General features: G+C 39.8%; 2 protein-coding genes and 1 pseudogene across 3 annotated transcripts; 2 read left to right on the forward strand and 1 right to left on the reverse strand.

Moving 5' to 3' along the window:
* Positions 1-23,683: 23,683 nt before the first annotated feature.
* LOC101823453 (THO complex subunit 4-like) lies at positions 23,684-24,492 on the forward strand. Of its 2 annotated transcripts, XM_040736805.1 has the most exons (2): positions 23,684-23,817; positions 23,893-24,492. In XM_040736805.1, the coding sequence occupies exons 1-2, from the start codon at positions 23,725-23,727 to the stop codon at positions 24,490-24,492; spliced, it is 693 nt and encodes a 230-aa protein (XP_040592739.1). In that variant the 5' UTR covers positions 23,684-23,724. The 2 variants fall into 2 exon arrangements, with proteins under 2 accessions (XP_040592739.1, XP_040592738.1); XM_040736804.1 differs by having other exon boundaries at positions 23,684-24,492.
* Positions 24,493-27,412: 2,920 nt separating this feature from the next.
* Positions 27,413-28,226, forward strand: LOC121136412 (THO complex subunit 4-like). Its single transcript, XM_040736803.1, is given in 2 exon segments — positions 27,413-27,625; positions 27,627-28,226. Coding segments are annotated over 2 exon segments (768 nt in total). The 3' UTR covers positions 28,182-28,226.
* A 6,259-nt stretch (positions 28,227-34,485) lies between these two features.
* LOC121136411 lies at positions 34,486-121,645 on the reverse strand (annotated as a pseudogene).
* Between the last annotated feature and the right edge of the window lie 2,134 nt (positions 121,646-123,779).

Below are 123,779 nucleotides of genomic sequence, written 5' to 3' on the forward strand. Positions count from 1 at the left end.
CAAGAAATCACATACCTGTAGTGAAAATGTGTTTGTAATCTAGCAAATATATCTTGGATACATTAATATACTTGTTATAAGATTTTCTATTTTAGACAACAAAAAGGAAATGTAGTGCTAATTTGTTTGTAAACTAACAAATAAAGCTAACAGAAGATCAGAGTGCAGAGCTAAGCCACTAATTACCCACATACCTAAGCCACTAGTTAGCTAAAGAGGCCAGATAATGCCTGGCACACCTTTAATACAGGCACTAAGCAGGCAGATGTTGTTGAATATCTGTGAGTTCAAGGCCACCCTGTCTTACACAAGAGGGATTAACTCTAAAAGAGAAACAGAGCTCACAAGCTTGCTCCCAGCACTGAAGATGACAAGCCATTTATCCCTGCACTAGGAGAGTGGAAACAGGAGGAATATAGATGGTTAGAGACAAGAATAGAAGTCAGGGGTACACAAGAGCAGTGCAGTCTCAGGTTTGTTGGGGAGCATTGAAGTCTGAGGATTTCTGAAGACAGGATTGCCTATAGTGATCTGAGATAGAAGTAAGAGCTATGGGTGCTTTGCATTGGTTATCTTCTGTTAAGAGAAGCTTTTCCTTGCTAGCCGCTTTGGTATATCACCCGCCAGTCACCTGGGCTCTGCCACATTGTAGTTCCCAAATAACACACAAGACGCTGTATTAATTATGAAGCTGTTGGCCTTCCTTGTTTCTTACTTGCTAGCTCTGACTTAAGTAATTACCCCATAATTGTTAATCTAAGTATGTCTCTTACCGGAGAATAGTTCCGGGATTCCTACCCCATGGCGGTTACATCTTGAACTCTCTCGTGTTTCTCCTTCCCAGAATCCTCCTGGATTCCTAGCCCCACCTATCTAGATTCCTATTGGCCAGACAGTGCTTTATTAGCGTAAGACTTCCCCAACAATCTTCCCACAAGATTAACTTGTTAGTTTATAAACAAAATATCACTTCACATGACTTATTTATTCTCTGCACCTAGTACAGCCTAGAATCTGTGCAATCATCTGGAGGTTGGTGGGATAGTGTTTTGGGGAGGAGTGTGGGAGCCACAGTCTGAGTGAGCTCCAGAAGACAAACTTTCTTCTGAGTTAGTAAAAATGCCACCATCTATGGGAGAGAGCAGTGCAGGATGAACTTTTTTGTATTTTTGTTGTTGTTTTGTTTGTTTGTTTGTTTACTAGAATTGGAAGCAGAACTACTTTGTTAATGTTTTTTATTTTTAAATGTAAATTAGAAAAAAGGTTGCTTCACATGTCAATCCCAGGTCCCTCTCCCTCTACTACTTCCACACCCTCCCATCAACCCACCAATTCTCCACTCCCCCATCACTACTCCTGTTTCCCAGGGAGGGTGAGACACTCCATGGGGATTGTAATAGTCTTTCTTTTCTTCCAGTGCAGTGCCTAGGCCCTCCCCCAATAATCTAGGCCCACATTTCATATGTGTACCAGGGATGAGTATTGATCAACTACCCAAGGCCCCATACATTGCCTAGGTCTCTTCACTGACCCCCACATTCAGGGGGTCTGGATCAGTCCCATGCCGAAATCCCAACCCATACTCTTGGGTTCAATAGCTTGCCCCTGTTATCGTCAGCTGTTTCTGTGGGTTAAACAAGCCCAGTCTTGACCCCTATACTCATCACTCCTACTTCTCTATCACTGGGTTCCTTACAAACACTGAACTTAACACTAACAACGTTGGACTCTTACAAAAGGGATGGTCACTGACTTCTTTTTTGTTGTATAAATTAGAAACAAGCTTGCTTCACATGCCAATCCTGGCTCCATCGTCCTACCCATCTCTCCTATCCACAATAATTCCAAAACTCACACAAAATCCCCACTCCTTGCCACAGAGAGGGGGAGGCCCTGCATGGAGATCATCCTAAGCCTGTCTTATTCTCCAGGGCAAGGCCTAGGCCCTTCCCCAATTGTCCAGGCTGAGAGTGCATGCCTTCATGTGGAATGGTCTGCCAAAGTACATTTGTATGCCAGGAATAAATACTGATCTACACAAGGCTCCATAAATTGCCGAGGCCTCCACACTACACCAAAATTTAGGGCATCTGTATAAATCCAAAAATGGCCTCTCTGACATCAGCCTGGAGTCCATGAGCTAACCCTTGTTCAGGTAATTGTTTCTGTAGTTTTCACCAGGCCATTCATGACCCTTTTTCTTTTCACTCCTCCCTCTCTGCAACTAGGTTCCTGGAGTTTGTTCAATGTTTAGCTATGGGTATCTTCTTCAACTTCCATCAGCCACTAGATAAAGATTCTAAGATGGCATACAAGGTAGTTGTCAAAATTATTATAGGGGAAGGGCATTTAATGTAGCCTCTCCACTATTCCTTAGATTGCCAGGTGGTGTCATCCTTGTAAATGTCAGGAAGTCTCACTAGTGCCACATCTATCCTCAAAACTATAATGACTCCCAATATTATGGTATCTCTAATTCTGCTCAATATTCTTTCCCTGACTCAACCTTCCTGTTCCTATATATCTCTTGGGATGACTGACTTCTTGAGACACCTTTTTCTTCTCAAAATCTAAGTTCATTTAGAATCTCTTCAAAAGTAACTAGTGCTAATTTTGGTTTTGGATTCTCTGGTTTCTGGTAGCTATTGGACACTGCCTTTTAAATTTTATGTGTTATTGTTTGGTGCAACCTGAAGCCAGGCAAGATAGTAGTCCAGTTTTAGTTAGCCTGCCTGATTTTACCCGAAGGGCTCAGGCTCACTTTGGATGTCAGATATAGGGTTGCAGCATCCTGCTAAATCCAGTTCTGCTCTAGGTTGGCAAGAAATATGTTGGGAGTAGTGAGGAGCCTGTCTAGGGCATCCTGACAACTAGCTGTGTGGAAGGCATCCTAAGATATTGGGAGGGACTAGTGAATACTGTTAAGGCCACTCATCTGTAAACAGTAGGTAGGAGGGCTTTGAACTCTGGATAGGTGTACAGGAAGACTGTAGAATAGAAGCAAGAGGAGTCTTGGTGATTGCCTTCTAATATGCCAAGTGATTGGGGACTGTGAAATTGCAGTATGGAGCCAATGAGTTAAGTGTCAAGGGCCAGGTCCCAGATAGCAATTACATGCCTGCCATTTGGAGAGTTCCTGGGTGCTGAAGAAAAGGCGAGATGCTGGCTGGGACTTGAAAACTAACCACAGTCACAGATTTCTGTTCTGGAGTAATGAGAAAGTCATCATTTAACAACACAGTAGCAGGAAATTCTTGCCTGGGACAAAAGAGTGAAGGGGCCCAGGGTGCAATTGATTTCTCTGCTATGAAATTTCTCAGAATTTCTTCTATGGGTGAGTAACCCTTATCACAATTTGAGATTATTCCAGTATATATATATATATATATACATATATATATATTTTTATTGATTTTCATTGTCAAATATTCTTTTAGTATAATCCAGTAGAATTTTTGAATTTATGTGTTGATGCTCCCAAACAGTTCTCTTTGCTTTGTTAGAAAGATCAAAGCTCTTGAAGATAACATTCATCCAAACTCACTTCCATGTTGAACCACATAAAACTATGGACTTGGCATTCCAAATCTGTAAATATAATTGAAACCAAAATAGAGTTCTAGTGAGTTTCACAGATGTACCACGCCACAGTCTCGCCAGCAGGAACGACACAGGACACTCAGATCCTTCTGCAGTAAAGCTTTAATGCATCTTGAGAGATAGATGATCAGCTTCTGAGAGGGAGACCCCAAGCTAAGAAACCCAGCCCCTTATATAAGCCTAGGAGCTCCGAGTGAGACGTGTAGAGCCGGGATTGGTGGTTTGCTCATCACCCCAGATGACGCCACGGGAGAGGCACAGCGTAAACGGTGGACTCCAACTGACAGCGGATGTCAGCGCCATCTTCTAATGGCGATAGCGATAGCGAGGGTGGCTCCTCACATCTTCCCCTATTCATTTATTTTTGAAGCCATAGGACACCCACAACTTTGGAGTGGAGATAGAGGTCAAATCCCCATGTGCATATTTGGAACATGTACAAAGCTCCTCTCCAGGGTCTTATCCCCAGAGGGAGCCCTGACCAGTCCTGATGTCGTTTTTCTGGGGGAAGGAGATCATGACATTGAACCTTCATGCAAGATGACTTATCTCCCAGGAGAAAGTCGTTATACCGCAGACCTCTCCTGTGCAGTGCTTAGCCTTGCAACTCCTTGGGCTGCTGAAGCCTACCCACTCTATCCCGTGCAATGAGACTAGCCTCGTGGGGTGCAAGAGCCGGGAGGCCAGCGACCTACTGCTTTAACATGGTTAACCAAATGTCAGGGAGGCTCCGTGTTCTAAGGCAGCAAGTGCTTGTGCCACCACCACTTTGTCTCTTTTGTTTGGGCTCTGAGCTTACACACCATCCAAAGCATCAACACTATTCCACAGCAGAGAACTAGGCTAAATGATCCCACCCCCACCCATTCCTTAAAATAAGAAAATGCAGATGAAATCCAGGAGGAGAGGCCTTCCATCAGAGAAAGATCCAGATGCGTGGAATTCACTTGCAGGATCGCCACTATCAACTCACGGAGTGTCTGCTCAAACTCAAAAGTCCAATTCTGTAATAAATGTTGAGACAGAGCTTTTGACAGGTTAGCTGCTCTTGTAAAATTCTCATATTGTACTGAAGTGACACAAAGGCCAGGCAACTTTTGTTCACATCCCAATTGGGCCATCTGCCACAATATATCCAATTGTTCCTGAACCAAATTAATCTGTTGGTTTACCAACATCAGGCCTCCTTGTATCTGAGAATTGGCAGTGGCCTGTTTATCTAGGACCATGGTCACAGTGGCCTATAGTTCATTAATGGTTTGAGTTGTCTGCACAGTGGCAGAAAGTGCAAGGGCCGAGGCGGTAACCGAAGCAGTAACCGCGGCGGTGGCTATCAGGCCCACAATAATAGCAGAGATCCCAAAAATCTCGCTTTTCCCTAAACAAACTCAAATTACTTGGCGCCTCAACAGGAACTGGAACAAATCGAGGCATGCGCATTACCAAAGCAAAAGGGTGCTTAATAGCATCCCAGCATAATGCATAAAAACAATTCTAAGCAGAGCAATTTATTTCTTTCTGATTCTTACCTAAGGTATCATTACTCACAACCCAAATAAAGGGCAGCCAAACACAAATTGGAGCAGCTGAATAATTAGTTCTCTTAAAAGGGGTATACTTAACATTGGAGGAGGACCAATCAGATGATCCAGAGCTCTGTCCCTCACTCAGACTGTTGCCTAATGCCCCTTTCCAATCAAAAGTAATCTGTCCCTTCTCACTATATCCTCCAGCAATCATTGCCATAGGAGAAAGATCAGTACAGCTTCCATTAATTCAAAAGGATTAGCATTAGATCTTTCTGGATCCATATGAATAAAATTATCCTTTAATGAAGAAATCACAGTAAAGCACAAGCTTCCTACCAATGACAAGGTTCTCTCATCCTGAAAACTCTGTATCTGAGGATCTAAAGGCAAAAAGGCAAGCCCCAACTCTCTATTAGTTGTGAAAAATCTAGGGAACACCTGGGCATTCTGCATCACTGGCATCGGTAGGGGGAAGGTAGACATGATGGCCCACCGTAACTCTCCCATCATACTAGGAACCATCATCCCGAGTAGGAGAGTCTTCATCACCCACTTGGCCTCCATCCTTCTTATTCTGGAGTTGTGAAGGAGCTCTTCGAGTGAGTCTTTCAGGGATCCACAGGGGGTTTTCTTCCTCCTGTGGAAAAACACACACAGCTCCCCTGGATCTTATAAGAATAGGATCCGGGCCTTTCCAGAGATCAGTCAAGACATCTTTCCATTTTACCATTTCTTTTGGCCTATCAGGCTCTAAACTGTGGCGATCGGCCGCAGTGTGGCCTTGGGCATCAGAGTTCAAGAAATTAAGGGTAAAAAGTGCCATGGATACAGCAACTCTTGGTACCGAGGGTAGAACATCCTCAATACTCCCTTTTGTTTAATCAGATATGATTTGAGTGTACGATGGGCACGTTCCACAATGCCCTGTCCTTGAGGGTTATAAGGTAGGCCAGTTAGATGGGTAACATCCATTTGCCGACAAAACTGTCGGAATTTTTGAGAGGTATATGCTGGTCCATTGTCTGTTTTTAAAATTCTGGGTTTTCCCCAAGCACTCCAGGCCTCAAGGCAATGTTGAATCACATATGAGGCCTTTTCCCCTGTTAGGGGCGTGGCGAACATTACGCCAGAACAGGTGTCAACAGAAACATGAACATATTGAAGCCTTCCAAAAGAGGGAATATGAGTAACATCCATCTGCCACATCTGCAATGGTCTAATGCCACGTGGGTTTATTCCCACGTGGGGAGCAGGTAAGAATTCGCAGCAATTCTGGCATTGAGTAACAATTTCCCTAGCCTCTTTCCTGGATAGAGCAAAACGACGGCGCAAGGTCTCAGCCGTCACATGAAAGCGCTGATGGAATTCTTTTGCTGCTTGTGCATGGGTAGACAAGGCAGCGGCCACCAGCTTTGTAGCCTTGTCCGCTAAGTCATTCCCTAAGGACATGGGACCTGGGAGTCCAGAATGTGCTCGGACATGGGTAATGAAAACAGGAAATCTCCTATTTAACAAGGCAGCTTGTATCTTCTGAAAGATGTTAGCAACTCTGCTGGAGGATCTTATTATTCCAGCTATCTCAAGGAGATTAACTGCATTAACCACATAAGAGGAATCTGATACAATATTGAGGGGTCCTGGAAAAGCCTCAAGAACCTCCAGTACTATCAGACATTCTACAACTTGAGGTGAAGTTTCATTATATTGTTTAGATATAACCCTATCCTTGACCACATAAGCTCCCATACCAGTTTTTGATCCATCAGTGTACACCACAGTCCCATCTGGGAGTGGGTCTTTAGCTGTCACTTGTGGAAACACTATAGCCTGGTTTAGGGCAAACTGTAAAATTGGATGCTTTGGAAAATGATTATCAATTTGTCCTGAAAAGGAAGTAACTAAAACTGCCCAATCACTAGATGTGGCTGCCAAGGTCTGAACTTGTGCAGCAGTATAAGGCACAATCAAGGAATCAGGATCCCTGCCAAAATGTGTAACAGCTGCTTTTATTCCGCGAAGCGTGAGCTGTGCAACAGCATCAGGGTACCAGTCAATAATCTTAGCAGGGGAAGCATTTGGATGAATCCAAAGTAATGGTCCATGTTGCCACAGGACTGCAGTTGGCAATTGAGCTGTCTTAAAAACACACAGATTAAAAGGTAGTGACTCCTCAATACGTTGTAATTGTGCTTCCTGTAAGGCCTCTTCCACCATCTGTAAGGCTCGGTGGGCGGCAGGGGTAAATTTTCTGGGTGAGGAGATATGAGGCTCACCCTCCAGGAGATCGAAGAGGGGTTTTAGATCAGCAGATGGAATTTTTAAAAAGGGCCTCAACCAATTTATATCTCCCAGAAGTTTCTGAAAATCATTTAATGTTTGTAAGTGGTCTTTGCGAATTTCTATTTTCTGAGGAACTATATTTTTGGGAGTAATCATTGAGCCCAAAAAGAGGCCTGTATCTGCAATTTGAACCTTTTCTGAGGCAATCTCTAATCCCCACTGTTTTAATTCAGCCACCAGCATGGGAAAAGCCTTTTGTAAAACATCTAACTCTTTGTGACAAATAAGAATATCGTCCATATAATGGATCATGATTAAAGATGTAAATTGCTTCCTAATTGGCTCCAAAGCCTCCTGCACATACAGCTGACATATTGTTGGGCTATTGGCCATGCCTTGCGGCAGTACCTTCCACTGAAATCTCTTGTCTGGTTCCATATGATTAAGAGAAGGGATAGTGAAGGCAAACCTTGGTCTATCCCGTGGGTAAAGTGGAATAGAGAAGAAACAATCCTTAATATCTATAATAATAAGCTTCCAATCTTGAGGAAGTGCAGAAAGCAAAGGAAGGCCTCTTTGAACAGGGCCAAAAAGATGCATCTGATTGTTAATGGCCCGCAGGTCGTGGAGTAATCTCCACTTCCCAGATTTCTTCTTAATAACAAAAATTGGTGTATTCCATGGGGAGGTAGAAGGCTCTAGATGCCCCAGCCGTTCCTGTTCTTGCACTAATCTTGTGACAGCCTCTAATTTTTCAGAGGATAGAGGCCATTGAGAGACCCATAACGGCTCCTCTGTTTTCCATGGTATGGGTCGTGAAGCCTCAACGGCCCCTAAATAAAACCCAGTCCTTTTCTACCCCGATTTCCGTGTTGCGTAATGGGTTTTATTCTGCCTTGTTCTTGCCTACCCAAGCCTCTACCCTTTGTATACCCCATCTTTGCCATAATGGCTGATGCCTGGGGGAGTATTCATTAGTTAGGGTCATGCCCATGGCTTGTAACACATCCCGTCCCCATAAATTTACAGGGAGTGGCAACACATAGGGGGTAAAACATCCCTGTTTGCCCTCAGCGTTCCGCCAGGTTAAGGCTGAGGCACTGATGGCAGGAGAGGACTGGTATCCAAGACCTTGTAGAGAATGAGATGAAACAACAGTGGGCCAAGACTTCAGCCACCAATGGAGTGAAATAATGCTTTTGTCTGCTCTCGTATCCATTATCCCTTCAAATTCTTTTCCATTAATTAACAATTTTATTGTAGGTCTCTCATTTAGGGGTATAGCCAGATAGGCTGAATCACTTCCAGAAGATCCCATAGCCCTTTTTTGTAAAGTGTAGGTTTCTCCATCCCCAAGGGAGGGCAGCAACACCAGTTGTGCAATTCTATCTCCTTGCTTTATAGAAAATACACCCGAGGGCTAGAACAGAGAACTTGAATCTCCTCTTTATGATACGGGTCAACAATCCCAGGATATATAATGAGTCTCTGTAAAGTTAAGGAGCCACGGCCCAGAATAAGCCCAATGGTGGCAGGGGGCATAGGTCCAGGGGAATGGACTGGGACCGGTTGAACATTCATTTCGGGCATGAGTAAGAAGTTGGAGGCGGCACGCTAGTACATTCCGGGGGTTCCTCGGAAGCCTCTACTTTCTCTTGATTGCTTTTCTGAAATCGGTTCCAATATTTCTGAGGGCCCTGGGAACATGGGCCCCGTGACCCGTTTTTTGATTGGGGTACCATGGGTTCTTCAATAGGGGGCAGAATCCTCCCTTTTATATCCCGGACTGACCTGCATTTGCTAGCCTTATGATAACCTTTACCACAACGATGGCAAAGCTCCAGTTCTCTTGTTCTTTCAGGGGCTTGACAATCTTTCTTAAGGTGCCCCATTTTCCCACAATTAAAACAAGCTTTTCGACTAGATAAAACTCTATGCCTGTGCGTTTGTAAAATGGTGGCAGCTAGTCCTGCATTGGTTAGGGGTCCTCCCAGCTCCCTGCACACTCTGAGCCAATCTTGTAAACCTTTGCTTTTGCGAGGGGCGACAGCCCCTCGACATTCCTTTGTTGCTTGTTCATAGACAAGTTGCTCAATCAGGGGCATAGCTTGTTCTGAATCACCAAAGATGCGACCGGTAGCCTTGGTCATTCTGGCCACAAAGTCTGAAAATGGCTCTTGGGGTCCTTGGACAATCTTTGTAAGGTGTCCACTGGATTCTCCCTTTTGTGAGGGCCTTCCATGCTTTAATAGCGGCAGCCGACACCTGATCATAGATGCCCCAGATGTAGTTGGTTTGATTAAGGGCATGTTGACCCTGACCTGTCAGCATTTCAAATGTCCACTGCCTCTGATTCTCATCTTCAGCCGTGTCATTAACTCTAGCTTGTGCCTGGGCTGCATCATACCAGAGAGCCTTCCATTCCATGTATTGTCCCATGTTGGGAAGCACTGCTTTCACTGTTGTCTGCCACTCAGTGGGAGTCATGGCAAAATTAGCAAGCCTTTCCACCTGTATTGTGGTAAAGTTAGCATTGACCCCATAATTACAAACGGATTCGGCCAATTCTTTGATTTGATTGTAATCTACGGGGGTATGTACTCTTCCGCCTTCCGCATTCTCGAATACTGGAAAAGCCACTTGTATTTTTCTCCATTCCTCTAAAGGTAAAAAGGAGTCAGTACCAGTATTCAGCCGAAGCTCATATGGCGGAGACGCCAAGGGGCATGAGCCCGCCGGATTTATATTTGTTTTCAGCGGCCAATGTCTATCAGGGTGATATCTTTCTTCTTCATACCGTGCCACCTCCTCCTCTAGACCACCTTCTTCGCTAGAATCCAGAGTGTCAGAATCGGAATTATCTAGCTTCAAGGCTTCTAGCTCTACCGTAGGGTATAGGCTAAATTCTGGCTTTTTCTTTTTCTTAGATTTGTTTGGGGGTGAATGATCACTCCCTTCTTTCTCTCCCTTTCTTAACTTCTTAGGGAGGGCCTTTTTTCTTAGACATGTCTTTCCTTTTGCGAGCTCCCATTCTCTCACTCCGTTCAGTTTCTGACATGCTATCCTGAACTTCCTCTAAGGTTCCCTGACTTTCTACTATAGCAGGGTGACAGGCCTCATCCTCCAAGCAGTTTTTAATTAGCTTCCAAATGGGTTTGGTACCTAAGCAGAGATCTCCTTCTGCATGCTTCCTGTGTAGGTCTTTACCTAGCTTGTTCCATGAGGCCACAGTGAGGGACCCGGAACAAGCATACCATGGTGCCACTCTATCTACCTCCTTCACAAAATTTTGAAGTGTTCGTGGTGCAATTTTAAGATCTCTTTGTTTTAGCACAGTCTATAGGGCAGTAACCACTGACTGTGACGACCCCATCGCTCTGGCGGCTTATCTAAAAACGGCGCTCGACTCCTTTACCAGACTGACAGCACCGTTCTGTCAGTACCAGCCACGATGAAGAAGAAGGACAAACAGGACTAGCACCAAAGCCTCCACTGACCCATCCCACGGTGATGACAAACTAAGGCCAAAGTCGAGAAAAGGGGTGTTCAGGATCAAGCATACCTCTCTGAACTTACGTCCCTGTAGTTCTGAATCCGCCCAGTCTTCCGAGGTGTCTTCCGCGGTGCCGACGATGTTGAAGAGTTCCCGGGTTTCGGCACCAGATGTCCCTCGCCACAGTCTCGCCAGCAAGAATGACACAGGACACTCGGATCCTTCTGCAGTAAAGCTTTAATGCATCTGGAGAGATAGATGATCAGCTTCTGAGAGGGAGACCCCAAGCTAAGAAACCCAGCCCCTTATATAAGCCTAGGAGCTCCGAGTGAGACGTGTAGAGCCGGGTTTGGTGGTTTGCTCATCACCCCAGATGACGCCACGGGAGAGGCACAGCTTAAACGGTGGACTCCAACTGACAGCGGATGTCAGCGCCATCTTCTAATGGTGATAGAGATAGCGAGGGTGGCTCCTCACACACAGGTACACTTATACACAGAGAAAATTGAATTTGAAATTCCTGAGTGCTTGCATGGAGATTCTAGCAGGGGAGTGCATCTACTCGTATCCGCTTGACTGAAGACTGGTCCTCCTCCATTCGGGGAAGGTATTCCTCTTTACCCAAGCACACAGGTTCATGAGGGATGCACATGGAGTGGTGAGGGAGGAAGGGGACACTTGCCTGTGCAGCCAGATCAGCCGAATCAACCCTGACGATCAATAGGGTGACTGATATCACAGCCAGATTATCCTCACATCATAAAATGGAATTCTTTTTTATTACATTTTCAATTTTTTATTAAAATATTTTTCATACAATATATCCTTTTGTAATTCTGTCCCAACTATTCCCAGATTCTCCCCATCTCCTTACTACCTTATTGCATGTTCTCCCCTATCTCCCCATAAAAATAAAGCAATGAACTTATATACATAAAAGTACATAAAGAAAAACAAAAAATCAGAAACAAAATATATAAGCAAAAAGCCAATAAGATAAAAAGTGCTCAAATAAAGATGTATGAGACTAAATGTCTACAAATAGCATTGAGTTCATTTGTAATGGACACCTACTCCTGGGCATGGGACCTACACGGAGTGTGACTAACATACCAGAGGACTATTTTTTCCTTTGCAAGCAAGTACCAATTACAGATTGCTCCTTGGTTAGGGGTGGAGGATCATGCTATTTTTTGCTTCAGCAGAGGGAACCCATATGACTTTAACCTATGAAGTCCTATGTGTGTGTGTTTCCATATCTCTGTGGGTTTATATGTGCATCAGTACAACCACTATGGAAATCAGTGTGGCAGCTTCTCAGGAAGCAAAAAATAGATGTCCCTTGAGATCCAATTATTGATGCTCCAAATGACGCTGTAACAATAAGCTATACACTTACTGAAATTAAAACTAAGTATTTATTGTAGAAATTACTCACAAGATACCAAACAAGTAACCCAGATGAGCCAAGTAGTTTTCCCTGCTGCCGAACCGGAAGCCGAACTCCGGGAAAAAAGAGAGAGACTTCCTGTGTGATGTCTTTTATGCCTTCCCCTGTAACGCCCCCTAGCCATGCCCAAAATTGGGTCTGGCTAGTGACATAGTTCACCGCCTACGTATGTATATGTCTTTACGTCTGGCCGTATACGTCTTTAGTCATGCATAAAGTAGGTTTGGTTAGTGGTGTGGTAAACCGCCCTTTTATTACCTCATCTGTAAGCGCCTCTAGTAAGTCACATGGTTAATGGTGGCATACAGACTTCCTCCTACAATTCCCCTTTTAGTCTAAAAAGGACAACTAACTTGTGTCCACGAACAAAATGTATCAAACATCTATTCTATGTAAACTGAAACTTATCTGAAAGAGACACCCAAATATGAACACCTCCTTCCAATCCCAACTCTAAAATAATTGCAAACTAACACTCACAGGTGTAAACAATCTTATAATATCAATAGTAGGGAGAGGGGGCATGGAATTCTCAAAACTACTTCCTGCTGAGATGGGACGATGATAATCTCATGGGGAACTGTGAGAAGAAAAATGTTAGGATAACAAAATCTCAGTAGATCAGACAGTCACTGTATGGCAGGAGATGCTGGAATGAAGTTCATGACTGAGGTTCTAGTGTTGATTGAAGCTCTCATCTGAAGCTCTTTTCAGATTGTAGAAGATGTGCTATTTCAGTTTCTTGATCTGGAGCTGTGTAGAGTGATGTAGTATCAAACCAGTTTCAGGATAGTGCTTGTCAGTTGGAGACAATGATGTGGGGCAGTTCAGATGCCTCCAGTCGAATCAGGTGAATTTAAGGAAGGGGATCCTCATTCTCTTTCTGAAGCAGTTGAAGATTGCTGTCAGGAAATCCCTTGTTCTCTGAAAACACAAACATTAATGTTAACAAAGAAATATTTTAACTTTTATATGTATGCATCCTGGAAGAGGTGACAATAGGGAAGATGGTAAACCTGAAGGAAATTAGACTTTACAGAAAAAGAAATCCACAGATAACAGTCCCTAATTTTATTTTCTTCTGTCTTACATCAATGGCTCTTTGATATAATACAGAAATTCTGAATTGTATTTAAATAATATGCTTGAGTTTAGCGTAGGAGAGCCAATCCAACTCCAAAGCCACTTTCAGTTAAATGAATGGGGACTGAGGTATGTGAAGAAATAAAGATAAAAGGGTACTATGAAAAAACAATATGGAGAGATTTAGACTTTGATACCACACAGTGAGTTACGGTTTGTTTGATGGTCCACAGGGTAGCTATTCATTTTTCTTCAGGAATCCATATGACCAGTATTCTTTGCTGAGTTTACCTGTGAAGACAAAAAACAAAACACTTCTCTTTACTTTTAGGAGGTCATTTTACCCATGGTGGAATGTGAATTTGTAGATGGGCTGTTATCTTCCTCCTCCTGAAATGTTTTCTGTTCTGATCGAATTTTAATTAATTTTGATGGAACCCAAAACTTTTCTTCTCCTGTGGAAACAAAAGCATAACCCCTTGCCCAAAGTAACACATATTCTGGTTTCCAGACTGAGGTCATAACATCCTTAAAATACACCGGTTGGTTCAGTTCAGAAGTCTTCTCTGTAGTCCAGTGTCTTTCTGCTGCAGTTTGTCCTTTTTCATCAGCATTAAGAAAATTCAATGTTAGTAAAGCATTATGTAACCTATGTTTAGGTGTCTTTGTTTTCCCTGGCTGTTTATGAATCATCTCTCTTAAGGTTCGGTTAGATCTTTCAATTACTGCTTGTCCTGTGGGATTGTAAGGTATACCAGTTACATGTTTTATATTATAATATTTGAAGAATTGTTCCAATTTACTGGAGTCATATGCTGGAGCATTGTCAGTTTTTATCGTTTTAGGTATACCCATAACAGCCATCACCTCTAAGAGGTGTGTAATAACAGAATCAGCTTTTTCAGACCTGAGGGCAGTAGCCCATTGGAAGCCTGAGAACGTGTCTATGGTATGGTGTACATATTTCAAACTGCCAAATTCTGGGAAGTGAAACACATCCATTTGCAAAAGTTCATTTCTGTGAATACCATTAGGATTATAACCTGCTTGTAATGGAGTTTAATTGCAGAATGAGCAACTGGGACAATTTCTTACTATTTTTTGGCTTGTTGCAGGTGATACAAAAAACCTTCTATAAACTTTTGCTGTTAACATGGTGTTTCTTATGAAATTCTGAAGCTTCCAACACATTACCTACTAATAACTGATCAATTTCATCATTGCCTTGTGCCAGAGGACCTGGCAGACCTGTATGGGATCTGATGTGTGTTATATATATAGGATGAGCCCTGTTTCTGATGATTTCCTGCAATTGTAAAAACAATGAGGTTAATTCTGTATTATCAGGAACAAATTCTGCAGTCTCAATGTGCAAGACAACTCTTTCTGCATACTGAGAATCCGTGCATATATTGAGAGGCTCTGTAAAGACTTTAAGTACCATGAGAATTGCATATAACTGCCTTTTGTACAGAGTTGTAAGGACTTTGAACTACTTTACTTATATTTCCTGATTCATACCATTCTTTACCTGATTTGTTTGCATCTGTGTAGAAGGTAAGTACTCCAGAAATAGGTGTTTGCCTCACGATATGTGGAAGAATCCAAATTGTTTTCTTTATGAATTTGATTCTTTCTCTTTTGGGATAGTTATTACTAATACTTCCCAAAAAGTCACTGCAAGCTATTTGCCAATACCCATATCCTTCCATAAGCAGGAAATTTCCTCATTCATTAAAGGTACAATAATTTCAGCTGGGTCTTTCCCAGTCAGTTGACAAAGCCTTAATTTAACTTTTAATACCAAATAGGAGATCTTTTCTATATATGTTTTCCATTGTTTCTTCTGTTTATGTTATGTGGCAGAAATACCCATTCTAGAATGATGTCTTCCCTCTGCATTAATATTCCTGAGGGGTATTCTCTAGATGGTAAAATAACCAGAATACAGTCCAGATTTGGATCCACATAGTCCACATATGCTTCTAATATTCTCTTTTCTACCCATTCTAATTCTTTGTCAGCCTCAGCTGATAGTACTCGTGGGCTGTTGAGGTCTTTTCTAATTTTAAAGCCATTTTCAGGTGTTTTAAATCATGCCCTTCTACGCCGGTAATTGTCTGTAATTGAGAGATTTCTCCTAATAGTTTTTGAAGATCATTAAGAGTCCAGTAGTGATCTCCTCTGATCTGTACTTTCTGCGGTCTAATTTTCTGAGCATTTATTCTATAACCTAAATAGTTAATAGAATCTCCTCTTTGTATTTTTTTTCTGGGGCAATTTGTAACACCCAGCGAGGCAAAATTTCCTTTACTGCTTCAAACAGTTTTTCCAAAGTATCGTTATTTGAATCAGACAATAATATGTCATCCATATAATGATATATTAACTACAAAAAGTCCTAGAAAGTGGAGAGGGAGGAGACAGTAGTGAATGATCCAGTGGGACACAATTCAGTTTTCTCGCATTCTGTTTTTTTTTTTAATTTTATTTTCCAGTTTAAATTTAGATAAGAAACAAGGTTGCTTCACAAGTCAGTTCCAGGTCCCTCTCCCATTACCTCCCTTCCTCCCGTGCCCTCCCCTCCTCCGCCGTTATCCCCTCATTTCTCCAGGGAGGGTGAGGCCCTCCATGGGGGTGTGCATAGTGTGTCATTTCATATAGGGCAGGGCCTAGACCCTTCCCCAAGTGTTCAGGGTGAGAGTGCAACTCACATTGTTCTTTGGGAGTCCAAAGTCCGTGTGTATAATTGGGATGGGTACTGATCTGCTGCCCAAGGCTCAATAGATTCCTAGGCCTCTTCACTGACACCCAGATTCAGGGGGTCTTGATCAGTCCCATGCTGGCTTCCCAGGCTAATGCCTGGGATTCAAGAGTTAACCTTTGTCTGGTCAGCTGTTTCTGGGGGTTAAACCAGCCCAGTCTTAATCCCTTTGATCATCAGTCCTCCCTCTCTGTTACTGGCTTTCTTGAGTTCAGCTCAGTACTTAACCAAGGTAGTCTGCCTCTTCTTCGGTCAGCCACTAAATAAAGTTTCTGTTTCCCAGACTCTCTGGCCATAGGATTGTAGGATGGCACTCCCCAGATCTATGTCTAAAATCCATATATGAGAGAGTACATGCCATGTTTCTCTTTTGTGACTGGGTTACCTCACTCAGGATGGTTTCTTCTAGTGTCATCCATTTGCCTGCGAATCTCATGATTCCATTATTTTTTTCTGCTGAATAGTACTCCATTGTGTAGATGTACCACATTTTCTCTATCCACTCTTCAGGTGACGGACATCTAGGTTGCTTCCAAGTTCTGGCAATTACAAATAAAGCTGCTATGAACATAGTGGAACAGACATCTTTGTTGTATGAAAGGGCATCTTTTGTATATATGCCTAAGAGTGGAGTTGCTGGGTCTTGTGGTAGGTTTATTTCCATTTTTCTGAGAAATCTCCACACTGATTTCCAAAGTGGCTGAACCAGTTGGCACTCCCACCAGCAATGGAGGAGTGTCCCTCTTTCACCACATCCTCTCCAGCATAAATTGTCATTGGTGTTTTTGATTTTAGCCATTCTGACAGGGGTGAGATGGTATCTGAGAGTTGTTTTGATTTGCATTTCCCGGATGGCTAAGGATGTTGAGCACTTTCTCAAGTGCCTCTCAGCCATTTTAGACTCCTCTATTGAAAACTCTCTATTTAGTTCTGCAGCCCACTTTTTAATAGGGTCCTTTAGTGTTATTGGAGACTTGCTTCTTGAGGTCTTTGTAAATTTTGGAAATCAACCCTCTGTCAGATGTGGAATTAGTGAATATTTTTCCCATTCTGTGGGCTGCCTTTTTGTCTTGCTGACAGTGTCCTTTGCCTTACAGAAGCTTCTCAGTTTCAGTAGGTCCCATTTATTAATTGTTGATCTCACTGCCTGTGCTACTGGTGTTATGTTCAGGAAGCTGTCTCCTGTACCAATTCGTTCAAGGGTACCACCCACTTTCTCTTCTAAGAGGTTCAGTATGGCTGGATTTATGTTGAGGTCTTTGATCCATTTGGACTTAAGTTTTGTGCATGGCGATAGACATGGATCGATCTGCATTCTTCTACATGCCAGACTCCAATTATGCCAGCACCATTTGTTGAAGATGCTTTCTTTATTCCATTGTATATTTTTAGCTTCTTTGTCAAAGATCAGATATTCGTACGTGTGTGGGGTAATACCCGGATTTTCAATTCCATTCCATTTGTCTACCTGTCTATTTTTGTGCCAATACCAAGCTGTTTTCAGGACTATAGCTCTATAATAGAGCTTGAGGTCAGGGATGGTGATGCCTCCGGACGTTGCCTTGTTGAACAGGGTTGTTTTGGCTATCCTGGGTCTTTTGTTTTTCCATACAAAATTGATTACTGTTCTTTCAAGGTCTGTGAAGAACTGTGCTGGGATTTTAATGGGGATTGCATTGAATCTGTAGATTGCTTTTGGCAGGATTGCCATTTTTACTACATTGATCCTACCTATCCAAGAGCATGGGAGATCTTTCCATTTTCTGAGGGCTTCTTTAATTTCTTTCTTTAAAGATTCAAAGTTCTTACGATACAGGTCTTTCACTTCTTTGGTTAGCGTTACCCCAAGGTATTTTATGTTGTTTGTGGCAATTGTAAAGGGTGATGTTTCTCTGATTTCTCTTTCAGCCCTTTTATCATCTGTATATAGTAGGGCTACTGATTTTCTTGAGTTGATCTTGTAGACTGCCACATTGCTGAAGGTGTTAATCAGCTGTAAGTGTCCCCTGGTAGAGTTCTTTGGGTCATTGATGTAAACTATCATATCGTCTGCAAACAGTGAATGTTTGACCTCTTCCTTCCCAATTTGTATCCCCTTGATCCCCATTTGTTGTCGTATGGCAATAGCTAGAACGTCAAGTACCATGTTGAAAAGGTATGGAGAGAGTGGACAGCCTTGTTTTGTTACTGATTTTAGAGGAATTGCGTTGAGTTTCTGTCCATTTAGTTTGATGTTGGCTGTTGGTTTACTGTATATGGCTTTTATTATGTTTAAGTATGTCCCTGTTATCCCAGATCTCTCCAAGACCTTTATCATGAAGGGGTGTTGGATTTTGTCAAAGGCTTTTTCAGCATCTAGTGAGATGATCATGTGATTTTTGTTTTTCAGCTTGTTTATATGGTGGATTACGTTGATGGATTTTCGTATGTTGAACCATCCCTGCATTCCTGGGATGAAACCTACTTGATCGTGGTGAATGATTGTTTTGATGTGTTCTTGGATCCGATTTGCCAGTATTTTATTGAGTATTTTTGCATCAATGTTCATGAGGGATATTGTTCTGAAGTTCTCTTTCTTAGTTGTATCTTTGTGTGGCTTTGGGATCAAGGTTATTGAAGCCTCATAGAAAGAGTTTGGCAAAGACCCTTCTGCTTCTATTGTGTGGATCACTTTTAGAAGAATTGGTATAAGCTGTTCTTTGAATTTCTGGTAGAATTCTGCACTGATGCCATCTGGACCTGGGCTTTTTTGGTTGGGAGACTTTTGATGACAGCTTCTATTTCCATAGGGGTTATAGGTCTATTTAAATTGCTTATCTGTTCTTGATTTAGTTTTGGCAATTGATAGCTGTCCAGGAAGTCATCCATTTCCTTTAAATTTTCGAATTTTGTGGAGTACAGGTTTTCAAAGTATGACCTAATGATTCTCTGGATTTCCTCAGAGTCTGTTGTTATGTCCCCCTTTTCATTTCTAATTTTGTTAATTTGCGTGTTCACTCTCTGCTGTTTGGTAAGTTTGGACAAAGGTTTGTCTATCTTGTTGATTTTCTCAAAGAACCAACTCTTCGTTGCGTTGATTCTTTGTATTGTTTTCCTGGTTTCTACTTTATTGATTTCAGCCCTCAATTTGATTATTTCCTGGCGTCTACTCCTCCTGGGGGAGTGTGCTTCTTTGTGTTCTAGAGCTTTCAGCTGTGATGTTAATTCTCTGGTATAACTCTTCTCCTGTTTCTTCATGTGAGCATTTAGAGCTATGAACTTCCCGCGTAGCACTGCTTTCAAAGTGTCCCATAGGTTTGGGTATGTTGTGTCTTCATTCTCATTGAATTCGAGGAAGTCTTTAATTTCATTTTTTATTTCCTCTTTGACCCTGGGATGGTGCAGTTGAGCATTATTCAATTTCCATGAGTTTGTAGGTTTTCTGCGTTTTGTGTTGTTGTTGAATTCTAATTTTAAATCATTGTGGTCTGATAAAATGCGTGGAGTTATTCCAATTTTTTGTAGCTGCTGAGGTTTGTTATGTTGCCAAGTATGTGGTCGATTTTTGAGAAGGTTCCATGTGGTGGTGAGAAGAAGGTATATTCTTTTTTATGTGGATGAAATGTTCTATAGATATCTGTTAATCCCAGTTGGGTCATTACTTCTATTAGCCTTTTTGCTTCTTTGTTGAGTTTATGTTTGGTATTCCTGTCTAGTTGTGAGAGTGGTGCATTGAAATCTCCCACTATAACTGTGTGGGGCTTTAAATGAGATTTAAGTTCTAATAATGTTTCTTTAACAAATGTGGATGCCTTTGTATTTGGGGCATAGATGTTCAGGATAGACACTTCATCTTGGTGGGTTTCACCTGTGATGAGTATGTAATGACCTCCTTCATCTCTTTTGATTGATTTTATTTTATAGTCTAGTTTGTTAGATATTAAGATTGCTGCCCCGGCTTGTTTCTTGGGTCCATTCGATTGAAAAATTTTTTCCCAACCTTTAACTCTCAGGTAATGTCTGTCTTTAAGGGTGAGGTGTGTTTCTTGTATCCAGCAGAAGGAAGGGTTATGTCTTCGAATCCAATCTGCTAGTCTGTGTCTTTTTATGGGTGAGTTGAGGCCATTAATATTGAGGGATATTAATGACCAGTGATTGCTCATCCTTCTTCCATTTGCGATGGTTGTTGTTGGTGGAATTATGTGTGGTATTTCTCCCCTTTGTTCTTTTGGATGTTGGTAGAGAGGGATTCTCTAATGCTTATGTTTTTCTGGTTGTAGTTAGCTTCCTTGGGTTGGAGTTTTCCTTCCAAAATTTTGTTTAGGGCTGGGTTAGTGGACACATATTGCTTGAATCTAGTTTTCTCATGGAATATCTTTTTTTCTCCATCTATAGTGATTGAGAGCTTTGCCGGGTGTAGTAGTCTGGGCTGGCATCCGTGGTCTCTTAGTGTAGGTAGAATATCTATCCAGGACCTTCTGGCTTTCAGCGTTTCCATGGAGAAATCAGGTGTAATTCTGATAGGTCTGCCTTTATATGTTACTTGACCTTTTTCCTTAGCTGCTCTTAATATTCTTTCTTTATTCTGTATGTTTGGGATCTTGATTATTACGTGGCGAGGGGATTATTTTTTTGTGGTCCACTCTATTTGGTGTTCTGTAGGCTTCTTGTACCTTCATTGGCATGTCTTTCTTAAGGTTGGGAAAGTTTTCTTCTATGATTTTGTTGAATATGCCTTCTGCCCCATTGAGCTGGATTTCTTCTCCTTCTTCTATACCTATTATTCTTAGGTTTGGTCTTTTCATGGTGTCCCATATTTCCTGGATATTTTGTGTTAAGGATTTGTTGGATATAAGGTTTTCTTTGGTTGATAAATCCATTTCTCCTAGTGTATCTTCAACACTTGAGATTCTCTCTTCCATCTCTTCTATTCTGTTGGTAATGCTTGTATTGTTAGTGCCTGTCTGTTTGTCCAGCTTTTCTATTTTCTGCCTTTCTTCAGATTGTATTTTTTTTAATGACTCTATTTCAGTTTTCAACCCTTGCAGTGTTTGCATTGCTTCTTGCAATTTTCTGTTTATCTGTCTGTCCGTTTGTTGCCTTTTATGAATTTTTTGGTTTGTTCTTTCTTCCATTTCTTGCATTTTTTGGTTTGTTTTTTGTTCCATTTCTCTCATTTTGTGCTTTGTTTCTTCTTCCATTTCCTGCCTTTTTTGGTTTGTTTCTTCTTCCATTTTTTTCATTTTTTGCTTTGTTTTTTCTACCATTTCTTGTATTTTTTGCTTTGTTTCTTCTTCCATTTCCTGCCTTTTTTGGTATGATTCTTCTTCCAATTCTTGCATTTTTTGCTTTGTTTTTTCTTCCAATTGTTGCATTTTTTGGTTTGTTTTTTCTTCCATTTCTTTGAGGGATTTTCCAATATTCTCTTTTAGGGCCTCTATCATTTTCATGAAAGTGCTTTTAAGCTCGTTCTCTTCTGCTTCGTCTGCATTGGAATGTTGGGGTCTTACTGGTGTGGAGTCTCTGAAATCTGGGGGTGTCATATTTGTTTTTCTGTTGCTGACTCCGATTTTTTTTGTCTCTTTCCCATCTCTTCTTCTAGTGGGTGCAGAAAGAGCCCCTTACTGGTCTGGGCACCAGAGTTCCCCTTTGGTGGGTGATAGCAAGTCCAATAATCTGGTGGTTCTTCTATTCCTTGTCCGAATGCTGGTCCCGTGGGTGGAGAAGAAGAACAGGAATTTGGGGCGCCTATCCTCTGGTTTCTCTTCAGATCGTATAAATCTCTCGCATTCTGTTTTATTAGAAATATTTCTATAGACTTCCAATGAGAAAGATCTCAGAATTATCCTGCTATAGCTATGAGAAGACTTTCTACATAAGAATTGGAACTAGTTGGAAAATCAATCTTATATGAATATTCCTGTGAGTCATGCATAGTACATTTAGGTTCTCCTTCAAGATATATCCTTCCCTAATGCTCAGAAATAGGCTAGGTTTTCAGTTCCAGAACTGACTTTCCTGTGGTTGAGTACTCCTTAAGTAAAATTATAAGGTGTGAGTTACCACCAATGTATGTGTGCTGCTCTTGCAACCTTCAGGTTATCATGCAGTGCAGACCATTGTTATGGTTCATAATTTTCATACCTGGGAAGGGCTGTTGGCTTTATGTTGGGGGAAGTCTTGTGTCTTTGTCAATAAAGAATTGTTGGCCAATAGCGAACCAAGATAGGTGGGACTAGGAATCCCGAAGGACTCTGGGAAGGAGAAACACAGAAGTCAAGATATAATGCCATGGTGTAAGACACCAGGAATGTTCTCCGGTAAGAGAAATACCAAGGAATCTAGCCCCATGGTGGAGGCTTTCAATTCTTGTCCACCTCAAGACTCCTGGCTACGAGACAGCGTTTTTCTGTTTTGTTTTGAAGGCTCTCAGCCCAGCCTGGCCTCGACCTCACAGAGATATGCTTGCTTCTAGTTCCCGAGGGATTGGATTATAGGCATGTGCCACCACCGCGCAGATAAACCAAGCATTTGAAATGAGGAAATGTTCAAGGCCACCAAGCACTACAAGAGATTGAATTATTCTCAGAGAAACTGAGCTCACACCCTTAATCCCAGCACTGAGGAAGTGGAGACAGAAGGGGTGTGGCTTGGCAGAGGGAGTTTTAAAAGGCAGGAAGAGAGCCAGCTTACCCCATTCAGTCTGAGGATTGCTAGCCACAGGTTCTCCTTCTTTGTGCCTGAGGATTCACGAGAGCTAAGAAGTCACACTTGGGAGTGGGTCTTTTATTCCCCGACCTTTCAGCATTAACTCTGATTTCTGACTTTGGGTTTACTAAGACTAATTAGTATTCTGGCTACACAACATGTTGTTTTATTTTGTGTTTTGTTAAACCCCAGTAGTATAACTGTGGACTTTTTTCATGATGTGGGTCGATGTGTGCAACTTACTTACACTGATTTGTACTCAGAAATGATGTCCTAGGATTGCAGCAGTCTAGCATCTGTGGGTGAGAACAGCGAATTTGAAATCACATCCAAAATGAGCATTTTTTTGTTAGATGCCCATAGTGTAAACACTAACATTTAACATTGAAATTTTCCCCCAGCATTAACATTTCCACAGAGAAATATGCACTGACAGGTAATATATAGCATTCTAAATAGTATTTTTGCAGATTTTGGAAAACGACTTTTATCCCACCATTGGTGAGGCAAAGACAGCTCGATGTCAGTGAGATACAGGCTATCACCTCACTATATTGATTTCTACTTCAACCCGGGCTTCGTGGTGACAATGTTTCTCTGAAAAGAAAAAGAAAAAAAGAAATTTGTATTTTTATGCTGTGTCCTTAAAGTTGCCCTCTTGAGCCTGTTTCATGGCACCAAGCCACAGTATTTTCCCAGTTAGAAAAGGAGTTTTAAACAAGGTGGTGTTGACACAGGTCTGTAATCCAATTTTTCGGTAATGTCCTCGTATCTGATTCCAGGTTTTTAAACACGAATTAGAATTCTGGAGAACACGAGGTCTGATTCCGAGACCACCATGGCCAACAAAATGGATATGTCTTTGGATGACATCATTAAGCTGAACCGGAGCCAGCAAGGCAGTCGCGGCAAAGGCCAGGGCTGGAGCAGGGCCGGCTACCAGGGCCGCCACGGTGGTGCCATGCAGGCCCCTGTGTGGGGGAATCGACGCAGCAGGTCTCTGAAGAACCGGCCTACCATGAGTGGTGACTCTGCCGGAGGAGGCAGGAACCGGTCGGCTCCATACAACAGGTCTAAACAACTTTCCAACAAATGGCAGCATGACCTATTCAACAACCACTTCTGTGGTGGAACCAGTATGGAGATGGGCAGAAAGCTGTTGGGTTCAAACCTTGACTGCGGGGTGTCAGACACAGATATTCAGGAACTCTTCTCAGAGTTTGGAACACTGAAGACAGCAGCTGTGCACTACGATCGCTCCGGTCGAATTTTAGGGACAGCACATGTGCACTTTCAACAGAAGGCAGATGCTCTGAAGGCTATGAAACAGTACAATGGTGTCCCTTTAGATGGCCGCCCCATGAACATTCGGCTTGTCACATCACAGACTGACTCACAAAGAAAACCTGCACAGAGAATGAACAGAGGTGCCATGAGGAGAAACCATGGCTCAGGGTGTTTTGTTGGTGGCCTCATCCAGAGAGGGACCCGTGGAGGCAGCCATGGAAGAGGTAGAGGAACGAGCAGGAACTCAAAGCCGCATATTTCTGCCGAGCAGCTGGATGCACAGCTGGATGAGTACAATGCACAGATGGACACCAGTTAAACAGCCGCACAAATCCACAGAAGTGACAGGACCCAGAATCTTTGTCTGTAATCCCTCGAGGGAGGGCTGGCAACTGGACTGTGCACACAATGGTGGATCTCTTTTTCGTTCGTCTCTCTCTCTCTCTTTATTTCCTGTTTTAAAATGGGATAAAAAACTCATGTAAAGGCTTTTTTCCCTATTTTTTTAATTCTTAAACAGACCTGTTTTGTACCGAGTTATTTTGGGGATCAGTTTTATTGCTTTCTGTTGTGGAGAAGGTGGCATGTTCACCTATGCCATAATAAACTAGAATTGTGTCTAGGAATCAAAATAAAAAGAGAATTCTGGCTACAAAACCTATAGTGTTTCAGTTTGTTGTGAGCTGACACCTAGTGGTGAGCTGTGTAATTCCCACAAGAGGAGGGTCAATACCTGCAGCCTGCTCAGGTGGATTTTTACAGAGAATGGATGTGGCAGAGTTGCAGCAGTCTGCTTTCTGTGGGTGAGAACAGTTTGCTTGCTGTCTCCCTTGCTCCTCCTGAGGGTTTCTTGGAAAATTACTTGTTAAGTGTATTTCTTTCTGGCAGATTTTCATTAAATTTGGTCTATAGTAAATTAAGTAATTCATTTTGTGTGCTTTTGTGACCCCAAATATTCAGTTCCATTTCTGCTCCTGAGGTTGGACTGGGAAGTGATTGGAAGTGGCATTCAAGTTACACTCACTGAAGGTGGTTTCTAGTTATTTTCAGTGCTATGCCTGTTTATGTCAAATGGGGAATCACTTGTAGGGTCCTATATCTTTAACTACTTGAGTACAGTTCTGTGTTAACAATCCAGGTACTTTCCTTCTGAATGATCTCTTGCTCATGTTGGGGGCAATTAATCCCCCAGATCTGCTCACCTGCGGAGCCAGACATAAAGTCCTAGAAAGTGGAGAGGGAAGAGACAGTAGTGACACACTACTGTGGGATACAATTCAGTTTTCCAGCATTGTGTTTTACTAGAAATATTTCTATAGACTTCCAATGAGAAAGATCTCAGAATTATCCTGCTATAGCTATGAGGAGACTTTCTACATAAGAATTGGTACTAGTTGGAAAATCAATTTTATATGAATATTCATGTGAGTCATGCATAGTACATTTAGGTTCTCCTTCAAGATATATCCTTCCCTAATGCTCAGAAATAGGCTAGGCTTTCAGTTCCAGAAATGACTTTCCTGTGGTTGAGTACTCCTTAAGTCCAATTATAAGCTGTTGGTTACCACCAATGTATGTGTGCTGCTCTTGCAACCTTCAGGTTATCATGCAGTGTAGACCATTGTTATGGTTCATAATTTTCATACCTGGGAAGGGTTATTGCCTTTATGTTGGGGGAAGTCTTGTGTCTTTGTCAATAAAGAACTGTTGGCCAAGAGCGAACCAAGATAGGTGGGAGTAGGAGTCCAGAAGGACTCTGGGAAGGAGAAACACAGAAGTCAATATATAACGCCATGGGGTAGGATGCCTGGAAAGTTCTCCGGTAAGAGAAAAACTTAGATTATCAATTATGGGATAAATACTTAAGTCAGGGCTAGCCAGTAAGGAACATACAAGGCCAACAGATTCATAATTAATATAGTCTCCTGTGTGTTTATTTGGGACTGATGCAGCTCTGGAACCAGGCTGGCGGGAAGGCTTCCCTTTAGAGCTTTAAAAGTTTACAGATTGCCTTATGATACCAAGGAAGCTAGTCCCCATGGTGGAGGCTTTAAATTCTTGTCCACATCAAGACTCCTGGCTCTGAGACAGGGTTTTTCTGTATTGTTTTGGAGGCTCTCAGACCAGCCTGGCCTCGCCCTCACAGAGATCCCCTTGCCTCTAGCTCCCGAGTGCTGGGATTAAAGGCGTGTGCCACCACCACCCAGATAAACCAAGCATTTGAAATGAGGAAATGTTCAAGGCCACCAAGCACTACAAGAGATTGAATTATTCTCAGAGAAACTGAGCTCACACCTTTAATCCCAGCACTGAGGAGGTGGAGACAGAAGGGGTGTGGCTTGGCAGAGGGAGGTATATAAGGCAGGAAGAGAGCCAGCTCACCCCATTCAGTCTGAGGATTGCTAGACACCGGTTCTCCTCCTTTGTGCCTGAGGATTCACGAGAGGTAAGAAGTCACACTTGGGATTGGGTCTTTGATTCTCCGACCTTTCAGCATTAACTCTGATTTCTGACTCTGGGTTTACTAAGACTAATTAGTATTCTGGCTACACAACCTGTTGTTTTAATTTGTGTTTTGTTAAACCCCAGTAATATAACTGTGGAGTTTTTACATGATGAGGGTCAATGTCTGCAGCTTACTTACAGTGCTTTGTACTCAGAAATGATGTCCTAGGATTGCAGCAGTCTAGCATCTGTGGGTGAGAACAGCTTGTTTGAAATCACATCCAAAATTAGCATTTTTGAGTTCCATGCGCATAGTTGTAAACACTAACATTTAACATTGAAAATTTTCCCCAGCATTAATTTTTCAACTGAGAAATATGCACTGTCAAGTAAATATAGCATTCTAAATAGTATTTTGACAGATTTGTGGAAAACAACTTTTATCCCACCATTGGTGAGGCAAAGACAGCTGGATGTCAGTGAGATACAGGCTATCCCTTCACTATATTGATTTCTACTTCAACCTGTGCTTCGTGGTGAGAATATTTCTCTGAAAAAAAGAAAAGGAGAAAAAGAAATTTGTATTTTTGTGCTGGGTCCTTAAAGTTGCACTCTTGAGCCTGTTTCATGGTACCAGGCCACAGTATTTTCCCAGTTAGAAAAGGAGTTTTAAACAAGGTGGTGTTGACACAGGTCTGTAATCCAATTTTTCAGTATTGTCCTGGTATCTGATTCCAGGTTTTTAAACACGAATTAGAATTCTGGAGAACACGAGTTCTGATTCCGAGACCACCATGGCCAACAAAATGGATATGTCTTTGGATGACATCATTAAGCTGAACCGGAGCCAGCAAGGCAGTCGCGGCAAAGGCCAGGGCTGGAGCAGGGCCGGCTACCAGGGCCGCCACGGTGGTGCCATGCAGGCCCCTGTGTGGGGGAATCGACGCAGCAGGTCTCTGAAGAACCGGCCTACCATGAGTGGTGGCTCTGCAGGAGGAGGCAGGAACCAGGCCGGCTCCCTACAGCAGGCCTATACAACTCTCCAACAAGTGGCAGCATGACCTATTCGACAGTCACTTCCGTGGTGGAGCCAGCATGGAGATGGGCAGAAAGCTGTTTGTGTCAAACCTTGACTGCGGGGTGTCAGACGCGGATATTCAGGAACTCTTCTCAGAGTTTGGAACACTGAAGACAGCAGCTGTGCACTATGATTGCTCTGGACGTAGTTTAGGGACAGCACATGTGCACTTTCAACAGAAGGCAGATGCCCTGAAGGCTATGAAACAGTACAATGGTGTCCCTTTAGATGGCCGCCCCATGAACATTCAGCTTGTCTCATCACAGACTGACTCACAAAGAAAACCTGCACAGAGAATGAACAGAGGTGCCATGAGGAGAAACCATGGCTCAGGGTGTTTTGGTGGTGGCCTCATCCGGAGAGGGACCCGTGGAGGCAGCCCTGGAAGAGGTAGAGGTATGAGCAGGAACTCAAAGCAGCATCTTTCTGCCGAGCAGTTGGATGCACAGCTGGATGAGTACAATGCACAGATGGACACCAGTTAAACAGCCGGGCAAATCCACAGAAGTGACAGGACCCAGAAGCTTCGTCCGTAATTCCTCAGAGGGAGGGCTGGCAACTGGACTCTGCACACAGTGGTGGAATTCTTTTCGTTTGTCTCTCTCTCTCTCTCTCTCTCTCTCTCTCTCTCTCTCTCTCTCTCTCTCTCTCTCTCTCTTTTCACTGTTTTAAACTGGGATCTAAAAACTCATGTAAAGGCTTTTTCTTTCTCTTGTTCTAATTCAGAAACAGACTTATTTTGTACCGAGTTTTTTGGCGATCAATTTTACTGGTTACTGTTGTGGAGAAGGTTGCATTTTCACCTTTGCTATAATGAACAAGAATTGTGTGTAGGAAAAAAAACCGAATTCTGGTTTCAGTTTGTTGTGAGCTGACACCTAATGTTGAGACTGTGTAATTCCCACAGGAGGAGGGTCAATGCCTGCAGCCAGCTCAGGGCGATTTTTACAGAGAATGGATTCTACAGACTTGCAGCAGTCTGCTTTCTGTGGGTGAGAACAGTTTGCTTGCTGTGTCTCTTGCTCCTCCTGAGGGTTTCTTGGAAAAATACTTGCTAAGAGTATTCCTTTCTGGTAGATTTTCATTAAATTTGTTCTGTGGTAAATGAAATAATTCATTTTGTGTGCTTTTGTGATCCCAAACATTCAGTTCCATTTCTGCTCCTGAGGTTTGACTGGGAAGTGATTGGAAGTGGCATTCAAGTTACACTCACTAAAGGTGGTTTCGAGGTATTTTCAGTGTTATGCCTGTGTATGACAAATGGGGTATCACTTGTAGTGTCCCATATCTTTAACTACTTGAGTATTGTTTTGTGTTAATAATCCAGGTACTGTCCTTCTGAATGATCTCTTTCTCATGTTGGGGGCAATTAATCCCCCAGATCTGCTCACCTGCAAAGCCAAACAAATAGTCCTAGAAATTGGAGATCGTATTGACCGTAGTGAATGATCTGGTGGGACCACAATTCAGTTTTCCCACATTCTGTTTTACTAGAAATAATTCTATAGACTTCCAATGAGAAAGATCTCAGAAATATCCTGCTATAGCTATGAGAAGACTATCTATATAAGAATTGGTACTAGTTGGAAAATCAATCTTATATGAATATTCATGTGAGTCATGCATAGTGGATTTAGGTTCTCCTTCAAGATATATACTTCCCTAATGCTCACAAATCAGGTAGGCTTCCAGTTCCAGAAATGACTTTCTTGTGGTTGAGAACTCCTTAATTCCAATTATAAGCTGTTGATTACCACCAATGTATGTGTGCTGCTCTTGCAGCCTTCAGGTTATCAAGCAGTGCAGACCATTGTTATGGTTCATAATTTTCATACCTGGGAAGTGACTGTTGGCTTTAAAATTTTACAGATTGCCTTATGATACCAAGAAAGGTAGTTCCCATTGAGGAGGCTTTAAATTCTTGTCCACATCACGACTCCTGGCTCTGACTGAAGCACATGTCTTCTTCTGCATAGGCCTCACCTGCTACTTCTGGGAGGCAAAGGGGACAATCACAGTAGACTGTACTGTTTTTGAAATATCATGTGTAGGCTTCAATGGACGCTGTAACGATAAGCGACACTTACTGGAAGTAAAACTAAGTATTAATTGTAGAAATTACTCACAAGATACCAAACCCAGAGGAGCCAAGCAGTTTTCAGCAGCCGAACCGGAAGCTCGAACTCCAGGAAAAGAGAGCAAGACTTCCTGTGTGCTGTCTTTTATATCTTCCCCCATAACGCCCCCTAGCCATGCCAAAAGTGGGCCTGGCTAGTGACGTAGTTCCGCCTATGTACGTTTACATCTTTACGTCCAGCCGTATACATCTTTAGTCCTGCCTAAAGTGGGTATGGTTAGCGGTGTGGTAAACCGCCCTTTTATTACCTCATCTGTATGCGCCTCTAATAAGTCACATGTTTAATGGCGGCATCAGACTTCCTCCTACAATCATGAACATCAGTGACCAACAATATCAAACCAGAATGCTGTGGTTTCTTTGTGAGAATGTCCATGGCCCTGGTGAAGAGCATCATGTGTTAAGATTGGAAGATATCATTTATACTCTACCTGGATATGCTTATAGATACTTAGATGTATTACAAACATATTTATAGATGATAACATTTAGAAACGTTAAAACTTTTTCATTCATCCTTACTGTTATTTTATTCTCTCTTCTTTTTTATTGATGTCTATCACTTCTCCATTAATCACACACACACACACACACACACACACACACACACACACTCAATTTCTTCCTTTTAGGATTATTATTTCCTGTTTTTTCTACTGCCCATTATTCCCTGCTCCATACAGGAGTCTCCTTTTACTTTTGTGAATATTCCGGTTACTTCAGATTGTGTACTCTCTTTTAAAGCTTGGAGGTAAGAACTTCCTATAAGAGAGAAGATGCCATCTCTGTTTTTCTGGGTCTGAGTGTAGCCACTCAATATGATCTTTTCTTGGTCCATCTATTTAGCAGAAAAGCTCATGATTTCAATTCTCTTTACAGCTGAATAGTGTTTCATAATGTATGTATACCACATTTTCACTATCTATTTGTCCAGTTCAGAGATATTTAGCATGCTTCCATTTTGTGGCTATTGTGAAGAGAGCCTGATCAAGTATTTTTGGAAAATGATACTAAGTCCTTTGAGACTATGCCAAGGCATGAAAGGGCTGGGTTGACTTGCTGAATTAATTTAATTAGAGGATTTATTTATTTGAAGATTGTCCATATTGCTTTCCAGAGGGGCTAGATATTTGGTGACGGTATTTTTATTTACTAGGTCTTTCTTTGTGATGTTGTTGCTGCTTTTTATTGTTAGCAGTATTTTTCTTCCATCTGTGTGAGAATTAATGATTTGCTGTCTTGCCCATGTATGATTACCTCCCATTTCTCTGGAGTATAGGATTCCTCACATGAAGTTTATTATTTCCCATATTCTCATGGGTAAATCCTCTGATTCTCCTGTATTAATTTTAAATCTAATTATTGTCTGCAAAGCTGCTTTAGTGAAATCAATTATCTCAACATGAGAGAACTTTGAAATGAACTTCCATCTCCGTCAATTTTAAGATATATTTGTTTCTTGATGTAATAATATAGTTAGACTGATTTTTCCTTCAACTTTAAATGACATTTAGTGTTCTCTGGATTTAAGATCATTATCTGAATATCTGGTTTTTTGGTTGCTAGGGTATCTTCATGTGATTTGACATTTTCCCTTTTTTATTACGTTAATTTTAAATAGCTTGTTTCACATGTCAATCCCAGTTCCCTCTCCCTCCAGCACCCACCCACCATCCCCCCAAGCCTCCCACCCTTTTCCCACTTCCTTCCACATAGGGGATATCCAGAGTCTGTCATTTCGCTCATGGCAGGGTAGAGGAACTCCCCTAAAAGTCCCGGCTGAGAGAACATCCCTCTTTGTGTTATGAACACACGAATTCCTTTTGTATGCCAGGGATAAACACTGATCTATTGCACAGGTTCTCATAGGTTGTCCTGGCCTCCTCACTGACTCTCACTCAGGGGTTCTGGATCAGTCCCATGTTGGACTTCCACTGTCTGTATGGGTTCCAAGAGCCCCCTTTGTTCAGATCAGATGTCTTTGCTGGATTTGTCAGCCCATTCTTTGCCAATTTTTTCATCATTCCTCTATCTCCATGGGTTCCATGGGTGCAGTTCAGTGTTTAACTGTGGGTGTTTTTCTCTGCTTCCATCAGTCACTGTATGAAAGTTCTAGGATGGCATATCGTGTAAACAACATTTTCTCAAACAGCTCTCAGTATTAATTTTTTCTTTTTTTTCATCCCTTATATGAATGAGTGCAAGTCATCTATCTGTCCATTGCTCCTGAAAGATAAATATAAAGAAAAAAACAGAAGGAATTGACTGAATCTCCAATAACCATGACCCAGCTTAGTGGACATGTCCACATTTCTAGAAATATTATATGTTCAGATACTGCAAATCATTAAGTTTGGTGCTAGAAATACTTTAAATTTTATTCTGAAAATTGTTTTAAATAAACAAACAACAAAAATTTACACACTGCAAATAACCAGACCCAAACTCCGTACCAAAAAAATATAAAGTTATTTAGTAAGAATACTCCCTGGGGGCCTTTAATCTCAGCACTCAGTAGGCAGAGGCAGGGAGATCTCTGTGAGTTCTAGACCAGCACGGTCTGCAAGAGCTTGTTCTAGTACAGCTTCCAAAGCCACAGAGAAACCCTCCAAAATAGTAACTGGGAACATAAACACTAAAGCCTTACAAAACGGTTTTACACATTGGTTATTGAATATATATTTATCAAGTTATCCATCAGAAAAAAGAAAAATAACTGCGATAGAATTAGAGCTAGAAGAGCATTTAGATATATACCTGATTTTATAAGTGGTGTTCATTCCCTTTATTCAGTCCTTCCTCTAGCTTGATATTCGATATTCTTTGTTTGCTTTCCTCATTATTCAAGTGTGCCCTCATGCATATTGTTTCTCATATACACATATTATTGACTAGTTTCTGTGTATGAGGAAAATGGAGTTTCCTCTTTCTGACATTTTGTGACTTCACTAAATAGTACACATTCTATGTCCATTTTACAGGAAATGTTGTTGATATTTTCTATTCAAATGCAAGGTATTCAATTATATATACATATGCATATATGTATATATATAATTTTTGATTGTAATACTATGCTATGGTGAATGCAGTAGCAGTGAATAATGTGTGTAAATATTGTAAGTATTGGGATGTGGAGGTCTCTGCTTATGTCCTGAGGAGTGACACTGATGGGTCTTCTATTTTCTCTTCAGTTTTCTCAATAATTTCCATACTGATTCCCATGATGACTTTATGAATTTGCACTTTTCTATAATCACCATCAGGGTGAGTGTTTCTTTCACTCCTGATCTTTACTAATAATTGTTTAATTGTTAGTTGATAACATCTAAATTTCAAATCATCTCTTGTTTATGATTACATGAAGTTATTGTAGGGATCCTGAACACTTGCAATATTTACTGGCCATATGTGTATTTGTCTTTGAAGTGTGTCTATTGAATTACCCATTTCTAGGATTGCAGTATTAGTTCTTTTTTATATAATTTGTGAAATTCTTTTTATTCTATGTATGAGCCCTTATCTGAAGTATTTTTGTTATAGATTGTCTCCTGCCAATTGGGTGTCTTTGTGGACTGCTAATTGTTTCCATACAGAAATATTTTGTATTCATATAGTCCCATCTGAGTTGTTTCTGTCCTGTTTGTGCTCTCTCTAATCAATAAGATTTTAATCATCTCAACTTCCTGGTGGGTATACTGTATTTCTTGAGTTGTAGGTGTTTCTGGCTTTAAATAAGGCTTTTCATTTATTTGAATGAATTTTTACAAGTGAAAGATGAGAACCTAATTAAATTACCAGAATGATTTGTAGAAAAGGGCACATTTTTGTAATGTTCATTTGCCTCCTGTGTTAAATAGTAAATATGTTTAACTTTCTGCTTTTCTTTCTTATTCTTCTACCATATTCCCTCATCTTCATTTTTCATGACAATACCATGGAACATTTATAACTATAGCTTTACAATGTAATTCTATAAACCCACACTGATAGCAGTTTTATCCATTTAGTCCTTTCCAAACAATTTCTCCCTGGAAAGTAAATGTTTATCCTGAATTGATGACCTGTAATTTGAAAAATTTCCATTTTAACACATAACTATAAAATACATGTTCTTGGGGTGGACCTGTTCCTTCGTGCTTTTTAGGGCATGGAGTTCTAATTCACCATCACCAATTCTCTCAGGCTTGTTACCTGGGCGCCTCTCTACATGGGGCATGCTCTGCAAAGGTGGCCATTGTGTTGGGTGGCCTTTGGGAATATTCCCATGCACGTGATGTGGGGCAGCTCCAAAGGAGCCTCCTCTTTCTTATTTGTCATTAGACAATGATATTTTACCAAAACTGGTCCGGAGGTAGAGTTAAACATTTTTTGACTAAGATAACTAGATTAGGAAAGTCCATGGCCCAGAAGAGACCAAAAAAGCAGCCTATGAGGGTTACCAGGAGGGATAGTAAGAGGGTAGACAACCATGGAACTGTGGAGAACCAATTTGTTAACAAGATTGTTGTTTTTCTCTTTCCCTCTTTCTTTTTACTAAGCCTCTAGAACCATGGCTATACTATCCAAGATGACTCATGTCCAACTGACATAGAAATAACATTCTTCTTTCAGGGCCATGCAAAGACACCCTTGTTGGAGGAAGAGTAAATCTAAGCCTCATCTTTTTGTAAGACCATTTCTGCCAGCGTTTGGTGTGACTCCTCTAAACAGGCTATTTGATTTTGTAATTTCTTGTCATCTCTGTCAATGGAGGCACAGAGTTCCCGGTAGTTGGATTTACCAGCTACCAGGGCAGAGATATCTTCAACGGCTCCAACGGTGCTAATTCCTAAAAGGACAGCAAGTGTAACAGTCATAATGTGTTCTTTACATATGCAAAGGTATTGGGAGGTCTCCCAGAAATGAAAGAATTCATCAGGATGGTGACAGGATAGGCAGGGGATGGCCTTTACCAATGCACAGAAGCCAACCTCCTGGAAAACTAGAATGGAAAGGCAGGGCATAAGACCATCAAGACAGGTGCAGTATGAACCATTTGTGTGGGGGCAGCAAAATCATCAGGGAAGCTGAGGACTAAAGTTTTGTTGCAGAAAAAAGTGTGGGAATGGGGAGGGGTAGGATTGTCCAGAGAAATGATGCATAGGCCAGATCCTATGACCTGTTGCAGGGTGAGGTGGGAAATGCATTTATCTGGACTCCATCAGCAATAGTGGGAGTCAATGGTGGTGGTATATGTGATAGCAGGAGTTATTGTAAGTGGTAAATGCTGCAAGAACAGCCAATCCCTCATAAAAATGGGAGGAGTGATATACCAAAGCCAGCAATCTGCCATCAGCTGGGGGTGGTACTATTTGCTGCAAAAAATGCGTGGTGTATTAGATCTAAAATAACATCTCCTATATCAGAAAAAAGGGTGTCATGATTCTCAATGGGGAGAGAGGGTGTGGAGAATGGCTCAGGGTGAAGTGTGCTATGGGATTGGGTGATCTATTAATGGAGTTTGGCATCTAATGGTGGGTTTAGGGGCAGGAGATATCTGGCCTCCTCCCAAGACTGTATTCAGGTCCAAAGGTACCTGAAGTCCATGGATTAGGGTAATTTCTTTGTGTAATTTAATTGAGAAGGTAAGGTCTTCATCGTATGCATATACTCTGTACCAGTTTAGAGCATGATATCCTGAGACGGTGAGGTGAATCTTTAAGGGATTGCACCAACCTTGTGAGGAGGAGGAAGGCTGACAATCTGGAGGGTGCTGCTACATGCAAGTGGAATTGTGGGGTTGGCTGACATAAGAAGGGGAAGAATGGATAGCAGACTGTCATTTAAATATAATCCCAATTGGAAGTGGGATACCAATATGTTCCTCCAGTCATCTCTCAGCCCCAAGACAGACAAAAGAAATCCAAAGAGCCCCCACATCTTACAAGAAGGCTACACAATTGCTTATTTTAGTATTTCTGAACAGTTATGGGTCTCTGCATTACCCACTACCAACTGCAAGAGGATACCTCTTTCAACAAATTTGAGTATAGTAAGAAGGGATAATTCTAAACATGAATATTTAGATGACACATTAGAAAATACATCATTAACAAAACAGAAGTAGGTACCCTCCTTTAACCTATAGTTGACAATCTAAACCAATCAAGAAAGATATTGGTTATATCCATAAACAGTTATGCCAGCATTGCAACAGTATTAGCCTCATATGTTGGTACTGTAAGATGCAGGTTCAGGGGAAATTAAGATATCTGACAATTTTGTCTGCCAGCATCATATAAAATGGAGTGAGGAAGGAGAGTTTCCAGGTACACTCAACATTGGTCTGTCTGTCTGTCTGATTCAACATTGGTCAGTCTGTCTGTCTGAATGTGAATGTTTCTATGTCTACCTCTCCCGCTGACTCTCAGACAAATGCACCAAAACACATAGGCAAGTGAACTGTGGTGTATTTAACAACACAATATACGAAGTGTGTTCAAACAAGAGCACTGGCAATGACCAGTTTTATTTGGCATTACTCTCTGGCATCCCTGCCCATTTATTCCTAGGAAGATAACCTGTACTTGGTTCTGAGAGGTATGTTACATACACTTTTTTACTGGGAGCAGCATGTTTTATTCATATGGGATGCCTCTGTTCAATGTTTTAAAATTCCTAATATACATCCAACCCACCAGTCCTCCTTTTTTCAGCCCGATTCCCAGGTCAACATCAAGTGCACATTAGTCAATTCCCACATTTATATAGCACTTGTGTTCTATGATTCTCAATAAATACTGGTTTCACTTCCAGAGGCCCCAAAGTCTATGCAAGCTCTGATATCCACATTCAGAGTACCTGGTACAGTCTCATGCTGGTTCCCCAACTTTCAGTCTGGGGTCCATTAACTCCCACTTGCTCAGATCAGCTTTTTCTGTGTGTTTCCCCAGCACGGACTTGACCCAGTGCTCATCACACTTCCCTCTGTATAGCTGGATTCATTGAGTTCCAATCAGTGTGTAGTTATGAATATCTGCTTCTTGTTCAATAAGCTAGTAGATGAAGTCTCTATGAGGTAGTAATCAATCTCATTATAGGAGAATGACATTTAAAGTACCCTCTCCACAATTGCTTTTGATTCTTAGTTGGGTCCATCCTTGTGGATCCACAGAAATTTCTTTCATGCCAGATTTCTTGTTAAGCACATAAAGGCTAGCTCTGTTAAGGTATCTTTTTCCTTGCTGCATTTCTCTGTTCTTTCCCCAACTCCATCTTGTGATCCCTTGTTCTCTCCTCCTCCCATCTCTCCCCTTACCTTCCCTCTCCCCATGCTCCGTATTTACTTAGGAGCTTCTACTTTTCCCTGTCTTCATGGGTCCATTTATGTCTTTCTTAGTGTTCTTTTAATCTCCTAACTTCTCTGGGACTGTGGATTGTGTGCTGGTTTTCCTTTGCTCTATGTTTATGAGAGAGTAAATATGTTTTTCTTTCTGTGTCTGCCTTAACTCACTCAGGATATTTTCTTCTATTTCCTGAGATTTCATTGTTTTTTTCACTGGGTAGTACAACATTGTGTAAATGAACTATAATTTCTTTATACATTCTTTGGTTTAAGGTCATGTAGTTTGCTTCCAGGTTCTGGCTTTGCAAATAATACTGCTGTGAACATAGATATTGTTGTATGTATGTGCAACTTTTGGGTATGTACCTAAGATAAGAATTGCTGGATCTTGAGGTTGACTGTTTCCCATTTTCCCGAGAAATTGCCATACTGATTTCCAAAGTTTGCAGTCCCACCAGCAGTGGAAGAATGTTCCCACTTCTTCAAATCCTCTCCAGCATAAAATCTCATTAGTATTTTTGATTTTAGACATTCTGGCAGGTGTAAGTTTGTATCTTCTTTTGATTAACATTTCTTTGATGGATAAGGATGTTGAGCAATTTCTTAAGTGTACTTTAGCGATTTTGGACTTCCTCTATTGAGAGTTCCCTATTTTGATATGTAACAAAATATTTCCTGTAATTAATTTTTAATGTATGGGTGGTGGTAGAACAAGCCTTCAACACAAGGTCTTGGGAGATAGAACCTGTCTACTGTTCAGAATTCCAAGACAGTAAGGACTACACGGTAACCCCAGTATCAAAACAATACATCCCAAAACAACAAAACTAATTATCACATGAAAAAAGATATCTGTCTCTGAGTTTTACCTGATATAAAACCAGATAATGCACAGAGTAGTGCATCTTTAATCCCAGCAATCCAGAAGAGCAATAGTTGGATCTCAGCCATTTTGTGGTCATCCTTTTCTATAAAGGGCAGAATATCCAAAGATCTTACTCATGTAAACACAGTCTCAACAAAAGGAAAGTAGCCAAAACAACCAAAAAAACATAAATATACAACCGAAAAGAAAATACAGGCTGATAGGATCATTTGAAAAATTTCTGAGTCATATAGGATGGTATGCAGCATGAATCCAGCACTCCTAATGCAGATATCTGGGAATTTAGGCCAGCAGGATCTGTAAAGATATTTCCAGGACTGCCACCTTTACACAGAGAAAACTTGAGTAAAAAAATCTTTCTATTATGTTATTAAATATTTTCCTATTTAATATTACTCAGAATAAATAGAACAGTTTATTTTATTTTATTTTTATTTAGGTTGGAAACATTCTTGTTTCACATGTACATCCCAGCTCCCTCTCACTCTCCTTCTTTCCTGCCCTCCTCAATACGTACACACCCAGTACCAAGGGAGGGTGAGGCCCTCCACATTGGATCTCCTGTGACTGTAATTTCACCCAGGGCAGGGCCTAGTCCCTCCTGCAAGTGTCTTGGCTGAGAGAGACTCCCATATTGTGGCATGGTCACTCAAAGTCTATTTGTATGCCAGTGATAAGTACTACCTCTGGCGCCATAGATTTCCTAGGCCTCCCCACTGACACCAATATTCAGGGGCTCTGGGTCAGTCCCATGCCTTCCACACGGCCATCAATCTGTGGTCCCAGAGATCCCCCTTGTTCAGGTCAACAGTTTCTATGAGTTAAACTAGCAGAAATGACCTGAGGAAAGCCACCAGGGTATTGGACCTGCTCCCCCCCACTGGAAAGGAACCATGGGCTCATACCCATCAAGGGGGAATAGAATCCTACTGCACCCACAGGAAGAAATGATGACAAGGAGACAATACATAAACATACCCACCAACAGAAAAAACAATATGACACTGCCAGAATCTACACCCGCAAGACCTGAACAGTCCATTGTGGAAGAAACAGATGAGAAAGACCTTAAAAACTACAGTTGATTTTAAACAAGATGTTTATTTAAACAACAAGAATCATCACTTGAAGTGAAAACTATCTAGGACCATTTTGTTCAAGAGTAATTTACCCCTAGTTAAAGACAGATTGTCCTATATGTAACAGCTAAGTCATAAAATTGTCCTTAGTTTTACAAGGATGAATGAAAAACATTAAAATTCTCCAATCAAACTAAATATGCAAGGATTTTGTTGATGGGTTCTCTTTTAAAACATAGAGAGAAAAATAACTTACTGGAATATGAAGAGCTGACTGAGCATGCCCTAATGGAGAAAGGGGGATATTTTCACAGAACCAGCATTCCCCACCCCCACCATCTCCATCTGATCTCAATCAAAACAAGATACTCGACATTTAGTTTAAAAAAGAAAAAAACATTGCAATATGTTTGTGAATTTATATCAGTTCTTCCTGTAAAAGAAGTAAATGGTGACAGCGAAACAAAAAAATTAGAGAAAACTATATGTGTTAATTGTGCCTTTCAAATTTCAAGTGTATTCTGGGGTAATGTAGCTGGTTTCCCTTTTAGTAGACAGCTCCTGTCACTGCTGTAACACATCAGTATTGTCTTTATCCTCCATTTCCAACTGTGCTGGTCTGTCTGTCTCATTGGTTGGTTGTCAGTCAAACCAGAATCTGTTCTGCCTCATTGACAATACTTGTGGGTCACAATAGGCTTTCATTAATTTAATAAGTGTGTGTGTGCCTCTTAATCTTAAACTGCACCCCAAACCATCCTGCCTTGGCACCTTCAAATCAATATGATCCTTTTTCTAAGTCTTGAATCCATCCTCAGATTTGTTGTCAGCCTTGACAAGCACCAGAGTCTCCTCAACTACTGATTCACAAAAGAGGCTCCAGGTCTGCACCGAAGGAACACCCAAAACAATTTTTTATTATTAATTACTTGACATGCACACACAAATATGCACATATGCACACAGTGTCTGTGTGGTTTATGTATGCACACCATAAATATTCCCCACTCTCATGACTTAACTTTCATCTACCCTGGTCCACAATTTCAACAAGTCACTCCATTTTATTCCTCCTTAGTGATTTTGCTTGAGATCCACTGGATTAACCAGGGAATTTTGTGGGACAGTAGATTTGGAACTATGTGATGGAGCTTAATGGGCTTAGCAGAGGATGCAGGCAATGTATCTTACTCTACAATGCATGCAGAGAGAGCATTTGAGAGATTAAGGGTGGGGGTCTGTGAGCCTTTTCCTTTCTGAGACTGAGTGTGATCTAGTATGAGGTCAATGCAGGTCAGTACAATGGCTATATGGAGTCTAGAAAATGGCATGCCTTATCCTATCCTGTTCATTCCCTTCTAAACTCATTTTTTGTCCTCTTCTTAGTGTACCCAGAGCCATTGGCTGAGGGTGTAACTGATGTATTAGGCAAGGAAATATACATTGCAGAGATATTTTGTTTGTATTCAAACAAATGAATCTTGCTTGAATAACATATTAGTTTTAACTTTTTTGTTTTAGATAAAAAGGGCAAATATAGTGATATTTTGTTTGTAATCTAACAAATAAGCTTACCTGAAATTCAGAGTGCAGAGCTAAGTCACTTGTTAGCCACATTACTAGTTAAGATAAAAGCCACTGGTTATTCAAACACCTAACCACTAGTTAGTCATAGAGGATAGACAGTGGTCGCTATGCCTTTAATCCCAGAACTCAGGAGACAGGGAGACAAGGATGATTGTATTCAAGGGCACTCTAGCCCACAGAAAGGAGAATAAGTCTAAAAGAGAAAGGGATCTCACACCTTTGATGCCAGGAATTAGCATAAGAAGCCTTTAATCCCAGCACTAGGGAGGTGGAAATAGGAGTGATGACTGGGTAGAGAGAGGAATATAAGGCAGAAGGAGACAGCAGCAGTGTAGTCTGAGGTTTGGTGGAGAGCATTGCAGTCTGAGGATTCCTTGAGACAGGATTGCTCATTTTTGAATGAGATACAGGTAAGAGTAGTGGCTGGCCACATTGATATTCTAATCTTCATGCAAGTTTTCTTTTTTAGATTTCAACTAAATATCACTACACATTCCTTACTTATTTTCTGCATCTGATAGACACATGAGTCTTGGCATTCACCTAGGGGTGGGTTTGGATAGTGTAGTGTGTGTGTGGGGTGTTAGGCACCTTAGTTATCATCAGTCGTAGAAGAAAAATGTGTTTCTGATTTAATAAATGATCCAGCTACCCTCTCTAATGGTAACAGCAGTACAGTGTGGGATGTACTCAGACCTGGGCTGTTAGCAATGACTAACCACTGACTTATTGACATAAATTTCTTTTTAAAATACAAGTTCCTGAAATATCTCTTGAAAACTAACAATAAAACTCTGTGTGAGAATCTACATGCATAAAGACCTGAAAACTAATGATACAACACTGTGTGAGAAACTACATGCGTAACTTCTTGAAAACTAACTATTCAACACTCTATGGGAAATTATATGCGTAACTTCATGAAAACTAAGGACACAACACTGTGTGAAAAACTACATGTGTACCTTCTAGAAAACGAACAATACAACACTGTGTGAAAATCTATATGGGTAACTTCTTGAAAACTTATGCTACAACACTTTGTGAGAAACTACATGCGTAACTGCTTGAAAACTAACTATACAACACTGTGTGAGAAACTATATGCATAACTGCTTGAAATGTAACAATACATTATGCTGTGAGAAACTACATGCGTAACTACTTGAAAACTATCGATAGAACACTGTGTGAGAAACTTCTTGAAAAATAACATCTTGAAAAATAGCTACACAACACTCTATGAGAAACTACATGAGTCAATTCTAGAAAGCTAACTATACAACACTGTGTGAGAAACTATATGCGTAACTTCTCAAAAACTAAGCATATAACACTTTGTAAGAAAATATATGTGTAACTTGGAAACTTACTATACAACACGATATAAGATACTACCTTCCAATCTTTTATAAAACTAACAGTACAACACTGTGTGAGAAAGGACATGCATAACTTCTTGAAAACTAATGATACAACACTGTGTGAGAAACTACATACATAACTTCTTGAAAACTAACGATACAACAATGTGTGAGAAACTACATGCATAACTTCTTGAAAACTAATGATATAACACTGTGTGAAAAACTACATGCGTACCTTATTAAAAGTTAATGATACAATATTTTGTAAGAAACTACAGGCATAACTTCTTGAAAACTAACTATACAACACTGTGTGAGAAACTATATGTGTAACTTCTTGAAAATCAATGATATAACACTGTTTGAGAAACTACATGCATAACTTCTTGATATCTAATGATACAACACTGTGTGAAAAACTACATGTGTACCTTATTGAAAACTTAGGATACAACACTGTGATACAAACTACATGCATAACTTCTTGAAAACTAAATATACAACACTGTGTGAGGAATGACATGTGTAACTTCTTGAAAACTAGCTATACAAACTGTGTGAAGAAATTACTGGTTTAACTTCCTGAAGAATAGTACCACTGTGTAAGAATCTAAATGCATAACTTTTGGATAACTAACGATACAACACTGTGTGACAAACTACATACGTACCTACTTGAAAACTAACGATAAAAAACTGTGTGAAAAACTATAACCGTAACTTCTTGAAAACTAACAATACAACTCCTTCTGAGAAACTACATGCATATCTTCTAGAAAACAAATGATACAACACTGAGTGAGAAACTATACCCGTATCTTCTTGAAAAATAACTATACAACACTCTATGAGAAACTAAATGAGTAAGTTCTTGAAAACTAACGATTCACCACTATGTGAGAAACTACATTTGTAACTTCTTGAAAACAAAGTATACTACACTGTGTGAGAAACTACATGAGTAACTTCTTGAAAACTAAAAATGTAACACTTTGTAAGAACCTACTTGCATAATTTCTTGAAAACTAACTACACAACACTCTTTGAGATACTATATAGCCAAATTCCAGAAAACTAACAATACAACACTGTGTGAAAACTACATTGAACCTTATTGAAAACTAATGATACAACACTGTGTGAGAAACTACATGCCTAAATTCTTGAAAACTAAATGTACAACACTCTTTGAGAAACTACAAGAGTAACTTCTTGACAACTAAATATACAACACTGTGCTTGAATCTAAGTAATTTCTTGAAAACGTTAACGATATAACACTGTGAGAGAAAGTATTCTAGTGCCTTCTAGAAAACTAATGAAACAACACCGTATAAGAAACTATAAGCACAAGCTCTTGAAAACTAATGATACAACGCGGTGTGATTACTACATGCGAGTCTCCTGGAAAACTAATGACACAACACTGCGTGAGAAACTACATGTGGAACGTCTTGAAAACTGATTATACAACACTCTATTAGAGTTTCTATGCATAACTTCTTGAAAACTAACAATACAACATTCTATTGGACACTACATATGTTACTCGTTGAAAACTAACGATACAAGACTGTGTGAGAAACTATAACCGTAACTTCTTGAAAACTAATTATGTAAGGCTGTGTAAGAATCTACATGTGTTACATCTGGAAAACTAACGGTACAAAACTGTGTGAGAAACTATATGTGAAACTTCTTGAAAACTAACAATAAAACACTGTGTGAAAATACTACAGGCATAACTTCTTGAAAAATAACGATACAACACTGTGTGAGAAACAAATTTTCTTATACAAAACAAATAAAATGTGGAAGAACCTGGCAGAGTAGTATGATTGTTACTTGTTCATTTCTGGGCACTATCTTGTAATCCCAATGTTGGAAACAGTAGATATTGGGAATGAGGTTCCTCTGGCTCTGTTATAGATGCACGAAAGAGAGAGGAAGGAGAAATAAAAGGGGTGAGAGACATTAAAAGGAAGAAAGTAAGGTTTCAGGGGAAAGCAATATGGCAGTGTGAGGGGGGAGGGAGAGAGAGTGAGATATGGAGATGTGGAGATATAAGGTTGAGCAAATCTGGCATGTTTCCTGGCATTGTGGTTTCCGATGTTTTGGCATACAAGGTTGTAATAACAAAACTGGGAGAAGGAGAGAGGTGGAAATGAGAATACGAATAAAGTTGAATAATCTGGATGGAGTCTGAAGTGAGGGACTGATAGTAGTTGTGTTTAGGAGTAGAGTGAATTTGATCCCAGACAGAGATATGTAGGGAATCATTGTCTCTTCATCTTCCTCAAAAATAGTGTCCACAGCTTGGTGACATCTTGAAATGAGAAACAGGGCAGTGGAACTTGCCACGAATCTCTGTAATGAAAGTTGTTGATGGTAGTAGAGACGAACTAAAGTCTGAGGACTTTCTGTGTATATAAAGAGATCTCACTGTACTTTTTTCCCTTTAAAACAAATTATTCATGGTGAGATTATGTGATTCATGATCATTAATTATGGAGACATCAGAGCATAAATATCATGACACTGAGCATAAAGTTTTGGATGTATACTGAGGGATTATATTGTTTACAGTACTTTTGTTACTGTTGTGATTTATTTCATATTTTTACAGAATGTATCTGGTTTGTTATCTCTTTTTTGTCTATTTCTTAAAGTAAATTATAAAAAAGCTTGTTTTACATGTCAATCCCAGTTCCATTTACCTATTCCTTAGCTGACCCCCAATAGCCACCTATCCCACCCCTTTCCTGCTTGCAAGGGAGGGTGAGGCATTCATGGGGGATCTTAAAAGTCTGTCATATCATTTGGAGCAGGCCCTAGGCCCTCCCAATATGTCTAGACTGAGAGAGTTACCCACTATGTGGAATGGTCTCTAAAAGTCCATTAATATGCTATGGATAAATACTCATCTACTACCAGAGGTCCCATAGATTTCCCAGGCCTACTCACTGACACAGAAGTTCAGCGGTTCTGGATTAGACCTATCCTGGTTACTCAGCTATGAGTGTGGGGTTTATGAGCTCTCACATGTTCAGGTCAGCTGCTGATGTGGATTTCACCAGTCTAGTCTTGCCCCTTTGCTCATCATTCCTCCCTCAGTTCAAATGGTTTCCAGGAGTTCAGAATTTAGCTGTGGGAATCTTCTTATGCTACAATTACCTACTGAATGAAGGCTCTAGGATGGCATAAAAGGTTGTCATTAATATCATTATCAGAGATGGGCATTGAAGGCAGCCTCTCTGCTATTGCTTAGACTAATAGATGATGTCATAGATGTAGACCTCTGGACATTTCCCTAGTGCCAGATTTCTCTTTAAACATATAATGGCTCTATCTATGATGTCTATCTTTCTCTACTTTATTCTTCCCCATACTTCCTGTTTCCTCATGTTCTCCTCTCTCCTCCTCTTCTACTTTTCCCTTTCTCTTAGCTCCCTCTCCTCTCGCCCCATGCTCAGGGGATCTTGACCATTTGCCCTTCTCTGAGGTACAATGTATGCCACTCTTAGGGTCATCCTTGTTTACAAGATCTCTGGCTGCGTCCATTGCAGGTGGGTAATCCTATGCTCTTTGTCTAAAATACATTTGAGTGAGTACAAACTATATTAATCATTTTGTGATTGGGGTAACTTTCTCAGGACGATTTTCTTCTTGTTCCATTCGTTTCTTTAAGACTTTAAAGATTCCATTGTTTTTTCCTGCAGAGTAGGTCTCCATTGTGCAAATGTACCACATTTTCTGTATCCATTCTTCAGTAGAGGGGCATCTAAGTTCCTTTCTGGATCTAGACATTACAAATAAAGCTGTTATGAATATAGTGACCAAAAGTTCTGTTTGTATGAATGTGCATCTTTGGGTATATGATTACCAGTGGAATTGTTGGATCTTGTGCTGGATTGATTTCCGTTTTCCCGAGGGATCTCCATACTGATTTCTAAATTGGCCATACAAGTTGGCACTCAAACTAGCAGTGGAAGAGTGTGCCCCTTTTTCCATATCCTCTGCAGCATAAATTGTCATCGGTGTTTTTTGACTTTAGCCATTCTAACGTGAGAAATATAGTATCTCAGAGTTGTTTTCATTTGCCTTTTCATGATGGCTAAGAATGTTGCCAACTTTCTTAAGGGTCTTTCAGCCCTTTTAGCCTCCTCTATTCAGAAATCTGTATTTAGTTCTGTAGCCCAATTTTAATTGAATTTTTTGATGTTTTGGAGACTAGCTTTTTATTTTGGCTTTTGATAAAGGGGAGTTGTCTATTGCCTTTGTTTTTCTATGTGTTGTTAGCTTCCTTAGTTTGGTGTTTTCCTTCCAGTACTTTCTATGGGGCTGGATTAGTGGATATGTATTGCTTATATCTGGTTTTGTTGTGTAATACCTTCTTTTCTCCAACTATCATAATTGAAAGCTTTGATATGTATAATAGTATGGGCTGCCATCCATGTTCGCTTAGTGTTTGTAGAGTATGTAACCAGGACTTTCTCTCTTTCATACCTTTTATGGATAATAAGGTATAATTCTGATATGTTTGCCTATAAAGTTTACTTGGCCATTTTTCCGATGTTGTTCTTAATATTCTTACTTTATTATGCATGTTTGGAATTTTGATTATTATTGCTGAGGGGAAATTTTGTAGTTAACTCTATATGGTGCTCTATCTCGCCTTGTACTTTCATATTCTAGCCCCCAATATCCCCTCATTTCCCCAGAGAGGGTGAGGCCCTTCATGGGAATGTCCATAGTCTGTCATTTCATCCAGGGCAGGGGCTAGACCGTCCCCCAAGGTTCCAGGGTGAGAGTGCATCTCTCATTGTTGGATGGGATCACAAAATCCACTTGTATACACGGTATAAATACTGATCTACTACCCAAGGTCAATAGATTTCCTAGGCCTCCTCACTGACACCCACATTCAGGGGATTGTGATCAATCCCATCCTGGATTCCCCGCCATCAGTCTGGGATTCAAGAGCAAACCCTTGTCACGTCAGCTGTTTCTGGGGTTTAAACCAGCCCAGGCTTAACAATTTTGCTCATCAGTCCTTCCTCTCTGTCACTGGGTTCCTTGATTTTAGCTCACTGTTTAGCTGTGGGAGTCTGTCTCTGCTTCCATTAGGCATTGAATGAACATTCTGGTTCCCAGACTCTCTGCCATGGGACTGTAGGCTGACACTCCCCAGACCTATGTCTAAAATCCATATATGAGAGAGTACATGCCAAGTTTCTCTTTTTGTGACTGGGTTACCTCACTCACGATGGTTTATTCTAGTGCAATCCATTTGCCTTCAAATTTCACAATTCTATTTTTCTCTGCTGAATAATAACCCACTGTGTAAATGTACCACATTTTCTCTATCCACTCTTCTATTGAGGGGCATCTAGGTTGCTTCCAAGTTCTGGCTATTAAAAATAATTCTGCTATAAACATAGGGGTAAAGTCATCCTTGTTGTATGAAGGGGCAACTTTTGGATATATGCCTAAGAGTGGAGTTGCTTGGTCTTTTGATAGGTTTATTCCAATTTCTCTGAGGAATCTCCATAGTGATTTCCAAAGTGGCTGTACAAGTTGGCACTCCCACCAGCAGTGGAGGAGTGTTCCCCTTTCACCACAACCTCTCCAGCATAAATTGTTATTGGTGTTTTTGAATTTAGCCATTCTGAAAAATTACAATATTGAAAAGGTATGCAGATAGTGGACAGCCTTGTCTTGTTCTTGATTTTACAGGAATTGAGTTTGGTATCTGTTCCCATTATCCCAGATCTCACCAATGCCTTTATCATGAAGGGGTGTTGGATTTTTGTCAAAGCCTTTTTCTGCATCTAGTGAGATGATCATGCGATTTTTGTTTTTCACCTTGTTTATATGGTGGATTACATTGATGGATTTTCTTATGTTGAACCATCCCTGCATCCCTGGGATGAAACTTACTTGATCATGGTGAATGATTGCTTTGATGTGTTCTAGGATCCAATTTGCCAGTATTTTATTGAGTATTTTTGCATCAATGTTCATGAGGAATATTGGTCTAAAGTTTCGGCGAAGACCCTTATGCTTCTATTGTGTGGAATACTTTGAGAAGAATTGGTATAAGCTGTTCTTTGAATTTCTTGTAGAATTCTGCACTGAGGCCATCTGGATCTGGGATTTTGGTTGGGAGAATTTTGATGACTGCTTCTATTTCCATATGGTTTGTAGGTCTATTTAAATTGCTTATCTGTTCTTGATTTAATTTTGGCAAGTGATAGCTATCCTGGAATTTGTCCACTTCCTTTTAATTTTCAAATTTTGTGGATTACAGGTTTTAAAAGTATGACCTGGTGATTGTGAGGAGCCACCCTCGCTATCGCTATCGCCATTAGAAGATGGCGCTGACATCCGCTGTCAGTTGGAGTCCACCGTTTAAGCTGTGCCTCTCCCGTGGCGTCATCTGGGGTGATGAGCAAACCACCAATCCCGGCTCTACACGTCTCACTCGGAGCTCCTAGGCTTATATAAGGGGCTGGGTTTCTTAGCTTGGGGTCTCCCTCTCAGAAGCTGATCATCTATCTCTCAAGATGCATTAAAGCTTTACTGCAGAAGGATCCGAGTGTCCTGCGTCGTTCTTGCTGGCGAGACTGTGGTGCGGGACATCTGGTGCCGAAACCCGGGAACTCTTCAACATCGCCGGCACCGCGGGAGACCCCTCGGAAGATGGGGCGGATTCAGAACTGCAGGTATGTAAGTTCAGAGAGGTATGCTTGATCCTGAACACCCCTTTTCTCGACTTTGGCCTTAGTTTGTCATCACCGTGGCACGTGTCAGTGGAGGCTTTGGTGCAAGTCCTGTTTGTCCTTCTTCTTCATCGTGGCTGGTACTGACAGAACGGTGCTGTCAGTCTGGTAAAGGAGTCGAGGGCCGTTTTTTAGATAAGCCGCCAGCGCGATGGGGTCTTCACAGTCAGTGGTTACTGCCCTACAGACTGTGCTAAAACAAAGAGATCTTAAAATTGCACCACAAACACTTCAAAATTTTGTGAAGGAGGTAGATAGAGTGGCACCATGGTATGCTTGTTCCGGGTCCCTCACTGTGGCCTCATGGAACAAGCTAGGTAAAGACCTAGACAGGAAGCATGCAGAAGGAGATCTCTGCTTAGGCACCAAAGCCATTTAGAAGCTAGTTAAAAACTACTTGGAGGATGAGGCCTGTCACCCTGCTATAGTAGAAAGTCAGGGAACCTTAGAGGAAGTTCAGGATAGCATGTCAGAAACTGAACGGAGTGAGAGAATGGGAGCTCGCAAAAGGAAAGACATGTCTAAGAAAAAAGGCCCTCCCCAAGAAGTTAAGAAAGGGGGAGAGAAAGAAGGGAGTGATCATTCACCCCCTAACAAATCTAAGAAAAAGAAAAAGCCAGAATTTAGCCTATACCCTACGGTAGAGCTAGAAGCCTTGGAGGTAGATAATTCCGATTCTGACACTCTGGATTCTAGCAAAGAAGGTGGTCTAGAGGAGGAGGTGGCACGGTATGAGGAAGAAAGATATCACCCTGATGGACACCGGCCGCTGAAAACAAAAATGAATGTGAGGCCACCGCCTATAAATCCGGCCGGCTCACGCCCCTCGGCGCCTCCACCGTATGAGCTTCGGCTGAATACTGGTACTGACTCCTTTTTACCTTTAGAGGAACAGAGAAAAATACAAGTGGCTTTTCCAGTATTCGAGAATGCGGAAGGCAGAAGAGTACATATCCCCGTAGATTACAATCAAATCAAAGAATTGGCCGAATCCGTTCGTAATTATGGGGTCAATGCTAACTTTACCACAATACAGGTGGAAAGGCTTGCTAATTTTGCCATGACTCCCACTGACTGGCAGACGACAGTGAAAGCAGTGCTTCCCAACATGGGACAATACATGGAATGGAAGGCTCTCTGGTATGATGCAGCCCAGGTGCAAGCTAGAGTTATTGCCATGGCTGAAGATGAGAATCAGAGGCAGTGGACATTTGAAATGCTGACAGGTCAGGGTCAACATGCCCTTAATCAAACCAACTACATCTGGGGCGTCTATGGTCAGGTGTCGGCCGCCGCTATTAAAGCATGGAAGGCCCTCACAAAAAAGGGGAGAATCCAGGGGACACCTTACAAAGATCGTCCAAGGACACCAAGAGCCATTTTCAGACTTTGTGGCCAGAATGACCGAGGCCGCCGGTCGCATCTTTGGTGATTCAGAACAAGCTAAGCCCCTGATTGAGCAACTTGTCTATGAACAAGCAACCCAGGAATGTTGAGCGGCTATCGCCCCTCGCAAAAGCAAAGGTTTACAAGATTGGCTCAGAGTGTGCAGGGAGCTGGGGGGACCCCTAACCAATGCAGGACTAGCTGCCGCCATTTTACAAACGCACAGGCGTAGAGATTTATCTAGTCGAAAAGCTTGTTTTAATTGTGGGAAAATGGGGCACCTTAAGAAAGATTGTCAAGCCCCTGAAAGAACAAGAGAACTGAAGCTTTGCCATCGTTGTGGTAAAGGTTATCATAGGGCTAGCGAATGCAGGTCAGTCCGGGATATGAAAGGGAGGCTTCTGCCCCCTATTGAAGAACCCAAGGTACCCCAATCAAAAAACGGGTCACGGGGCCCATGGTCCCAGGGCCCTCAGAAATATGGGAACCGATTTCAGAAAAGCAATCAAGAGGAAGTAGAGGCTTCCGAGGAACCCCCGGAATGGACTTGCGTGCCGCCTCCGACTTCTTACTCATGCCCCAAATGAATGTTCAACCGGTCCCAGTCCATTCCCCTGGACCTTTGCCCCCTGCCACCATTGGGCTTATTCTGGGCCGTGGCTCCTTAACTTTACAGGGACTCATTATATATCCTGGGATTGTTGACCCGTATCATAAAGAGGAGATTCAAGTTCTCTGTTCTAGCCCTCGGGGCGTATTTTCTATAAAGCAGGGAGATAGAATTGCACAACTGGTGTTGCTGCCCTCCCTCGGGGATGGAGAAACCTACACTTTACAAAAAAGGGCTATGGGATCTTCTGGAAGTGATTCAGCCTATCTGGCTATACCCCTAAATGAGAGACCTACAATAAAATTGTTAATTAATGGAAAAGAATTTGAAGGGATAATGGATACGGGAGCAGACAAAAGCATTATTTCACTCCATTGGTGGCCGAAGTCTTGGCCCACTGTTGTTTCATCTCATTCTCTACAAGGTCTTGGATACCAGTCCTCTCCTGCCATCAGTGCCTCAGCCTTAACCTGGCGGAACGCTGAGGGCAAACAGGGATGTTTTACCCCCTATGTGTTGCCACTCCCTGTAAATTTATGGGGACGGGATATGTTACAAGCCATGGGCATGACCCTAACTAATGAATACTCACCCCAGGCATCAGCCATTATGGCAAAGATGGGGTATACAAAGGGTAGAGGCTTGGGTAGGCAAGAACAAGGCAGAATAAAACCCATTACGCAACACGGAAATCGGGGTAGAAAAGGACTGGGTTTTATTTAGGGGCCATTGAGGCTTCACAACCCATACCGTGGAAAAGAGAGGAGCCGTTATGGGTCTCTCAATGGCCTCTATCCTCTGAAAAATTAGAGGCTGTCACAAGATTAGTGCAAGAACAGGAATGGCTGGGGCATCTAGAGCCTTCTACCTCCCCATGGAATACACCAATTTTTGTTATTAAGAAGAAATCTGGGAAGTGGAGATTACTCCATGACCTGCGGGCCATTAACAATCAGATGCATCTTTTTGGCCCTGTTCAAAGAGGCCTTCCTTTGCTTTCTGCACTTCCTCAAGATTGGAAGCTTATTATTATAGATATTAAGGATTGTTTCTTCTCTATTCCACTTTACCCACGGGATAGACCAAGGTTGGACTTCACTATCCCTTCTCTTAATCATATGGAACCAGACAAGTGATTTCAGTGGAAGGTACTGCCGCAAGGCATGGCCAATAGCCCAACAATATGTCAGCTGTATGTGCAGGAGGCTTTGGAGCCAATTAGGAAGCAATTTACATCTTTAATCATGATCCATTATATGGACGATATTCTTATTTGTCACAAAGAGTTTTACAAAAGGCTTTTCCCATGCTAGTGGCTGAATTAAAACAGTGGGGATTAGAGATTGCCTCAGAAAAGGTTCAAATTGCAGATACAGGCCTCTTTTTGGGCTCAATGATTACTCCCAAAAATATAGTTCCTCAGAAAATAGAAATTCGCAAAGACCACTTACAAACATTAAATGATTTTCAGAAACTTCTGGGAGATATAAATTGGTTGAGGCCCTTTTTAAAAATTCCATCTGCTGATCTAAAACCCCTCTTCGATCTCCTGGAGGGTGAGCCTCATATCTCCTCACCCAGAAAATTTACCCCTGCCGCCCACCGAGCCTTACAGATGGTGGAAGAGGCCTTACAGGAAGCACAATTACAACGTATTGAGGAGTCACTACCTTTTAATCTGTGTGTTTTTAAGACAGCTCAATTGCCAACTGCAGTCCTGTGGCAACATGGACCATTACTTTGGATTCATCCAAATGCTTCCCCTGCTAAGATTATTGACTGGTACCCTGATGCTGTTGCACAGCTCGCGCTTCGCGGAATAAAAGCAGCTGTTACGCATTTTGGCAGGGATCCTGATTCCTTGATTGTGCCTTATACTGCTGCACAAGTTCAGACCTTGGCAGCCACATCTAGTGATTGGGCAGTTTTAGTTACTTCCTTTTCAGGACAAATTGATAATCATTTTCCAAAGCATCCAATTTTACAGTTTGCCCTAAACCAGGCTATAGTGTTTCCACAAGTGACAGCTAAAGACCCACTCCCAGATGGGACTGTGGTGTACACTGATGGATCGAAAACTGGTATGGGAGCTTATGTGGTCAAGGATAGGGTTATATCTAAACAATATAATGAAACTTCACCTCAAGTTGTAGAATGTCTGATAGTACTGGAGGTTCTTGAGGCTTTTCCAGGACCCCTCAATATTGTATCAGATTCCTCTTATGTGGTTAATGCAGTTAATCTCCTTGAGATAGCTGGAATAATAAGATCCTCCAGCAGAGTTGCTAACATCTTTCAGAAGATACAAGCTGCCTTGTTAAATAGGAGATTTCCTGTTTTCATTACCCATGTCCGAGCACATTCTGGACTCCCAGGTCCCATGTCCTTAGGGAATGACTTAGCGGACAAGGCTACAAAGCTGGTGGCCGCTGCCTTGTCTACCCATGCACAAGCAGCAAAAGAATTCCATCAGCGCTTTCATGTGACGGCTGAAACCTTGCGCCATCATTTTGCTCTATCCAGGAAAGAGGCTAGGGAAATTGTTACTCAATGCCAGAATTGCTGCGAATTCTTACCTGCTCCCCACGTGGGAATAAACCCACGTGGCATTATACACTTGCAGATGTGGCACATGGATGTTACTCATATTCTCTCTTTTGGAAGGCTTCAATATGTTCATGTTTCTGTTGACACATGTTCTGGCATAATGTTCCCCACGCCCCTAACAGGGGAAAAGGCCTCATATGTGATTCAACATTGCCTTGAGGCCTGGAGTGTTGGGGAAAACCCAGAATTTTAAAAAGAGAAAATGGACCAGCATATACCTCTCCAAAATTCCGACAGTTTTGTTGGCAAATGGATGTTACCCATCTAACTGGCCTACCTTATAACCCTCAAGGACAGGGCATTGTGGAACGTGCCCATCGTATACTCAAATCATATCTGATTAAACAAAAGGGGAGTATTGAGGATGTTCTACCCTCGGTACCAAGAGTTGCTGTGTCCATGGCACTTTTTACCCTTAATTTCTTGAACTCTGATGCCCAAGGCCACACTGCGGCCGATCGCCACAGTTTAGAGCCTGATAGGCCAAAAGAAATGGTAAAATGGAAAGATGTCTTGACTGATCTCTGGAAAGGCCCGGATCCTATTCTTATAAGATCCAGGGGAGCTGTGTGTGTTTTTCCACAGGAGGAAGAAAACCCCCTGTGGATCCCTGAAAGACTCACTCGAAGAGCTCCTTCACAACTCCAGAATAAGAAGGATGGAGGCCAAGTGGGTGATGAAGACTCTCCTACTCGGGATGATGGTTCCTAGTATGATGGGAGAGTTACGGTGGGCCATCATGTCTACCTTCCCCTACCGATGCCAGTGATGCATAATGCCCAGGTGTTCCCTAGATTTTTCACAACTAATAGAGAGTTGGGGCTTGCCTTTTTGCCTTTAGATCCTCAGATACAGAGTTTTCAGGATGAGAGAACCTTGTCATTGGTAGGAAGCTTGTGCTTTACTGTGATTTCTTCATTAAAGGATAATTTTATTCATATGGATCCAGAAAGATCTAATGCTAATCCTTTTGAATTAATGGAAGCTGTACTGATCTTTCTCCTATGGCAATGATTGCTGGAGGATATAGTGAGAAGGGACAGATTACTTTTGATTGGAAAGGGGCATTAGGCAACAGTCTGAGTGAGGGACAGAGCTCTGGATCATCTGATTGGTCCTCCTCCAATGTTAAGTATACCCCTTTTAAGAGAACTAATTATTCAGCTGCTCCAATTTGTGTTTGGCTGCCCTTTATTTGGGTTGTGAGTAATGATACCTTAGGTAAGAATCAGAAAGAAATAAATTGCTCTGCTTAGAATTGTTTTTATGCATTATGCTGGGATGCTATTAAGCACCCTTTTGCTTTGGTAATGCGCATGCCTCGATTTGTTCCAGTTCCTGTTGAGGTGCCAAGTAGTTTGAGTTTGTTTAGGGAAAAGCGAGATTTTTGGGATCTCTGCTATTATTGTGGGCCTGATAGCCGCCGCCGCGGTTACTGCTTCGGTTACCGCCTCGGCCCTTGCACTTTCCGCCACTGTGCAGACAACTCAAACCATTAATGAACTATCAGCCACTGTGACCATGGCCCTAGATAAACAGGCCACTGCCAATTCTCAGATACAAGGAGGCCTGATGTTGGTAAACCAACAGATTAATTTGGTTCAGGAACAATTGGATATATTGTGGCAGATGGCCCAATTGGGATGTGAACAAAAGTTGCCTGGCCTTTGTGTCACTTCAGTACAATATGAGAATTTTACAAGAGCAGCTAACCTGTCAAAAGCTCTGTCTCAACATTTATTACAGAATTGGACTTTTGAGTTTGAGCAGACACTCCGTGAGTTGAGAGTGGCGATCCTGCAAGTGAATTCGACGCGTCTGGATCTTTCTCTGATGGAAGGCCTCTCCTCCTGGATTTCATCTGCATTTTCTTATTTTAAGGAATGGGTGGGGGTGGGATCATTTAGCCTAGTTCTCTGCTGTGGAATAGTGTTGATGCTTTGGATGGTGTGTAAGCTCAGAGCCCAAACAAAAGAGACAAAGTGATGGTGGCACAAGCACTTGCTGCCTTAGAACACGGAGCCTCCCCTGACATTTGGTTAACCATGTTAAAGCAATAGGTCGCTGGCCTCCCGGCTCTTGCACCCCACGAGGCTAGTCTCATTGCACGGGATAGAGTGGGTAGGCTTCAGCAGCCCAAGGAGTTGCAAGGCTAAGCACTGCACAGGAGAGGTCTGCGGTATAACGACTTTCTCCTGGGAGATAAGTCATCTTTCATGAAGGTTCTATGTCATGATCTCCTTCCCCCAGAAAAACGACATCGGGACTGGTCAGGGCTCCCTCTGGGGATAAGACCCTGGAGAGGAGCTTTGTACATGTTCCAAATTTGCACATGGGGATTTGACCTCTATTTCCACTCCAAAGTTGTGGGTGTCCTATGGCTTCAAAAATAAATGAATAGGGGGAGATGTGAGGAGCCGCCCTCACTATCGCTATCGCCATTAGAAGATGGCGCTGACATCTGCTGTCAGTTGGAGTTAACCGTTAGAAGATGGCGCTGACATCTGCTGTCAGTTGGAGTTAACCGTTTAAGCTGTGCCTCTCCCGTGGCGTCATCTGGGGTGATCCATATCTAGTAGGGTTTTTCAGCTGAGGTTTGTGGGGGTTTGAGTGCCTAATTCCAGCAATTTTATTATTCTTCTGACTTTTCTGTGTTGTACCTGGCCTTTGGGTCTGCTGTTGTCCTGCCACATGTGGGATATTCCTGTTCCTGTGGAATCTGCAGGAGCTCTGTGGGTGGATGTCCATGGGTAGGATGATGAGCTGGGTGGGTGTTTTAATGTTTATATTGCTATGAAGACTAAGCATAACCAAAACCACTATCATACATGACATATTTAATCATGTGTCTTAATTACAATTTCAGAGGTTCACTCCATTATCATCATGATGGAGAGGAAAGTAATTGGGAGAATAAAGGCAGCTTCTGGATATGGGGAAGTATCTAGTGATTGAGCAAAATAAAGAATGTGATATATGTCCAGTTTTGCTCCAGCTTGTATCTGCTAAAGGTTCTTATTACATCCCCACAATTTCAGATGGGTCATGACATTGATGCCATACAATATTTACACATGGAGCTGGGAGTATTTGACAATCCTTGGGGGAAATGATGTTGCACCAGCCACACCACAAACCACCCAGGTGTCTGCAGAGTCCTGTAACTCAGCTTCTATTGGCAGTCTCTTCCCTTATGTACTGCCTACTGAAAGATGACATGAAAATGTATGCAAATACAAATACCCTGTGTGAGAAAGTACTGCAGATTTTAAACATTCTGTGTTTTAAAGGCCATGTCCCAGTCAATGATAAGTAAGTCCAGGAAAACCATTCTGTTTCTAATCTAACTGACTCATGAGTACAAGACACCTCAAGTTTTTTTTGCTTCTAAAAACCATTTCATTAAAAGAAGAAAATAGAGACAATAAATGATGATGTAATAAAAGTCTATGGCCCCAAAGTTTCTAAATAACATTTTCCCCAGCTTCCTCCATTCTGTTTGTGTTTCAGGCTTATGGTTATTGATTATATTATGGTTATTAATTCACTATGAATAAATCCACGACCTGCATGACACAGGTTCTTTTTCAAGGCTCAAAACTTTAATTATAGCAACAATAATACAAATCTCTTTGCATTCAATCCCCGCTTAGAATTTTTAGTTCTGAAAACCAGTGTTCTTTCTGTCAAAGCAAGAATAATAGATCACATGCAGTCAACAGCAATATAATTTGATAATTTAAAGATCCTGCAATAAAACATCATGCATGCCAGTGCTCCTTCCTATGAACTATGTCTTCTTCCTTACAAAGAAGATGGTTTCTGTATCGTAGATATTACCAACACAGAAGCAGGTATTGGGTTTCATGCTTCAACCTGTCAATTAAAAAACCAAATCCTTCATGCCAGTAGATCTTTCCTATTCCAAGATGAAATGGCAATCTGTTTCAACCATGCCACAAGCAAGTCTAATATATCAGGCAAAAGCCTGGAGATTGAAATGAAATACAAGTTGTCTGGTCATTTGTGCTAAGGTGTCTATTCTGTACTGTAGAAAGGGAGCAGTCTTATATACAGGCTTACATCACAGTGGATAAAACCCAGGTGGAATAGTGTTTTCCTCAGTGGAACAAGGCTGGGTCAGTAAGCTAGGACTAGAAAACAGGATACACTTGGACTGGAAAAAGGGATGTACCTGTTGGCAGACTAGCGACTCACAGAGACCCCGTGGGCACTGAACCCAACATCTCCCCCTTATTTATACGTAAATTAGCACCTATAACATGTTACTAGGATGTTATTGCAAACCTTAGCTGTCAATATAACAATGACCCAGGCAGTATGACCCTGTTTTAAGTGTTGCCTTGCATCCCTATATCTCACCTGTTATTGGATGCCTAATTATTCTATAGGCTCAACCATAGTTGGGCTGAATGATTCTCTGTAACCGTTTTGTGAAAACTTGAGCTTGGACTTGTCTAGCACAAAATTGCCCTAGCCAAATGAAGCATATGATAATAAGTCCTATGACTACAAGGCCCAGAGATAGGGCCAGGCTCATTCTTTGTTTAAGTTTCTTGCCATTTGGGATCTCCTAAGGGTGGGGGAATATTCAGATGATGGAGGATCCTGTGTCTTGTTCATGCTAAAATTTTGATTTTCCAGTTGATGAGTATAAACTTTGGTAGGGGTAGGCAAACAGGTTTAAGGATGTTAGTTGATCAATATTTAAAATTCATACTTGTACTAAGTCATTTAAGGATCACTGAGTGTTGAAAACCTCTCTTGCCTTCCTTGATGGCATATCCTTTGTGAGGGCTATAGTTACAGGCAGTTAGATTGCAGAGACTGCAGTCCTAGAAACAATGGCTGCCACAGCAATAAATACAATCACCCCAGTAGTGATGTCAAAGAGTGTTTTGTGCTGCATTAGGGCAAGTTGTCTTTCTCTGTGGAAATACATTAGCAATGGCATGATTCCATGAATATGAACCACCAAGGCTGATGTTTCAACACTCAAACATCTTTTCGGTTGGCAAAGTCCTGCTCAAATCGTGAAAAGGGTCTTTTGCTACTCATAACTGTCCATACCAGTGTCTGGGAATTTATTGCAACAGGCCTGCTGAGAACCTGGAAAGCTTTAACTGACTATCCTTTCTTTCTCTGCCTGTAGATTCAACATCAAGGATTCGGAACACTGGTTCAGGTGATATATCTTGTACTGGCTTGGGCAGGCTGCCAAGTTTTCATGTTTGGATTCTTTCTGCTCTGTGTATGTAAACAGATTGTCTGGAAACACAAAGCTTTATTTTTTCTGCAAGAAAAAACATATATGGACTTTAACTCAAATTATGTCAGAATCGTGTCTTCTCTCTAGTGCATAGAGGTCTCCATTTGATCTGACTCAAAATTGCAGATTGCTCACTTGCATCCACATTTAAAAAACTATAAAGGAGGAGTGCATGACTTAATGAATGTTGTGGGAACTGGGGACATTACTCCCCCTTTTTTATCTTTTGACTCATGTATGTTGGCTTTCCCCATTTTTATAGTGGCCATCAAGAAACCTGAATACCTATCAACTGCCATGTGCATATATTTTAGCTTGCCAAATTCTGTAATATGAGTAACAACCATTTTCCATAAATGATTAGGAAGTAGGTCTCAAGTGTTTATGTTTTAATTAGTTACAGATAAATATTGTGGGTACAACTCGTTGTTTGACAGTTTTGACGAGCAGTCTCTCTAGTTAAAGTAAATTGCTTTTCTAGACTCCTGATATTCTGAAGAAGAAGGTTTTGAGACTTCAGAGCTCTCTCTACATGAGATAAAGTGACTAATTTTGTTTGAACTGTTTGCTGACATCTGTTGATGCTGGACTATACTCTTACATTAGAAGAACTTGTCTATCCTTCTTAGTTCCCTATCTAGGTTAATTGGGATCACTATCTATATCACCAGTAAATGCCTTTAAAAAGGATATAACCATTGGATATATCCCAACAACTTTTGAAAAATCAATAAAAGATTACAAACTATACAATGTCCCAAAAATTTTTGAAAATTACTTGTAGTTTGGGAGTATATTCTTAAACCAAATTGTAATCCAATATGTAAAGGTCTCACTAGATGACAAGGCCTCATTTGTATCTTAGCCTACATGGCCTAATTTGTAACTACATTGACTCCTTTGTAGCTGGGGTCTAACAGGGCAGCAGTTTCACTGAGGCTACTTCTCAAAAACGTTTTTCTCTAGATTATTTTTCCAACCATAATAATTTAGTATTTTCATATATTGTCCTCTTCTAAACTGTATAGAATCATCCATACATATTTTTTGGCTATTTGGGCATGTAGTAGGCTTCTGTTTTCCACTGACTGGCTTTGAGGACTTAAATAACCAACCATTCCTTTTAAGAAACTGACTGGTTGGAGTTTGTTTTCGGCTACACCAAAAGCAAGTTAGTTAGCTTCTTAACTATATCCAAAGCAATTTAATATCCTTTTATTCATATCCAAGGCAATGCAAGTAGTTATTATTCACCCATTCACAATCACATTTCACACATACAAGTTTGGCCACACGATATATACAGAACATACATACATCTTGTAGTCATGCTTTTGCCCTATGTCATTGTAGGACAAAAACAGAATTCCGCCATTAGCCATGTGACTTATTAGAGGCACATACAGATGAGGTAATAAAAAGGCATTTTACCACACTGCTAAACACACCCACTTTTGGGCATGGCTAGTGGCGTTACGGAGGAAATTATAAAAGACTGAACAATGCAAGTTAGGGTCTCTTTTTCCAGCTATTGGCTTCCAGTTCAGCGGTGGAAAACTACTCGGCTCATCTGAGTTACTTGCTTGGTCTACTGTGAGTAATTTCTACAAGAAATACTTATTTTTACTTTCAGTAAGTGTGCCGTTTATCGTTGCAGGATCATGTCATGAATAGTGTGTTGAAATGAAACTTACTTAATTGAAATCTCTTTTGAGAAAACAGCTCCAGACAATCCATGAATTAAAACAAAAGGTTCAAAAAGGCATTCATGTCCTTCACCATCTTTCCATTTCCAACTGTCAATATTCTGTTGTAGCTAGGCAGTTTGAGAGGAGTAGCAATAGGTAACAACAACATCGAGTCCTTTGCCAATTATTTGAACCAATCTTTTGGAATTCCTACTGGCATGGGTAAAACTGGTTGTGTGGCATCCATGACTATCACAGTTTTATTGACTTCTGTCAAATCCTGTAACAGATGCCATTCTCCTATATTATTATGATAACAAAAAAACATGTGTTCCGAGGAGTGGTAGAAAGATCAATATGTCTGGCCTCCAATTGCTCTTACATCAGCTGATGAGCAGTCTCCAATGTTATTTTAAGGGGACATTTGTCTACCAGCATGTGGTTGCTCTGACTTCCATATGATTGGAAAATGCAGTATGGGTGGAAGCTTAGTCACAATAGCCCCAGCTAAAAATGACCCAATCCTGTCCAATCTTGGAATTATGGGTAACTGAATTTCTTAAAGCAACTGGTTGACTGAAGAAATTCTCTGTCCCCCTCATCATCTCTCCCCTTGAGAAGTTTAGAGCTACACTCAGGAGCTACAGCCTTACCTACTCCTTGTAAGTTGGCAAGGCATAATTGTAAACAATGACTAGTAGTAGAGTTTGACTGAACATGGGCAGTAGTTTACTAACTGTTATTCCTGGGTATTTATAAATGATTTTTCAAGATCAAACATTTGTTCTTTTATCTTATCTCTATCACACCACAGGGTGTCATTCACTTATCTCCAAAGGGGAAAAGCAGTAATATGAAAATTTTACAGTGCTTATTTCTGAACAGATTTTTGGAGATAATATTTAACTTGTTCCCAATTATGAATATTAATATCTACTGAGAGTAAAAACCATGGAATTGTCTTTTTTAAAACTAAAATAGAATCTTTCTGTCTTTGGCTTTATGCTGGTACCTTGTCTCTTTAACAAGTCATCTAACAGTTCTATACATACAACCTTAGAAGCTGGTGTACCCATTTTCTAATTACACTCTCAGAAATCCTGGACAGCCACAGAAGGTGATCTCCCTTTCTTTCCTGATCTTGGTGTCAGGCAAAAGCCTGGAGATTTAATGCAATCCACCCTCCTAACATCTGAGAGTGGTCTCTCAGTTTCCCCTTTCTTTCCTGACCTTGGTTTTGGGCAAAAGCCTGGAGATTAAACTATTCAATTTTACTAAATGATGGAAATTGAAGTACATATTTCCAATTCCTCTCCTTCCCATGTCTCTTCTTTCTTATTTTCACGCTTCTTTCTTTTCCAATCAACTCTCTTTCCTGAACTTTATTAGTTTTTCCAAGTCTTTCCAAATCTCAGTGGGACCTCCATGCTGTGAACATGTCTAATATATCAGGTAAATAACTGGGGATTGAAATGAAATATATGATGTCTGGCTGTTCACATTAAGTGGTCTCTTCTTCATTGTAGAGTGGGAGAAGTCTTATATATAGGTATACAGCAGAGTGGAAAAACCATAGGTGGAATAGATGAAGTTTCTCTCCATGATAGATGTTGATGTTAGTAGGGCAAGGCTGGTACAGTAGCCAGGAAAAGAAAATAGGAAGAACTTAGAAAGAAAACAGGATGCAGCTATTGGCTGACCAGTCACTCACAGAGAACTCGTGGCTGCTGGGACCCAACAAGGTTCTGTTTCTGGGAATCATTTAGTGATGCTGTGTTGGATGAAGGGACACATTAAATGTGTAGACATGCAGATCCTAAATTAAATAAACCAAGGCTAAAATTGTGGAGCCCGGAACATCACATGACATTGAAAATAATTAATACTTATTGTCAAGGTATCATTCAGTTATGGAAATGAGGAAATCTCACAACTCCTTTGTTTCTCTGGTCAGCTGCTCTAGCTGGTTGCTTAGACTCCCCATCTGGTGTTTCACCTCCTGTTGGTTGATGAGGCCTGGGGTTGGTATTAGCACTCCAGCAGTCACTATGTGGTGACAAACATTAGTAAACTTGCATTGTGACCACCCATAGAGGATATACAAATCACTCTGAGCCTTCAAAAATATTTCAGAATGCTACTTGCCTGTTACTCAGTGACACATCAGTGGATTTTGACCCAGGCTTGAGATGTCTTTGCAGGGGATCTCAGCTCTCATTTCTCTGAAGGTAGCTGCATGTCTTACCAACTTTCTTTCCCCTGTCCCCTCAGCACATACTTCACATAATGAAAGAAAGAATTTGCTCAGGCTTATTCACAGCTGCAGAGTCTCCAATCAATTTACCTAAATAATTCACAAGTCTGTGGGTTTAGAAGTAAAGGAAGCAATTGCCAAAGTCCACAAGCATGCAGGTCTTTCCTGAGATTCCAAAACATCCTGACATGTCACTCCATGCACATGGTTATAGTTGGGAGGAGAAGCCATACAGGTCCAAAACATGATCTCCAGACTCACTAAGTCATGCCACTGACAAATCAGAGTACACAGAGGATGTCCACAACACATAAAGTTATCCAATGATATTGAAATACAGTAATGACCAGCATAGACCTGGCACACTCCATTAGTGCCTCCCTCTGGTTGGTCTGATTTTGATCTGGTCCTCCATTAACCAACACAGTATTGTGAGATTTCAAACCAAGTGCTCCTACAAGAACAGATTTGCTTTGCCAGTTCCTGGTTTCTGGTAGAGACATAATACTAGACTGGAATCCTTGACTTCCAGAAGGCCTGTCAGGCAGTAAAGTCCAAATTCTTCCCAGAAGCCCCAATTCCTGATCGTCATTACCCAAATTCCAAGCTAAACACAACCTTCTCCAGGGAGCACCCCATCTTCAGCCCAGGGCTTGCTATACTTCCTTTTGAACCTTTTCTTCTTTGACAGTTTAAACTTAGGCTTAAGATCAGCCTTCTTCTTCCTCTCTCTTGTCTGTTTCCCCTCCAAAAGCTGTTGGTTTTGCTACAACACATGTAACCTCGCAGGATTCCATGGTCACCAGCACACAATGGAATTTCAAGGAAGGGTCTGCTGATGTCATGTGGAATGAACATGGCCTCCCTGCTAACCAGCTTTCCTCATAACTCCACAGAAATCAGGTTTCACTATCTGGCAATCTCTCCTGGGACACAAAGCAAAACCTGCAGCACTTCTTTCTTCCAACTAAAGGTTGTAAATCCTTTGAATCGCCCACATGTGGGATTAACTCTGCAGATTACAGGCTCTCTGAAGTGTGCATTTGCTCACTGTGAAACACTTTTCTGGTTATTAGAGGAAATAGGGGTTGAAGATTTTACCCAGGCATGTTTGTGTCCTTTGGGAATAAAATTAGCCCCAAATAAAGTGTTGTGTAGGCTCCAGTAGTGACTCTACTTTCAGTTTGCCTGATTTCTTTGATCCACCCTGTATCTAATCCATGCCATGCATATCTGATCGGAGCTCCAGCCTTGCTACACTATTAAGTTTTAGCCAAAAAGAACCTCCAGCCAGTGGGTGTCTTAACCGGATTTGCCCCAGTCTTGCCCCACTATATCAACATCTAGCTTAAAGGAAACTCTACTCCACCTGTGGTTTTTCCACTGTGCTATATGCCTGTATGTAAGTCTGCTCCATCTCTACATTAAAGAAGAGACCTCTTATGACAAAGAACCAGACATTCATTTCAATCTCCAGAGTTTCACCTAATATTTTATGCTTGCTTGTGTCGTGGGTGCCACACAATTCCATTTCTGCTTAGTAGTGGTAAGATCTACCGGCATGTGTTCTTTGCTTTTCTGTCAGCTTGAAGGTTGAACCCCAATATCTGCTTCTGCACTGTTAATTACCTCATTAGAGAAACCATCTTCTTTATAAGGAAGATGACATAGTTCAGAGGAAGGAGCATTGGCATGCATGGTGTGTACTTAAAGTAACTGTAAATTATCCAGTTATATTGCTGTGGACAGCATGTGTTCTGCCTATTATTTCTGCTTTGCCAGACAGAACACTTGTTTTCTGAGGTTAAAATTCGCAGGAAGGACCAAATATCTAGATACTTGATATTGTTTGTTGCTGTAATTAACATGTTTTTAGCCCTGAAATAGAACCTGGGTCTTGTGTGGGTCTTGGTTTTATTCATATTGAATTAATACACATAACACAATCAATAGTCTAAAGTCTAAAATGGAAAGAAAGTGGAGGTAGCTGGGGAAATTTTTATTTAGAAACATGGAGGCCATAGACTTTGATTAAGTCATTCTTAACTGTTTCTATTTTTCATTAAATGAAATGGTATTCAGAAGCAAAAAACTTGTGCTCTTGAAGTAAGTCAGATTAGATAGAGGATGGTTTCCTGGACTTACTTCTCATTGACTATGACATGGCCTTATATCTCATTCATTAGTTTGCTAAGTCACCAGATATATTCACATGTCCAGAATCTGCCATGATTCACCCTATTACTTTCCTCCCCATCAGGATGATAATGGATTAAATCTCTGAAACTGTAATTAAGACAACACCATTAAATATTTCCTGTATAATAGTGGCTGTGGTTATGCTGACACTTCGTAGCAATAAAACCACTAAGACACCCAACCATTTCTTCATCCTCCCCATTGCCAACCCTCCACTGAAGCTCGTGCAGTTTCCACAGGTACATGCACATCCCACTCCACTCAGAAGAACAGCAGACTCCAAATTCCACATACAACACATAAGCATAAGCTGGAATTAAGAACTCAAATCCCCACGAATGTCAGCTGAGAAAACACTACTAAGCATGGAATTATTGGCACTCACCAAAGCCTCTCAATCCAGAAGGCAATTAATTAAACAGATAATAGAGGAACAAGCCACTCACCCAACAAAGACAACACAAGAAAAAACACTCATAACTATAATCATCCTAAACCCAGATGGGTAAATGACAATACAAGAACATATAAAATACAATGGTGGATAATGTGGCATCAGCAGAAATTAATAATTCTACAACTGTATTACCTGAACAGTCCAACACATTTGAAGTAGAATAAAACAACCTTAACAACTACTTTACAAAGTTGATAGGAGCTCTTAAGTAGGAAATGAAAAATTTCCTTAAAAATGTGTGGAAAATGAAAATTCCTTAATTGAAATTTCTTGTGACAGAACAGCTGCATCCAATCCATGAGTTAAAACAAAAGGTTTACAAAGGCCCTCATGGTCTTCACCATCTTTCCATTTCCAACTGTAAATATTCTGTTGTAGCTAGGCAGTTTGAGACGACTTTCAGTGGGTAACAATACCATCAGGTGCATCGCCAAAGATTTAAAAATTTGTAATTCCTACTGGTGTGGGTAAAACTGGTTGTGTGGCACCCATGACCGTCACAGTTTTACTGACATATGTCAAATCCTGTAATAGAAGCCATTTTCCTATCTTTTTCTGATAATAAAAATAGGTGTGTTCCTAAGGGAGGTGGAAAGTTCTATATGTCTGGCTTCCAATTGCTCTTGTACCAGGTGATGTGCAGCTTCCAATTTTATTTTAGATATGGGCCACTTGTCTACCTACCTGTGTTGGTCTGACTTCAATGTGCTTGGAGTAGGCCATATGGTCGGTGGCTTAGTCACAATGTCCATAGTTAAAAATGACCCAGTCCTGTCAAATTTTCCAATTTACTGGTAACAGAATATCTTAAAGCAACTGGATGAGTAGTAATAACTGTTTGAGTGCTAAAGAGTTCTGTGTGCCCCTCATCATCTCTCCATTTGAGAAGTTCTGGGTTACTATCTAGAGCTACAGCTGTACCCACTCCTTTTAATGTGTCACAGCATAGTGGTAACCAATCACTAGTAGAACAGTTTAAGGGTTATTATGGGCAGTATTTTACTATTTATTCCTCCTCAGGATTTTAAAATGTTTTTTCAAGATCAGTCATTTGGTCTTTCTACTTAGCACTATTCTCTTTTTTTTTTTTTTTTTGGTTTTTCGAGACAGGGTTTCTCTGTATTGTTTTGGAGGCTGTCCTGGAACTTGCTCTGTAGACCAGGCTGGCCTCGAACTCACAGAGATCCGCCGGCCTCTGCCTCGCGAGTGCTGGGATTAAAGGCATGCGCCACCAACGCCCGGCAGCACTATCTCTTCATGGTGCATCTTTCACTAATATCCAACGTGGGATGGAGCAAATGGAAAACATTCCGGTCCTTCTTTCTGAAGATCCCTTTGTAATCGTCTAAGTCTCCAGGGAGACCAGACTCCATGAAGTCCCTCCAGGAAGTATTCAAAAGGTGTATGAATGAAAAGTACCCCTGAATTACACTTAAGCATTTTATGGTCAGAGGTCAATAATTGTCTCCAAGGACTTGGCTTACTAGATAATAAGAGAGGGTTTTGCTTGTTGCAGAAAATCCAGGTTTGTCTTCCAAACAGAGGAGAAATTCAGATCTCCAACTGACACTTCTGGGAGACCAGATGTGAGAATGCACAGGGCCATGTCATCCCATATTTCCACAGATTGCCCTGTCAACAATTTCTCTTTTTAATTTTTTATATTATTTTTCAGATAGGGTTTTATGTAGCAAAAACCTGCCTAAGATTCCTGATTATTCTGTCCCTAATTTATGGTACTATGATCAGAGACATGTCACCATAGTCCATGCATGGGAATCTCATCATTATTGTATGCTTCATTTAGTGATATCCATTTCCTCATGCTGACACTTTAGGTACATTATGTAATTTTTATCTGATGGAAAATATTAAGGGTACATGAAGACACACTTGTTAACAGCTAACAGAAATCCAATAGAATTCAATAAGTGCTAAGTGGTAGTATAATGTGCCACCGCCAACAAGGAATGAAGTGGAAAAGATAGTCACTCCTTTCTACTTTCCCAACTTTGCCATTTCTCCCTCCATATAGGTCCTTGTCCATTAAGAAAATATTAAGACGTGTGTGTGTGTGTGTGTGTGTGTGTGTGTGTGTGTGTGTTGGTGTATTGTCATGCACAGTTCCAAGTATTATCCTTCTTCACTCTGTGAGCAAAAAACATTCTGGAACACCCTTTGAATGAATTTGTGGCACCCACTATGGCAGCATTTTGGAATTGTTTCCTTTCAACCCACCCATGTTCTAAATCTTGAGTGAAACTCTCTTTTCCTTCACTTGACAATTGACCATTAATTTCTATGTCACTTCAAAGTATTGAGTTGAGTGTTTTCTGGTATGGAAATTGGTGTTCATACATTTATTACATTTATACATTTGTGTACTTATACATTGTGTTGGTTGATTAACACATAGGAAGGCAGAGTCAAGAAAGAAAATCCACCCTTGAATGTTATGGTTTCTGGAAATATGATACTATGGAAGGTCACTGGAATGTGATATTATTGCCCCTATAGAAGAACCAATGCTATATAAGAGTGAGCAAGGGTGGGACTCTCATTCCTATAACTTATGTCTGCAAATGAAAATATATTTTTCTTCAGGAAAGGTAAGACACATCTTTATTTAAGACCCTGACATAGGAGGCATAAACCGTAGGAGCTCTTTGAGTTCAAGGAATGCCCCCTCAGAACTTAACAGAACTTAACAAAGAACTCTGAAGGTAGCAAGACAGACACACTTTTACATCTCCCTGAGTATCAAGCATATTGTTTCCTGGAGAGTAGTTCTTATTGACTAGATCAGCAGAAATCTGAATGACTCTTTTCTTGATATTGCCTGGGAGACTTGTCCATATACAGATCCCATAAAAGGCAGAGAAGCAAGGTAGAAGAGATTCACCTGACTGCAATTTCCAACTCCCAGTCTGGCTCAGAATTCAACTCATCTGGGACACATTCAAGTAATGGTACAGCTTTCCTGCTAAGATCTATTTCTGGATGATCACCTCCCTCAACTTCTTCTCAGCCTGCAGATTTCCTCCAAGCCCTGCTGTTCTAGTTCATTGGAAGACTGTGTTCTTAGTTTAGAGGTTTAAGCTCACACAAGAAAACAAGCACACAGGGAGAATCCCATCACCTTGATGGTCTTCAAGTCTAACCAAATCACAAAGATTCTAGGAAGGATGGTTGCCTGTTTCTGGATAGAGACTGAAAAACCTAGTGATCTCTTCAAGCCTTCATTAACATGCATGGTGTACTACACCCCTCACAGAGCTCCAATCCCCCCTAAAACAAAGAGAGAGACAAACAGAATGAAACAGGGAGACAAAAAGACACTCAGAATGCAATTAAACACAAAACAAGGTGAGGAGAAAGCTGTCTAGATAATCACATAACTGTGGACTAAGCACAGCAGCTCTTTCAGAAGAATCCAATGATGCTTGTATCCATTCTTCAATACAAAATTGCATAGTGGAACATGTTCTGCTTGACTAGACTCTGTTAAGCTTGGTGGAGAACTTTTTGTTAGATATCTCATAACACGCCTCCCTCAAAAATTCTAGCCTGTCACAAGCCAATTCCACATGCCTGGTCAACCCAAAAAACATGTTGTAAGATCTGTGACAGAAGAAATTGCAAGGGAAACACACAGAAAAAAATTCTGGCAAATTCCCACTGAGGTTTCTTTCAATGTGAATCAAGAGTTGATCATGGTGAAGAGACCATATTCGGGTGCAGAGAATAGCCGGAAGAAAAGCCACATACCATCATACATGGAAACAGAGATTTTATAGTAGGCTCTCTTCCTTGCAAGCTGCTTCCCCAGCACCCACTGGGATCTAACATGAACCCTGAAAAGAAAATGAACCACAGGACATGCTACTCATTCCCTCCTATCAGTACATAACACTCCTCCCATCTAAACAACATGTAAGTGTGTGATGTGCCATTGACCCATTTCCTGCTTGAGCTACAGCTTCAAGAACAGCAGCAAGGTCTGCTAGCCAATAGTTTCTTACAAAAGACTCACTTCCCAGAAATACTGATGCATGGACACAGGAATGAGCAGTGGGATATCATGAGACTGAAGGGTTCAAATGTGTGTGGGAGGGCTAGTAAAGTGATATGTGAAAGAACATTTGGGGTTGAGGGTAAAAATTTTAATATTACATGAGGAAATGCTGCTGGACCTAAACTTGATCAAACTGCTTTCCCCTACCTGCTAATCCTGTGTCTGGAGGTCTCTGATGACTTGTTCTTCTTCCTCACAGACCCCTTTCAATTCTTCCAAGCAGTGCTGCAGCAGGATCCATTGGCCTCGCACCTTCTTCCTGTCTTGCGTCAGGTTTTCAACCACATTCTGCCCCTGTATTTTCTCTATCTGAACTCGGTGCTGCAGAATTCTGGTAGAGCCCTCAGTATAGCCAGCTCTTCCAGGTTTCTACTGTCACCCCTGCCTTCAAATTCCATGCAGTCATTCCAGCTGCAATCAGGAACCCAAAAGTAGACAACAGAGAATTCCAAAGTTAATGAATCAGTTTCAGAAACCGCCAACAACAAAAGAAAGCCAAGTATCTCTACCGAAGAGAGTGCATCATTCAGTGCCCTTAACTGGACATGGTAATCTGGCAACATCAGGAAGCAGGAGAGAAATCAATTGAGAGGGAGTATAGTAGACCCAAGAAATGTAGAGGGTCCATGGGGGCAATAAATTTCTGCCTGATACCACTCTCATGTTGCAAATTGTTCTTCTACTTAGAGAAGAGGTCCTCAAACTGTGTCAAGACTCCTTTTTTGACAGAATTACTCTTTTGATGGTTGACATCCTTCATGACAAAACTATCATCAAGATTCGTCATAGTAGTAAAATTATAATTATGTAGTAGAAAGAAACATGATTTTGTTTTTGGAGCTCACCAATAAATGACAAATTGTGTTAACATCGTCACCACACTGGGAAGATTGATAACCATTGAAATAGGTTATATTAAGGATGACAGTTTGCTCTGGGAGGAGCTGACTGTCTCTCACAATTAGTAAAACTGTTTCAGAGGCACAACATCAAGAGACGTTTGCTAAGGATTCTTGCTAAGAGGCATAAGAGCTAGAAACAGAAGTGTGGACATTGCAGTTCAGAAGAAAAGAAAGGCAGATATTGACATTTCACAATGCTCTGGTTGCTGCAAGACAAGCACTTACCAATAGAAGAGTGACTCCTTATCCATCTCCTTGAATTGTTCGAAGTCTCCAGGGTTCTCATTCTCTAACCTATGCAGATCTTCCATTATCTGTTATTCTCTGTCTTTAAGCAGTCTGATAATGAATTTGGCCTATGGTAGGGAATGGACCTAGAATCGAAAACCTCCATGAATAAAGTTTTTATGGATCACATGAATTCATACTGTTATCAAGAATACTGGAGACAATGGAATGTCACAACAAGCCTCCTATGTACTTGTAAATTATTCTGCTTATTAAATTGGATATCCTGACCCTAGGCCATAAGAGACAGTAAGGTCAGGTGAAGAGATGTGAGAAATGAAAAAAATAGCTGTATAAGAAGTCATCTATGATCTACTTTATGGTTTATGCTCAACAAAATCTGTGATGATTATTCATCTTTTTCAAATTATAAATTCTCAATTCTGGTGCCTGTCACAATCGAGACCAAATCACACCACAAGTATGCCTGTGGGTGTGACTCAGCATTTTGTAGAATGGAACTCATGATAGACTTATAAACTCTTCAAGGGGATTCCTTCAAGTGGAATAACTGTAGTGCTCAAAGTTGGAATCCCAATGCTCATCACAAGAATAAGCTGGAGCTGGGAGACAAGAAATTCCTCATGCCTAACCAAAGACCACTGACTGCAGGGTCTAGGAGAGAGCACATGCTGAAAAACACAAACACACAGACAAATACACAACACATCTGTGTGTTTCTGTATGTGTGTGTATGTGTGTGTGTGTGTGTATGTGTTATGTGTGTGAGACTGAGGTACAGATACATTAAGAGAGAAAAAGAGAGACAGAGCAACAGGATACTACCAAGTGTTGTTAAATAATGCATGCAGTTATGGCATCTCAGAGAAGACCAGAATTGCATGGATCAGTTCCAGGCCTCCTTTCAGTACAATGAAATGTGTGAATAGGCCTCTCTAATTTCTACATGAAGAACACAACACATGGAGTATTGCCAGGGAAATAATGAATGACCACAAACTTACACCTGCCACTTGATTGGATATCCCCAAATGTAATTTGGGAATTCTCACTTCTGTCACAATTCCTGAGTTATGTGACTCAGTCTTCAGGCTCTGGATTTCATTTGGAAGAAACAGAATAATAGTCTCCCCCATCCCAGTCCTTTCAGGTTTAAAGTTCAGCTTATGGGAAGCATTAAGAGATACTGTGTTGGGCAAAGGGACTCCCTGAATATGTAGACACACAGAAGCTTATATCTTAAATGAAATAAACTGAGGATTAACTTGTGGAACCAAGGTGGTCACCATGGCATTAGTAACACTGAATAATTATTGTCAGGGAATGCCTTAGTGATGGAGATGAGCCAATCTCACATCATCTTTGTTTCTCTGGTCACTTGCTCTAACAGGATATTCTGACTCACCATCTGTTGTGTCAACTCCATTTTGGTGAGGAGTGGTAGGGTTGGTTAGGGCTCTTCAGCAGCCACGGTGCAGTGATAACATTAGTAAACATGCATTGTGACTAAGCAAAGAGGATATATAGATCAATTTTTCGGAATGCTCCATGTCAGTGACTTAGTGACACACAAATATATTTTGACCCAGGCTTGAGATGCCCCTGCAGGTTACCTCAGCTCTCCCATCTCTGAAGGTAATTGCATATCTCAGCCAGCTGATTTCCCCTGTTCCCACATAACAGGCTTCACATGAAGAAGGAAAAGAAGCTCCTCAGGCTTATTCACAGCTGCAGAGTCTCCATTCAGACTTCCTCTAGAATTCAAAATTCTGTGCATTTAGAAGCTAGGAACCAATTACAGTAGTGCACAGGCATTCAGTTCTTTTTTGAGAACTCCACACATCCTGAAATGTCACTCATAGTACATGGGTATAGGTTGGTAGAGAAGCATTACAGTTGCAGAAAATGATCACCAGACTAAGAACGCCAACTCACAGACAACTCAGCATACATAGAAGTTGCCAGGTACTTAATATTATCCAATGGTGTTGAAGTACATTATTTACCTGCCTTGAACTGGGCATGCTCCACTAGTCCCACACTGCTGTTGCTGTCAATCATCACTGTTCCATAAGATTTTAAACCAAGAACTCCCAAGAGAGCAGCTTTTGCCTTGCTATTCTTTGGCCTCTGGGAGATACAAATTTCTAGACTGTAATACTTGACTTCCAGAATCACAGTCAGGCAGTAAAGTTCAATTTCTCACCAGAAACCCAGATTCCTGTATCAAATTCCTAGAAGTACAAGATAAAGGCAACCTTTTCCAGGGAGATCCGGATCTTCTGCCCAGGACTTACTGCTCTCCCTTTTGAGTGATTTCTTCTTTGATAATTAAAACTGAGGCTGAAGGTCAGCCTTCTGCCTCTCTCATCTCTGTCCCCTCTCCACATTCTCTGCTAAGGAGATTCCCTTGTCTTGCGGATGTGTTCCTTGTTGTAACTTAAGGGAACTGACAGACTCTTCAAAGATGTTGGGTGTTGCTACAAGACACGTGACATCTCTGGATTCCATGTTCTCCAGGACCCAATGGAACTTCAGGGAAGGGGCTGATTATGTCATGAACATGGCCACCCTGCTAATCAGCTTTCCACATAACTCAGCAGAAGTTAAGTTTCTCTATCCAGGTATCACTTCTGGGACACAAAGCAGAATATTCAGCACTTCCTTCCAAAACAGGATCTCTAATTTGTTGGAAATACTTTATTATCTTCCATATGGGGAATAACTGCAGATTCCAACCTCTCTACAGGGTGCATTTGCTTCCTGTGAAAGCATATTTCGATTATAAGAGGATTGAACAGCTAAGGAGTTGAAATCAGGCTGGTTTGTGTACTAAAGGAATAATAAGACTCCAAACTACAGTTTAGCATAGGCTCCCCTAGAGGCTCTACATTCAGTTTCCCAGATTTCTCCCATCCACATGGTATATAATCCAGGCCATGCTATACTTCACCTGAACTCATACCTTGCTCCACTGTTACTTTTTAAACAAACTAATATGTCTATACAATTAGAGAAATCTTGACAGCACACTGGACTTCTCACTTCATCTTCTAGCTGATTTTACAAGATAAGGACAAAAAATCCAGGACTATGTGCAGTCTACCCTAGTCCTTGGAGAATGTACGGAATGATGTCAGTTGTGGTTAGGAGTGTCTCTTAGTGTTCCAGCCAAGCAGTTTTAGGAGGATGCTTCAGACTAGTCAGAATGGGAAGAACCTGCACAAAAGCCACTTGCCTTTGAAGGAGAGATTGTATGTGCAAGGCTAGGAAGTGAGAGGGGCTGTTGATGCTGCACTTTTATCCAAACAGATCTCAGAATGTACTGAGAAATGGATTCTTCCAGGTGACTGCTTTTTTCTTGTCAAGTTCTCCTGGAGTGACTTCATAACAAATCTATGAAAACATTATGAAGTTTGAGAACCAATACCCTCTAAGGGCTTATTGACATCCAAATTCCTGTACTTGGGCTAGATCCTCTTGGCAGACACACTAATATAATAAGACTGCTTCTGCACACTGTTCAAACGAACAGTAATTATCCAGTGAAACACGACCTTATGAAGTCCCTCAAGGAATTATTCACAAAATTGTATATGATAGATTTCATTCAAATAGAAGGTCATTCCTGACTTAAATCTAAGGCTTTCATCCTCAGAGGCCAATAATTTTTTCCAAGGCCCTTGCATACTAGGTGGGATGAGAGGGTTCTGCATATTGCAGGAAACCAATGTTTGTCTCTCAAACAGACAAAACATACAGATATCTAGGTGACACCTTTGGGAGACCAGACATGAGAATGCACAGGATCAACACATACCATATTTCAAGAGTTAACCAAGGGGATATTTGCTTGTCACTAAGTTGATCACATTGGCACAACTGTAGAGATCAAAGTGGGTAAAACATTGCTCATCACAAGATTCACCTGAATCTGTGATACCGGAAAATCCTCATACCCAACCAAAGACAATTAATTGCAGGGTCTATGAGGGAACACTTGCACAAATGCACAAAATCATAGACAAACACACAGCATAACTTTGTGTTTCTGTATGTGTGTGTGCGTGCTTATGTGTGTGTGTGTGAGAGAGAGACATATTCAGTTAGAGAGAAAGATAGAGATAGAGCAAGAGGATGCTACAAATGTTGTCAAATAATGCATGCAGGTGTGTCATCTCATAGAGGATGAAAATGTGCAGTGATCAGGTCCTGCTCTTGTATCTGTATACTGAAACGTGTGGCCATGCCTCTCTAAATGCTACTTGAAGAACTCAGCACACAGTGACTTGCCAGGCAACTAAAGAATCACCACAAACTCACAGCAGGTAACAGGTCAGAGACCCTGCCACATTACAGAATTTGTCCAAATGTATTCTGGGAAGAGAAACATCTTTTGTAATCCCTGGCTTATGTGACTCAGGCTACAGATTTTGGATTTCACTTGGAAGTAATAGAATAATAGTCTCTCCCCATTTCAGGCAAAATTCTGTAGATTGAAATGAAAGACAAAATGTCCTCCTGTTTAGGCTAAGAGGTTTCTTCTTCATTATAGTGAGGGAGCATCATTATATACAGTTCTACAGCACAGTGGAAAAAACCCAAGTAGAAGAGATCATGTTTCTCTCAATGCTAGAAGTTGATATCAGTGGGACAAGGCTTGGGCATTAAGCCAGGATGAGAAAACAGGATGCACTTGGACTGGAAAACCGGATGGACCTGTTTGCTGACCAGGGACTCACAGAGACATCGTTGGGGCTGGGATGCAATATACTGTCTGTCTCAGATTGTGACTACACTAATGCCAACATTTCCTGTCAATGGAGCAATCACCTTGGCTGTATGACCCTCCAGTTTTAGGTTGGCGGGCATCCTCTTAGACTCTCCTCTCACTAATGCCTAATTTTCCTTCAGGTTGAAACATATTTTAGCTGAAAGATTTTCTCTGTGGTCCACAAGTTTCAAATAGAGCTTGGGCTTGCCTAGCACCAAGGTGCCTTAGCCAAATGAAGAATAGGATAATAAGTCTTATGGGTACAAGGCCAAGAGATGGGGACATGACCCATTCTTTGATTAAGTGGTAGGCCATCTGGGATCCTCTAAGGATAAACTCTCCAGAGGATGCTGGATCCCAGGTCTCATAATAATTTGATTGGGCAATTGATGTATATAAACTTTGGCAAGGGTAACAGAAAAGTGTGCCAAGGTAAGCAAACATCTTTAAGGATGTTTGTTTATCAAGATTTAAAATTCATACCTGGAATAAGATATAGAAGGATCTCTGTGTGCTGAGAGCTGTTTTTCCATCCCCTGATGGCTTATAAACTGTGCTGGCTGTAGATACAGATTTTGAGATGGCAGTCCAAGATATAATGGCTGCTGTTGCATCAAGGGCAATAAATACAATCATCCCATAATTGATGCCAAAGTCTCTCTTTTGCCACATTAGAACAAGTTGCATTTCTCTGGACTAATACACAGGCATAAGTGTGATTCCAGGATCATGAAACCCCAAGGCTGATATTTCATGACTCCAACAGATTTTTAGTGGCCATGTCCAGTTAAAAGGTGAAAAGGAGATTATGCCACTCATCATGGTTAATACCAGTGTCCAGTTTTTTAAATGGGTCCTTTTTCCCCAAAGGGAAATTAGTCAAAATGAATTCTGTGTTTCAATGTGTGTGAAGTTCTTTGACAGTTCCAGGATTAAGACTCATGTGTCTGGAAAGTTGATGTAGCAGATCTGTTGAGAAATTGGAAGTCTCCCACTAGCTCTTTCCTTTCTTTCTTGGGCTGTATATTGAATGACATCAATGGTCAGGAACACTGGTTCAGGGGATCTCACTCAAACTGGCTTGGGCAGGCTCCAATGAACTCACTTCCAGATTTTCTCTGCTGCATGTATCTTACCAAATACTTTGGCAGCCAGTGAACTTTATTATTTTCCTGTAAGAAAACACAAACATGCCCTTGACCACAAGTTATGGCAGAATCAGGTCTTCTCCACATTCTAGTGCATGGATATCACTCTTTGACCTAAGCAAAAGCTACTCGAGTTCAATCTTGCCATAATCAGTTAGTAGCAGATTGCTCACTGGCATCCACAATTAAAAAATAAAATGAAGAGTGCATGATTTACTGATTAATGTGGCAATTGTGGACATTATTCCCCTCTTGTTTTATACTTTGTCACATGTATGGGGGCTTTTCTTTTGTGTAGTGTCCATCAGGACATCTGAATATCTATCAACTCCCATGTGAACATATTTTAACTTGTCAAATTGTGCAACATGAGAAACAGCCATTTGCCATAAGTGATAAGGAAGTAGACCTCAAGGTTTTATTTTTTAAAGTTCTTTCAGATAAATATTGTGGGTACACTTCATTGTTTGACAGTTTTAATGAGCAGTGACTCTAGTTTAAAAATTGCCCTCCCAGACTTCTGCCATTTCAATGGTGAAAGTTATTATTGGAAGATTTCTCTCTACCAGAGTTAAGGTACCAATTTAATTTGAACTGTTAGTTAAGATTTGTTGATGCTTGACTACACTATAACAGTAGAAGAACTTATCTAACCTCCTTAGTTAATTGTCTAGGTAAATTGGGATCATTATCTAAATCACCATTATATGCCCATAAAAGTGGCTGTAACCATTGAAGTATTTCCCAGCAAATTCTGTAATCACTAAAAGACTGCAAACTATACAATGTCCCAAACAACTTTTGAAAATTAGTTGAAGTTTGTGAGTACTCTTTTTCTAATACAATCTGTAATCCAATTTGTAAAGCTCTCACTAGGTGATAAGGCCTCATTTGTATCTTAGCTGACATGGACTAATTTTTATCTATGTTGACTTCTTTATAGGTGGGGTCTAACGGGGTAGAAGCTTCTTTTCAAAACTTTTTTCTCTAGAATTGTTTTTCCAACCATAAAAATTTAGGAGATTCCCTTTATACTCTTCTATGCTAACCTGTGTCCAATCATCCATGCAGATTTCTTTGGTTCTTAGGCCATGTTGTATGCTTCTGTTACTTTTCCACTGACTGGCTCTGAGGATTTAATCACCAACCATTTCTATTAAGACATTCACTGCCTGAACATTCTTTTTTGCTATATCCATACAATTTCGGGTACATCTTACTTATGCAAAGCAAATTAAGTATCCTATCATTCATATCCAAAGTAATTCAAGTAATTCACACTCACACATTCACAATCACATTTCACAAATACCGGAGTGGCCACGCCCCACATACAGAACATACACACATCTTTTAGTCATCATTTGTTCCTATGTCATGATTAATTTTTTAAAATGAAACCTCCTTATTTGAAATCTCTTGTGATAGAAGAGCTCCAGACAGTCCTTTAATTAAAACACAATGTAAAAATGTTCTTCATGGCTTTCACCATCTTTCCATTTCCAGCGCTCAATTCTGTTGTAAATAGGCAATTTTAGAGCAGTTTCAAGGGGTAACTGACCTCTCTCAAATCATGTAACAGCACCATCTTCAAATTTTTTTCTTTATAACTAAAATATGTGTATTTGAAGTGGAGGCAGAAGGTTAAAAATGTCCAGCCACCAATTGTTATTGCATCAGATGATGTTTAGCCTCCAATTTTATTTTAGATAGGGGCCATTGGTCTAACCAGATGGGTTGCTCTGTCTTCCATGTGATTGGAATAGACTGCATGTGTGGAGGCATAGAAAAAATGGCCCCAGCTAAAAATGACCCAGTCCTGTCCAATCTTCCGACGTAAGGGTAACAGATTTGCTTAAAGCAACTGGGTGAGTGAAAAATGACTGCTTCAGCGGTAAAACGTTCTGTGTTCCCCTCATCTCTCCATTTGAGAAGTTCTGTGCTACACTCAGGAGCTACATCCATAGCCACTCCTTGTAATGTGGCACAGCACAATGCTAGTCAATCACTAGTAGTACATATTAAGGCTAAATATGGGCAGTAATATAATATCTGTTCCTCCTAAACACTTTTAAATGTTTTTTCAATATTAGTGATTTGATCCTTCACCTAAGCACTATCATTCCATAGGGCATCGTTCACTAATCTCCAAAGGAGAAAGGCAGCACTAGGAAAAATTTCCAGTCCTTCTTTCTGAACAGCCATTTGCAGGTCATTTTTAACTTGTTGCCAATCATGAATATTAAGCCTTCCTGAGTGTAAAAACCATGGACTTGTTTTTCCAAAGTTAAAATAGAATCTTATCTGTCTTCTGCTTTATGCTGGTACCTTGTCTATTTAACAATTCTACTAAATGTTCTATCAATACAGCCTTAGAAGGTGAAGTGCCGCCGGGCGGTGGTGACACACGCCTTTAATCCCAGCAATCGGGAAGCAGAGGCAGACAGATCTATATGAGTTTGAGGCAGGGCTGGACCGATAGTCTCCAAAACAATACAGAGAAACCCTGTCTTCTAAAATAAAAAAGGGTGAGGTGCCTATTCTCTAAATACACCCTCAGAAATACTTAACTGCTGGACAGCCTCTGACGATGATCTGTATCAGCATCCCCTTTCTTCTATGACCTTGGTGTAAGATAAAAAGCCTGGAGATTTAATACAATCCATCCTCCTAACCTCCAAGGACAATCTCTCACTTTCCTGACCTTGGTGGTACATAAATGCATGGAGATTATTCAATTTTACTAACTATTAGAAGATTAGGTACCTGTTTTCAGTTCCTGTCTTTCTCAAGTCTACATTTTTTTTACATTTTTTTTACATTTTTTGAGTCTTCTGTTTTTTCCAATCTCCTTTCTTTCCCAAACTTAATCTTCCAAGTCTCTCCAAATCGTGGTAGAATGTCCATTCCATGAGAAAGTCTAATATACCAGGTGAAACCTGGATATTAAATGAAAGAGAAAACGTTCAACTGTTCATGGTAAGAGGCCTCTTCTTCATTGTAGAGAGGGAGCCGAATAATATACAAGCTTACAGCGCAGTTGGAAATAACCCAGGTAGAAAAGAACGTGTTTCCCTCTGTGATAGATCTGGATGTAAGTGGGGCAAGGCCAGGAAAGCAAGCCATGATGCAGAAACATAATGCACCTGTTGGCTGACCAATGACTCACTGAGCCCTGAGCCCACATGGAGCCGGGCACCCAAAAATAATCTGCGTCTGGGAAGCATTTAGAGATTCTGAATTGTGCATATGGAAACACAGAAGCTCAGGTCTTCGATGATATAAACAAAGGAAGAAATTATGTAGTCAAGATGGTCACTATTGGAAAAACATAATAGTTATTTTCAGGGATGGAGATAAGTCAATATTGCAAATCCTTTGTTTTTATGGTCACTTGCTCTATCTGGGTGTTCTGACTCTCCATCTGCTGTCTCAAATACTTTTGGTTGAGGATGGCTGGGGTTGGTGATAACTCCCTAGCAGCCACTGTAGAATGATGAACACGAGTTAACTTGCATTGTGACAAAATATAGAGGATATACTGATTATTATGAGACCTAAAAATTTTACAGAATATTTCTTTCTTCTGACTCAGTGAAACATCTGTGGATTCTGACCCAGAGTTAAGATGCCCATACAGGGGATCTCAGCTCTCACACCTCTGAACGTAGTTGCATTTTTCAGCCACCTGTTTTCCCATTGCCCCTCAGCACTTACCTCACATAAAGAAGGAAAGAAAGAATGTAAGGAAGGAAGGAATGAAGGAAGAAACAAAGAAACAAAGAAACTCCTCAGACTTATTTACAAATGCAGACTCTCCATTCAACTTAACTCAGAATTCAAACGTCTGTGGGTTTAGAAGCTAGGAAGCGATTACCATAGTCCATAGTCCAGCAGGTCTTTCTTCAGAATCTAAAACATCCTGACAAGTCATCACTACAAGCACTTGGCAATAGATGTCTTGAGAATCCATACAGGTGCAGAATATGATTACCAGACTCACAAAGTCATGTCACTGACAACATAGGTAACACAGAGATTGTTCACAGTACTTAGTTATCCACTGGGGTGGAAGTACATTGATGACCAACCTAGATCTGGCACACTCCTCTAGTCTCTCCCTCAGATTGACCTCATTTTGATGCAGGTCCTCCATCAAACAATAATTTACTGTAAGATTTAAAACCAAGAGCTCCCAGGAGAACAGCTTTGCATTGCCAGTTCCTGGCTTCTGGGAGACACAAATTACTAGCCTGGAATCCTTGACTTCCAGAAGACCATTCAGGCAGTGAAATCCAATTTGTTCCTCAAATCCCAAATCCCTGTGCTCCATTACCCAAAGTCCAAGCTAATCACAACCTTCTTTACGGAGCTTTCCATCTTTAGCCTAGGACTTGCTGTACTTCCTTTTGAACATCTTCTTTGACAGGTTAAACTGAGGCTGAATATCAGCCTTTTTCTGCCTCTCTCTGGTCTGTCTCCTCTCCAAATGCAGTGGGTGTTGCTACAACACATGTGACCTCACAGGATTCCATGGTCTCCAGGACACAATGGAATTTTAGAGAATGGTCAGCTGATGTCATCCGGAATGAACATGTCCTCCTTTTTTTAATTATGAAGCTTTTGGCCATTTGTTTTTTATTTCTCATTGGTTAACTCTGACAAAATTATTGTCCCATAATTACTAATATATATTTTATAAGGACGTAGCTTTCCAAAAACACATCCTCTTACCGTCATCACATTTCCCAGAATCCTCCTAGACTCCTAGTCCCACATCTCTTGCTTCCCTATTGGCCAACAGTGCTTTATTTATAGCAATCAAACATACACAGAAGGACTTCCCCCATCAAGCACCAAAATACCTAACAAATGAAGGAAGAGAAGTGAGGTTGAGTTATCAGCCTTGGATAATTTTATTTGTACATTCTGAACTAGGGATCCATTCTGTCAGTATTCCTTACTTTTTGGTTGCTGTTTTAAAACACTATGACAAAGGCAACTTATAAAATGGTTTATTTTGATTTTGGGTTCAAAAGTAACAAGAGTCGTTATGGCAGGGACGTATGGTAGCATCCCAGCAGGAATACTGGCAGTAGCAAGAAGCTGAGACATCACCCTTCTCAAGCATAGAGAGCAAACAGAATGTGGGATAAGGGTATATGCATTCAGAGCCTACTCCCAGTGATGTATTTCCGCCAGCAAGTTTGCATATCCCCCAAACAGGCAGTTGAACATTTGGCTCTCATCTGGTGGCACTATTTGGGGACATTTCTCATTCAAACAATAATAGTATCTTTTCCACTATTTCCTAAAGCTAGTCATTCTACCCCATATGAATGTCATCACACTACTTTCATCATATGTTCTACCCAGATTAAAGTCACAGGACAGCCCACATTCAGGGTCAAGGAACTCAGGATCTAGGCTTTGATGGGAAGATTTTCAAACAATTGAAAGAAGATTTTGAAACCTTTCCACTCATCTTCAGCCAGAAACCGTTTAAACTTTTCCTACAAATTCCTCAAAAAATCATCAAGTTAGAAAATCAGTGGAGTCTTGAGGGGCAGCATCAGGTCATATAAATCAAATTCAGGTATTTCTCAAAGTTCTTAGACTTAGTTCTATAGATATAATTCATTTTGACTTGAAAATCTGTGAGAGGAATAAGAGACACATTATTATCCCTACCAGCATATCCAGTATCGACTGTTGGAATAAACACAGAACAATCAAAGTAGATATACTCTCTCAGGGATATGTAGAAGGAACACAGTGATTGGTCCATAGCAATCAGAGATAAGTAAGGCCCATCTCCTCAGTTCCTTGATTAGGGACAAGAAATACTTTGTCATCTAGACTTTTGACTCTGCCCTCTGGCCCATCTTTCATTTTACAGAAATAGCTTATGTTTTCAGTTGAATGATTTTCTTTGTACTCATAGAAGTTCAATGGCACAGAGGCCACTTTTTAAATTCATATTGCCTTCATCCTTTTCTGACCAAACTGTTATAATTCTTTTAAATAACTTTATGGGATCTATGTATATCAATTTATAGTTTGTACAAGACAAGGGGAAAAGCAACCATAAGTCTTCTCAGAGTAGGTCATTGCCTCCCTGGGCCTTCCTTGAAGCTGTGAATTAATGCCCTTGAGATTCTTGAAAACCCTGTTGTCTGATAAATACATATACTTTATAGATCTTAGGAGATATTTTGTCTAGAGTCTTTGAGGTGGTGGAAGAAATGTTTCTCAGGACATAACCAAATATTTTATAAGCTGTATTCTTTTTTAAGGAGGTCTAAGATATTTATTAAATATACTTACAAGATAAACAGAGCGATAAGATCTCTGGGAACTTGACTAGCTTCCAGGAGAGAGTGCTTTTGCTTTTCCTTTCTTTTTATATCCCACCTGTCCACAGGGCATGCACAGTATTGTGGGCTCACCCCTACAATTCCACTTTTAGTCTAAATAAAAGATTTAAACTAGATACAAAGCTCAAATACATGTAACATATACATAGAAGTTGATAAGCAATTTATAATCTACTTATATCTATCCCATCTAAATCCTAAACTTACCTGGAAGAGATGCCCAAGTCTGAACACCTCCTTCCAATCCCAACCCTAAAATAATTGAAAACTAACACTAACAGATGTAAACTATCCTATACTATCAACAGTGAAGAAAGAGGCATAGTATTCTCAAAACTACTTCCTGCTGAAATGGGACTACGACAATCTGATGGGAACCTGTGGGAAGAAAATATTAGTGTGACAAGATTCTTAAGTAGATTAGTCTCTGTTCAGCATGAGATGCTTGATTGAAGGTCTTGACTGAAGACTGAAGCTCTGGCCAGACTGTAGAAGGGGCACTGTATCAGTTCATTGGTCCGGAGTTGTGTCAAGCAATATAGTTCCAAACCGGTTTCAGGATGGTACTGGTCAAATGGAGTTGATGATGTGGTGCAAGTCAGATGCATCAAGTCGAATCAGGAGGAGTCAATGAAGTGGGGCCCCATTTCTTTTTTTATCATTTTAAAAAAATTATTAATAGCTTGTTTTACATGTCAATCCCAGTTCCCTCTCCCTCCCCTCCTCCCGCACTCCCCTTCCCCTCCACCCTCCCACCCTATTGCCAAATCCTTCCACATAGGGGATATCAGAGTCTGTCATTTTACTCTGGGTAGGGTCCAGGCACTCCCCTAAGAGTCCAGGCTGAGAGAGCATCCCTCTTTGTGCTATAGGCAAACGAAGATTGTTTGTATATCAGGGATAGACACTGATCCAGAGCTCAGGGCCCCATAGGTTGCCCAGGTCTTCTTGCTGACACCCACATTTGGAGGGTCCAGATCCGTCCCATGCTGGCCTCCCCATTGTCAGTCTGGTGTCCAAGAGCTCTCCCCTGTTCATATCAGCTGTCTCTGCTGGTTTTGCCAGGCCATTCTTTGCCAATTTACTCATCACTCCTCTTTCTCTGTCACTGGGTTCCTTGGGTTCAGCTCAGTGATTGTGTGTTTGCCTCTGCTTCCATCAGTCACAGGATGAAGGCTCCTGGATGGTTATAGACATCAAGTTCATTATCAGGAATGGGCATGCGAGGTGGTCTCTCCACTATTACTTAGCTTGCCAATTGGTGTCATCCCTTTAGATCACTCGAGGTCCCTCTGGTGCCTGATCTGTATTCAATCCTATGATTCCCTCTTCCCCTATTCTACCCCCACCCCCTCAACTTCCTTTTCCCCCATGACCAAATCTCTTCCTCTTCACCCCTCTCTTCTTCCCAGGTCCCACTCCCCCCACCCTCGCCGTGTTCCCCATCCATTCAGGGGAACATGTCTCCATCCTCTTCTCTTGGGTACTATGTATATATGCATATCTTTTAGGTTCTTTCCTGTTTCCCAGACTCTATTCAGTGGAAGTGCAAACTGCCACTATCCTGATCCATGTCTAAGATCCATATATGAGTGAGTACATACCATGTTTGTCTTTTTGCAACTGGGTTACCTCACTCAGGATGGTTTCTTACAGTGCTATCCATTTCCCTGTGAATTTCAAGATTCCATTGTTTTTTCTGCTGAGTAATACTTCATTGTGTAAATGTTCCACATTTTCTCTATCCACTCTTCATTTGAGTGGCACCTAGGTTGCTTCCAGGTTCTGGCTATTACAAATAATGCTGCTATGAACATAGTGGAGCAGATGCCCTGGTTGTATGAACTTGCCTCATTTAGATATATGCCTAAGAGTGGAATTGCTGTGTCTAGTGGTAGATTAATTCCCATTTTCCTGAGGAATCTCCATACTGATTTCCAAAGAGGCTGTATGAGTCAGCACTCCCAACAGCAGTGGAGGAGTGTTCCTCTCTCTCCACATCCTCATCAGCATAAATTGTCTTCGGTGTTTTTGATTTTAGCCATTCTGACAGGAGTAAGATGGTATCTCAGAGTTGTTTTGATTTGCATTTCCCTGATGGCTAAGGATGTTGAGCAATTTCTTAAGTGTCTCTTGGCCATTTTAGACTCCTCTACTGAGAATTCTCTATTTAGCTCTGTACCCCACATTTTAATTGGATCCTTTGGTGTTTTGGAGACTTGTTTCTTGAGTTCTTTGTAAATTTTGGAGATTAGCCCTCTGTCAGATGTAGGGTTAGTGAATATCTTTTCCCATTCTGTGGCCTGCCTTTTTGTCTTTTTGACTGTGTCCTTTGCCTTACAGAAGCTTTTTAGTTTCAGAAGGTCCCATTTGTTAATTGTCGATCTCAGTGCCTGTGCCACTGGTGTTATGTTTAGGAAGTGGTCTCCTGTACCAACTCATTGAAGAGTATCTCCCACTTTCTCTTCTAAAAGTTTCAGTGTGGCTGGATTTAGGTTGAGATCTTTGATCCATTTGGACTTAAGTTTTGTACAAGGCGATAAACATGGATCTCTCTGCAGTCTTCTGCCTACCAGTACCGAGTAATGCCAGCACCATTTGTTGAAGATGCTTTCTTTTTTCCATTGTACAGTTTTAGCTTCTTTGTCAAAAATCATGTGTTCATAGGTGTGTGGGTCAAAATTAGAGCTTTCAGTTTGTTTCCATTGGTCTACCTGCCTATTTTTGTGCCAATACCAAGCTGTTTTCAGGACTATAGCTCTATAATAGAGCTTGAAGTCAGGTATGGTGATGCCTCCTGAAGTTCCTTTATTGTATAGGGATGTTTTAGCTATCCTGGGCCTTTTGTTTTTCCATATAAAATTGATTAATGTTCTTTCCAGGTCCTTGAAGAATTGTGATGGAATTTTGATAGGGATTGCATTGAATTTGTAGACTGCTTTCGGCAAGATTGCCATTTTTATTATGCTGATCCTACCAATCCAAGAGCATGGGAGATCTTTCCATTTTCTGGTATCTTCTTTGATTTCTTTCTTTAAAGACACAAAGTTCTTGATATACAGGTCTTTAATTTCCTTGGTTAACGTTATCCCCAGATATTTGATGCTGTTTTTGGCTATTGTAAAGGGTGATGTTTCTCTGGTTTCTTTCTCAGTTACTTCATCATCTGTACTTAATAGGGCCACTGATTTTTTTTAGTTTACCTTTTATCCTGCCACATTGCTGAAGGTGTTTATCAGCTCTAGGAGTATCCTTGTGGAGTTTTTTGGGTCACTTATGTAAACTATCATATCATATGCTAATAGTGAAAGTTTGACTTCTTCTTTTCCTATTTGTATTCCCTTTATCTCCTTTTGTTGACTTATTGCTGTAGCTAGAACTTCAAGTACAATATTGAATATATATGGAGAGAGTGGACAGCCTTGTCTTTTTCCTGATTTTAGAGGAATTGCTTTGAGTTTCTCTCCATTTAGTTTGATGTTAGCTGTTGGTTTACTGTATATTGCTTTTATTATATTCAGGCACATTCCTGTTATCCCTGATCTCTCTAGGACCTTTATCATGAAGGGGTGCTGGATTTTGTCAAAGGCTTTTTCAGCATCTAGTGAGATGATCATGTGGGTTTTCTTTCGCAGATTGTTAATATGGTGGATTACATTGATAGATTTTCTAATGTTGAACTATCCCTGCATTCCTGGGATGAAGGCTACTTGATCATGATGGATGATTTTTCTGATGTGTTCTTGAATCCGGTTTGCGAGTATTTTATTGAGTATTTTTGCATCAATGTTCATGTGGGAAATTGTTCTATATTTTTCTTTCTTAGTTGTGTCTTTGTGTGGCTTGGGTATCAAGGTAATTGTAGCCTCGTAGAAAGAGTTTGGCAGTGAGCCTCCTGCTTCTATTGTGTGGAATAATTTGAGGAGTATTGGAATTAGCTCTTCTTTGAATTTCTGGTAGAATTCTGCACTGAAGCCATCTGGGCCTGGGCTTTTTTTATTTGGGAGACTTTTGATGACTGCTTCTATTTCATCAGAGGTTATAGGTCTGTTTATATAGTTTATCTGTTCTTGAGTTTTGGCAAGTGATATCTATCCAGGAAATTGTCCATTTCCTTTAAATTTCCAAATTTTGTGGAATACAGATTTTCAAAGTATGCCCTGATGATTCTCTGGATTTCCTCAGAGTCTGTTTTTATGTCCCCTTTTTCATCCCTGATTTTGTTAATTAGCATGCTCTCCCTCTGTCTTTTGGTTAGTTTGGTCTTAGGTTTATCTATTTTGTTGATTTTCTCAAAGAACCAACTCTTTGTTTCATTGATTCTTCTCAGTGTTTTTCTGGTTTCTACTTGATTGATTTCAGCCCTCAATTTGATTATTTCCCCGCGTCTGTTCCTCCTGGGGAGTTTGCTTCTTTTTGTTCTAAAACATTCAGCTGTGCTATTAATTCTCTAGTATGACAATTCTCCAGGCTCCTTCTAAAAAGACTTCATCATAACCCAGCAGAATTCAGGTTTCTCTATCCACTAATCTCTCCTGGGACACAAATCAAAATCTGCAGCTCTTCTTTCTTCAATGTAAATGTTGTACATACTTTAGAATCTCCCATATGGGTGATTAACTCTGAAGATTAGAGGCTTTCTGTTGTGTGCATTTGCTTCCTGTGTAAACATTTTTCTGGGTATAAGAGGAATTAGTGGTTGAGGAGTTGAACCTAGGCATTTATGTGATTTGTGTAATTTATGAATAATAAGAGCCCAACATATAGTGTGCTGGCTCCCCTAGATGTTCTAATTTCACTTTGCCAGATTGTTCATATCTACCTGGTATCTAATCCATGCCATGCATATGTGATCTGAGCTCAAGCCTTACAAAACTGTTACTTTTTAATCCAAATTAATATGTCTACACGATTGGAGAAATCTTGGCATCATAGGTTACTTCTCAGTTCAAATTCTAGTGGATATTAAAAGATAAATAAAAATAAGCCAGGCCCATGTGCACTCTAACCTAGCCCCTTGGGGATTGCCGGGAATTATGCCATATGTAGTTAGGAGTGTCTCTTAAAAATCAAGCTAAGAAGTTTTGGGAGGAGGCTTCCAACTAGCCAGCATGGTAGGAACCTGCACAAAGACAATTGCCTGTAAAAGAAAACATGTCTTTGCAAGGCTAGGAAGTGAGATCGATGGTTGATGCTGATTTTTTAACACAGTAGCTCTCAGAATGTACTAAGAAATGGTTTCTTTCAGATGACTACTTTATTCTTGTCAAGTTCTCCTGGAGTGACATCATCACATATATTCCATAACATTATTAAGGTTGGGAACCAATACTCTTCAAGGTCTCTTTTCCAGACAAAATCCTATGCTTGTACTAGAGCCAATTGGCGTGCCCACTAATATAATATACCTGCATATGTAGTCTTTTCAAATGAACAATAAGTCTCCAGTGAGCTATCATCCCAATAAGTCCTTCCATGAAGAATTCAAAATTGATTTAATTCAAAACAGAAGAGTATCTCTGACTTACACCTAAGACTTTTGTTTACTGACGCCAATAATTTTCTCCAGTTAATAGGAGGTAAAAGAGGGATCTGCCTGCTGCAGAAAATCCAGGTTTGTCTCTGGTACAGAGGAGCCTTTCAGATCTCTACCTGACACTTCTGGAAGACCGGACATGAGAACACACAGGACAAATTCATCCCATATTTCCACAGATTGCTCTCTCAATCATCCCACTACTTCATTTCTACTTATATTATTTTTTCAGATAGGGTGTTATGTAGGAAAGAAGAGCCTAAGCCTCTTGATATTTTTGTCACTAATTCCATGTTACTGGGATCAGAGATATGTCACCAAACCTCATGCATGGGATATCATCAATGTTGTTTTGTTCATTTTGTGATGTCCATTTCCTCTTCAATAAAGTGGTTAATAAATGAAAAATAACCTGTGGTCTATATGCTTCTCTGCATTGCCAATACCTGCTTAGTCATCTTGACAGTCCATCAATACAACCACTGAATTCAAATGTTATATATTTATATATAGGGTCTCTATGTATATCTGCACTACACTTGACATTATTGTCCCCCAAATGATTGACTGTCACACTCCAGTAAGATCAAGAATTCAGGTATGGAAATTTTGGATAGCATCTATGCTATTTCTGTATTCCTCTATAAAAGATGTTACAGGGTTCATTTTCATTGTTTCTTTCCCCAACACTAAGATAGAATTTAGGACACAGAACATGCATGACAAGCTCCCTGTCTCTGTTATATTCCTAGACCGGGACTCCATTCCATTCATCTGTTACAACTACTTCGAGGCAAGTGGCAACAATAGATTAAACTGTCAACTTGGAATCCATAAGAATGGTCCTTGCGAACAGATGACATATTGCATTCAAGACTAGGACTTTTTATCTGAAAGCGAAGAAGAATGACCTCAGTACACATTGCAGATACTGCACAGTTTAATCTGAGAAATGTTCATATTCTCTGTATTCTTGGTTGACACTCCTACAGCTCCATGCTGCCAACTTAATAACACACATAATCTAATATTATATTTGGAATTGTGTTCTCACATATAATCCAGATTGGAATAAACATCTTCTTCCTCAGTCACTCTTCCTTTCTCAATTTCAAAGAGGAGGGATCGCAATCCATTGCCTACCCAGTGCTCAACATGCTGCTATGAGACATTTACATCCTCCTCTCCTTCTCATTTTGTTTCTTCATCTTCTTCTTCTGCCTATTCTTCTTATGTTGTCATCATTATTAAAACTACTTTGGTATAAGAAAATAGCGGTTTCTGGGAAGCCCTGGAATACCTGAAACACATTTTGTACACAAGAGAGGCCACAATCTCCTAAAAATCTCACTGTGTCTGCATCTAAGTAGTGAGATTTATAAAGTATGCTAACATGCACAGTAATATTTAATAATTTATACATATTACCTGTGTATGTGTTTTGACAAATTGTATGCATGTGTAGCAAATGAGTTTCTGTGGAACCCAGAAAGGTAGAAGAGAGCATCAGATATCCTATAAATTGAGCTTGGACATTTTTAACAATGTGGATTTTGGGAACCAAACTTCGGTCCTCTAGCAAGAGAAGCCTGTGTTTAAAACCACTAAGCAATCTCTCCAGAACTATATCATTATTTTTAACAGGATTCCTATTATTTGGTTAAAACTCACAGTTTTCATCCCAAATCTAAATATACAAGTGTACAGGTTGTTAGACTGAGCCACTAAACGTCGTGGTTTTCTTCTTCATTTTTCAAAATGCCAGGTTTCCTTTTGGATTTCAATTAAAACTGATTATTGCCACACATTAATGTACATGTTTTTAACTTCAGTAATCAGGAGACAAGAGGCATGCACATCTCTGTGAGTTTGTGACTATCCTTGTATACAGAGTTAGTTCCAGTTCAGCCAAAATTATTTCACTTATACATACTCTCAAAATAAAACCCGACATCTTTGGACGGTCAAGGTGGTTGTGCATCCTTCAATCCCAAAACTTAGCAGGCAGAGAGACGCAGAACTCTGAGTTAAAGACCTGACCATTTAACAAATTTTGATCCATTAGCCAAGGTGGATCAAGTAACCATGAGTTGATGGGCTACTCAAACCGCAACATGGGGTAGAGGTGAGCTTGGTGCCCTGTCTCAGGCTCGAATTATGCTTGCCCATTCTGGGATCTCCTGGTCTGTGGACTGAAGGTAGGTCTACTTGAACCATGGGAATCAAGCAACTGCGATTCTGCTGACATTGCTTTGCTAGTTCTGCTCCCACCCACAAGGAGGGGGATTGCTTCAGATCCAACTGAGACCCATCAGAGTATTGAAACTTCTTGTACCACTGGAAAAGAATTCTTGTATCAATACCCACCAAGAGGAAGAGACCCCAACTGCATCCACTGGAAGAAAGAATGGGAGGATAAAAGTAGAAGAACACATTCAAAAACATAAAAACAAATATGAAAGTAAAAGTGTCTGGGGACTTTATGCCCTCAACATCTGAATATCCCTACAAATAATAAGTAGAGAATGACAATAAAAACAAGTTCAAGATGATGAAAGAGACCAAAAAAGAAAAAATGGTAAAATCCTTTTAAAAATTGAAGAAAATATTAACCAAATATTGTAAGAAACAATCCAAACAATGTAAGCACACTCTGAGAAAATTCTGGAATGAGAAAAGCTGGGTAAATTATCAATAACCACAGATACAAGCATAACCAACAAAATTCAAGAGATAGAAGAGAGAATCTCCAGCACTCTAAATTCAGTAGAAGAAATAGATTCAACCTCAAAGGAAAATCTTGAGTCCTACCAATTCCAAACACAAAATATCCATGAAAAATGGGACACTGTTAAATGGATAAATCTAACCAAAATAGGTATAAAAGAGGGTGAAGAAACCAAACTCAGATTTGCAGAAAACAAAAAATACTAAACAAAATCATAAAAGAAAACTTTTCAGAAGAAGTTTACAGAACACCAAATTGAGTTGGTCACAAAATGTCTCCTTGCCAATTCGTGATCAAAACAAACATAAGGAACAAAGTAAGAATATTAAGAGCAGCAAACACAAAAGACCAAGTAACATATAAAGGTAAACCTATCGAAATTACACCTGATTCTCCATAGAAACTCTGAAAGCCAGAAGATCCTGGATAGATATTCTCCAAAAAGTAAGATAACATAGATGGCTGACCAGATTATTACACCCCGTAAAATTTTCAATCATTATAGATAAAGAAAACAAGGTATTTCAAAACAAAACAAGATATAAACAGTACTGGAAAGAAAACTCCAACCTAAGGAAGTTAACTAAACTCACAAAAACATAGTAAATAGATAATTACACTTTACCAAAAGCCAGAAGTTAAAGATAGTCTTCAAATACCAAATAATGTAATTAAAAATTGGGATGCAGAACTGAATACATAATTCTCAAATGATGAGTCTGTTGTCTTTAAATGGAGATATAAGTAAATTATTCAGAGAGTTGACATGAACAAAATCTGTTGAGACCCCCTAGATTGTCAACATTAATCAAGAACATTGTCACCAATATAGTGGCTACATAGACTGATATTTATAAAGGAAATATATAACCTGTCCTGCCACAGATAGAGTGTCATTTTTCATGGGATTTCACCAATGATCCCATAAGAAATCAAGTTGCCTCTGTAGGCTCATTAGTTATGGAGGGTAAATATCTTCTTGAATTATATAAAGTATACCCCAAGCAAATCTACTATGGATAGAAAGAAAAGCATCACTTCTTGGTGATTTTAGCATGGATTAACTGTGAGTATGTGTGCCAATTTTGTATTCTACACTGATGCTTATGAGTATCTCTGTCTGCTGGCCAAGGCACATGTCACTGTACAAACTGTGAAATTTTCAGAACACATATCATGGGTCCAAGACATCACGTGTAATTGAAATATATTTGCTCTCATCAATTATTTTACTCTGCCAAAGGCAATATCCACTGTACAAGCTTAGAGGTCAGCATGTATTGGAGGTGAGTTTCCTGACATTAAAGTATATGGTGGTTTAAAGTCTGTGTACCCCAGTGAATAATGTATTTTCCAGTGCTGTTATAATGAACTCAGAACAAACCTCATTGACACAGGGCAGTGTCAGATGCACAGATGTCTCAGTATGCAACAGCAACAGCTAGACATGGACAGTGGTACTGGACATTATGCTGTCTTATGGACAGCAAGTTCAATGGAATACTGCAATATGTACATTCTTGCAAGGTAATACTGACATTGTATATCTAGGCTTTTAGAGGCCATCAGAAAGTAGATGCCAACTATGAATGAGGTTACTTTCCTCTTTCTGTATGTATGTTTTCTGAGGATTCAAGTGATGCCAAAGCATTGTTGGATTGTCCAAGTTCATGTAAATGAGAATCATGTAGAAATTTTAATTTCAATATCATTCTACATTATTAACCTGGGATAACCATCTATGGCAAGCATTGTCCAAATTAGTGGATGGCAATCATGGAGACATATATTAGGAAGGTAATCTGAAGCCATACTGTAGGAAGATAAATGGATAATTTGAAGAGCAGAGGTCCCTGTGAACGAACATAGTGTCTACAACTGTATTCAAGGAGTATGGCTCAGTGCTTAGCTGTGGGTATCTGCTTCTGCTTTTATCATCTATTGGATGAAGGCATCTAGGTTGGCCATTAAGTAGTCATCAATCACATTATAGGGGAAGGGCACCATAGGCAGCCTGCCCACTACTGCATAGATTCTTAGTTGGGGTCATCTTTAGGGTTTTCTGAACATTTGCCCAGTGTCACATTTCTTTTTAAAACTATACTGGTTCCCGCTGGTAAAGTATCAGTTTCCTTGCTCTCATCTATTCCTCCCCTATCTCAGCCTTTCTTTTTCCTCTTGTCTTCCTCCCTCACATCTTCTGCCCTTCTCTTTTCCTACCTCTCTCCTCTCACCCACCATGCTCTGGAGTTCTTCTCCCATTCCCCTTTATTGGCAGAAGCATTATTTCTCTCTTAGAGTCCTTTTTGTGTCCTAATTTCTCTGGCGCTGTGGATTGTAAGGTGATAATCATTTGCTCTATGGTTAATATCCATATATGAGTGAACACATACCACGTTTGCCTTTTTGCGACTGGGTTATGTCATTCAGGATGTTTTTCCCAGTTCATCCCTTTTGCCTTTGAATTTAAACATTTCTTCATTTTTCCTTCGGAATAATACTCCATTTTCTAAACATACCACATTTTCTTCATCCATTCTTCAGTTGAGGGACAACTAGTTTCCTTCCAGGTTCTAGATATTACAAACAATACCGCTATGAACACAGTTGAACATATGCCCATGTTATGTTAAAATGCATATTAGGATATATACCTAAGAGTTAAATTGCTGAATCTTGAAGTAGACTGATTGCCATTTTCCTGAAAAACTGCCACGTTGATTTCCAGAGTGCACACCCACCAGCAATGGAGGAGTGTTCCTCTTTGTATATATCCTCTACAGCATTGACTTTCATTGGTGTTTTCCATTTGAGCCATTCTTGCTGGTGCACGATACTATCTCAGAGTCATTTTGTTTTTCATTTCGCTGATGGAAACAATTTTTTGAGCAATTTTTAGGTGTCTTTCAGCCACGTTGGACACCTTTTTTGAGAATTATCTATTTAGTTCTGTACACTACTTTATAGTTAGATTATGTGTTTTTTTTGGTGACCAGCTGATGGTGTTCTTTGTTTTTTTTGAAAATCAACGCTCTGTCATGTGTGTGGTGGTGAATACCTGTGCCCATTCTGTGGGTTGCACTTTTGTCTCATTGACTCTCCTTAACTGTGTATCTTTCCTTTCAGAAGCATCTCAGTTTCTGGATTCCCATTTGTTAATTGCCAATCTCAGCGTCTGTGCTAATGGAGTTGTGTTCATGAAGTGTTCCCCTGTACCAGTTAATTCAAGGGTACATCCCACTTAACAAGATATTCCTTAACACATCCAGATGTAATCAACACCTATATATGAAGCTGGACCTGTACACTGGCACTCGGTGAAACAGAAATTCTGTCTACACACATACATAAACACACACTCACACAAACACACACACACAGGAAGAGAGAGAGAGAAAGAGAGAGTGAGATTTTCACACATAATGCCATCACCACCCCAAAAAACAAAACAAAATTTATCAACCACTAGTCGTTAATATCTCTTAACATCAATGGATTCAATTGGTCTATAAAAAGATTCTAGAAAATTAATGTATGTGAAATCAGGACAAATTCTTCTGATGGATACAAGAAACACTTCCGCTTAAAAGACAGATATTATGTCAGATAAAAGGGTAGAAAAAGATTTTGAAATCGGAAGGAGCAACTAAGCAAGCCATTAAGGATTTCCTAAAATGTAACAAAATAGACATCAAACTGAAACTATTTAAAGAGACAGAGAATACATTCCACATTTTTCAATGAAAAACTCATACAGATGAAGTGTTTCTTCTTAACATTTATGCCCAAAATAAAGGGCATTGGAATTTGTAAAAGAAATATTTTTGAGCTTCAAATACATATCAACCCACACATCAAATGTGGGAGACTAAGTGGAAAGAAAATCAAGGTGAGTCCTTTAAAATCGGGAATAAGACAAGGATATTAATCCTCTCAATATATCTTCAATATTTTAGTTGGTGTTCTAGCTAGAACAATAATACAAAAAATGGAGTTTAAGGAGATACAAATTACAATTGATATAAAACTTGCAGATGATAAGAAAACTTATAGAGTGACCAGAAAAAATCTAACAGGGACTTCTATAGCTAATAAACAACAGGCAGGATACAAGATAAGCTAAAAAGAATCAGTAGCCCTACTATTTATATACAATAATTGCTCTGAAAAAGGAATCAGACAAACATCACCCTTTATAATAGCCACAGAAATATAAAATAACTTGGAGTAACACTAACCAAACAGGGGAAAGATATATATGACAAGAACTTTGAGTCTTTAAAGAAAGAAATTAAAGAAGATAACAGAAAATGGAAAGATAATCCATGCTCTTGGATAGGTAGGAACAAAATAGTAAAAATGGTAACATTACCAAAAGAAATCTACAAATTCAATAAAATACCTACCAAAATCCCAACACAATTCTTCACAGACATTGAAAAGAAAACTCTCCACTTTATATGGAAAAAGAATAGATACAGAATAGCATAACCAAACCAGTAAATAAAACAATATTAGGAGGCATTAATATCTCTGACGTCAAGCTCTAATAAAAACTGCCTTTTATTGGAAAAAAGAGATAGATAGAACAAAGGAATGGAATTGAAGACAAGGATATTATCCCACACACATATGAACACCTGATCTTTGACAAAGAAGCTAAAACTATTCAAAGGAATAAAGCAAGCATCTTCAACAGATTGGACTTATATATAACGATGCTGGCATGTAATAGACTGCAGATAGACACATATAAATATAACCATGCACAAAAATTAACTTCAAAAGGATCAAAAAATTCAGCATAAATCCATCCACACTGATCTTATAAGAAGAGAGTGTTTGAAATGTCCTTGAGGCAATTTTTAGAGGAGACCACTTCCTGAACATAACATGAGTAGCACAGACACTAAAAATGGAAATTAATTAATGGGACCTCCTGAAACTGAGAAGCTATATAAGACAAACGAAACAGGCAAAAAGACTAAATAGCTGCTCAAACAAAGGGAAAATATTTCACCAAGTCCAAATCTGACAGAGGGATGAACTCCAAAATTTAAGTACTCAAGAAGGTACTCTCCAAAACACAAAAACATCCAATTAAAAATTGGGGTACATAACTAAATAGAGAATTCTCAACTCAGGAGTCAAAAATAGCAAATAGACCTTTGAGAAAGTGCTCAATATCCTTAGCCATCAGGAAAAGGCAAATCAAAACAACTCTGAGATACTGTGTCACTCTTTTCAGAACAGCTAAGATAAAAAACACACTGATATTTTACGGTGGAGAGGATGTAGAGCAAGGGCAACATGCCTTCAGTCGGGTGGGAATGCATTCTGGCACAGCCACTTTGGAAATCAATATAGTGGTTCCATAGGAAAATATTAATCAGTCTTGCCCTTTGAGACTCTGGGCCTGATCTAGGATTGCTCAGCTATCCACACAGTAGGTCCAGTACTCAGAGTAACAGTAATGCACAGTCAAAAGAACTGGGCCTAAATATTTTGACTATTCTGCTTTCTTCTTTGATTCCTATCTGTCTTAACCAAGGGACAAATGACATATTGGTACTACAGTCACTGGTGATTTATATGGTTTGAATGGGATTTGAATGCAGATGCTTGGGATCACAGAAGGAAGTGTGTTTGCCAGAGACACATATCTCATTCTAGGTATCTTTTGCATGTGTGCGCACAAGCATGTACACACTTGCATACACACACACACACACACACACACACACACACACACACACTGACAATTCTTTAAAATACTTTGTAATATCTTGGAAATTCCTCCTAATTTATATCTCTTGAGAATAGTGAAATGGTATGGGTTTCAAAAGAAATTTGGCTGGGCACCTAGGGGACGATACTCAACCTCTGTTCCCCAAGTACCAGACTTGCATCTGAGGGTTCAAGCCTATGTTTCAATCTGGCTTCTTTACACTTATTTTAAACACATTCCAGGGTCATTAAATCACCATAGCTTGAGAATGGTCTTGTAAGAGAAATGACAAAATATACAATCAAGATTTGTTACATAAAAATATGAGGTTTTGCTGGGCGTTGGTGGTGTAGGCCTTTAATCACAGCACTCGGGAGGCAGAGGCAGGGGGTTCTCTGTGAGTTAGAGGCCAGCCTGTTCTGCAAGAGCTGGTTCCAGGATATCCTCCAAAGCCACAAAGAAACCCTGCCTCGAAAAACAAAAACAAAAACAAACAAAAATTGAGGTTTTTTTTAAAAAATCAGGAATAAAGAACTACTTGAGTTAAAAATCTATGTTACATACCTAAGAAGCATTTACAGGCCCCGTTAAGATTTTCAAAAGGTTAATTTATATATTAACTTACATGTGTGTGTTAAAGCATTTGTGAGGGGTGCTTAACATAAAACATGGTTGCTGGGACTAGAAACCTGGTTCTCATCACTAAGCATTAACTGTATTTATTGATTATCCATTTCTCTAGCTTTTATTCTGGTTTTGGGTGTGTGTGTGTGTGTGTGTGTGTGTGTGTGTATGTGTGTGTGTGTGTTCATGAAGGTTAGATGTCAACATGGGGTTGTCCACATTGTTTTTTTCAGATAAGATCTGTCACTAGAGCCGGGGACGTACCAATTAGGAAAGAGTGAACAAGCTCAATGATCTGCTATTTCTAACTCCCCAGCATTTTAAGTAGGCTTTGGGTACAGAACTCATGCTTGTGAGCACTTTGTTTGATCTTTCTACTTCGATGTGTGTGGCCTTTAATTTTTACAGTGTTATCTTTGTATGTGCCTGGTCTTCAAAGTGAACACCTGTGCATGAACAGACTTCTATGTTAATATGGAAACATCATGCTCGATAATAGGAAACCTTAATCCACATTTGCCTTCCCACCACACACACCCATGGAATGCTTTCTTTTTAAATGCAAAATTTTAAATTACATATAGGTATTTGTTTGGGTAAGAATATATATGCCATCGTGCTAAAACCTAGCTAAATGTTTTTCTCAAATCCGTGTCTCATTTTTCTTGTATGATATGCACTTGCCATCATTTGGACTGATTTTTTTCTTTTTCTTCTTTTTTTAATGGGACAGAGTCTTAGAGGACCGGGCTATGCTTGATCCACATGTCTCTGTCTACTATATGTTGGGATTAGAAGAGTGTAACTCCATGCCCAGTTGTATTTTCTTACCATCTTATTCTATTATAGTAATATCTTCCCAATTGCTTAATTCTTACTATTCTTCACTGACCTACCGGACCTTAATACACTCAAAGTACCAGTTGTACTAAATTTTTTTCCTTTCTTTCTAACAGTCCCTCATAGTTAATGTACTATTTTTCTCATTAAAAAAACCCAACCCTACCCTCCCTCTGATCATAAAATCATAATGTTCAATAAAGTAACCACTGACCATAACACAAAATCAAATGTAATTAGGAATTTGAATTTTTCAGCGTGAAATCTATAGAGTCTTTTGTTCATACAGCTATTAATATAACAATCTTTTTCTAACTTATAATGACAACATCATCTAAAATGCTCTTCTGTGAACTATGTGCCATAACCTAAAAGAAAGAAACAACTCTTACAGAGTTGTACAAAATCTCTAAATGGTAGGGAAATTTCTTGTTCCTAGGGGATATTGCTCTACTTTGAGGTAATAGCTGTTTAGCTCTGGAAGGCTTGGAACTTAAAGAGAAGTCTATCTGCCTCCCTAATGCAGTGATCAAAGTAAAACGGCACCATGCCTGGCTCTATAATATGTTTGGGGGGGTTAAATTTCAAGACAGGGTTTCTCTGCAGAGTCTTGGCTGTTCTGGAATATGCTCCATAAACTCAGAGATCTGAGTTCTTCAGCCTCCTTAGTACTGTGATTAAAGCATTCACCACTAATGTCTGACTCAGTTTTTCCCGCTGGGATCACAATCACTAAAGGCAGTTCAAAAATTACTAACAAGTTGCTTTTCTACCCTCATGCTGTGTAACACAGGGTGCCCTTGAACTTGTTATCCTTAGCCTTATACTCCCAAATGTTGGATTACAAAAATCTGCCACATCCAAGTCTTAATTCAAAATATTAAAAAAGCAATACTAGTGGGATAATGACACATTTATACCATTACAAGAATATGGTACTGCCTCTATAATAACCATATTATTATTAAAACCATATTATTAAATTAAACTATGCTTGGAGGACACACGACACAACACATCTTGCTGGATGATGGCTGGGTGTACTGGTGCATGCCATTAATTTCAGCACTAAGGAAATAGAGACAAATTCAAAGTCAGCCTGGTCTACAAGAAACTGTATACAAAACAAAAAGCATATAGGATTTAAAATGTTACAGTCTGTATAAAAATGGCCAAGACACAACCTTTCCATAAGCTTCAATTTCTTCACATATAAATACAGTAAGGACAACATTTGAGACTTATATCCTAAGACTGTTACAAGATTAAAAGAAAAATTCCCATAAACACAAACACTGTGTCTGTCAAGAACTCTCTAATGAGTCAGTAACTGCTAAACAGTATTCATGACAGTCACCAAAGATGGAAGACTGCCAAAGAAATAGAGGAAACAAACTACTGGATACTTCTAGAAAATGCAAACCCAAAACAAAAAGGAGGCATGGAATTTACAGTAAAAAAAAGAAAATGTAATTGATAACAGACACCAGTTCAGTCCTGCTGAAGGGGCTCCTTTACCCACATCCCACCCCTGGAAAGGGTTTATCTGTGAAGCCCTGGTTGTCCACAATCTTGCTCCATACATTGTGCTGGCCTCTAACTCACAGTGGCTTACCTCTGCCTCCCTATCTTTGGGACTAAAGGCATAAACCACCACTGCTTGGCTTATACAGCTTTCCTAGTATAGCTGTGAGATGTTTTACTTGGTGAGTTTATTGTAAGAAAGTGATTTTTTATTGTTGTTGTTTTGTTGTTGGAAACAGGGCTTCTCTACTTAGCCTTGGATGTTCTAGAACTAGTTTTGTAGACCAGGGTGATCTTGAACTCAGAGATCCACCTGCCTCTGCCTCCTGAGGGCTGGGATTTAAAGGCATGCGTCATTACCACCTAGCTACTATAAAGTGATTTTATGAAGGAGACACAAAAACATCTGCCACGCATCCACTTAGTGACAAGTGCCAAGGAGAATACTCCAACTTATTTACTATTACTAAAACCAAATATGATTGTATGTCAGTAACACTGAATACCAGTGCAAACATGTAATGTGCTACTCACAGGAACCACAATAGACCAATCCAGAGGATAAGCAATGAGTTCAGGTTTGGCTGTTATGATTTTCTCAATGGGAATTTTAATGTGCTCAAGCTGTTTCTCAGTGTTTACAGTACCTTTGGTAGTATTTTTTATCATCTTCACCATAATCCAAGGGAACAAATTTCCTTTTTCGGGGCACATCATCGCCGTTTTAATCCTCGAATTTGTTAAAGACACTATCTACAGGTAGTTCCTTTCACTTCACAGAATTAGGTTGGCCAGGACTATTGGGAACACCTACAGCTAAAAACACTAACTTATTATTAAAACATCATTTTCTTTTTTTCACATTTTTGTAATATACATATATATACATATATATATATATATACATATATAAGTTAGAAACAAGGTTGATTCACATGTCAATTCCAGGTCCCTCTCCGTTTCCCTCCAATCCTCCCTTGGCCACCCACCAACACTTCCAATATCCCCTCATTTTCCCAGGAAGGGTGAGGCCCACCATGGGGGTGTCCATAGTCTGTCATTTCATCCAGGGCAGGGCCTAGATCCTCCCACAAGAGTTCAGGGTGAGAGTGCATCTCTCATTGTTGGAAGGGCGTCCAAATTCCATTTGTATACCTGGGATAAATACTGATGTACTATCCAAGGCTCAATAGATTACCTAGGCCTCCTCACTGACACCCACATTCAGGAAGTCTTTATCAGTGCCATGCTATATTCCCAGGCATCAGTCTGGTATTCAAGAGCTAACCCTTGTCAAGTCAGCTGGAAAACATCATTTTTAAATGCTAAATTTGACAAACTATCATCCTTCATAAAGTGCAAATATACTTACACACTCTCAGAGAATCACAACTGTTTAAAAACAAAAGTGTCTCTACTCACAAGTGCTAGAATATTTAACTTTTCACTTCTCAGAAATAGAAGCAGCTGGAGATATATGACTACTAGTAGAACTACGTAAATAATTGTGAGGAGAAAGGCATGGTTGAATACATTGCTATCTATCTACAAAGGAGCTACATGTATATGGATTGTCATTGTCCTCACAGTGAAGTTTGTTGGGACATTGGAGGAAAGGACGAAAAAGGCAGGCAACTCTAACATACCCAATTTAAGTCTTAGTCCTATTTTTGCCCTATGATCCTCAGGCTGCTGTTGATCTGGTGAGTTTTCATGAGGAGTAATAATACAACAAGGAGACTCATCCCCAGGAGTGTTGTGTGTTGCATTGCCACTGGCAGATGACACAGATTCAGCAGAGCTGATGGGTCTCAGATTCGGTTTGAGACAAGGCTTTTGCTCTGGTTCTTCTTCTTCTTCCATAGTCTCCTCTTGTTTTTCTTCTTTTTCTTGCATTTCTTCTTCTTCCTCTGATTCTGGCTATTGCATTATCTGAGGCTGTCTGTGCCTCTCAGCCTCTTGTTCAATCAGCAACCCAAAATCCACCCGATTAACGTTTAAAGACACAACTGTAACTCTTACCTTTGCTTTACACACATTACATAAAACAGTTGACAAAAAAGATTGAACTGAACAGTGGGTTCAAAACTAATTAAGATGAAGAATGAGCAATAGGGGCAGGAGAAATGGCTCAAGTTAAAAGCACTGGTTGCTCTTCCAGAGGCCTTGGGTTCCATTCCTAGAACCCCGAAGACTACAGCTGACAACTGACTGAAACTCCAGTCCCAAGGGATCCAATACTCATCAAACAACAACAAAAGGAACATGAAAAGACATGATTTTGCTGAAGCATATAAAATGTAAAAATATGGAAATATTCCATTATTACTTGATAGATGTACTGAGTGTTTTAAGATGGCAATTCTTTGATGCTTAAAAATAGTGTTCTGCTTAAAAATAAGCCTGTTGAGTTGAAGAGATAGCTCCCTGACGAAAAGTATCTGCTGTTCCTGGAGATGCAGGTTCAGTTATCAGAACCCACATGGTAGTTTCTCAACCATCATCATGACAGTTTCAGAGAATTTAACCTTTAATGGTACCAGCGGGAATATGATATATTTATTTACATGTATACAAACCCATACACATGAAATAAAATTAACTAATTTTTTAAAATGATACATTATAAATTGGAAACATCTTTTAGTAAGAAAATATTTCAAATTAATGTGTATTTCATGTCAAAGAAAATGATATGGACAGCAGCTTTCTATTCAATCTTATTAATTGAAGACCTAATTCCAGGGCCTGGGAAATAGCTCCACTAGATGAATGACTGCTGTGCAAGCATGAAGACAGGAATGTGATTTCTAGTACCTACTACAACCAAACCAAGCATATAGGTTGAGATAGGACAATACCTGGCCTGATAGCACAACATTGAGAGACTCTGTCTCAAGTAACTAAGGGAAATTACTGTTGCAGAATGATACCTGAGACTGACTTCTGCCTTCTACAATGCACATCATCACTAAACTCCCCAAGAACACACAATCAAACACAAATAAACGTGTGAATTCAACTCAGCTTAATGACTTCTGTACCAAATATAACAGAAGTACTAACAACCTACCAAAAAATAGCATCAGTAAGTCTCAAGATCATACAGTTTGTTCTCTTTATCTACAAATATAACATAGCTGACTTTAAAATGATATAGTAATTTAAAACCAAACAGTGTCAGATGTAGTAACTCACCCTCTGGAGCTCTGCATGTGGATCTGCATGTCCTTCCACCAGTAAGCGTTGCCTGATTTCCTCAAGTTCTTCCTTCTCTCTCTTCCAATCTCATTCATCAAGTTCCATTTATTTTTCGCTATCATGCAACTGTTTCTGAATCGCACTCCCCCTACAAAGGTAAAAGGACTCATTTAATAACCGCATCACTGCCTAGTACCCAGCAGTGGTTTTCTCAATAACAGAAACCACATAACTGAATGCTAATGTAAGAATCAAGTGTTCTATATCTACAGAATACCCAAGACAGTGGACTTGCTCTTTACATTAATGTGTAACAACTAAGCATGCATTGCCATTTTAATTTAAAAATCACTCTAATGTGTCTAAAATCTAAGACGTAAGTTTCAAGGACAAGACAGCCTTTCTGTGCATTTTCAAGTGAATTCCCAACTCTTAAATTGTATTTTTTCAGGTGTAAAGACAATACAAGATCTGTTAAGATTTTGGGGATGAGGGTGTAACTCAGGAAATATTGAGTGAGGTTCATCGTCCCAACACAATGAGCGGGTGTGATGTACATGACTTTAATCCCAATCTGTATGCCAAGGCAGAAAGTTGTAAATTCAAGGCCAGCCTGAACTTCAAAGCAGAATGGGTCATCAAGTCAAAGACAGGGTGGTTTAATTCATAACTTCACAGTAATGTATAAATCTGGAGATGTTAGGTAGGGATAAGATGAGTCACTTTTGAAAACAATGAAGACAAATTCCTGAATCTAAATGGTTTTTTGAAAATGACCCTCCAGGTGGAGAGATGGCTCAGAGGTTAAGAGCACTGACTGCTCTTCCAGGTATTAGGAGTTGAATTCTCAGCAACCACATGGTAGCTCACAACCATCTAAAATTCAATCTGGTTCCCTCTTCTCGTATGGAGACAGAACATTGTATATGTAATAAATATCTAAATCTTTAAAAAATGATCCTTTAGGGTTGGGGAGGTGGCACAGTGATTAAGAGCACTGACTGTACTTCCAGTGGTCATGAGTTCAATTTCCATCTACCATCCATAATGAAATCTAGTGCCCTCTTCTGGTTTACAGGCAAACATACAGGGAGAACACTATATATGTAATAAATCTGGGGGAATAAAAAGATCCTCCATCATGGACTCGCCTCTAAACACACATGAGACACCTGCATCCTCAAATTCATAAACAGCCCATCAGTTTACACTTTCTTACCTATATTACTGTAGATCATCTCTATCATCATCATAATCTTCTAGGAATTGTTTTAGTCGTTTAGCCTCTTTATCCTTTGCAAAAATAAAGGACAAAGTGTATAAAACTCAGGTTAAAAGTTACACTATTTCCTTCCTTTTCATAGGAAAATATTTCTCCTTATTTATAGCACTTAAAATTATAATACTTCTCAATGACTTCACGTATGTAATGGGTATCTTTATAAAATATTATATAACTCAGCACTAGGACATATCGGAAACATGAAAAACACCCATGTATACAGCATGCTAAACAAATACCCTTTGAATATAATCTCCCAAGTACATTCTTTTACAATGAAATCTCAACACATTAAGAAGCAAAATACTATGATCATAATAAATGTATTAAACAGACTAAAGAATCTTAAATTTCATTGGGTAGATAACACTGCAAGTGATTTAAGTAAAATCCAAGATTTAGATTTAAATAATGTTCATATACTATAGATTCACATCTGTATGTAAATCAGATATTGGTTTTTGTTAATAATCACTGACAATCTCTCAGCCACCTCAATGTAAATTATTGTAAGAGACATCCATAAGAATCATATATCTATTGTTTGGTAACTACTCCCTGAGTAACTCCCTGTATAACTTCCAAAATATTGTGATTGTTCATATCTCAAAAACTCACAATTTTCTTTACAGTAATTGCCTTATCTGCTTACATTGTTTATTTTTCTAAAAAAATATGATCAATTCTGTATGGCCATCCCAAGGCTGGGATATGATGAATACTCAAATAAATCAAAGTAGAAATATGTTGACAAAAATAACAGTATTCTAGCTCAGCAGTGGTGGCACACATCTTTAATGCAAGAGCACAAGAGGCAGAGAAAGGAAGATCTTGTGAGTTCAAGGCCAGTCTGATGTACAGAGAGATTTCCAGGACAGTCTCCAAAATTACACAGAGAAAACCTGTCTCAAAAAACCAAAACTACACAGAACCCTCTCCCCGGGGTGTGGTGGTGGATCGCACCGTGGACATAACAGCACCCTTATTCATTCTCAATATTCAAAGTACAGCTATATATAGAACAGGTTACAAAGTACACAACTCTGGGAAACTTTCACTAGTATTAATCACATCAGTTACTTAAATATGCGAAAATGTTTATGTAATAAGACTTTTTAAAATTCATAAACAAATTGGTTGGTAAATAAAATTATTTCTCGATAGAAAGGTTTAAAATATGTTCACAGCAAGTACAGCATTACCTGTTTCCTCACCTAGTTCCATGTCTTACCTTTGTATTTTTAATAGACAATGTTTCTGTGTGCAAACATAGTTGTTCTATCAATATAAACCAGGTTGGCCTAGACTGCACAGAGACCTATCTGCCTGTGTTTGCCTCTCAAGTGCTGGGATTATAGGTGTACACCATCACCATAGTCAACACATAGAACATAATACTGAAGCAATTTTTATCAAATATGCCAACTGATTCATATTTAACAGATATCACTGTAAATTAAACACAAACCTAACATTTATGACCTTACAAAGAGAATATGGTAGCATAACAAACTACTTGGTAAATGCTAAATATACCACTGCTTAAAACACTGCCAAGAGGAACAAAAGGGAGGCTCAGCAGTGAAGAGCAATAACTGCTCTTCCCGAGGGACTCAGGTTCAATTCCCATCATCAACATGGCAGTTCACAATTCCAGTTCCAGTGAATCTGACACCCTTGCACATACATGCATGCAAGCAAAACACCAATGAAAGTAAATAAGAAGAATAAATCAGAGCCATGTGGTGGTGGTGCACACCATTAATACCAGCACCTGGAGGGCAGAGGCAGGTGAGTCTCTGTGAGATAGAGTCAGCCTGGTCTCTGAAAGCTAGTTCCAGGATAGGCTCCAAAGATACACAGGGAAATGCTGTAATGATCATTCTTCCCCCCAGCCTGATCCCAGAGTCGTGTCAATCTCTAATGATCACACAGGCATCTGTTGGCCGTTTTGCTATCTCAGAATTAATTATTAACCCATAAATGCTAATCTGAGTATTTCCACGTGGAGCTCCCTTAACTGGAGAAATGGTCTGAACCTCATAGTCTTCTTGTGCCCTACAAGGTGACTGACTGTGCCTCCATTTCCCAGAATCCTTGTCCTTACCTAGTCCCACCTATCTTGCTTCCCTATTGGCCAAGAGTGCTTTATTCACCAACCAATAAAAACATACATAGGACTTCCCCCATCAAAACCCTATCTCTAAAACAAACAAACAAAAAACACCATAACAAACCTACCACATTAAACCATACAACATCACTGACTAATTCAACAATTATGCTGGGGACAGAACTTTCAGGTGAAACTTGCAGTCAATTCTCCTATCTGTAGCACCTTGTTACCTCAATAAGTTTTTAGAATCTGGAAAAATATTATGTCATATTACACATTAATCCTTAGTTTCTATAACCCACTAGAGTAGATTGGTATCATGAAATATTCATTAATGTGGAGCAAAATTTGAAAAGTGGGAAAAATGTATACTGAGTTGATCTCAAAGTTGCTTGAAATAAAAAATCCAGGTTATCTCTTAGAATTTGAAGCCAAACTAATCTACATCATATATTCCAAAACAGCCAGAGATACAGGGAGACCTCATCAAAAAATATTAATTAAGAAGCTGTCATGTATTAATAAGGTTTTCTGTCTTACAGTAAAATTGAATATTTTAACTTGATAAAAACATCTTTTTTGAACCTAAAATCTAAACATTTTTCATCTTTCTTCTTCTCTTTCTGCCTCTTTCTCATATTCCCTGGTTTTCTTTCGTTTTCTGCTTTAACAATTCTTAAGGCACTAAAAAGAAAAGTTTCAAAACTTTAAAATTTCACCCAATATTCTACAAACCAAGGCTCACAAGCATTTGTGAGCCAAACACACTTTAAAAGATAAAGCATTTCCTGTTTACCTCTTGATAAACAGTCTCTTTCTCTCTCAGTTTTCTTTCAAATTTTCTTTGTTCATATGCATGTTCTACATCCTCTTCCCTGGCTCTTTCTTATCCTTCCCTTTCACCCTCCCTCCCTCCTTCCCTTCCTCTCTCCTCTCTCTCTCTCTCTCTCTCTCTCTCTCTCTCTCTCTCTCTCTCTCTTTTCCTTTCCCATTCATGAGATCTGCTTTTTTCTCTATGGAAATAAATAAATATATATAGAATATTTTATATCATTCTAATCTTTTTCTTTAGGGACTAAAGGAAGTTTTAATGTAATATAAATCAATACATAAACAAGTCAAAATATTGATTTTTGAAAAACTGTAAATTTCATTATACTAAATAAAGTATTTGTCTATAATGAACAAGGTCCAACTTTTTTGGGGGGGTCAGGAAAAGGTTTCTCTGTGTAACAGCACTTGCTGCCCTAGAATTGGCTCTGAGGATCAGGCTGGCCTCAAACTCATCGATCCACCTTCCTTTGCCTCACGAGTGCTGGGATTAAAGGCATGGGTTGGCACTGCCTGTCAAACCCCAATATTCTAATACCATTGTTGGAATTAAAAATAAACACAGATTTTCATTTTAACTACAAAATCTAAACTGCATTCTGAAGTGAATGCTAATAATCACATCAAAAAATAAACATGAGATTGCATGAAAGATTGAAAAATTACTAATTCTGGCTGATTATATGTGGAGATGCATAATTAAGTGCAAAAAAAGAATATTGCCAGGCATGGTGGTAAATGCTACCAATCCTAATGTTGGCAAGGCAGAGATAAGCTGACCTTAAGGCCATCGAAGTCCTACATAGGGTTTCAAGGCCAGCCCCAACTACATAGTGAGATTCTGCTCTCTTCTTATTTTCTTATTGCTCAACATATTACAAGGTACCAAAAAACTAAAATAAAACATACCTGCTTAGAAGGAGAAATTACTACACTACATGAATAAATAGACACAAAGTCAAGAGACAGACAGATGCGCACACAATCTCTAAAGAAAATACTGGCAGAACTGACTTCTCAGTACTAATAGAAAACCTGCCTACTAACCCAAGGATATAATGGAACTTGTCTGCCCTAACACTGAGGGAACAATTGGTTCTAGGTTTACAAAAACTAGCCTCTGAGAGAAAGAGTAATTTCATAAAACTGTTGTTGGGAATGTAGTCCAGTAGGAGAGTGTTCAACCTGCTGCCAAACATTCTGTCTGGCATGATGGAGCATGCCTCGAAGCCCAACAGCTCATAGAAAGTTGAAAGAAAAGGAATAATTCACAATCATCTAGCCTACAGACACAAAGAGCTTACGTCAAAAACTAAATAACAGGGCTGGAGAGATAACTAAAAGAGTTAAGCGCATTTGTTTTTCTTGTAGAAAATTCAGGACCAAGCAATGTGATGGCTCACAATTATAGTTCCAGGAAATCTAACCACCTCTTTTGATTTGCAAATACATGGTGCAAGTATATACATTAAGGTAAATCATTCACACAAATAAAAATAACATGCCAGGTATACTAGTGCACAACTTTAATTCCAGAACCCAGGAAGCAGAACCAGGAGAATCTAATTTGAGTTATAGATGGGCCTGGCCTATGTAACAAAATCCAGGCCACTGGGAATACACAGAGAGAACCTGGCCCCCAAAACCTGGGAGAACATTATTCACGAATGATATTATTATGTATTCAAGACAAGCAGGCTAAGAAAACCTTATCACTTGAATACAAATGGTTACACTGACAATTTTGTAATTCAGATAAGCTATGCAAAGCAATCAAATATCAAGTCTTCTTACCTTGACCGACTGTGATCCTTATTTCCATCTGAACTGTATTCTCAATCATGGTCCAGATCTCTCTCTCTATCTCGGTCCCTATCCTGTTCTCGTTCCTGCTCCCGTTTTTTGTTTTTCTATTCTTTTTCATGTTCTCTTTCCCTTTCTATTTCCTGTTCTTGCCATTCTCTTTCCCTTTCTAGTTCCTGTTCTTGCCTTTCTCGTTCACTTTCACTTTCCCTCTCTCTTGCTCTCTATTCTTTCTCCATTTCCTGTCTTTCTTTTTCTTTCTTGCCTTTCTTTTCTTACAGTTTATAGAAACCAATAAAAGTACTTTTAGAGTTAGTTCTGTGGCTCCAGTATTCAGACTTTCCCTGGCACAATTCCCAAAACTAATAAGAAAAGCATCAAACCACCAAGGTTTTAAAGATCTGTGACTTTATTTGACAAATTTAACTGAAACATTCAGAAGGCTAGATTTCGTGCAAAACCATATACTCTACACAAGCCAGCAATCTCCAATTTAGGGTTGGAAAAATGTGTTGAGTGGCTGGTCACTGACTACATGATATGTAAAATAACCACAAAGAATGTGGTGATTCTTAATAATTTCTAAACAGACAATTGATCAATTAGTTAAAGCTTAATTCTGCCTATTATCAGTATCCTTAAGTCAATGGAACAGTGATAATAATTGTAACCTTAGACATCTGGTTATTTGAAGATTACCTGATGAGGATTTTAAAGTAGAGGTGCAAATCGGTCAACTCATAATACAACAAGCCTGTGTCCTCTAGGTTGCCCCCTGTCCACAAGAATGTGAAGCTGATTCAGCCAGAATCTTTTTTCTTAATTATGTATATATCCACTCCCACCATTACAAAATGCATAGTCCACCAAATACAGAAACTTTGAAAACCACTCAAACAATATGCCATTTTAATTTAAAAGTTAAAAGCCATGTACTTATGCCCACCATTATGCCTGTAAAACAATAAATTTTTTTTACCATGATAAATTCACCCTTGGAAGCATCTTATGTTAACTTACAGATGATGTGCTAGGACATGGATCACCAACACTGGATTAACCTTGCCTAAAAGCTATTTCTGGGAAGAAGAACAAGTACACCATTCACAAAAAATATCAAATAAGAGTTGTACCAAGACTGTATCCTGAAAGATTACCAGTGTACCACAAGATTTCTAAATGAACTAAGGGGAAGAAAGAAAACACAACAAAAACCCTAATCAACCAAAACAAAACAAAATCAAAACATATTTATCCCTGAAGTTCCACACTCAATTTCACGGAAATTTAAACTGCAACAATAAAATGTGCATTTTTCCTTTTCTCAGTCTTGTAAAGCATTTAAAACTTTAAGAAGCAGTCTCACCTGTTATATTTTTCTTTTGTTCATAGACCAAAGAACTGACAGAAGATTATGAAAGAGGAGCTAGTGTATGAGGCATCAATATATTCAGCTGCTGAACTATGTGTACAGTTAGAGCTAATACTGAATACACTGATTGACATCAGAAAGTGAAGATAGGAGACATGGAGAAAGGGAAGTCAGACACTGAAAGCAACTAAAGGAGTAAAATCTAATTTCTGAACATCTCTAACAGAATTTAAAATTGTATTTTAAAATGAATCTAGACTACATAAAACTTACCTCAGTGTCATACTTAAAAATTTATTTAACAGATTTTTACATTTACTTACAGATTTTTAATTTCTTTTGCATAAAGCCTAAATTTTTATTTCTGTTATTTACTATGTTGCTTAAATCTGAGGCAAAAACAATTTCTTTTAGAACTAATTTTAAAGCTTCATTGCCCTATGTAAGCAAGTGAGAATATCTAGTCCATAATAAATGCTAAGTTATTTATATGTGAAATATGTGTATGTTTACAAGCGTATATATATATATATGTATATATATATATATAAATATAGCATATATGCAAATAGTGTAAGAAAGACTAAAGAGATCAGGTAAACAGGCCGGCTTCCCGGCCTGTGTTCCAGTGCCTGCAGATCGCCTGGGACCTGCACAGAGCTCCCAATCCCGGCGGGAGCCAAGCACCCCAGACTCCGGATCTTGGCTCACTCCAACGAGACCAGGAAGGGAGAGGAGGCTGGGAGTCCAGGGAAGCGGCAGTTCTTCCAGCAGCATCCGGTAAACAGGCCGGCTTCCTGCTCTGTGCTCCAGTGCCTGCAGATTGCCTGGGACCTGCACAGAGCTCCCAATCCCGGCGGGAGCCAAGCACCCAGACCCCAGGTCTTCTCTCCCACCAACGAGACCAGGAAACCAGAGGACCCAGGGAGACCAGGGGAGTAGCTGTTCTGGATCAAGTACAACAGGACCCAGCATAGGGTCCAGGGGAGCAGGTAAGAGGATAAGCGCCCCAGATTCCTATTCTTCTTCTCCACCCACGGGACCAGCATTCAGACAAGGAATAGAAGAATCACCAGATTATTGGACTTGCTAGCACCCACCAAAAGGGAACTCTGGTACCCAAACCAGTAAGGGGCTCTTTCTGCACCCACTAGAAGAAGAGATGGGAAAGAGACAATACAAAAACACAGTCAGCAACAGAAAAAACAAATATGACACCGCCAGATTCTAGAGACTCCACACCAGCAAGACCCCAACATTCCAATGCGGACGAAGCAGAAGAGAACGACCTTAAAAGCACTTTCATGAAAATGATAGAGGCCCTAAAAGAGGATATTGGAAAATCCCTCAAAGAAATGGAAGAAAAACAAACCAAAAAATGCAAGAAATGGAAGAAAAACAAACCAAAAAATGCAAGAATTGGAAGAAAAACAAACCAAAAAAGGCAGGAAATGGAAGAAGAAATGAAGCAATAAATGCAAGAAATGGAAGAAAAAACAAAGCAAAAATGCAAGAATTGGAAGAAGAATCATACCAAAAAAGGCAGGAAATGGAAGAAGAAACAAAGCAAAAAATGCAAGAAATGGTAGAAAAAAAAAGCAAAAAATGAAAAAAATGGAAGAAGAAACAAACCAAAAAAGACAGGAAATGGAAGAAGAAACAAAGCACAAAATGCGAGAAATGGAACAAAAAACAAACCAAAAAATGCAAGAAATGGAAGAAAGAACAAACCAAAAAATTCATAAAAGGCAACAAACGGACGAACAGATAAACAGAAAATTGCAAGAAGCAATGCAAACACTGCAAGGGTTGAAAACTGAAATAGAGTCATTAAAAAAACACAATCTGAAGAAAGGCAGAAAATAGAAAAGCTGGACAAACAGACAGGCACTACCAATTCAAGCATTACCAACAGAATAGAAGAGATGGAAGAGAGAATCTCAAGTGTTGAAGATACACTAGGAGAAATGGATTTATCAACCAAAGAAAACCTTAAATCCAACAAATCCTTAACACAAAACATCCAGGAAATATGGGACACCATGAAAAGACCAAACCTAAGAATAATAGGTATAGAAGAAGAAGAAATCCAGCTCAAAGGGGCAGAAGGCATATTCAACAAAATCATAGAAGAAAACTTTCCCAACCTTAAGAAAGACATGCCAATGAAGGTACAAGAAGCCTACAGAACACCAAATATAGTGGACCACAAAAAATTACCCTCGCCACATAATAATCAAGACCCCAAACATACAGAATAAAGAAAGAATATTAAGAGCAGCTAAGGAAAAAGTCAAGTAACATATAAAGGCAGACATATCAGAATTACACCTGATTTCTCCATGGAAACGCTGAAAGCCAGAAGGTCCTGGATAGATATTCTACCTACACTAAGAGACCATGGATGCCAGCCCAGACTACTGTACCCGGCAAAGCTCTCAATCACTATAGACGGAGAAAACAAGATATTCCATGACAAAACTAGATTCAAGCAATATGTGTCCACTAACCCAGACCTACAGAAAATTTTGGAAGGAAAACTCCAACCCAAGGAAGCTAACTACAACCAGAAAAACATAAGCATTAGAGAATCTCCCTCTACCAACAGCCAAAAGAACAAAGGGGTGAAATTCCACACATAATTCCACCAACAACAACCATCGCAAATCGAAGAAGGATGAGCAATCATCGGTCATTAATATCCCTCAATATTAATGGCCTTAACTCACCCATAAAAAGACACAGACTAGCAGATTGGATTCGAAGACAGAACCCTTCCTTCTGCTGCATACAGGAAACACACCTTACCCTTAAAGACAGACATTACCTGAGAATTAAAGGTTGGGAAAAAATTTTTCAATCGAATGGACCCAAGAAACAAGCCGGGGTAGCAAGCCTAATATCTAACAAACTAGACTTTAAAATAAAATCAATCAAAAGAGATGAAGGAGGTCATTACATACTCATCACAGGTGAAAACCACCAAGAGGAAGTGTCTATCCTGAACATCTATGCCCCAAATACAAAGGCTTCCACATTCGTTAAAGAAACATTATTAGAACTTAAATCCCATCTAAAGCCCCACACAGTTATAGTGGGAGATTTCAACACACCACTCTCACCACTAGACAGGAATACCAAACAGAAACTCAACAAAGAAGCAAAAGGGCTAATAGAAGTAATGACCCAACTGGGATTAACAGATATCTATAGAACATTTCATCCACATAAAAAAGAATATAACTTCTTCTCACCACCACATGGAACCTTCTCAAAAATCGACCACATACTTGGCAACATATCAAACCTCAGCAGCTACAAAAAATTGGAATAACTCCATGCATCTTATCAGACCACCATGCTTTAAAATTAGAATTCAACAACAACACAAATTGCAGAAAACCTACAAAATCATGGAAATTGAATAATGCTCAACTGCACCATCCCTGGGTCAAAGAGGAAATATAAAAAGAAATTAAAGACTTCCTCGAATTCAATGAGAATGAAGACACAACATACACAAACCTATGGGACACTTTGAAAGCAGTGCTACGGGGGAAATTCATAGCGCTAAATGCCCACATGAAGAAACAGGAGAACAGTTATACCAGAGAATTAACATCACAGCTGAAAGCTCTAGAACACAAAGAAGCACACTCCCCCAGGAGGAGTAGACGCCAGGAAATAATCAAATTGAGGGCTGAAATTAATAAAGTAGAAACCAGGAAAACAATACAAAGAATCAACACAACGAAGAGTTGGTTCTTTGAGAAAATCAACAAGATAGACAAACCTTTGTCCAAACTTACCAAACAGCAGAGAGTGAACACGCAAATTAACAAAATTAGAAATGAAAAGGGGGACATAACAACAGACTCTGAGGAAATCCAGAGAATCATTAGGTCATACTTTGAAAACCTGTACTCCACAAAATTCGAAAATTTAAAGGAAATGAATGACTTCCTGGACAGCTATCAATTGCCAAAACTAAATCAAGAACAGATAAGCAATTTAAATAGACCTATAACCCCTATGGAAATAGAAGCTGTCATCAAAAGTCTCCCAACCAAAAAAAGCCCAGGTCCAGATGGCCTCAGTGCAGAATTCTACCAGAAATTCAAAGAACAGCTTATACCAATTCTTCTCAAAGTGTTCCACACAATAGAAGCAGAAGGGTCTTTGCCAAACTCTTTCTATGAGGCTTCAATAACCTTGATCCCCAAGCCACACAAAGATACAACTAAGAAAGAGAACTTCAGACAAATATCCCTCATGAACATTGATGCAAAAATACTCAATAAAATACTGGCAAATCGGATCCAAGAACACATCAAACAATCATTCACCAGGATCAAGTAGGTTTCATCCCAGGAATGCAGGGATGGTTCAACATATGAAAATCCATCAACGTAATCCACCATATAAACAAGCTGAAAAACAAAAATCACATGATCATCTAACTAGATGCTGAAAAAGCCTTTGACAAAATCCAACACCCCTTCATGATAAAGGTCTTGGAGAGATCTGAGATAACAGGGACATACTTAAACATAATAAAAGCTATATACAGTAAACCAACAGCCAACATCAAACTAAATGGACAGAAACTCAACGCAATTCCTCTAAAATCAGGAACAAAACAAGGCTGTCCACTCTCTCCATACCTTTTCAACATGGTACTTGAAGTTCTAGCTATTGCCATACGACAACAAAGGGGGATCAAGGGGATACAAATTGGGAAGGAAGAGGTCAAACTTTCACTGTTTGCAGACGATATGATAGTTTACATCAATGACCCAAAGAACTCTACCAGGGAACTCTTACAGCTGATTAACACCTTCAGGAAAGTGGCAGGCTACAAGATCAACTCAAGAAAATCAGTAGCCCTACTATATACAGATGATAAAAGGGCTGAAAGAGAAATCAGTGAAACATCACCCTTTACAATTGCCACAAACAACATAAAATACATTGGGGTAATGCTAACCAAACAAGTGAAAGACCTGTATCGTAAGAACTTTGAATCTTTAAAGAAAGAAATTAAAGAAGCCCTCAGAAAATGGAAAGATCTCCCATGCTCTTGGATAGGTAGGATCAATGTAGTAAAAATGGCAATCCTGCCAAAAGCAATCTACAGATTCAATGCAATCCCCTTTAATATCCCAGCACAGTTCTTCACAGAACTTGAAAGAACAATAATCAATTTTGTATGGAAAAACAAAAGACCCAGGATAGCCAAAACAACCCTGTTCAACAAGGCAACGTCCGGAGGCATCACCATCCCTGACCTCAAGCTCTATTATAGAGCTATAGTCCTGAAAACAGCTTGGTATTGGCACGAAAATAGACAGGTAGACCAATGGAATCGAATTGAAAACCTGGGTATTAACCCACACACGTACGAACATCTGATCTTTGACAAAGAAGCTAAAAATATACAATGGAATAAAGAAAGCATCTTCAACAAATGGTGCTGGCATAATTGGAGACTGGCATGTAGAAGAAGGCAGATCGATCCATGTCTATCGCCATGCACAAAACTTAAGTCCAAATGGATCAAAGACCTCAACATAAATCCAGCCACACTGAACCTCTTAGAAGAGAAAGTGGGTGGTACCCTTGAACGAATTGGTACAGGAGACAGCTTCCTGAACATAACACCAGTAGCACAGGCAGTAAGATCAACAATCAATAAATGGGACCTACTGAAACTGAGAAGCTTCTGTAAGGCAAAGGAATCTCATGGAATCATGCATGAGATTCGCAGGCAAATGGATGACACTAGAAGAAACCATCCTGAGTGAGGTAACCCAGTCACAAAAAGAGAAACATGGCATGTACTCTCTCATATATGGATTTTAGACATAGACCTGGGGAGTGCCAGCCTACAATCCTATGGCCAGAGAGTCTGGGAAACAGAAACTTTATTTAGTGCCTGATCGAAGAAGAAGCAGACTCCCTTGTTTAAGTACTGAGCTGAACTCAAGAAAGCCAGTAACAGAGAGGGAGGACTGATGATCAAAGGGATTAAGACTGGGCTGGTCTAACCCCCAGAAACAGCTGACCAGACAAAGGTTAACTCTTGAATCCCAGGCATTAGCCTGGGAAGCCAGCATGGGACTGATCAAGACCCCCTGAATCTGGGTGTCAGTGAAGAGGCCTAGGGATTCTATTGAGCCTTGGGCAGCAGATCAGTACCCATCCCAAGTATACACACGGACTTTGGACTCCAATAGAACAATGTGAGGTGCACTCTCACCCTGAACTCTTGGGAAAGGGTCTAGGCCCTGCCCTATATGAAATGACACACTATGGACTCCCCCATGGAGGGCCTCACCCTCCCTGTAGAAATGAGGGGATAACGGGGGGGGGAGGGCACGGGAGGAAGGGAGGGAATGGGAGAGGGACCTGGAACTTACTTGTGAAGCAACCTTGTTTAGTATCTAAATTTAAACTGGAAAATAAAATAAAAAAAAAGAATTAAAAAAAAGAAAGACTAAAGAAAGAAATAAAGTTATTCCTTAAAATAATTACATAATGAAAAGGAAAGAGGTTAAAAAGAGGAAAGGGGAAAAATCAAAGCACTTACCTTCTTCTCTCTTCAGAATCATCTGTGCTGTAAATGGATGTCCCCTGCCACTCTGCCACCCTGACAGCCTGTGGTTACTCAATAAACTCATACCAAAACATGCGAACGTTCACTGAGCTCATTTTTTATTGCTGAGAATGAAAATATTCCCTTAAACACACCACATAAAGAGAACTAGTTGTTGCCTTTTTTGTTTTAATTTTTCAGAACTTTCCCATCAGTAAAAAAATATTAAGGCAGTGAAATGGCTGACACATAAAATGCTGAACATCTTCAGAATTAATGTTTTTACAAACTTGATTTCCTCATAATTTAGTAGTAATATAACAGGGTTTTAAATACATAAAAATAGGTGGGGTAAACCACACGCACAACTATATACCATGTTTATGCTTAATCAGTCCTGAATCAGAGTATTGAACATACACAGAAGTATTCTACTGTGACAATCCACTGACTACCATTGTAACTCTCAAAATTGTTCAGAGTTACATTTGTGCTTTTAGGCGCATTTAATTCCTGAAAAAGCACTTTATGTGAGCTATGATTTGGCTTCTGGATATTAAGTGTTCAGCAGCATATATTAATCAGCACTAATTGTCAACTTGGGATTTTGAAAGCAATGAGAAAAAATGAGAGTCAATATGGAGAAAATGAACACAACACCATTGAGTTATGTTATGTATATCTAAGTCTAGCCAAACCAGTTATATCTAATTGCATCTAACATCAAATTACATCTCATGAATTTTGCATTTCACCATCTGAAAGCATCACCTTCAATACAAGGGAACATTCACAGATGAACTGTCATTGAGAGAAGTTTTAAATAGGCAAAAACTGTGAGTGAGATTTATTATACACAAATACCAATTTCCAAGCAAGTTACTCCTTTGCATATTTTTCTGAGGTGGCATTCATAAATAAAAAAACAGAAGCTCATACTTACATACTATTCCTTGTTACTTTCCAAGCTGAGAATTTCATCTTGCATTAGTCACCATATTATCTCTATCATAACGGTGGGGGTCAATGCGTACATTAGATTTATGGGAATTTATAGTTCTTCCATGCATCTATAATTTGGTTAAGTCTGGTAATCACTGACCTATTTTTTAAAATCTCCCCCACTCAAACTAAAATCCACACAAATATAAATCTAAATTTTAATCTCAGGTCTTTAAAAAGGTTTTCCTAAGATTAAAGAACGACCCACAAAAATAAAATAAACTGATAGAGGTTAACCTTTTGACCCCTAAATATAGTTTAACCTGAACTTGATGACTATTTTGAAATCTATGAATTAAGTTATCTTCATATTTAAATGATATGACTGGGAAATAGTAGTCAGTGACTGGAAAATATTAAGCAGTGTCTGCTTTGTAAATATGGTGCTAACCTTGTTTCTACCTCAGAAGAACTAAGCTTATAAAAGGCAAGAAATGTAAAGATGATTTTCTCGTCTGTTTGCTTTGGATTCTGTAAAAGGTATACTTTGGTATCAAGGGAAAATACAAAAATACTACCTTGTGTGTGTCTCTGAATTTGCTGATCTCTTGGGATATAAAGTCACTTTGTCTTCCTCTATTTCTGTAGCATTTATATCCTCTAAAAATAAAATAGAAAGGAATGGATATATATTTACATACATTAAAATAAAATATGATGATTTAGCCTTTTTGTGCAGGTATTAACAAAACTAAGGAAAAACCGACCAACTTGGCAGTAAAATCTGATCTAAAATTAAATAATAATAGTAATAAACTGCCAAATCTCAAAACTAGTACCACACACATAAAATCAAAGTTTACAATTCAAATGAACCTTGATGATGAGTTGGTAAGTAATCAATGGCACCACTGGAAATCTACGGAAAATCTGCAGAGAAACCCACAAGGTTTTTTTATAAACAGTTCACATTGTGATATAATTCAACTGTCTACATATTTACACAATACATTACTTGTGATATTTTCTTGATTTCAAATTATAATAAGAAAGATTTCCTTAACCTTAACTCCCTCCTTTATCTCCTCAAACATCCACACTTTTCAATAACCCATATACTGGAGTGGACAGGAAAAATATGTCATAAGAGTAGCAGGATGGACCAAGAAGTGATGGCTTACACTTGTAGTCCCAGCACTTGGGAGGCAGAGTCAGGGGATCACTGTGAGTTCAGTCAGGCTGGTCTACAATACAAGTTATGTTACACAGAGAAACCCTATCTCAAAAAAATCAAAGCAAAACAAAAACAAAAAATAAAAAAGGAAAGTAGCAGGATTATTTCCACACCTGTAAGATGTAAGAAATAATCATACTTAATAATATTCACCACTTGATATGTAGTTGAATGCACAAGAACAAATTGGTCTATTCTACAAAAGATTTGTCGCTGGGTGGTGGAGGCGCAAGCCTTAATCCCAGCACTCAGGAGTCAGAGGCAGGCAGAGCTATGTGAGTTCCAGGCCAGCCTGGTCTACAGAGCAAGTTCCAGGATAGTATCCAAAACTATACATAGAAACCCTGTCTTGTAAAACCAAAAAAAACCAAAAACAAAAGAATATTTGCCTATAATTCTTGCTAGAGAACAGTATTGCTACGACTTATCCTATCATTATCAATTAGTTACTTTTCTCCTTTCATGTCAATAGATGAGAAAAAAATCTGTTTTACCTAATACCTGACAAACTCTAGGATCTCTATTCCCAATGGACATACCAAGTATGACTATTTTTATGACAAAATGAAAAATAATTAAAGCGATACAACTGTATCTAGTAAAAGACAAAACTTGAAATGCCCCAAAACACTGAAACCCAAAATATAACCTTTTACTACCCCTTAATAACAAATATATATATAGTTTATAACACCTATTTTTAGGGGGTTTGGGACAGGGTTTCTCTGTGTAGCTTTGAAGCCTGTCCTGGAACATGCTCTGTAGATCAGGCTGGCCTGGAATGCACAGAAATCCACCTCCCTCTGCCTCCGGAGTGCTGGGATTAAAGGCGTTTGCCACTACCATGCAGCATTAGTTTATAGCACTTTTCATTACATAAATAATCCCTGAGCTTCTAAAGGAACATTGTAATTTTTCAGAAGAATAAATATTAGACATGACTATGTTGGTGAATTGGACAGATGGCTCATTGGTTAAGAGCACTGGATACTCTTCCAGAGGTTCTGAGTTTTATTTGTCAGAAACCAAGTAGTAGCTCACAACCATCTAGAGTAGAATTTCATGCCTTCTTATGGCATAAAAGCACACATACCAAAGAACCCTTACATACATTAAATAGGTGAATCTTTAAAAAAAGAAAAGAAATGACTATGTTGTCAGAAAATATATGTCCTCCTTCTTTTCCTTCTTCTTCTTTTGGGTTGAGAGTCAGACTCCTGTGAGGGGCCATTTAGCTCACTAGAATATTCAAGTATTAAAACTTCAATGGCACCTTTAATCATCTGGTCTCTTCCCTTTTTGTTTCTTCATCTAAGGCTTCTTCGACATCATTGGTGACAGTCTCTGGTCTGGAATTCTTAAGAAACCAAGACAAATTGGGAGAGAAAGAAAACATTATTCCAAAGAATATGAATAGTCCAAAAAAGGAAAAATACTAGGTAGGTATAGGTATGCATGTAGAAATCAACAGGACAACTTGGGATGTTGTTTCTCTAATTCCATCCATCACATGGATCTCAAGAATCAAACTTGGGCGCTCAGGTCTAGCAGCAAAGTTGCTTACCTAATAAGTCACTTCACCAGCCCAGCTCCTACAATTTCATAGTTTTGGCAGAAACATATACCTGGCCAGGAAATGAGGTGCACTCCTATAATCCCAGTACACAGGATGCAAAATCTAGTGGATCTCTGTGAGTTCAAAGCAAGACTTTACTGCATTAAGGTTCAGAACCAGAGCTACAGATTGAAATCATTTCTCCACATGCTCTATATGATATATGCAATACTTTCCCTCTGAGTCATACATGCAGCATCATTAATAACAAAACGTAGCCTAGAAAGGTGGTGCACATATTTAATCCCAGCACTAAGGAGGCAGAGGGAGGTGGTAGTGGATCTCTGAGTTCAGGATCAGCCTAGTCTACAAAGTTCCAGGACAGCCAGGACTACACAAAGAAACCCTGTCTCAAAAACAACTGAAAAAGAATCAATTAAAACCATACATATGACTTGTTTATTATTTCTCAATACTAGATAATAATCATTTAAGAGTAAATTTCTTATTGGCCAATAATGGTTGGTCCCTATATACACAGCACTGGGGAGACAGGATGTAGGATTTGTGGGTATTAGGGATTACATAAGACCTCACCTTCCCAAATGCCTCAAAAATAGGATGACTCTGCAAAGTCTACAAATGAACGATGAAGAATTCAATCTCCTCTCAAATTTAGGAGTGGTGACAAAGAAAAACAAGCCTAAGGCAGGATGGTAACTAGACCCTATTTAATATAAATAAACAGTCTTCTAAGGTATACATAATTTAGTTAAAACTAAAACTAGAATTTATACTATGACCTTCATGAAAACTTTGATTTCCCCTCACTTGCAATTCAGCCTTTTTCTCACAACCTGGGGAAAAATAAGAACAGAAGGAAAAAGCATTAGAAACCACATATACAAATGCATTTTTCCAAATCAAAATTACACACATACATATCCTAAATAGCAATTTGCAGATAATAAAAACCATGCTTGTAGAGCCAAGGATATATAGCTCAGTGGTACAGAACTTGCCTAAGTGCCTAAGGTATAATCCTGGATTCACCCTTCAATATATACAGAGGAAAAAGAACTATAATGCTTCATATAAATGACAGGTTCTTGGTCAAAACACATTTAACTCTACTGAAGTTGAATTTCTTGCTTTGTGGTAACTTAAGTAGGTATAACTTAACCAATTGTTTCATAACAACCGGTTTCTACCATTGAAATATATTCATGTACATAGTCAATAAGCTCTATATTAATCAACATTTAATTTAAACAAATTCTTATTCAGGACACTGACACTGTTAGAAAGTATAAAGCTTAAATATTTAAATCAGAATATTGTCCATAAACATTTATGAACATACAGCAAGTAAAAGAAGGTTATGACAGGTAATATAAGGCATAATGACAAAGATAAAACCCACTTTATTAAGAGTTTTTCTTACGTTCTCAAACCTGCCTCTTTGTTCAACCTTCTTGTAGCAAATTTTCTACTTGTCATCTTAGATAAAGACAAGATGCTTTACACAGGACTGTAATTAAACTATTAAAGTTATTTATCAACAATATGTAGTAAACTATATATGTGGTAACTGCTCATTTTAAATAGGTAAAATAAGGACAATAAGGTGTTCAAATTTATATACTAGTCACCAAAATTCTCAACGATATACTATGCCTCCTTGAAAGTTTTATAGGAAATAGAATGCTCCAGTAACACTTAGGTTTATATTTACATTCCACGTCTGGATGTTTTGTTTGCTATTGTTTTTTGTCAATGCCAACATGCAGCCCAACCTGGCCTGGGACTTGCTATGCTGTCTCAGCCTCCAAAGTGTTGAGATTACAGCTATGTGCCATCAAAACCAACTCCCTGAAACCTGACCTCTGATATCTCATTATACACTATCAAAATATCCATTAGAAATCATATTGTTGGGACATGCATTGTCCTGAAGACTTTAATCCAAGCACTTGGGAGGCAGGGGTAGGGGGCTCTCTGTGAGTTCGAGACCAGTCTGATCTACAAGAGCTAGTGCCAGGACAGCCTCCAAAGCCACAGAGAAACCATGTCTCGAAACTCCCCTCCAAAAAAAGAATAGGAGCTATAAATTCCAAGGCCTGCTAATATATAAATAACTCACATACTCTAAATTACCATCCAAACAAACAGAAAATTGAAAAATCAATATAGCTATTTGGCAGAATTATAACCATGAAGCATTTATAATAAACTAATTCAACTAAACTTTTCAAATGGCTGATTGACTCTCAATCTCCATTTTAGTTAAGAAGGAAGGAAGGAGGGATAGAAGGAAGGAAAAGAGAAAGAATGAGCAAGTGAGCAAGCTAAGTAAGGCTAAGTTACATTTCTTAGCTGACTGTTCATTATCATTAAAACAAAAATAAATTAAAAGACCATGGAAGCAGAGAAATTAGTTTGGTTCAGAAAGGTCATTCATTAGACAGGTTGCCAAATATGATCCAATGCTCTCGATAATTTTCAATTTCCCATTTCCTAAATTCAACTTCTATACCCAAATCCAAAATGCATATGAACTTGGCAGTGGTGGCACACAAATTTAATTCCAGGATTCGGGAGGCATTGGCAGGTGGATCTCTGTGAGCTGGAGGTCAGCCTGCTCTACAAGTGATAGTTGCAGGACAGCTTCCAAAGCCACAGAGAAACCCTATCTTGAAAAAAGAAAACATTTACTAGATGAGATTGGAAGCAATTATGTGAAGGTATTCACTTGGAGCCAATGTGCATGGCTTTCCAGAGAGTATCTATATGTCAGCAATTACCAGTTAATCTCATTATTTTGTTCTGCTTTATAAGATAGGTACTACTCCTGGCTGGCCTGACTTAATAGAGAGACCAGGGTGACCTCATCAACCAGCCTCTCTCCCTCCCACATGCTGGGATTAGAGGCATTCACCAGCACACCCAGCTCAGCAATTCATTCTTTTATCTGTATGGGTGTTTTATCTA

The sequence above is a fragment of the Mesocricetus auratus genome, unplaced genomic scaffold (genome assembly GCF_017639785.1).
Source record: "Mesocricetus auratus isolate SY011 unplaced genomic scaffold, BCM_Maur_2.0 Super-Scaffold_100094, whole genome shotgun sequence".
Taxonomy (NCBI): domain Eukaryota; kingdom Metazoa; phylum Chordata; class Mammalia; order Rodentia; family Cricetidae; genus Mesocricetus; species Mesocricetus auratus.

Coding starts and splice junctions, on each gene's coding strand:
- LOC101823453 (XM_040736804.1), top strand. CDS start 23,725: ATGGCCAACAAAATGGATATGTCTTTGGATGACATCATTAAGCTGAAC.